This window comes from Eucalyptus grandis, chromosome 1 (genome assembly GCF_016545825.1).
Source record: "Eucalyptus grandis isolate ANBG69807.140 chromosome 1, ASM1654582v1, whole genome shotgun sequence".
Classification (NCBI taxonomy): domain Eukaryota; kingdom Viridiplantae; phylum Streptophyta; class Magnoliopsida; order Myrtales; family Myrtaceae; genus Eucalyptus; species Eucalyptus grandis.
Window position 1 is genome coordinate 23602499 of NC_052612.1, and position 130002 is coordinate 23732500.

The following is a 130002-nucleotide window of genomic DNA, read 5'->3' on the forward strand; positions in this document are numbered from 1 at the left end:
CACGAGAGGCGGCCATTGCTCAAATCTAGGCAACGCGACCTCACCTACGGCCACTATGGTCTCACCTAGATCTAGGCAAGTGTCACGGGTCAGTCGGTTTCGCTCGATCAAACACCATGTGGCCTTAGGATTGGTGATCCTAAGTCAACCTTCTCACACACACGCACAACACAAGGGTCGACCACACAAATGAGCAAGTGTTTTTCACTATGAATGAGCTTAGCTCAAATGAAGGGGAGGGACCCCTTTTATATAAGTTCGGGTCTAATGCCAGCCGTTGATCGTCCCTCCGATCCAACAATGGAGTTTGAATCCTATCAAGTCTACATATCAGGCCACTCAAGGGCTGTAGGCGTCGGGAACTAGCCATAGGCGCAAGTCGGAAGCAAGATCAAGGCCAACATGGGCAAGCATGGCGAGCATGGGTGCCCGACATGGAGCAAGTGAACCACTTAGGATTTGTGTAGGGGCTAGCCGAGCATTGATTAGGAGTTGGTCGCTGGTCGTGCGTGGATCGTCCCTTGTATCGCGCACGGACGGATCAGGCACGATCGAGGGATCGTGCGGGGACTGATCAAGGATCGATCATGGACTGATGCGAGATCGGTTAGGGATCGAATGAGACTAGGATCGATCAGGGTTGTCCCCAGCAACGCCCTGGTGCATGACACGGCCGGGCACAGACGATCTTGGACATGCTTCGTCCGTCAGCCATGTCATTCTCCCCCACCTAATTGGGCGACGCTCTCGTCGCATCTATGGCATGGAAAGTTTCAATGTGTTTCTTGAACTGCCACGGAGCCTCGGAGGGTTCCCAACTTGCTTCACTCTCAGGAAGGCCCTTCTATCAAATGAGGTATTCTTTCTTTGGTGCACAATACCTCTTTCGTATGATCCGGTCCGCCATGATACATTCAACATCCCAGTCATATGAGGTTTTCGCTCCTAGGGGCGCTCGCCGTGATGTGCCTCGATCCACATCGTCCTCATCCACATGGAAAGGCTTCGGCATGCTCACATGGAACGCGGGGTACACCTTGAGCTTGGACGGCAAGTCCAGCTTGTATGCCACCTTCCCAATCTGTTGCAACACTCGGAAGGGGCCTTCGTAGCGATGGATTAGCCCTTTGTGCACATCATAGTACTGAAGGACTAGGTGTAACTTGGCCAACACCAGGTTCTTGACCTGAAATTCCACGTGCCGTCACTTCTTATTGGCCCACTTCTTCGTGAACTTTGCAACTCTACTTAGGCACACCCTCACCAAGTCCGCATGTTCATCCCATTCCTTGGCAAGCTTGTATGTGAACAGACTGCTTCCTCGGTACCCCGAGGCAATTGCGCTCGGTGTGAGCGACTGTTGCCCGGTCACGATCTTGAACGGGCTTTGGTTTATGGACTCACTCCGCTACAAGTTGTATGAGAATTGGTCTACATTGATCAACCGCGCCCAATTCACTTGCACGTTGCTCACATAGTGTCGGAGATAGATTTCCAGCAATGCATTCACTGGCTCCGTCTGTCAGTCGGTTTGGGGATGCATACTGGTGGAAAAGTTGAGGTTAGCAACTTAAAGAGCTCGATCCAAAACTGTCCGATGAATTGAGGGTCGCGATCGCTGGCGATCGAGCGTGGAACGCCTCAATACTTGACGACATGCTTGAGGAATAGCTTGGCTGCTTCCTCGGCTAGGCAATCTTTGGTGGCTGACACGAATGTCGCATACTTGGAAAATCGATCCACCACAACCATGAGGGTCCGACATCCTTCAGATTTTGGCAAGTTCACAATGAAATCCATGGAGACACTCTCCCATGGACGTTCTAAGATGGGCAACGGTTCAAGGAGCCCCCGGGGGACCGTTGCTCTATCTTGTCTTGTTGGCAAACAAGACATGTTCGCACATAGGCTTCCATATTTTCCCGTATATGCGGCCAATAGTATTGATCCTCGACGAGTGCCATGGTGCAGTGGATTCCCGGATGACCTGCCCATTTAGAATTGTGACACTCGTGTAAGATTTCTTTTTGGAGCTTCCCGTGGAGCGACACATAGAGTCGCCATCCTTTGGTGTTGAAGAGATCATCCTTGAGCCAAAATCGTCTTGTCTTACCCTTTTGAGCGTATCGAAGGAGGGCTTGGGCTATTTGGTCATGCTTTAGCCTCTCCTTGATATGATTTATCCACAGACAGTAAGGCCGGCTCATCACATTGGCCAATTCCAACTTCCTACTTAAGGTGTCAGCCACGGAATTGGACTCTCCGAGCTTGTATTCCAGCACATAATCAAACTTGGCCAAGAAGTCTTGCCACCGAGCTTGTTTCGAGCTGAGCTTCTTTTGAGTTTGGAAGTAACTTGTGGCCACGTTGTCGGTCCTCACGACGAACCGCAATTCTAAGAGATAGTGCCTCCACGTGCGAAGGCAATGCACCACCGTGGTCATCTCCTTCTCTTGGACCTTGTATCGTCGCTCGGTATCGTTCAATTTTCGAGACTTGAAGGCAACCGAATGTCCTTCCTACATCAAGACACCACCAATAGCAAAATCAAAAGTATCGGTCTCTACCTCATACAGTTTGGTGTAGTCGAGCAGCACAAGCACCGGCTCTTCGGTCATGGCTCGCTTCAACCGATCAAACGCCTCTTGAAATCGATCCGTTCACTCTCACGGCTTTTCTTTCTTCAACATATTCTTGAGTGGCACGGTGAGGCTTGAGTATCCTCGGATGAAACGCCTATAGTAGTTTGTGAGTCCGAGAAAGGATCTTAGCTCCGTCACCTTGGTCAGTGGCTCCCATTCAACAATGGCATGGATTTTGGCCGCATCCATCCGCACTCGTCCGCCCCCGACGATGTGCCCAAGGAAAGGAACTTCTCTTTGTGCGAAGGCACACTTCTCACGTTTCACATATAAATTATTTTCTCAATGGGTCCAAAAAACTCGATTCAAATGCTCGACGTGTTCCTCAAGCGTTCGGCTATATACAACGATATCATCAAGGTAAACCACAACGAACCGATCAAGGAACAAATGTAGTACCTTGTTCATAAGAGTGCAAAATGTAGCCGGCGCATTGGTCAAGCCCAAAGGCATGACGAGGAACTCGTATGATCCGTAGCAGGTCACACATGCGGTTTTCGACTCATCCCCCTTGGCAATCCGAGCTTGGTAGTATCTCAATCGAAGATCAAGCTTGGAGAACCATTGGGCTTCCCCGAGCTGATCGAACAAGTCGGCTATGAGAGGGATGGAGTACTTGTTCTTAAAGGTAACCTTGTTCAGTGCCCGGTAGTCGATGCACATGCGGAAGGATCCGTCATGTTTCTTTTGGAACAAGATCGAGGCACCAAACGGGCCTTGGATGGCCGAATGTGCCCTACATCGAGCAGCTCTTTGAGCTGTTTCCTCAGTTCTTCCAACTCGAGTGGGGCCATGCGATAGGGTGCCATGGCCGACAGTTGAGCATTGGGCACAAGCTCAATCCGGTGGTCCACTTCTCTCTGAGGAGACAGCTTCTTGGGCAGCTCGAGCGGCATCACATCTTGGAAGGCGTCGAGGACTCGGACTACCTCTCCCAATACCTCATTCTCTTTCATACCCTCCTCCTTCAACGCTGCCAAGAAGGTCACCTCGCCTTTCTGTAGTCTCTTTGTCAGTTGCATGGCTGATAGCATCTTCCTATTACGACCTAACTCGCGGTAGATCAGGACCATGCATTGGCACCACTTATCTAAGATACATATGTAATTTGTGAATGGCATAACACTCGTATTGATCTATCAAGGAATCCTAAATTGAGCACGAAATCATAAACGTCAAGGGGGATTACCTTGATATCCTCTTTGCTGGTCCATGGACCGAGGTGGAACTCCATGTCCCTAGCCATGCTGCTAGTCGAGACTTTCTTGGAGTTCACTGTTTTGAGCCAACCGACATCATCCGTCTCAACCGAAAGATTCAGCTTCTTCACGGCATCTTTGGATATGAAGAGATCGAACACCCCAGTATCCACGAGCGCACTCATCGTGGTACCACCGATCTTCACATCTATGAACATCATCCTTTTGGGTTCTTTAGCCTTCTTGGCCTTGATCGACCCAAGGATCCGCAATGATCCCAGCCACACCTCCTCTCACGGTTTGTTCTCCTTGCACAAGACTACCAACTTCTCTCTTTTCGGGCAATCACGAGCCATATGGGGACTGTCATAAAAGAAACACTTGTATGTGCGTACCTTGCAATGGTATCATCTGTTGCTCGATTTGGGTTGAGTCCTAGGAGGGACTGCTGGTGGTCTGCCTCCATTCGAACGATGGTACCAGCCCCGATCTCCCCCACCAATAGCCTCTTCTCTCGGCCGAAAGTCGAGATTGATAGAGGATGCCGGCCTATATTACACCAGGGACTGGGCCACGGAAGTAGCCGTTGCAAGATCCGTTACTTGGCATCGTTTGAGCTCTTGCTTGACCCATGGTTTTAGTCTGCTCATAAATTGGTGGAATGCCTCCGTCTTGGTCATGGATGGGATTTGGAGCAGCAGTTTCGAGAATCGTTTCACATAATTACGAACTCCGCCCTTTTGCTCTAAGCGTTTGAGTTCCCCGCGAGCTTTCTCCTTCGCATAAGCGGGATAGTAGGTTCACCGAAATTTCTCGACGAACTGAGCCCATGTCATGGCAGGGTCGCCATTCCTATCATCCAATTGACGTCGCCACTAAAGTAGCACATCATCAACTAAGTACATGGCTGCGGTGTTCACCCGAATCACGTCGTCAGTCACTCCCGTGGTCTAGAAGTAGCGTTCCATGTACTACGGGAAGTTGTTAATGTCCTTTGCCACCCGTGAGCCCTTGAACTCTTTCGGCTTGGTGCATCGGCACGGGTTTGCACGGTGATCAGCCCGTTCACGCATGCAGCTTCCAGCTCGGTGAGCTTGCTTTTCATCTTGGCCATCTCTGCACGCATGGCCACCATTGCGGCCTCCCAGGTCTCGTCCCGCTGTTGTAGCTTGTGCATGAGGGATCTCAGCACCTCGACACGAAGTTCTCCCATGCCGGCCTTGAGTTCTTGCACTTCGGCCAAGAACTCCTTCCTTCCGGCTTCCGCTCCGTCGATGGTCTAGTTCAGGTTGTCCATCAACGCCTGGACATTTGTGATGGCCTCCTCTAAGACCGTCACCTGGTTGTCCAAATCCCCTTTCAAATCCCTCAAGCTCGAGACAGCACGGTTCTTCTTCGATCGGGTGCCTTTCTCGGTTGGACGCCCATGATCTTCTCGGTCATCACTTGGAACGACTAGGACATTGACACGAGGATCAACCATTCCGCTTGGAATGATTGCTCCGATACCATTTTTCACGGGTCGGTCGCTTTTGCTCGATCAAACACCGTGCGACCTTAGGATTGGTGATCCTAAGCCAGCCTTCACACACACACACACACACACAACACAAGAGTCGGCTGCACAAAGGAGCAAGTGTTTTTCACTATGAATGAGCGAAGCTCAAATGATGGGGAGGGACCCCTTTTATACAAGTTCAGATCTAATGCCAGCCGTTGATCATCCCTCTGATCCAATGGTGGAGTTTGAATCCCATCAAGTCTACATATTAGGCCACTCAAGGGCTATAGGCATTGGGAACTAGCCATAGGCATAAGTCAAAAGCTAGATCAGGGCGAGCATGGGCGAGCATGGGCGCCTGACACGAAGTAGGTGAACCACTCAGGATTTGTGCAGGGGCTAGCCGAGCATTGATTAGGAGTTGGTCGCTGGTCGTGCGCGGATCGTCCCCTGTATCACGCATGGATGGATCAGGCACAGTCGAGGGATCGTGCAGGGATTGATCAAGGATTGATCAGGGATCAATCATGGACTGATGCGGGATCAGTTAGGGATTGGACGGGACTGGGATCGATCAGGGCTATCCCCAGCAACGCCCTGGTGCGTGACATGGCCGAGCACGGACGGTCTTGGACATGCTTCATCCGTTGACCGTGTCACAAGGCTAAGCGAGAGCCACACCCGTCGTTGACAAGCTCCAGCAACCCTTGCCAGCTATGGTGTGCAAACAAAAGAATGAAGGAAAAAGCAAAGAAGAATTAATAAATTAATAAATATTATAAAATAAAATAAAAATTGTCCATTTCAGCGGCGCACGTCATGTAAGACGACTAGTGATCACATCAATAATTTCAAGTCAAAATTGACCGGATTAACTAAATTGATATAAATGCAAAAATTTAGTACTCAATTGGAAAAAAATGTTTAGCATTGAATTAATATAATTATAATAGATTTATGACTTTTTTAATAATTTAACCGGTTCTTAGCTCTATAGACGGTCTAAGTTTCTCGTCTATTACTGAATTTATACTGTGAAGAAATAGATAATTCATTAGAACTCCAATCTATCATTTTGTTAGAACAATTCTTGTGAAAGTTCCTTTTATAAAACGAAAATAGGGGAGCAAGCGAAACTATATTTCTAACGCGATTTGCCAGGTTAATTTGATTCACTTTTCGGACTTTGCAGTTCCAATTATGTACTCATTCACATGCAGAAGGTTTATACATTACGCATTGTCGACGACCAATAGAGTGATGCCCCCTAATTCCAATAAATAAAATAATACGTGAAGACCTTTTCAGGAGGACATAAAAGTTTGAATTGATTATCAAGAAACTCTTTGTACCCTCAGATGTACGGTGAAGGTGCACATTCTGTACGAGCCTGTGCTTAGAAAAAGAATCGGATCAACGAAGCAATTCCTCTATGAACAAATATTCAAAGGATCAAATTAAATATTGAGCATCTACATGTTAATAAAAGGTAAATTAGATCTCGGGGGGAACATACGAGAGACCGACTGCTGAATAAATAGCCAATGTTGAACGATCAATGCACACTTACTAAATATATTTCTCTGATTCCCAAAAAAAAAAAGTGTGTCAGCAAGTAATATGCCAATTCCGCATGGGCTTATCCATTGATCTCTTCGATGCACTAAATGTCAGACTCATTTTTGAAATAACAAAGGTGAAATCAATGTTTTTATTTCTGTTTCACGAGGCATTCGACCTTTTCGCTCCGTTCTCAAAGTGAAATCAAGAAAAAATTATGAATATTAGTATCAAGTGAGATCGTATGTTTAAAAAGGAATTAGGAGTAAACATTACCTCAAATAAATTCCAATTACAGTAGCCTATCAAGTCTTCGTCAACTGGTGAACACATACATGACACGTGCCACTTTCGTGAGATGCAAGAGATTTGATCGGCCTATGAGTTTAGGGCCTTATTTCAAAATTAATTTGGCCATTTTAGTGTCTTATTTAAACCAAGGTTCGCTCTAAGCCATTTTTTAAGAAAACAATCCTCTTTCAAGCTCTTGTTTGAAATGTCCCTTAAAATTAAACATCATTGACGACGAAGATTAGTTTCTCTAAGCGCTATTCTATGTGTTAAAATATTAGTGAAGTATTTCATAGAGATGAGCATGGCCAAGGTATAACTAGAACCTGAAAATCGGACTAATAGAAACCAGTCTAGTTCTAGGTTCTTATAAATGTAGGGTAGCTTTCAGATTCTAAAAATTAGGAAACTTGTTTCGACATGTAGGTTTTAGGTGAAAACCTAGAAACTAAAACTTAGAACAAGTCTTTGTATTTTTCTTGTTTTATGTCTTCACGCAGTTTTACGTCATTCTATAGTGTTCAATAATGAGAGTGTAATTTGAAATTATTAGTTTGAGCTTCCTTTTACAGTGATATTCATGACTGAAACTTTTACTTTGTTAATATTTCATAATCTTCATGTATCTAAATATGAGTTATGATTGGTAAATTATATTAAATAATGATTATTAAATGTGACAACTAAAAGTATAGGTGGAACCTAAGTAAACCCTAAAACCAACCTTTGAACAAATGATAAGATATGTTCCAAATTCATTGGTATGCCAGATAGGTTCTAAGTTCCAAAAAATTAGAGAACCTATTGCAACTGATAGGTTTTAGGTTTTAAGTGAAATTTGGACAAAACCTAGAATTGCTTATTGCTAATATTTTATGATCTTGAGATTTACTTACTCAATTGGATTACTTAATTATAAAAGAAAATCTCTTTCCAAATGTTGCTTTTTTAATATGTATATATGATCCTACAATAAGAAAGCATCTCTGAAGGTTAATCGTTCGATTTGATTATGGATATGTAAAAATCAAATCCAGATCATGTATATAACAATCTAATTTGAATCATGTGGATCAAACTCTTAAAAGACTGAGTAGTGATCTTTGGGACGGGTCGTTGCTTACGAACTTAATAAAACCACATCCACGCTATATGGACTTTGGAGGTTAATTGTTAAAATAAATAAATGTATCGTAAGTCTTAAAATTTGTCAAGAAAGTATAATTGAATAATAAAACTTATAAAAATGCAATCAAGTACTAAAGTTTGTTAAATTAATACAATCGACTTCTTCTATTTACTCCATCCAATTTAGCTAATATAAAGTGCTGACTTGATTTTTTTATTATTTTCTTTTTCCTATGTGGCATTGACATGACTAAATATGAAGGATGACACTAAGACAATATTGCTTTAGTCTAAATTTGATTTTTTATTTAAATATTGTCAAATTAGACTAGGGGTGTGCAAAATACCCGGGAACCGCCCGGACCGGAATCGCCCGAAACTGGCAGTTCTTGAGGGAACCGGTCTGGTTCCCAGTTCTAATTTTTCGGAACCGGTGGGTACCAGTCCGGTTCCCGGTTCCATGGGCGGATCCGCCCACCCGGACCGGACCGAACCTTTTAATATTTAAAAAAATTATTAAAAGAAACCCTAGATTGGATCTCATCTCCTCACTCCATTCATCTTCGGTTTTCTCTCTCTTTGTCTCTTCCTCGGTTCCTCCTAATCCTATCGCTATTTCGATTCCTCCCCGAGCGTCGACGCCACCACCGCTGCTCCTCCGCCACTATTGTTCGCCCCCTCGCGTTGGCCGCCACCCGCCACAGCCGCGGAAAATTGTTTCACGACCGTTTTATGTTGAAAACCCAACCATAAACCTCCTCCCCTCCTTCCCAACTCATAGACCCGACCGTTCTATGTTGAAAACCAAAATTGTTTCGCGTCAAGATCGGTTCCATGGATCCACCCGGGAATCGGACCGGACCAGCAGTCCGGTTCCCGGGTGGATTCATATAACAAACGGGTGGATCCCGGTTCGAATTTTTCGAAACCGGCCCTTAGCGGCGGTTCCCGGTTCTAGGTCGGGAACCGCCCACCCGGACCATGCACACCCCTAAATTAGACTAAAAATAAATATAAAAGAAAAAGGAATATGCAGAACGAAGAGGGCCACTTCACCCCCACCTCGCCCGTTCTTAGGGAGGGCCGCAATTGTCCAGCCATCCCCCACCTTTGTGGCGATGGTGGGGCAACAAAGGAGGGCTTTTCTACATTTTCCTTCTTTTTCTTTAAAATATTTTAGTAATTTTTTTTAATATTTAGATTAAAAAAATCATATTTAAATCAAAATGATGTCGTTTTAGTTTCATTGTTCATATTTTAGCTACATCATCACCTTGTAAGAGACAAAAAAAAAATAATAATAACATTAGCATTTTCCGTTTGTCAAATAGCATGGAGTTAATGGAAGAACTTCTTATACCAATTTGACAAATTTTATAACGATTACGTATTTTGTAAATTTTATGATTTAATTATATTTTTGTGATTAATTTTAGAACTTTTAGTGCACTTATCTATTATCAAAATATCCAACATCGCTTATATATGGGGTTTTAATGATCTTTACATTCATGTAATTCCCTTTCATTTATATATAAGGATTTAAAGTCTAATTCAACTCCAATTTATTTTTGAAACTTTCATCAATGTTGGCCCGAACATCGCAGTATGATAAGTTTAGTAAGTGTGATAAATCCCACGATTTTCAACCGATCTGCACGGTTTCAAAACATTACTTCAGAAGGACAACGCAAGTTGTCCAACAAAAAAGGTTCTTGTTTACTCAAGTGGACTCAGAATTTTGAAGAGCTCATAATAAAATTTTAATGAATCGCGTCGAGGGAGTTCGCGATTATATAACCCCAAGTGGCTCTAGTGGGGGCAATTATTCGAGAAAAAGGAAAATAAACAAAGAAAAATCGCCGGCCTCTATCCCTACGGACGTTTGACCTACTACATATGTCAGGCTAAGCTTCTTGTCACTCAGATTCTGGTACGTCGATCATGATTAATTAGAGTGGTTGGGAAATAATGTGTCATTATCCGTACCATATGAGTGTTAGGAATTTTAGTACAATATCATCTATAATTCACATGGCCATCTCTATAGACAAAATAATGGGCTAGTTTTATCAGCATATATGGTGGCCTCTACAAATTAATTAATTTCTTTTTTGCAATTAATTTATAAACACGATGAGATAAATAAGTGGGATAAGGACAATAGACATTCCAACATTGTTGCACGTAACATATTTTAGTACCGCAACTTTTTGAAGGACCACTTAAATTTCAATTTTTTTGAAAATTGCCCAAAACATATACCATAAATGATTTGCTTTGACTAATGATTGTTGGATAAAAGTTCTCTGATATGAATGCGTTAACTCAAATCTTTCCTCAGATGTAGAAATTTATCTGCAAATTGATTCGTTTGTTTCCAAGGGTTCCAACTAATCCATAGATATTATTTTCGATTTTATGAGTCTTTATCTTTTTTATTGAAATTAAATACATAATTTGTGTTCTTATGGCGTTTTTCCACATAGACAAATGAATAATTAGAATTGGAAGAACATTTTTAGCTACAAATTGAGATAAAATGGCTTTCAGGATTTGTTTTCGGCCTATATTACTTTTAACGATTTACATGCAATTTGAATAGATTTGTTTACTCATTGAACGCAAGTCAAAATCGATTTTACCTTCTAGGTTAATCCCACTTCAGTGAAATCATATAATTGATTTTGTCAGTGCATTTCATTAACCTAATGATGCATCTAAGCATGTAGTTTGCTTTTACACTACTTAAAATGAAGATGAGACAATTAGGAGGAGAATGGTAGAACCAGTAGGCAGTTGGTCCAATAATTCTCCAATAAATAACAGTCAAGACCAACTTTGATCTTGAGCGATTAATCTTGGGCCAGCTTATATGTGTTCAGGGAAAAGCACATTACATGACTATATAAATACCAAATGGAGATACCCCAGAAAAAAAAAATGGAACATTTTTCCCTTTTGTTTTTTTTAGTGACTTAATAAAGTGATTCATGCATATATGCTTGGTTCCAAGGAATCCAAAATGTAAGGTCATCAGGACCTCCCTCTTGACGTTCTTCGAGCCCGTATATACATTTCATCTCTATCCCTCAAATCCATTAGTTAGTCTTACTGATTCTTCGAGACTCGTTCCTAACTTATTTCTTCTCGAAAAATTAATAATAAATGGTTCACATCATTCTGAGTTTTAAAGCTTTTGGTGTTGCAGTCGGAGAACGTTTGACTATGATCCATGAGTACTGTTTTTCCATAGAATTTTCTTGCTCCTATTTACGTGAAATTTACAATGTTTGGATCTATGGATTGAACGACTTGAACGTGTCCAAGCCCTGGCGTGTCAAATTGTCTCATCATTTGCGGTAAATGATGGAAGTGGAACAGACAATAATTTTGGTAATAATAGACATAGTACACATCTATAGTTAGCCTTCAATACCCAAGAGAAAAGCACATCTTCGCAGCTTTTAAGTATCAGAAACTGAGAAAGCAGAAGCACCTACCAAATGCCATTGGCCTACAATTCACGTCCAGAAACATCGACTCATATAGGAAGTTTTACTTTCATTTATGAGATGGTGGGATTAATTCATTTTTTGCAAGTTGTCGATTCAGCATTCTCGGGCCTTAGCTACCTTCGTGAGGTAATTGCTCAAGTGGCAAGCACGTTGGTCTTCCTCGCTTATGTCACTTCATGAGAAATCTTATAATTTTTACAATTCTTTTTTATGAATTATGGATTTGAATAGGTTTTAATCTGAGAAGTAGGATTGAGCCAATAGCCAAAATTCTTAAATTTCCATGAGAAGTATCCGGCTTTGGTTTGGACTTTGCTTTACGCCGACGAAGAACATATCTAGACGCAAAGTGCCTATCGACTATAGATACTTCACACTTAATGATCTCTTTCTTTCTTATCTAGTTAGCTGTGATAATAAAATCCCAATTTTCATTTCGTTGAAAAGCTCTTGCAAAATTTCCTTTTATAGAAGGAAGATAGGTGAGCAAGTCAAACCATATTCTAACTCAACTTCCACGTTAATTTGATGTCAGCCACATGCAAGGTTGAACATTACCTATTGTCGGCAACATTAATATGCGGAGACTCCTTCACAGGACATAAAATAATGAAGCGATTATCTAGAAACTCTTCGTACTTCGAGGGGTACGGTAAAAGTGCACATTCTGTGTTGGCATTTGCTTAAAAAATGAATGAATCAATCGATACCCAATCACTCCATGAAACAAATATTCAATTAATCAAATTGAAATATTAAACTTCTACGTGTTAATTAAATCTCAGGTGCGGAAGTATTGGTATATAGAACCGTCTAAGCACACTTATCAATATATTTCTGCCACTCCCTTAAAGTAAACCAAAAAGAAATTCGCAATCATATATCCCCACGTGAATCTAAAAATTATTTAATCATAATTGATTAAAGTTGTTGAGAAATAATTTTCGTCATCCGTAGTATCATCTAAAATTCACATGGCCATCTAGATAGATAAAATAATGGGCTGGTACTATCCGGACCGGTAATGTCCTCTACAAAATAATTAATCTCCATTTTGCAATTACTTATAAACATGCAGAAGTAAATCGTGTAAACAAGGATATCTAAAGTTCCCTAATTATCGCGCATAGTGAAAAAAAGTAGTAATGTAATTTTGTTTATCTTAAGCGATTTACATATTTTTTTTTGGTCGAAATTAAGCGATTTACTTCAGCTAATTATCTCTTTGTGGTTGTCAGAATATCTTCCCCAATATTCCCAATTTCTCCCTTATAAAAATCATAATAGGAAGTGATTCAAGTCGGGCTGAGTTTTAGGGCTTTACAAACACCTAGATTTTGATCCATGCAACATAAATCACGCGCTGGATTTGCAAGGTTTGGGTCATTGCACTAAAATACCACCTTAACTCTCATCATTCTATGGTTGATGATGGAGGTGGAAAAGGCATTATTTTCATAAATAGTGCATCCTATAGTTATGCTTCAAATGCCATTGACCTACCATTCATGTCCAAAACATTCACTTGTTTAAGCGTTGATTTCATTATGAGATGGTGGTGGAGTTAATTCACGTTTGCAAGTTTGTCAATTCAGCTCTCTCTCTCTCTCTCTCTCTCTCTCTCTCTCTCTCTCTCTCTCTCTCTCTCTGACCTAAGCTACTTCCATGACGGAACTGGCTAATTCTTTATTAATCAGGGTTGCTCAATTGGTATGTGCATTCGCCTTCCTCATTCAAGACATTAGTTTGAATCATCACGCTTTCACATTCTCTTGGGACCACCCTAGGAGCATAAACATATGTGGCTTGAATATTCATCCGATGCTTGTGTGGTATCGGAGAATGTCATGTTCAATGAAGATTACTCGAATACTAAAAATGTCTCCGTACCCATTGACATTAGTAAAAAGGCTTTTTAAAAAATTTATTTATTAAACACGGCTCATAAGTTGATTTTATTTCACACCCACTATAATTAATGTTCAGATTCTCTCTCATACACTCGGAATTTAGGTTGTAATCAATTAACAATCGTTGAAGGAAGGTACCCAGCACCGACAATGGATTAGGATGCATATAGAATGGACCTTGACTTTCACGTGGTCGAGAAGAAGTTGTCCTGCGGTTGGCATCGTAGGGTTCCCACAATTAGGAGCAAAGCCTTCGCATGGAAGTAGCCACATTTTTCATACCCTCTCACATGGCTTAGGCTAGTAGCCTTGTGTGCGAGAGAAAACTAAGGCAATCGAGCAATTATTTGCTAGATGAACGACTTCATATGATCTCCTATTGTTATTAGAATGGACAGCAATAATGTGCATATATCGCACGAGTATAACGTACGACAAAGAATGAATCTAGCCCCGATGCCAATGGATGAAGACAAAAAGTTGTTCTAATATCGAATAATACGGAATGGATATAGCTCCGATACTAACCGAAGAAAAACAAAGATTGCTCTAGTACTAAAATAATGCATAATGGATATTGCTCGGATACCAATTGATAAATAATGAATCCGACTTCAATACCAATTGATGGAGAACGGGAGTCTGTAGCAAGATAGATTTGAAATGGGCAAAAGGAAGAAAGTTCAGATAGCAAGAAATGGAAGTAAGTAGAGAAAGTCGGAGTAAAAAGAGATATTATGAATCCAGGAGGAACATGGTGGACGCCAAGCAAGCAAGGCAAAATTCCACAATCAAATCATCTAAAGTTCAAGAAATGATTGTTCTGGTTTGTATGTGAGCAGTAAATCAAGATGAGTCTCCTAAATCCTAGATAAAGTCAAGGTAAGATCAGATTGGCTTCCGGAAAGTAAATTCCGCGATCCCGGCGCTAAATTTTGATTTCAATCGCCACAATTCACCGAGCTGCTACTTTCTCTCCTCATTGTGGTCGATGTTCTTTAACCGAAAGTCCCTCCAATCTCTTATCCGAACACCGACACGACGGCCATGTATTCAGCTTTTCCAAACGCCGCATGTTGCCAGGTCAGTGTCTTGTCATAAGGTCGGTTTGATCTGAGATCGATTCTATGGTCTGATTGGGGGAGACCCATTTGACAGTCCAGCAAAAGAACACTCAAGTAGCCTTTTCGAGATGCATGTCATCTTTTGCGTTACAGATCTCGAAAGAGGAAACCTAGAAAGTGTGTGTACGCATTGAGGGTATTGGAGAAGAGATAAGGCAAAACAATAAGTGAAGGCACATGGGAGTGGGGGCTATAAAATTGAATAGTTTAGAGTAAGGTGCCAAATTCATGATTCGGTGATCACATGGGGACTGTGCATTTAAATTTTTATTTTTTTAATTTTTTTGGGATGGGATAAGGTGGTTTAAATAGGAAAAGAAATCATAAATAATTCATATAAATAAAAGTAATTTGATTGACTTGGGGATGAGATAACAAAACTGTGCATAGCACATGGGACTCTCTCTAGCGCGGTTCATGCATGACATGACGTGACACCGCCACTCGAACTGATGGTGCAAGTCCAGAATGATCTGCCTTTTTGGCAAATGTTTTTTTTTTTTTAATGTTTTTGTCATTGATCAACTTTTAAATATTGATTCAACCAATTCTTTCAAAAAATTAATTTATTATTTATCAACACGATCCAAGTGATCTTACTAGTCCAATTTGGTTGATAATTCATTGAAAATAAAGTGAAACGTGCAAGTATATATCGAATTCAACTTTCATTCTTTTAAGTAAAATTCGCTAATCATAAAAAAAAAAAACTAAATTTGAATTCCAAAGGAGTCAAGCCTGTATATCCAATACAGTTCGCTAATATAGCAAGAGTAACAACTCAAAAGTCATCCATCCAATCCACTGCACCATGAACCAGCAAGCAATGTTGTGATTACGGACGCTATGGTAGGCACCATGGGATGTTTGTGCTTTATTAAATTGTTAGTAGAACGAAATAGGATTTTCCTTTTTAACTATACCTTCTAAACCCTCTATACGTGCTCCTTTTTATATATATTTTTGTTCAGTGTGATTTTCATGGAAGGTTTCAAGGAAGGGATTAATTCCATTGAAAATTTGGAAAATTAGTGAATAAAAACGTGCATAACAGCAGTGTACACAACACCGAAGCGTTCGTTTAGATATTTTTCTTTGCATGAGTTTTTAATCGGAATTACGGGCGTTAAATGCAAGGAACGGACAAACCAAATATTTTAAAAAAAAGGTATCTGGACTTTATTCACTAAATATTAGAGATAATCTCTCAATGATTATTTGTTGAGTTCGAGATTGAATTATTTTATTTATATATGTAAATATTTTTTTAAATGCAGTGTTATGTGTTATTTCGTGGACCCCTCCGTGACTAGTGAGCTGAGCTCTTGTGAAGCGAGGATAAGCCGGGGGCGGGGGCGGGGGCGCAAGTCTCTAGGCGGGTCCCGCAGGCGGTTACGATGTTGTGCTAATGAAAAGCAAGGGCGGCGGGTCCCACAACTTAACGCGTCTTTCTTCCTTTCCGGCCTTTTGCCTCCCCTGCCAAAAAAAAAAAAAAAAATCCGTGAAAATATAATGAATTTTGGTCGCGAAAGAAAAAAACGTGTTAATATCACAAAAACCCTAAATTATTATACTTATAATAAATTTATTTTAAATTAATTTTTTGACCATAAAAAATTTCAAATTAATATACTATTGATAAATTTTATTTATTAATTTTTCTTATAAATTTTATTATCAAATTACTACGTTGTATAATACATTACAATTAATATGAGTATACTAATTTAAGGTTTTATTCTCCGTTTATCATAAGTACAAATTTGTAATCTTTCACGGTATTAATATAATTTAACGGAAATTAATAGAGGGTCACATATATATCAATTTGGGGATTTTTGTTATCAAAATAATTAATTTAAAGTAAGTTTATCATCAATGTACCCGTTTTAGGTTTTTCGCTATATTAACCCAAGATAAATAAACCTGTTGCTAACTATTTATTTCATCCTTGCAAGTCGATGCAGCATCGGAAATTACTAAATGGCACGGCCGCACAGAGGTACAAGGTCGGGGTCCCTCCGGATCTTTCGTGATCGGATTGAAATTCGGGGAACTCCCGCGCATTTAACAGATCTGGGCGGGGACATTTATGATTTTTTGTTTTCCCCAAGTGAAAATCTATGGAGGAGGTACAATGCACGAAAAAAGCCGTTGGCCCGCGCATAAATTAGGCACATCAAAAAGGCCACACACCAGCAAGGCGAGAAGATGCCGTTTCTCGCGAATTAACATCGTCTTTAGTCGTCCATATCGAGGACTCCGACCGTTTACGTCAGGTATCCCAAATCGACGAGCTCGAGCGACTCCGTCAGCACGGATGGAAAACTTAAAGATGATCGTTTCCGTCTTCCAAGTAAAAGTTGGTGCATTTATTTTTCTTGTGAATAATTAAATTTTATCATCTTCCATCTTTCTCTTGGATTAATATTGTGAAAAATATATAATTAATTTTTTTATCACCAAAAACTTAAAACTAGTACATCTATAACAAATTTACCTCATATTAATTTTTTGATCCAAAAAAATTCTAAATTGATATATTTGTGATAAACTTATCCTATATTATTTTATATTAAATTGGATTGATATTCGAAAAACTCCAAATTAATATATCTGTCAATTGTTGCATATTATCAAACTCAACAATTTGACGGTAAAATTTAATAGGAGATAAATATGCCATCAATATATGAATTTGGAGTTTTTTTGGTAAAAAAAATAACTTATGGTAAATTTCTGTCAAGTATTACCAATTTAGGGATTTTTTTTTTTTGTAATATTAACTCTTTTCTATTTATTTTATAGCCATTGATTAAGGCATCAACAATAGTGGGGCCTTTTCCTCTTCCAGTATTTTTCGGAATGATGCGGAGGGTATTATAGTCGTGGAAAGTCCATGTGATGATGTCTATAGATTAGATAGGAAAGGAAGGGACAAAGCAAATGGAAGTTCACGCATCAAATGCCTTTTATAAAGCAGGCAACGACACCGTTCATGAAATGCTTACAGACCAAGTCAGGATGTTTCCAAGCAATTTGCAGGAAGCATCCTTCATGAAAATGCTTCCATTCTCCAAATGGACTTGAAGATGAAGATTCGCAGAGATAAGATGACCCCTCTAATTTAATGAATCCGACGCTTACTAGATTCATTCGTGCCCTGGGAGTCAAGGTGCGTTTGATAGACGACATTTGGAAAAAGCTCTCTTGAGTGAAACACTGAAATTACAGTATAATTTTTTTCCTTTTTTAATATACGATGATCCAGAAGCACATGCATAAAGGGGTCCATGTGCGAGTATTTCCAAGTATTTTCCCGCTATCAAGCCGTTCACCATGCTGTGCCTTTGATCCGAAGATCAAAACGAAGCTCATCCCTACAATTTCAAACGTGCTTTGCACAAATACTTTTTGCCCGCCCTAAACCCTAAATCGACGGAGCAAAAAGGCATAATAGAGGAGAAAAACGGGGAGTGAATGAGGTAGGAGGATTGCAGGATTCCCATGTCGTTGGGCCTGTGTCATGTGATAACGTTGTCAGATCGAGCATGTGCTCCTTCTCATCGGCCTCTCGGCCTCTCCCGAACGAGAGAAAACCCTGGCATTGCATGCCTCCTTGGCCCACTCCCTTCTCCCTTCTCCCTCAATTCTTGCTTTTCCCATTTATTACCCCATACTGCTCAGAAATAAAATTCGAAAAAATAAAACTCGGTATTGAAGATACTAAATTCCCAACACCAACGTAAAAAGAAAAAGAAAAAGAAAAAAAAATCAGCAACAAAGGTAGATCTACCGTAGAGAGAGGGGGGCATTAATAATTGTAGTGAGCAGCCGATTTTACCCTTCGCCCGCATCCCCTCTCGCCATAAGTAGCCCCCGCCTCCTTCCTCCCGCTTCCCATTCGCCTCCCTCTCTCTCCCTCTCTCTGTTTCCTTCTGCTCGAGTCCGTGTGTGAACAGAGGAAAAAGGCAAATGGCTCGTGCGAGAGCGCTCTGCGTCGCCGCCCTCCTCCTCTCGCTCCTCGCCGCGGCAAGCGCCCGGATCCCCGGCGTCTACACCGGCGGCGACTGGCAGAGCGCCCACGCCACCTTCTACGGCGGCAGCGACGCCTCCGGGACCATGGGTAACGCTTTCGGAGCTCTCGGGAATTTCGGCATTCGGTTCTCCCATTTTCCCGTGCCGTTCTGTCATCTTTAGAAAAAAAAAAAAAGGCTAATGTGTAGTTAATGTTGCAGGCGGGGCTTGTGGGTTCGGGAACCTGTACAGCCAGGGGTACGGGGTGAACACGGCGGCCCTGAGCACGGCGCTGTTCAATGACGGTCTCAGCTGCGGGGCGTGCTTCGAGATACGGTGCGCCGAGGACCCGCGCTGGTGCAACCCCGGGAACCCGTCGATCACGGTGACGGCCACCAACTTCTGCCCGCCGAACTTCGCCCTGCCCAGCGACAACGGCGGGTGGTGCAACCCCCCTCGCCCCCACTTTGACCTGGCCATGCCCATGTTCCTCAAGATCGCCCAGTACCGCGCCGGCATCGTCCCCGTCTCTTTCCGTCGGTCAGTCTCCCCCCGTTTTCTTGGCTCTGCAGAAGTGTGCTCCAATGCGTTCTTTTTTCGGTTTTCTCTTCTGGGTTCGGCTGAGTGGTGTGTGTGGACTATGCGCTTGTTTTCGTTCTTCGCTTTTTTTCGCGATGAACGTGGCGGTGGTTGACGGTCCTTCCCTTTCCGTTCTGCTTTCTCGGAGAGAAACGGGGAAGCGCCTTCCCGGGTCTAGCGATGCGGATATGGGCTTTTTCGGGTCGCCCCGATAAATTAGACCCATTGGGCTTCTTGGACCCAAGGGTACTTTCGTCATTAAGCGCCGGAATCTCTCCCAGTAGGCCTAATTTTGTGGTTATCCCCACCTCTCTTTTTTTTCTTTTTTTCCTTTTTTTTTTTTTTTGACCACTTTTTTTTTTTTTTTGGGGGGAGGGGGTGGTCTTCTGAATATGCCTTTGCAGATAAGAAATCCTTCTTTAGTTCACTTTGCATCTTTTCTTTTCTTTTTATAATTATATATATTTGCGTCGTTTTCCCAATAATAATAATAACCTCCAAAGCCTAGTCTCGTAGGCGATTTTACCGAGTCCACTTGAGCCCTGACTCGGTTCTGACTCACCCGTCACCATCCTGTAACCACTCGCTTTTCCCCAAAAATTATCAATTTTGGAAAAAAAGAAAAAAAATTCAAATGGGTTTTTCGTTATTGGAAATCGAATTTTGCGCCGTAAAAATAGTTTGTGGATTTTTAAATCGGTAAGCGGAAAAATTACTGAGGAGGTCGGGGGGTGCGTAACGCAGCGTCCCCACGCTCGTGTCGGATCGCGCCGCCCGAAGCGTCATGTCGACAGAAATCGGGCCACATTTCTCGGGCTCCGCGACCCGCCCGCCTGTTTTTCAATTACCGATTTAACGGGTCAGACTTTTGACGGTCCCGGTATTTAGTTAGTAATTTCTTTGATTTTAATTATTTGTTTGTTCGTTTTCTTTTGGTTCCGGCAGGGTGGCGTGCAGGAAGCGGGGAGGCATCCGGTTCACCATCAACGGGTTCCGGTACTTCAACCTGGTGATGGTCACCAACGTGGCCGGGGCAGGCGACATCGTGCGGGTGAACGTGAAGGGGTCAAGGACCGGGTGGATGGGCATGAGCCGCAACTGGGGCCAGAACTGGCAGTCCAACGCCGTCCTTGTGGGCCAGGCCCTCTCTTTCCGGGTCACCGGCAGCGACAAGCGCACCTCCACCTCGTGGAACGTCGCCCCCGCCGGCTGGCAGTTTGGCCAGACCTTCGAGGGCAAGAACTTCCGGGTCTGACCCCGAATTGCTTTTCAAATTGGAATGTCTCCCCGCCTTCCGTTTTTCCCAAATTTTCCCGGGAAAATTTTGGAGTGGCCAGGGGGAGGGGAATATTTATAGATAGGGACTTTTAGTAGTTTCGTTTCGTATTAGGCTCTGAATAGGTGAAAAAGTGAATAGGGAAATAAATATGCAGTGGCTTTTGGTAAAGGGCTGGTGAGGAAGTTTGAGACCGACCAGCTTTTTTAAGGCTGAAGCGGCTGCTACCCGGAAAGGTGTGTAGCCCGCAGCTATCGTATAGGAATTCTCAGTTTGGAGAATTATATGATATAATATATTATATATGTACGCTTTTTCTACGTTGTGATTTTCGTCTATGTTTGACACTTCCTCAATCGAAGATTTGTGTAATGTGGCGCGATGATTAGATATAAGTATGTCGTAAAAAGGTTTTGTAACTTGCCATGTCGACGACAAGGGATGAGGGAGCCGAATTGCATGCGGTGGTTGCTCGGCAGGCCAGAATTCGTTTCTAGGCATGAAGGACGTCGAGGGTGTTTGCGAGGATCTTCGAGAAATCGATTTCTAATTCCTCAATTGTCGGTCGGTTGTAGAGCCTTGGAGGTTTTAGTGTGTTGTAACATCTGTATGAGAGTTACGATCTGTTATGACCTAAAAATCCTTTAATTGGTGGGCCATAGGACAACCCACGGTGTCGGTACCAAGAAACGATGAGGAAGTTATTTACCATGTTATTAAACAAAAGAGATTCCCTCGGCTTGTTTGGTGCACCATCGATAAATTCAGGCATAAGACCCAAGTTATCAGGGACACTAAGTCCATAAATTTGAAAGACAGGAGGTGATGTATATAGAAGTAAGTAAGATCCACATGATCGATACTAGTGGAGACATATTCGATTCATGTCAACCTAACAAACAAATCTCACCTCCTCATTAAAATCTGCCCTCTTTCTTCTTTTTCTTTACAAAGGTTCTGCTTATATAATTGATAGCAATACTTCATTTTTTAATCCCGAGTCACAAAACAACTACTCATTGACTTGTCTAACGACTTAACGTGTTCTACACAAACTAAACCCTCGAAAGGAGCACTCGAGATAACTACATGAGGAGACAATTAATGAACGATTGTGAGTTTATTTTCAAACAAACAGCATAAGGTCTTGCCCATTCGACGTGGAATATGAGATAACACAATATCCTTGCATTTGTATTGCGTTCTTGAGGATTGGAGAATCATATCCCCGAATTGAATTCCAACCGCAAGTTCGATGGAGTTCCTTTGGATTATTATCGCCCCCCAAATTGCAGCAGCATTCATTCCACCCACTCCGCCCCGAAGGACAATGCACTTAATGGAGAACCTGCTTCGAGAACCATCCTCACTCCCCATGCGTGACCCTGAGACTCTAGTAAATTAAATGCATCCGCATGCAAGGCATGCGAAGCAAAACCAGCCTACTAACTCCGTTCATTTCGTAAAAAATGTCATGTTTTTTGAAAATATTTTTTAGAAAGTCATTTTTTTTTAAATATAATTATTTTTCAGTGTTCAAGTAAAATCTGAAAATGAAATAAAAAATATTTTTCGCTGTTTGGTAATGAAATTCTTTTCCTTCATACACTCTTTTCATTTATTTTATTTTTAAAATCTATTTTTAATTATCTTATTTTTAAAAAATTGATTATTAAATTTTTTTAGTTTTTTTTTTTTTCTTTTTCTTCTATGGCCGGCAATTGGCTAAGAAAGAAGAAGAGGGAAAACAAGAGAAAGAAAAAGAAAAATGAAAAAATAATAATTTGAATTTAAAAATATATTAAAAAAGAAGAAGGAGAAGGAAGTGAGGGCTTATAAAGATGCGAGGTAAGAAAGACCAAATGAGAAAAATGTTTTTTACATTTCAAGAGTGAAATATATTTTTCCTAGTTTAGAAGATCTTTTTTTCCTTCATGGAAAACGCTTTCTTCAAGTAATTCATTTTCCAGTGAAATGAACGCTAGAAAATTTGAAAAACATTTTTTTTATAAGTTATTTTCTATTAAACGAACGGAGCTTAAAGTTGATCTTCTAATTTACAAATCTTTGCTTTAATATAGTGAAAAGTATTGGAAAATTATTCAAAAAGTCATAAATCTTTTAATTATACCAATCGGTCTAATAATTTCCCAATTCAATGTTAAAGTTTTTAATTGTGCAAATTTAATCATGAACTTTTTGATGATTTGCCAATCTAGTTCTAAACATTTCAACTATTTGCCAATGTAATATTTTCAGCAAATTATCCTAATAATATTTTTAGGATTAAATTCACAAATTTTCAAAAATTTATGACTAAATTGATAAAATTAAAGGATTTGAGATTAAATTGACAAATCGTCAGAAGATCTAAAATTATATTGATACAATTAAAAGGTTTAGGATTGAATTGATATTTTTATAATAAATTTAGGATTTTTTTGACATTTATCCTGAAAATTGTACATTCACAATTTTTTTTTCTAATGGTCCCTACTATGTTAACTCCATTCTAGTCTCGGCGTATGCGTCGCAATTGTTCTTCTCTTGCCCCAAATTACGATCTTTGATGATTTTAAAATTGTTTTCTTGATTCATGTAGCTTTGTCTCTTGAGTGATAGGCTTCTTCTTTCGCAGCAATTCCCATTTAGGCCGAGCACGGGGGTGGACACATCGTTGCGTCATGTTAGATGATCTCAATGCAGTACTTTTTTTTGTTAGCACTTTATTTTCTTTTTATGGGTTCTACGTGTGTATCATTAGTTAGTGCAGCTTCCTTCATTCAGACATTCACCCATGTTGGTAGGACTAATTGTCAACATACTAATCACAAAAATCGTACTATGATTCTTTTCAGGCCGGTGCCGAGTTCGAGTGCGTCTGGAGGAAATTACTGAAAAGCACCCCCCAAAAAGTGGAAAACCCTATCTGCTTGTTTCGAGGAAAAAGAGTTGGGTACATATACTTTTCTTATCTTATCATCAAAATGAAAAAATTGACTTTCGGCATGCAAGGAAAAATCTTTAAGTGGTAAAAATGCAAATGGAAAATGCTAAATGAAGTAAAAAAAGGGGGGGGGGGAATCATACTAGAATTTAATGGGATAATGAACCAAGTGGGACCCATCCATTAAATCATTAGCTTATTTAAATACCCAAAAGAATATTGCCAAGAAATTTGACTAGATTTCTCAGTACATGCAAGCGTTGTTGAAATGTAAATATTGATATTAACTTTAGTGTCCAACTTACATTCCTATGGAGACCAAATATTCCAGGATATAATGTGTGCCACCCAAATTGTCCTTTCCAATTGGGGTATTGCAGGAATGGCACATTGAGGTCCATGAAGAAAGTTAGAGAGAGAACCCCCAGGCAGGGGGTGGAGGGAATTTTGGATATTATTCGAGTGAACGACTTTTTTGTTTGAATTTGGGAATCTTCGTTATTATTCCAGAGAACAACTTTTTTGTTTGAATTTGGGAACCTTTCGTTTCTATTTGCAAGCATTTTCGATAGCACCATGCCAAATTCTGTGTATGATATTTTTCATAAGTGTAAATCGCGGCGAAAATTTATTTCTTTAAAGCCATGACGAGTTTGAATTGATTAACTTTTTGTGTTTAAAGAGGTCCGCGAGATAAAAAGAAACTTTAAGTGTAAAGGACAAGCGTTGTGTAAAGAGAAACTTTCACGTTGAAGATTTGACTTTTGCCGACTCCATTCCCACATACTCCAATTCGAAAGGTTCAAGTGGAATGACTCATGGTGCTGCCGTGGCGTTTTGAGATGGAAAAGGGGCTGCAAAAGCACTAAGCACTCTTGTAGCAAAAAAGAGATAAATGTCTAAAACATTATAAATCTATTGTACGACAGTCAATTCATTCATAAACTTTTTAATTATATTAATTTAATTTTAAACTCAGTATATAATAATCAATTTAATTTTAAACCTCTTAATGACTTTTCAACGTTTTAACAATATGCTAGTGTAATTGTTCCAAGTAATTTTACTTGAAAACCATTGAAAGATTAAATTGGTAATTCATCAAAAGATTTAGGCCGAAATTGGTTTAATTGAAAGGTTTATGACTTAATTAAGTATCGTACAATAAATTAGGACTTTTTGAACATTTCTCCACGAAAGAGATGTCCAACATCAATAAATTATAGACCATTTGGCACAAGCGGGAACATGTTCAGATGGAGATGTGCTATTGGCAACTTACATTACTGCTCATTGGAGTACCCCGTCACTCCTATCCTAGCATGATGCAAGTAGGGAACCCAACACCGATAAGTCACATAAGCGAAGCGTCATCTTTTGCAAACAAATCGTGATTTGCCAAGATTAACGTGGGAACGATATCGTAACGGAAGGTGGGTGTGACATTTTTTTTTAACACTTTTGGGTAGTTCGATACGAGATAGGAGTTAACCAATTAGAGGTTTTGTGATGGAATGGCAATTGGACAATTTCCATCTTATGGTGCACCATGCTTCTTCCTTCATGAAGAACTCGGCACTCTCTTTAGTCTTTCAATTTGACCACTCGCCAGCCCTGCTTTTGACCCCTGTGCTTTTTCAAATTGAAAAAGCGGCCCGGGAGCAAGGTTTCCGGTGTCCATCACCGGCCTCAAGCCAAGGCTGCCCAACCACCGTTCTTCAGTCTCTCTCCTTTTTTTTTTTTTTCCTTCTTTTTTTGATGTTCTTTAATCTTCCTTTTTGATATCCATGTCAGCATTATGTAAAAAAATTCCCCGTCATCCTGATTAATCTAGTCAGCGACATGGTATCGATGTGGCATCACAAGTCAGCATTTCTGGTTCGAGGACAAAAAGAAATTTCGGAATCGGATCAAACAATTTGAAGAAGTTGAAAAACCACCGGTACCTGAGATCATCCTCCTTATCCTCACATTTCATGTGCTAGAACTAACTTTGAATTCATCGAGCTTAAAGGAGAACATCATTCAGATAAAATCAGCAGTATAATCGTCTTGAGCTAACATAAATGCGAGTGATAGATGGCCAAAACGATCACTTTTTTATGCAAGTCGTCCGTCTCTCATACCATCACCATACAGAGACTCCAACACAGCATGATAAGTCCCAAGATTCAACCGGCAAAAACAGGACTACTGATGCGGGATGGGGTGAGTTCAACTACGCCCGCAACTCCATCGCAGCGATAAGCAGATTTCTTGAGTGAATCAGTGACCTCCTGGAACGACTTTCTACTGGAAAGGGAGGCAGGAAGGAGAGTGAGTTCAGTTATGTTAACACGTAGACTGAGCAAATCGACCCTGGGAAAATTACAATGATGTTTCTTCACCATGCGCTTGGAAACTCTTGGCAACATCAACAAATCAAAACGGCAGCACCTAGTACATTAAACCTAGACGACAACTGTACAATGCTCAAACAGCAGAAGGCACACACAAACCACATGCCCCGAACTCAGAGAGAGGAAAAAAAAATCCATCAAGAGAACACTTGCAGCGGTGCTGCACCTATTCTACAAAGCATAAAGTGGAGAAGCAGAAGGCCGTGGATATGCAGCGGCAGACACTTCCTCCGCACTGCTTCTACAGGCTCTTGGGGCAGCATTTGAACTTCTGCGACCGACTGACCGCTGATCCTTGTGAGTACCCCTTGTGCCCTTCAATTCCTGAAGCTGCTCTAGGGACGTCACGATTTCGTCCATGGTGGGCCTCGCCCGGGCCTCTGTGGATATGCACTGAAGTGCAAGGAATGCCGCCTTTTGGGCTTGATCCATAGAGTACTGACCTTCGAGACGGGAATCAATGACGCGGAATATTCTTCGCTTGTTTGTGAGGTATGGCTTTGCCCATTCCACAAGATTGTGATGCCCGGCCGGACGGTTCTTGTCTATTGCTCGTTGGCCAGATAGCAATTCCAGAAGAACGACACCAAAGCCATAGACATCGCTTTTGGGAGTCAAATGGCCTTCAATTGAAAAGTGAGATTAAAATCAGAAACCAGCCACAGTTCTTCTACTTTTTGCTCAAGAATCTTGAAATACAAAGCAGATTGTAGTAAAGAAGACAGCCAAAGGTATTATGAGGATTTTAGACAACTTCCTGACAATCCCCAGGCAGGTTAAAACTGACTAAAGGGTATGTCAGTATGTGCTGTCGCAGTATACTCACAATGAAGCAGAACATGAACTGGAAATATACCAAAGTTTCATTTCTCTTGACAGCTGATAGTAAGACTTCCTTCAACATGAAAATTAAATGTCTAATCGCTCAAAAGAACAGGAGATAATCTGATTATAAGGATCTATAGCCACTTCCATGAGGGATTTGATTAACGATCGATCATGCTTGGCAGTACCTGTGGCAAGATACTCTGGAGCAGCATAACCATAAGTTCCCATGACTCGAGTCGATACATGACTCTTGTCATCAGTTGGCCCATCCCTGGCCAACCCGAAATCAGAAAGTTTTGCATTGTAGTTCTGAAAAGAAAGGCCAGATGGCATTAATAACCATAAGATAGTGATGAACCAAAACTATGCACTTCAACCAAGATACAAAGACAAAGGCACTAGATTGCCAATGACAGCATCACCACATACCGGATCAAGCAATATATTTGATGTCTTGAAGTCACGATAAATAACTTTTGGTTCAGCATTGTGAAGAAAGGCAAGCCCCTTAGCTGCACCAAGGGCAACTTTCATCCGCACAGTCCATGAAAGTGGCTGGAAGTATGTCCCTCCTGTTCAAGCAATGATACGCAATAAGAAAAGGCAAATAGATATTTGTTTCTCAGCAAGGGAAAAAGAAAACCAAGCCAAGACCATTGAAGATACTCACTCCTGAATAGGTGATTTTCCATGTTTCCCTTGGACATGAACTCGTACACCAAAAGCCGCTGCTCATCCTCTAAGCAGAATCCTATCAGCTTCACAAGATTAGGATGATGCAGCTGCCCCAAGTAATTGATTTCGGCCTGCATATTCCAAAATCACACAGAAAATTAGACTTTACCACTCTGAGTCCACGTCATTGTGGGGCTTGCTTGCACTATGATATCAAGATTGAGGGGACAGAGATTACCCTTCAACGTTCATAATGCTTCCAAATGCAAAAAATTGAAAAAAGGGTCTTGTTAATCAGATCCTTCAAAGCCCTTGTTAACATACTTAAGCTTTGTTTGTTTCGTGGAAAATGAATGATTTGGAAAACATTTTCCAAAAAATAATTGCTTGTATAATTTGAAATAATTCAGTTAACGAAAAATGTCTTCATTGCCGAAAATAATCTATGTCTAAACATTTTTGTGGATAATGAGAACATTTTTCGTCAATTCATTTTTGTAAGTGATGCAATTGATTATTTTTAGGAAAATATTTTCCAAAATTATTTATTTTTCGCTAGACAAACGCACCCTTAAAAAGTAAGTTTCCATTTACATGCTCAGACAAAAACACGTCGTCGATTACACATAACACAAAAAAGACAATGCCTTGAAGGTGAAAAACTTACTTGGCTGAGGTGTTTGACAACTGCCCTGGAGGCATTTGTTACTAGAATTCTTAAAAAGAAACCTTAATAAAACTCACAGTAGTCTGCGTGAATCAGAAACTGGGGAGGAGGATTGCACCGTAGAAATAAAAGCTTCAGAAGGTTATGAGAAAGAGATAACACTTACCAACCATTCGCGGTGTCCCTGGAAACCTTCTTGGTTAAGCCTCTTTACCGCAACAATCATGCCAGTCCCAGGCCTGGCAGGAGCCAATGTTTGCTCATCGATCCACCCCTTAAAAACTGCCCCGAAACCACCTTCCCCAAGCACACTGTCTGGGCGAAAGTTTCTCGTGGCCGTTCTTAGTTCGCTGAAACTGAAATTCTTTAAATTAGAAGACTGAAGGATTTCACCCTGGCTCCGGGGAGTCTGAGGTCCAGAAGCAGAAGAGATTCTGCTGCTCAAGTCGTTCCCATCGTGGCTGACATTTTTAGAGCTCACCCCTGCTCGTACATCATTTCCAAGCATCAACTCAGTATGTCTACGACAAAAAAAAAAGGTTCCATTTTGTGTATTTGAGTTTAGGACTATGGCAGACTAATTCCTCAGTCCAAGTTAATGTGAATCCACAATGCTTAATTGCTGGTTAGCAATGAGCCTTACACGCATTTAGTCTCCTTCCACCAAACAACATAGTATTTCAGCCCAGTTTGTACCATTCATGCCCAAATTAACTAATCATTCCGAGTATAGAATCTTGCTATCTAAGTGAACTGATTCGTGAAAGTATGATCCGTGGGCACTACCACCGGCAAGACACTTTATAAAATTCAAATCCAAGTTCAGAGGAAATTCTTAACCATCCTTCCATTCTATCTTGGAAGATCCATATCTCATTGAAAATTAGTGAGCGGGAATCTACACCACGCATTTGCCGCAGGCTGAGGTAATTTATTTGCTCTAGCTAGGATCACATATTCAACACCCCTTAGACCTGACATCAGCAATTTAAGCATCACCCACTACCCATAAATCTTAACATTCAAATCTTACGCAATTTGTGTCAAACAGGAGGATCCTTCAGAAAACTCAAGAAAACCAATAAAAACCAAGATAGCACCAACCACAAAGCCTGCTTCTTTACATAATGAGCCAAGATAAGCTCAGAAACCATGTCAAAGTTATGGAGCAAAAACCCAGCAAAACAAGCTTCCGAATAAGCTGAACAGATCAGTAGCTAGTACCTGTGTTAGTAGGAGTCTCGGCCTTGATCCTATTGCTCCAGCAAACACCCATCAAGACCCCAAAAAGAAGGCTTGAATATTCAGCACCAGCAGAAAAACCTTTATAAAGACACAGCTATATTGTTCTTTCTTGAGGTGCAGAGAATCTGAATAGAACAGCACCAAGTCCGTGAGCTCCCCGGCAAAAGAAGAAAGCTTACAGATCTTGTGCCGTCTCTCTCAGAAGAAGGGAAAAAAAAATTCTCAGCTGTGAAGATCGGTGCAAGTTGCTCCAAACAGTGAAATCCCACCAAGATTCAGGCCAACCCTTTTGGGTACCAAGGAAGATGAACGTATTGAAGAGTGTCTGTCTGTCTCTCTCTCCCCCCCTCTCTCGCTCTCTCTGTCTCTCTCTCTCTCTCTCCTTTTTGCTTTCCTGGCTCTTTTGTTTTTTGGGTTTCCTGGTTCTTTCGTTCCCGGATTGAGAGGAGAGAGAGAGGGAGAGGAAGAGGGAGATGGCCCAGCAAGAAAGAGGGTGAAACAGCGGTCTTCGGGTGTTTCCTGGTAGCCTTTTTAGACCCTTTGGCCAACCATTGATAAGGTTGACTCGGCACTTCGGCTGTCCCTTTGTCGTTTACTAGACAAACCCCATGATTCCCCCCAAAAAACGCGAGAAACATCGGTCGTGATGCGGAAGATTTCGTTTAAGATTCGGGGTGATTCTTACCGAGGAAAGCGGACGAACTTTCATCATATGCTCTCCTTTTACCACGAGAACCTTCTTTGATGCTTCTAATGGAGGGAGATGATATCCCTTTCTTTTTTTCATTTTCTATTTTTGTCTAATATCCTGTGTTTCATCACACGCACAGCACATGATATTGCAATTTTTTCGGTTGGATTATAATTGTGAAAACTTTTATCCTATACGATCTCCTTCTCTATCTCAAACCGATCTCCTTGATTTCTTCTGCGAATGTTTGACCATTAAATCGAGTATGTTCACTACAGAAATTACAACTCCACATGTAAAGCTGGAGACAAAAATGGAGACATTTTGGACCAAGCATTCTAATGGCAAATTTATTTTGTCCTAGTCGAAACCGTTGAAGCTTGGGTGTCCAAGCATTCAATCTAGGTATAGATTGTGGATCACCAACTCAACCCTCCTTTTTGTCTTCTTCCATATCTTTTCTAGATTCTACCTTGATTGAACTTAAGTTCCTATATTATAGGGTTAGAACAAGTTTTAGAGAATCAAAGAGAAGTAGAACATTGGTTTGAAGAAGATTTTGGATTATAGTCATAGGGGATTTGAATCGCTTGCCTTATGTGCAGCAAATTATTCTAATTTTCTACTAAGCTTCAAATTATCACAAAAAGCATGGTCAAAATTGACGCTAAGGAAAATTTTATACCATAAAAGATCGGTACAAGAAAAACTAATTTTCAATAAATTATTATGATTCTAGAACATTAGAATAGTAAAAGACGGAAATTCTAATGCTAAAGCTTCTTGTCAAAATTCCGTCGCCAGACCAAAGCTACTTATGAAAATTCACAACGTAGGAACTATATTATATGGTAAATTCATGTTATTCTAGCTCGCCATCAATGACAATGCCGAGTCAAAAGGGTCTCCTCCGCTTGCAGAAAACGTAAGGTCAACATATTATTCCTTTTTCCTTCCTTTCATGTCACTGTCATTGCATTAAAAATTATAATAAAAAAGAAAAGAATGATAAGAAGATGCTAATCTTATGATTATATTTTTGTTCTTCTGGCGTGTCTGCGGTTGGATTAGGTCATCAACGGTGAACTTGAAGTCAAGGTCAATGCAGATGGCTTGATTATGCCCATTCAACGGCGTGGGTAGGAGAGCTCATGTTGCTTACCATGTGCATGCGTGTGCCATAGTTGACAAGATGACATCATCCTTTTTTTTTTTGGGTCGCTATCATCACCTTAATTTGCAGGCTTTCCAATTTTTTCAAACCGACCAAAAAGGGTCGTGGGTCGCCATGGAAAAAGATTAAATTCTTTTTTCAGTCGGTCGCGAAAAATTCAGATCTCTGAAAAATGCCTTTTAGAAAAGTCATTTTATACGAATATGACGATTGGGGTTTTGGTGTTCGGGCGAGGCTGGGAATTTATTTTTCATCCTTTGAAAAGGAAAAGTCACACTTATTTTCCAAAGAAGCACATTGTATTTGTGTTTTTAGGAAAAATTCTAAATAAATACTTGAAATGCCGTCATTTTCTCAAATAAATATTATAAATTAACTTTATTTCAAACAAGGACTTCAAATGTTTTCATATCCCAAATAATGATCTGAAATAAATCTTATTTTAAATAAAAATATAAAATGATTATTTTAGTCTCACGAAACACTTGACCTCACCGTTTGATAAGGGCATTTTCATCAATTTTTTTTTCTTTCCTTCTTTCTTTTTATGTTTTTTCCATAAAAATAAAAGAAAAAGAAGCCAAAATTTTAAGAAAATAAAAGAAAACACAACTAAAAAAAGAAAAAAAGAAAAAAGATAGGAGGAGGGCTGGCCCCAACTCTCACGCCTATGGCCACCACCCCATTGTCGAAGGCTGGGGGAGGCTCTCTCGATTATGGCGAGGGCAAGGTGTCGGCAACCCTACTAGCCATGGTCAACACCCCACCGATGATGGGGCAGCGGCCACAAGTGTGGAGGGCTGTTTATATTTTTTTCTTCTTCTTCTAAAGTTTTAGACTTTTTTTCTTTTTTTGAATTTGTCTTTTTTGGAAAGAAAAAAAGAGAAAAAAAGAAGAGAGAGAGAGAGAGAGAGAGAGAAATTGAGGGACAAAAATGTCATTGACTAATTGATGAGGTTAGGTCCTTATTTGATAAAATGAGGATAATTCTAGCTCTTATTTGAAACAAGGTCTATTTCATGCTTTTATTTAAGAAAATGAAAGCATTTCGGGTTATTATTTGGAATTTTCCTGTGTTTTTATATAATGGTTACCCTTTTTATATAATCAAATTTCAAATAAATTTGGTGAATTGAATTTTCACAACATAAATACTTTTGTAGATTATAAAGAATTTATCTTTTTTTCCCTCTTTTTTGATTTTTTATCTACATTTTTTTTTTCTGTAATAGTTGAAATAAGCACCCTCATATGCAAGTCGTTACCTACCCAACATTGAAGAAAATTACCTTCATTCAATCGACAAATTAAAAAGGTGAACTCCAAAATTGGAGAAATAATAACAAGTCAATCTTGGGTTCTTACTGCTTAATCGGGGTTGTGTCGTGGCACGAGGGTGTCGTTGAATACATGGTGAATTTTAAATTGTCAACGCGTGCATATCCCGATAACCATGCCACGGAGAAAGTACTTGTGCTGTGGAAAAAGGGAAAGGGAAGAAGATAAATAATAGCTGGAGAGAATAACGGAAAAGAAGCAGATTAATGGGAATTGAAGCATCGGAGCAGCCGCCACCGTCGCGGACCCGGCAATAGCTGGCGCAGCGCCTGTCTGGGATTCTGAACTTTAACAGCCAACCTGTCCATTTCCAGTGACGACGAGGAGATGTCGAGGTCGGCTTTGCCCACCTTGAGGCCCGAGGAGGAGGAGGAGATCGAGAGTAAGATTTGGAAGAAAGAAAAATGGTCACGTGGAGGAGTAGCGAAGACACTGCGGGTGCGTTTGGGAGTAACTTTGGAAGGGGCTTTGGGCATCAAAAGCCCTTTGGGCCAAAAAAGGGTGTTTGGGAACCAGCTTTCGAAGTCTCTTAATGGGAAAGCAAGTACTTGGAAGGCTCAAAGCCCAATGCTGCCTTTGGCTTTTCAGCATTCTCGGCATGCTGGGAGCTCACTATTCATCTTTTTTTTTTTCCAAAATTGTCCTCACGAATTTTTTGTTTTTCCGGTGCATGCCCTTGTACGAGCATTGTTCATCTTCTCCGGGACGCCGCGAGCCTCAGGGTCCGGCGACCTCCGGGGTCCGCCGGGAGGTCGCAGTCGCCCGAAGGTCGCAGTCCTCGCGGTGACCTCTCGGCGACCGGATCTGGTCGCGGCGACCTCGCTGCGCGACCTCTGCGCAACCAGATCTGGTCGCCGAAGGTCGCCGGACTGGTCGCCGCGAGGTCGCGCGACCTCCGGCAAACAGATCTGGTCGCGCGACCTCGCCGGCCTAGATCCGGGTCGCCGGAGGTTGTTGACGACCGCTACCCTTACCGGTCTTTTTTTTTTATAATTTTTCTTTTGATAATTTTTTTTACCACAAAACTCCTTTGTAAATGTAATTTTCCAAACACTATTTTGCTCAAAGCACTTCACAAAGAGCGTTCAAAGTATAATTTACCAAACACAGTTTGCATTTTGAAAAACACCTTTAAGTCAAAAAAGTCTTTGCATTTTCCTAAAGGCTTTTCCCAAAAGTGGTTCCCAAACGCACCCTGCGCTCTGATTCGCGAGGTCAGTGAAGCAGAGAAGATGCACGGTGGTGAAGATCGGGTGCCACATGATTAGTGGGCGGAATTAGATTTTTGTTTTTCAAGATAGAAAGTCATATTCCTTCTTTTCTTTTTCTTTTTCAATTTGGATTTTCCAGAGAAAAAATATTTTTCATGATCAACAAATTTTCGGCACCAGTACACAAATAGAAGCCATTTTAGTGAGAAAATTGTTTCAATATTATTAATTTTTTTAAGATTGAATGTATTTGTTGAAATTTTATATGATTACAGCTAAAACAAAAGGCCACATGTCATATCATATTATCATATTCTTGTTAGTTGTTTGTAAATCAATAACTCACATTAAAAAATTTGAATTTGTCTATCATCAAAATTAAATTTTAACTTTTTTCAAATTGCTTGATGATTGAATCGTTTTATCTCTATTAAAAATAACTATTTGTTTTCCATGTAGTATTAGATGCGATAATAATAGTTTTATTTAATAAAAATAAAATAGCAGTGGATATAATGAAATCAAAGTAAAAAGATATACTTGAATAGAAAGACATTTTTATGAATTGATAAGAAAAAGATAAAATGAATTAATTTGGCACATAACCTAATTTTTTTAACAAAAATTGTTTTGGTGACACTCGTTTAACATGCTGATTCTTCTTTCACTTTAGTCTGATAAAATAAACTAATTAAATATTGAAAACCCGATTCCATAAAAATAAAACTAAATTACGCAAAAACACGAGCCTTTTTTTTTTTTTAACAATACTAATAAATTAAATTTACATAAAAATTTATACTGTAGTTCTAGGACAAGTGATAAATTGAGACGTGGCACGTTAAGTGGTGGCCCCTCCTGAAGACACCTGTTGAGAAATACGTATTAAGTAGGATGAAGATTAGGGATATTAGTTATATCATTTAAAAAGATATTAATTTTTTAAATGATCCTACGTTTAATTTTCACATAATAAATAGATACAAGAAAAATGGAAGGAGTTTTTCATACGTGGATTTGATTGTAAAATATTAATCAACGAAACGAAATTATAGTATAATAACAAAATTACAGTTCTATGTTCATAGGATAAGTTGGGAAACAAAAAAAAAAAAAAAAATCCAAAAGAAAAATTTGTCTTCCATCAGATTGAAGAAGAGAATAAAAAAATGAGGAAACTAAAAAATGAGTAAAAAAAAAAAAATCCTGGATTTTTTTTTTTTTTTTAGAAAAAAGAAAGGGAACAGGTTTTTTTAAAAATAAAATAAAAAAAAAAAAGGAAAGAAAAAATGACCAGACGCAGTTCGGCACCGGCGGCAAAATACTTAAACATAGAATTTTTGATATGGAGATTGAACCTACCACCTCCAAGATAAGAAAGTGAGGGCCAATGCGTCCTTTCTATACCTATCTTGCAAGCTTAACAGATACCCAAATAAGTAGTACCAAATAGACCAATCACAAAATGACATGTGGTGCATTGGGATGGATGCCGGAGACTTTTTTTCAGAAGTATCACATTAGTATTTTTGTAGGTAGAATTTGGTATGAATCTATTCTTAAATTTGAAATTAGGTAGAGCCGTGGTCCCAAAGTGAGGACCAACAACGGTGAGAGTTTGGGAATGTTTTAAAGACCACACCTAAATGAAAGAGACATGGATCAAAAGTCTTTTAATTGATCACAAGTAGCATTTGGTAATTAGTGTTTCGCACACCATTGTAAAATATCTTTAGATGGAAGACTATTGTTAAGTCCATCGTCAAGGGAAAAACAATACTTACACATTTATCATTGGATGAGTAGCACGTGTATTTGAAATTAGTTTTGTAACTGGATTTTTTTCTAAGTCAATAATTCAATAATGAAGATGTAAGTTATTTCTTGCATCAGTAGTGATTTATTTTGCCATAAGTTTGAATTTTTTTTATCAGCCAATAAGCTTTAGCAAAAAAAGAAAAAGAAAAAAAATTAAAAGGCCATCTAAGGAAAACCCAATTTTAAGGTTATTTTCCCAACTAACGGTAGAGTTGCACATTCCACTTGGAAAAGGAGACCGTCATCCAAGAGAAAGGAGAACCTAACAGCTGAGGAAGCATCGGATTACGACAAGAACAAAGAGAAGCATGCCGTCGCTGCAGGGGTCACGGGTGCCAAGCGACCGCAAACACTATATGACTATCACACCGCTCGGACATCGCGATTATCTGCGTGTGTATAAGGAAGAAGACACCATCACTTTTAGTTGATTTTTGCCCATTACACTCGATTTAGAGTCGTACCAATTCCAACACTCTAATTGATTCTTCAAAATGCATTTTCCGAAAAACCCTTATCCTTTTCTTTAAAAAATTTCTAATATTTCCAGTTTGTTATTTTTTATACATGCTCATTTTGAGGAACTATCCAATCCTCATGTCAGCATTCAAATTGCCAATGTCAGCAAAAATCGACCCACAAGAGAGGAAAATATTACAATGGAAGACACACGTTAATCATTTTAGAAAGTAGAAGGATTAGATTGAATTAAAACTATGGTTAATATCACGAAAAATTTTAAATTAATATATTTGTAACAAATTTAACCCAAATTGATATGGATTTCCACGTGAATTCGCTAATGTGTCATCCAACTTAACAATTTTACGGTACACTTTGATAAAACTAATGAAATGTAAATATGTCACGACTCACAAGAGTGTTTGAGGTTTTTGGTAATCCAAAACTTAATTCATGGTAAATTTATCATAGGTGTATTAGTTAAAAAAATTATAACTAAAATGTTATTTAAAATAAATTTATCACCAAAGTGCATCAATTTAGTATTTTTCATAAGGGAAAAAGTCATGAAAAACTCCGAATTTTTCCCAAAATGACACATTTACCCCAAACTTTTTTTTGTGACGTGAAAAACCCTGAACTTTTGTCGTGTGACACATTTACCCTAAAATTATAGGGCATTTTGGTCTTTTCATTTTAATTTTTTTTTTCCTTCTCTCTTCCCTCCGCCCGGCCGTCCGGCGAGGGTTGCCATCGTCGGCGTCAAGCTAGGGTTGCCCTCGCCGACGTCGGGTGAGGGCGGCCCTCGGCCCAGGGTTAGGTGAGGGCCTCCCTTGCGCCCTCGGCGATGCCGGCAAGGGGTCGCCCTTGCTTGCGTCGGGCAAGGGTGTCCTTGCCCTCGCCATTTGGCGAGGGCCGTCCTTGCTCGTTGCCGGCGGGGCCGCCTCGCTTGTGTCGCCCTCGCCCGAAACGGCAAAGGCCACCCTCGCCCGACACTGGCAAGGGCCGCCCTAGCTTGTGTCGGGCGAGGGTGTCCCTACCCTCGCCGGATTTCGGGAGGGCCGTCCTCGCCCATCGCCGGCGAGGGCGGCCTCGCCGGACACCGGCTTCCCTCCGCCGGAAAAGAAAAAAAAAAAAGAAAAAGGAAAAAACAGAATATAAAGATAAAAATGCCCTTGATGGGGTAAATGTGTCACGGTTTGAAAAGTTTAAGATTTTTAATGTCACAAAAAAAGTTTAGGGTAAATGTGCCATTTTGGGCAAAATTCAGGGTTTTTCATGGCTTTTTCCCTTTTCATAATAATAAACTTTAAAACTAATAAAGAATCACTTTGGTGCCGTTGGATTCATTATAATTTCTTAAAAAAAGGAAATTTCTAGACTTCTTCCCAACCTACTGTATGTATGTTCATGGGCGTGGAAGAAGATCTTGTAGCGAAGAAGTTTTTTTCGCTAGTCCTTCCGATGGAAAATTGGTAATGGTCTTTTGGTTTCTCTTTGGCGTGACAATTGGCTTCCTTGCGGTCCGTTAGACTCAATGGTCCCTACTTCTATTATGGATGACTCTGGCCTACCCAATTATGTAGTTATTGCAGATCTTTACACTTTGACTGGTTCCATGCTCAAATCTCTCTTGGAGAGTTGAGGTTTCACCCTCCTGGTTTTGTCCAATGCCCGTGATAAGTTCTTGTGGTGTTGCGATCCGTCTAGTTTGTTCTTAGTAGCATCAGCTTGGAACTTCATTAGATCTAAAAAAGATCGCGTTTTTTGGGCTTCTCTCGTTTGGGATAATGCTTTAGCTCCGCGGTTCCAATTTTTCTTATGGCTTATTGTTAAAAATCGCCTACCACCCCAAGTGTTCCTCCTCTCCTATGGCAAGATTGATTATTCGGTTTGTGCTTTTTGCTCCGCCTAGCTGGATTCAATTGATCACTTGTTCTTTCAATGTCACACCTCGGCTACTCTTGCATATTTTTGGGCTTCCAGGTGTAACTTACCTTGGAGGAAAAGATCCTAGAGCGAAAACCTTACCTAGGCGGTGGAGTTCTTATCAGGTAAGGACTTCTTCCACAGTATGTCGCAATTCTCTTTCGGAGCTCTTTGTTATCTTATTTGGAAAAAGAGAAATTGCATCGTCTTCCGTGGTGAAACATTAGCCTTATCGGCTCTAAAAACCCACCTCATTAAGGTTGTGAAGGACAAAGCGATTTCCTTCAAGAATGTGCCTGCTTCTCCAAGGAATAGAAGACTTCACAGAGGATGGGGCTTTGACCCCTCAGTGTTTATTCAGTAGCCTTGCTTCTCAAGTTTCTTGGGTTGTGTGACTTTTCCCCTAGCCGTCCTGGCTCTCCTGCTCCCCCCACTTCTTGGTGTGTGTTGAGGTTTGGTAGCTACTAGTGTTTGACTCTTTTGCCCGGGTTGTGGGCTTTTTTGCTCCACGTCTATTGTTGCCCTTGTGGTGTTTAGTTCGGCTCCCTTCCACTCTTTCTATTGTTGTAGTTAGAGTGTAAGTTTTGGCGCCGTCTTTTCTGTATATTTGTCTAAAACTCAATATATATTCTTACTTTTACCAAAAAAAAAACTTTGAAACTAATAAAAATAATTTTAAATTTCCTGCAAAAGTATGATACCGATACACGTTTTCCCATAAGAGAGGAAAATAATATGAAGTACAAAGAAAAGGAATGTGAAGGATTGCGTGCCTTGCTTGGATGGACGGCGTTGCAGCCGCGCTACCATCACTGCCTCAACTGTAGGTTCGCATGAACCCATCAAGTCATATTCAGGGCGCTAGTCCGCATAGTCTGTCGAGATAATGAGTTGCATGGTGTCACTTGCAACTCCATCAACATCATCCAAAATTTTAGAACTAAATTGAATCAATTATAATTTTTAAAACAAGTATAACAAATCGTCAGAAAATTTAGAATTAAATCTGTATAATTTAAAGATTTATGATTGAATTAACTGTCATATAATAAATTTAGAATTTTATGGAATTGAGCATATTAAACATTAAGCTCTAACTCGAAAGTCTTGCAAGCCTAACTAAGCTCTTACGATTTTGTAAAGATAGTCTTAAAAATAGACAAAGTCCTTGGAATTACAAAATACATCGATGCTATTCGAGCTTTTTAAAATTGATCTCGAGCTTAGTAATTAGGACAAGCTTTAGTATCATGATTTACTATTTGGCTGGAGCTCGAGTAGAAATTTTAAAACTTACCTGAACTCATGTGGATCAATCGATCAATGTGATTGTGAGATGTAATCGAGTTTAGTCAAGCTTGGTTTTGGAATTAACATAAAGTTATTACTATACGTGTTAGCAATATTAGGATAATTAGTTGATTCCGCGTATCTCTCGGGATTATGCATATATCTTATTTGATAGAGTATACCCTTGATTGATTACATTTGCTATTATTGTTATCTTATTACCTTAAATAAGTATCTTATATAACTTATAAATAGGCTGATTCAAGTACAGAGAAATTCTATATTCTTATCTTTTGCATAATTTTATTTATTCAACTGTATGAATTCAAGGCCAAAAGCATCCATACATTCTTAAATTCATAGTGGTTCCATTCCGAAAAAAAAAACAGCTGAACGAAAGAAATATATACTTTAAGAATCCAATTACACAAAATAACAATGTTCAAGAACTTGATGGAACAATATGCGAAAGTTTGGAGACTTCCGATGCCTTTTATTTAATTAGAGGATTCCCTTATCATTGTTCTTTTCTCTGAGATATATTATCACATTGGTCAACAAAACAATTCGTAAACTTGGGAGTTGGGAAAATTATCAAAAAACTTCTAAATTTATTATAATTGTACCAATTCAGTCTTTAACATTTTTTTTTTCAATTTAGTACATTTTATATTTATGTCAATTCAGTCAGCTTGACCAATTTTGGCTTGCTAGTATTGACATGGACACCGGTCAACAGCGGCTATCTTGCCCTTTAGCCAAAGCTGCTATGACAATTTTAATATTTCTTTTATTTTTTTGAATTTTTTATTCTTTTATTCTTTTTCTTTTTCCCACCGTGGTCGGCGAGGGTCACGAGCTAGCAGTTGCGGGTGAACTTAGCCTCACTCACTACTGGTGAGGCCATGGCCACCTTTGTTAGTAGTCGGCGAGGCAACGACCAACTGTGAATCTATGTGGCTTGCAAATCTTCTGTTCAAGGGCTCTCTCTCTCTCTCTCTCTCTCTCTCTCTCTCTCTCTCTCTGTAGAGAATTGCCAAAATGAGTGGAATGGGTTAGGCATTTCATCGAGCAACTAGAAGGATCAAGGCGACGTTGGGTTTGAACGTGGCGGAGGTTTGAACGTGGCTCCGCCTTCCATCTCGAGGCACGATTGCGAGCGAGACCCATACCTAGGTGAGAGGCTTGGTGAGGGTTATGCCATGGCCAGTGAGGGTTTCGTGGCCCTTACCCAGGCTCATTAGCCACTTTGGGAAAAAAGAAAAAGAAAAGAAAGAAGAATAAATTAGAAAAATAAAAACAGTCACATCATCGTTAGTTGGACATTCGATGTCCATGTTAGAGCTAATTGGATAAACTGAATTAGCAAGAATACAAAAAATTTAAGGTTGAATTGATACAATTATAATAGATTTATGATTTTTTTGGTAAATTTGCCCTCGGGAGTTCCATGTCTCCTAAGTGTGCTCTTCATCAATCGTTTGCTCTTTCACAAGATGCCCTTTACATGTTGGGATTGCACTCATCTGACGACATCAAAAGGAGAGAGATTTTGGATCACATTTCTATTGTAAGTTTATCTTGGATTTTAAAAAGCAAAAGGATAAATTCAAGGTCGTGGTTCTATTTTTAGTGTTTTGCAACGTAAAATATTAATCCTCCCGTAAGTTGTAACCAAGAAAAGCGGAGATATTATCATCGGCAATCTCTGTACTTTTGTTTTTGTCCGAATTTCAGGATCGTCCCTCTACCGGTTCTCTCTACTTTTTTGTTCGATACCAATTCTCTCTATTTGCCGTGTGCATGCGTGCAATCTGACTCAAACCACCATACATGACCTCTGCCGACCTCACCCACTCTCGGACCACAACCACCGCCCCACACACACTTTCGTTGTTGTCCTCACTTCTCTTATGAAGAATGCTAGCATCATGTGCAAATAAGAATATGAAGGGGTGATCGATTTTAGGATATGACAAAATCACCAATTAAGGATTAGTTTCACAAAATGAGAACCAAGAATCATTTGTCAATTCCGTGGAACCGCTTTGATTTCTGAGTGGGGTCATGAAAATCACTATAATCCTAGCTACTCGTCGTGATGTTTGCTAAGAAACGACTGGACAAGCAAGTTTTATTAGTACAATAGAAATCTTTTGTTGAACATCCAAAATGGAAGCAAAAATAGCTAAGGAAATTTAGTCTTGTCATTGTCAATCGGAGTTAAAAGATTATGGTTGGTCGGGGAAAGACAAATAGGCGAACAATATGATTGTATAGTGAGGCGGCATTTCTATGCGTGTTGCTAGTGGTTTCATTTGTCGTCATGCCAAAAGGCCTACGGACTTCAATTTTGTCACTTGGCTTCCGATACTTCCCGGTTGACTGGGAGTGGACACCAAACTCGGTCCTACTTATTTAGTTGCTTCTCTTGTTTTGGAGTTGGATTTTGTTAAGAGGAAGATGGTGCGCATGGCACGGTACCAACTTAGGGTGATGGGTTGTGGTATTCTGTTTCTTCCTTTTCTTAATTAAAGTATTTCCCTAGGTAGCTTGCATGGTTTACACTTTGTATGTCTATAAATCTAATAAAATTAAGTGGAAATTTAGAAATTGCTTCTCAAAAGTAATATATGTATTGATCCAATCCGAGTGGGTAGGTAGGCGATTCCACACTTGAAACAAGAAAACCAGACTGATACTCATTGGTTCTAATTATTGGAACTGAGAAGTGGACTGGTCTGCATGGGAATTGCCAATTCTCGATCAATTTGGTTCAATTTCTAGTGGTTCCCCTTTTTTTGGCAGGTGCCTGAAAATGTGATCTTTGATTTTGTGTTAATTCCACTCTGGATGATTTCCTCTCACCAAAATCATCCAATGATGGAACTTAACACTACAAGGACTTGACATGGTTCTAGTATGTGACAGACTTGTAGAAGCTACTTTCCTTTGCTCTAAGCTCAACTTGGCATATGGAGTCTTCTCGGGGATAAGAGTTGAAAAGAAGATTCCACTGGACGGTTTCCTCTCATCAAAATCATCCGATGATGGCACTTACCACTACAAGGACTTGACATGGTTCTAGTATGAGACAAACTTGTAGAAGCTACTTTCCTTTGCTCTTTGCTAGAGCTCAGAAATGAGAGAGAGGGGGGAGGGTTTAATTTGAACAACTTTCCTTCTTTTCCCTAGCGATTAGCCCGATCATTTTGCCACCACTCCATTGAAGGGCATTTCGGTCTCATTAGGGGAAAAAGTGTCTATGGAGCCATTCTAGGTGTTCATTAATTCTAGTCGGACTCAGGAATCGGATTGGACTGAATTGGTTGGTTCCAGGTGTCTCCCATGGGAATCATTATGGTTTTGTATTCTTGGGAAGGAAGATGACTGATTGGAATCAAGTTGGCAGAACAGGTAGAGTATATTATATTTTGACTATTTTTTATTCGGCAAGGGGAAAATTACAAATTATTTGTGGAAGTACTCTTTACTTTTACTAGTACTTTCCATGTGATTAATAATATCTTCGTGCACTAAAACTTTTGAGAAAGAACATAAAACAATTAAGAACATAACACCACCGATTCGCAAAACAACCCCAAAGTCAAATTGAAACTTCTTAGTTCAATCCGATTTGGTTTTAGAGCGGATAGGGTCGATTCTTGATTCATAGATTGGGAATTGACCTAATCAAATCCAATTCGTGATTTCAGGGTGAAAACCAAGCACTTTGGAATGGATCACTCGTGATATTCATGGTATAGTTGGGTTTGATTCAGTTTAGAGGTTATTTTCGGTCCAAACCAAATTTATCAATTTGAAAAAATTTTGACCTATGCTCAAACAAAACCAACCAATGAAATTACAAGTCATATTAAACAAATAATATCAGGTCGTTATCGAATTGTTTGTTAACAATCACCACGATGTGGATGTACAACTAAGAAGTTTGACACATAATTGGACTTTGACACATAATTGGACTATCTACCTTCAACATGCCACGGAAGTTAACAAAAATATGCCGCTATTTCTGCACACATGTTGAAAAAAATGATTAAATCAAATTAACTATCGATGACATTAAAAGAATCATTTAACTAAACGTAAGAAGGCCAAACATCATAGCACATTCTTCCACAAATAGTATTCGAGAATCAATCAATATTGCGAACTCGAGAAATAGAAACATTTGATTTAATAGTATGGAGCAATTTTAGATTGGGAAGACTTGTTTAGTTAGGTTAACTTACCAAAATTTATCGGTCGAAAAGAAAATAAATCTGTTTCTTAAATTAATCCATTTTTGAAGTCCCTAAATTGAAATCAAACCAAGAAACCAATGACAAAAATGTCCCAAATCACTAGACCGGAGTTATTGGTTCAATTTGGTTCAGGCAATTGATCTAACGATTTTTGGCTAATCCATCCCAAAAGGAAAGTGATGACTGTACCGAAAGTTCTAAAACTTGTCATGAGGGTGTAATCGAGTCCAAAACTTTCAAAAATTGCAATTAAGTTCTAAAATTTTTAAAAAGTATAATTAAGTAGTAAAACTTGTCATGAAAGTACAATTGAATCTTAAAATTTTCTAAAAGTGCAATCAATGAAAGAACTTAATTGGATCAATTTTACAAGTTTTAGAACTTGATTATATTTTTTGAAAGGTTAGGATTCGATTATATTTTTGTAATAAATTTTAGGACTTGATTACATTTTTTGAAAATGTTAGAACTTAATTATGTTATAAGTTTTATGATTTCAAATGCATTAATATTTGAAAAGGATGAGATAAGTATATTAGAAATCTTAAAACTTGTCATAAAAGTATAATTGAAATCTAAAACTTTCCAAAGGTCCAATCAAATTCTAAAATTTGTTATGAAGATGTAACGAGTAATAAAATTTTCAAAATGTCCAATCAAGTCTTAAAATTTGTTACAAAAGAGCAATCGAATATTAAAACTTTTAAAAATGCTATTAATGAAATGACTTATGTTGGACGAATTTGATAAATTTTAGAACTGAAAATTTTAGGATTTAATTTAATTATTTTAAAAGTTTTAATGCACTTATCCCCAAAAAGATAATGGGATCGAATTAGAACGTTCGGCAAAAGGCCCAAGCCCAGCAGCCCCCAAAGTTCCCGTGCAAGCAAAGCCACGTTCGGCACGAGTGCTTCACCGACTCTCAGGCCGAAGCGAGGAGAGCCGAGTACATAAGGCAAACAGAGCGGCTCCAACGCCGAGCTATCTTCTGCTTTCGAGATTCGACCATCATCGTTCCCGATCGTACCTTCTTCCCCATCTTCGCTCTCGTCCCCGAGATTGTTCGAGGCCCGCGGGACCGTCGCCGTCGAAGGAGGAGCGCGCGGCAGAGCCATCTGCGATCGGGGCGCCTTCTTCTTCTCGGGAGCTTTGAGACCCGGGGGGGCACCGTGAGATGGTCGTGCCGCTGCGGGCTGTCGAGGACTTGGTGCGGCGCGCGTGAGTTCGATCGGTAGTTTGCAGTCGGCGGCGTGGGGTTGGAGGAGCCAATCTGGGGGTGAGAGCTCGTCGGGGCTCTGGCGCTGCCTGCGTTGCGCGGAGTTCATCTTGCCGTTCGTCCGGACCCGCGGAATGGACATGGACACTGATCGTTCTTTCGAGGCTAGCAATCTCAGCCCTCGAGATCGAATTCTGGAGGTGCGGCGATTTTTTCTCCCCATGATTTGTGTGCTTTTTTTATTTTTATTTTTCACTTCTTTCCGGTTCCCATTTGGTCGTTTTTTCTTGAAATCGTTGGCTGTTGTTTGTTTCCTCTATTATGCTCTTTCAAGTTTAGGAATTGAGAATGTCTTGCCATGAGTTTCGATGTGGTGTGGTCTGAATGGGGTTTTGGGAGCTCCTGTTTGGTCTTTGGAAGCGAAACGTGTAGGCTCTACTTCAAAGAGGCTAGGAATTGATCTTTGACAGGTTGTCTGCCGTTTTTTGTTCCTTTGTTTTGAGCTGCTTCGTTTTTCCACAAATTTGTCGTTGCTTCATAATAGGACATAGTTGTATGGCAGTGTGAAGTGAGCTTTGTGTATACAGAAAATGTATGGTATGTGAGGGTGGTGTGTTCGTAGTACTTAGGTTGTAGCCTCGAGGGGCATTTTGAAAGTGAGTGTATCTGTTGTCTTTCTTTCTATTTTCAAGAATGGATGGAGATGTAAAAGGAGTTCTGCTACTTTTCCTGTGATAATTTCATTGTTTGCCCAGTTTTTCTCTGATGATCTTTTCTTTTACTGTTGGGTAACATTTTGCCATCAATAATATGAAGTAAGAGACAAATTGTTAACAGCAGGTTATAAGTAGGAAATAATAAGGTAATATATCTTACACTCCTCCTTGGTTATTTATGCTAGAGGCTTGCACAAATTGAAGTTCCACGGGAGTACCTTTACAACTCTGAATCTGGCATAGTTGCTTTCCTCAAGGATAATGAGTCCTGCATCCCACAGCTTGTGTCTGCAATTTTACCGTTAGATGACGAGTTGGCGGAGATCCATCGGAATCTGCAAACAGGATCTGAAGATGTTCCGGAAGAAAATGATATGAGAAAGTTTTTTAGAGAAAGTATGGTTTGGCTGCAGTGGTTGATGTTTAAGGATGAACCCACCTATGTTCTTAAGTGTCTTTCGGACGTTGATGTGGGTCAGAGGGGAGTTTGTGGTGCTGTATGGGGAAATGATGATATTGCTTATAGGTGCCGAACGTGCGAACTTGACCCCACATGTGCAATATGTGTTCCTTGTTTTGAAAATGGGAATCATGAGGACCATGATTACTCAATGATATATACTGGAGGGGGTTGCTGTGATTGTGGAGATGCGACGGCATGGAGACGAGAGGGCTTCTGTTCGAAGCATAAAGGTGCAGAACAGATCCAGCCCCTTCCTCAGGAAATAGCACACTCTGCTGGACCAGTCCTTGATGCCCTCTTTGTGTTTTGGAAAAACAAGCTGTTGTCTGCTGAGTCTTCCACTCAAGAAGACAGCATAGGAAGCGACCATGCTGCAGAGTATAGTGAAGTTGCAGATGAGCTTACTCTTGTGATAGCTGTGATGCTACTAGAATTCTGCAACTGTAGTGAGAGTTTGCTAAGTTTTGCTTCGATTAGGATATTTTCCTCTGCAGGTCTATTGGAGATTCTGGTGAGGGGTGAGAGTTTCTTAAGTGATAAGGTTATGAAGAAACTTTATGAACTACTTCTTAAACTGCTTGCAGAGCCCTTGTTCAAGTATGAGTTTGCCAAGGCATTTTTAAGCTACTACCCAGTTGCTGTAAAGGAAGCTATAAAAGAGTGCAATGATGGTGTTTCTAAGAAGTATGCTCTATCGACGTTTTCTGTGCAGATCTTTACAGTTCCAACTCTGACTCCACGTCTTGTGAAGGAAATGAACTTACTTGAAATGCTATTTGGGTGCTTAGGAGACATATTTACTTCATGTGCTGGTGAAGATGGTCGTTTACAGGTAAGACAAAAGTTTGTCTCCTATTTGGTTATTATTTTCTCCATACATGCCTTTGATGTTGTCCATTGGATGGATACTGACATTTGTGCAGTCTTTAGTGATTTAGTGGATAGGTTGTTGGGTCTACGCTAGTAGAACATTGCTATGAATTATATTCCAGCTACAAGGGCATTAAATTAATCAATGAACATTGGGACTCAAGCATTTCCATGGAATAAAAAGTCATTCAATGTTTGAATAATTGGTACTTGATTAATTAGTTTTATTAAACCTTAATCTTTTCATTACAGATTCCTATCGCCTTATGATATTTTTGAAGTATATTTGCTGGTATTAGGATTTAGTTAGTAGGTGAGTCTTAAACAAGGAAGTTAGGGTTTGGGTCTCTCATGCTGTATATTTTGTTAATTAATTGAGTATAGATGTAGCCTATAAGTACTTTCTCTCTCCTTCTCTCTTTATGATCCTAGAATATTTACATGTTATTAGAGCCACAGGAGAGAGGGACCCAAATCAACACCCTCACATTTCTTTTTCCTCACTGCCATCGATTTAGAGAAAAGAATCCCAAAGACCCATCAATCGGCCCCCACTGATTCCTGTATCTGTTTTCTTGTAAGGGCATTAACATCCAATGACCTCGTCATCGCTTGCCATGCGCTGCTGCCATTGCTTGCTGTTTGTCGCATGTTGTTGTCAACAATTGTTTGCTCATGTCGTCATCCTTGAGAGCAGGTGCACCTGGTTGTCTTCAAGAGAAGCATCATTGTCCACCGCTTGTCCCTGTCTCAAACCAGGTCTTGTTGCCTTCGAGAGTAGTGCTATCTCGAAATTGTCAACTTCAGTCATGCCATCCCTTTGAGCTCAGTGGTGTTGTCATCACCCGTGTCCTCTCGGGCAACCTTGTTTTTCCTAGTCGTGCCATTCAAGCTCTATAGAGATGTTGGTTATAATCTTTGTTGGTTCTCTACTACGACCCCCTCGGGGTCTCTGTTCCCCTCATCTTTGTAGTCTCTTTCTCTGTCCCGAGCAACCTTTTGCTTGCCATATCTAGTTGCTTGACCAAAGTTCTCTCCTTTGTCCCTCTCTTGGTCGTCGAGCTTGTCATCTCCAGCTTAGATCTCGTTGGTCTCTACTGATCATCAGGGGGATGACTCTTTTTTAGCAAGTTTTGCTGCTGTCATCATTTGTTGGGAGCTGTCCTCTTTCATCGTTCACCTGTCTTCATTCTCTGTCACTTACTTGCTAGATCACCTTTTCTATTTCCAGCACTGGTTTCTGTCAAGATTTTGTCGCCTCTCTGATGCTGTTGGTTTCTGCTTTGGTCTTATGCTTGTTTCATTCTAATCCCAGAAAATGGTTAAAAAAGGGGGGTTTTCTAGAGACACATAAAAGCTCTGATATCCAGCGATTCATCTTTGGCAACTTCTCCAATTTTGGTCGTTTGAAATCTCAGCTAGCCTATTGTGGATGTAGTTGTGAGACTCTTCTTACATTGTGAGTGTCATTGATGGGCAAAGTCACAATAAGTTTCTAGTTAGCTGTGAGCACTGGAGTCAAGCATGCACCTGTTGAGCAGTTGGGTTCTTACATGATTTTAACCAACGTTATGTGTGAAAGAGGTGTCAATTTTTGATCCTTTCTTTCTTCAGTGCTTCTTTGTCAAATCTAGTACTCACGTAAGGTTTGGCTTATGCTAAGTTGTCTTGAATTTGATTGAATGTAGCCATGTCCATTATCTATTGGATGGTCTAGTTTACATAGCGCTTTGGTCACACACTTCAAGAGGAAGTTGCAACTAGAAAGTTGCATTTGTTAGTTGCAATTTGCATTTGTTAGTGGCGTTAGGAATTAGTAGGGGAGTCTCAAATAAAATAATCAGGGTTTTAGATGTCTATCATGTTCTATAAATAGAGCCATCTCATGTACTTCCTTCCTTTACAACATGGGGTATGTGAACCTTGTGTCTTGGTGAATTTCATGCGAGCCACCCCATCCACATACATTGGATGAGGCTCCTCTGGCAGGGTGGCGGGCGTGACCCCTAAGATTAATATGAGGAGTGACGCTGCGGACACAGGATCTTGGGGGTTACCATCTTATGTACTCTTCTATTAAGTTATTAAGTAAAGATGTATGCCTTTGATTATTTTTTCTCTCCCTTTCTCTCGAAGATCCTAGATTATCTATGGATATCATAAATTATAACTTTATGTATGATTGACAGCTATAGAAGTCGTTATCGAATTTTTTACAGCAGCATAGACCTGTTTCTGGAATTTTAATGAAGTAGATAGTTGTTCTCTGCTTTCAGAATACTTGAAAGTATTCTTTGGAATTCCCTTCAATGGATATTGTTTCTTTCTTACTGATGGGTGGTGATGTTGTTCTGTAGATTGATTGTAATCTAGATATCTTACAGATGATACTTAAAACAAGAATGCACATATGTAGAATGAACACTGGAAGATACTTCCAATTAAGACATCTTATACACTGTCAATAAACTTTTGAATAATCATTTGCTTTTTATGTCAATGGTACTTTTTGAGAATCTTATACAAAACAGATGAATGGAATGCATTAACGGATTAGAAGTGGTGAATGATATTAGGAAATAACAGTACATTTAGTTTATGACCAAATCAGTGCTCTTTAAGTGAAGTCTTACTGCATGGAAGCACCTTTTAGTGAGAATCTGATCTATATAGAAACTCAGTGCTTGCATTACATGCATTTTTGAGTTAGTATTTGAATTCTGCATCTCTGTTTTTTAAATTAAATTACTATATTGTCATGAGGGAATATTGAATAATCAACTAGCTTTCTATTAGGTAGTTGATCGTGCAGTGTATCATTTGGTGTATTTTGACAAAGCACATCCGCCACTTCTTTTGCTAGTATCAGCAGCTGTAAAGTATTGAGCGAGTTTTTTTTTTTATATATTTATTTGTCATAAAGCACTTGGTATTGCATCTATCAAGGATTGGCCATCTAACAGGTGTTCGCACTGCACTCATAGATCGCTCGGCTAGGGCAATAGACAAGTTAACTGATGATGTTCTGTGTATCTCATGAAGTTTTATCTCTATTTAGCTTCAAAGTGTCAATGGAAGCTGAGCTTCATTGAAAAGTAGGTTTTGATGGTTTTTCCATTTTACCTGTCGAGGCAAATCCACTATAAATGTCTCGTTTTGTTTTTAAAAGTAATTTCAATAAAGTATAGCTTGTTTTTTTCGTTGACATCTTTTCCTTTGTTCTGCCATGTACTAAATAGCTGAAAAATTCTGTTGCTAGGTCACCAAGTGGCAACATTTGTATGAGACAACCTTTCGTGTGGCTGAAGATGTACGATTTGTTGTGAGTCATGTGATCGTACCGAAGTATTTAATTAATGAAAAGCGGGATAACTTAAGGACTTGGATGAGGCTTTTGAATTTTGTGCAAGGAATGAATCCTCTAAGGAGAGAAACAGGTATACTTATAGAAGAAGAAATTGATAATACACATTTTCCTTTTGGTCTATGCTCTTCAATAGCAAATACTCACTCCCTACTGGTTGATGGAGCATCTTTGGATGAACCTGCTAAAGAGACAATTGATGAAATGGATATGGATGATGGAGAAAGTTTGAGACATGCAAAAGTAGTACGGTTATCTCAGGAAAGTTCCGCATGTAGCACTTCAGGCAGGAGCAAGGCATCAGCGTCTGGATCTAAGGCTGCTGAAGTTGATACCATAAAAAATAGTCATCCATCAATTCTGCCGTCTATCACATGGTTGATAAATGAATGTTTGAAAGCTATTGAGAATTGGTTATTAGTTGATAAGACTTCAGGGGCCCCTGTAATTGATTTATCTCAGAGCAACAGTAGTATTGCCACTAGCCATTTTTCCGCATGGAAGAAGACAATATTGAGGATCAGAAAAGGTAAATATATATTTGGTAGACTTGGTAGTCCTAGTGACCAGCAAGGTAGACTTAATCATGGTGATTGGCCCAATGCAAGTGTAGATAATGGGGAGGACACTGATCCTGAAAGTAAGTCCATTCCTGTTAGTGACAGTGATGTTGCAAATGCTTCTGTGGCCTCCGATAATTGTGCAGTGGAAGGCGATTATGCTTCAGAAGTGGGTGCTTTGCGTGTTCTTAGCTTGCAGGATTGGCCAAATATTGTCTATGATGTTAGTTCACAAGATATATCTGTTCACATTCCGTTTCATCGCTTGCTCTCATTACTTCTGCTTAAAGCCTTGAAAATATGGGATGGGGATACCACAGCATCCAATGGAAACACTGCTGCTTTTGCTTATCAGCCATCAGGGCCCTACAACAACTTTTTCAAGTGCGTTTTGGGACTTTGTAGTCCACTGGGTTTTTGTGCTTTTGTCATGGAGCATCCTTTACGTATTAGGGTGTTCTGTGCTGAGGTTCATGCTGGAATGTGGAAGAAGAATGGGGATGCAGCCCTATTATCTCGTGAATGGTATCGCTCATCTCGGTGGTATGTGATTTTCATCTTGTGTGATTTACATGCCAGAGCGATAGATATTCCTTCTCACTCAATATTGATTTTCATATATGATTGTTCTCCTACTATTGTTCATTACAGATTCCTATAGGGCATGGCGAATCCTAATTTTGCTTTTCTGCAGGTCCGAGCAAGGCTTGGAGCTTGACCTTTTCCTGTTGCAGTTCTGTGCAGCTGTAGCCCCTGGTGATCTTTTCGTCAGCAGAATAATAGAACGTTTTGGGCTATTGAATTATCTCTCTCTTAATCCTACACGGGATAGCGAGTATGTACATACTTTCTTGAATTGCACATACATGCCTTTAGTTAAATAACATAGCAACCTCTTTTAGATGAGGATAGTCATAAGATTTGCATTAATATAGACAAGTAGGGTAGCTTTATTTGTTAATTGAATTTTGCTGTGAGTCTAGTTTTATCTTCTGGTAGAATGAATGGACTGAAGTTGCTTTGTGGTCCCTCTTTTTGGGCCTATCGTTAAGCTGCCCATCCACCCTTGGTTTATTCTCTCTGAAAAAGCAGCGCAGGGGTTTCCTGGGCTTATAAAATATACCCACAGAAGTGAGTAGGAATTGGCCGTGTCTTAGGAATTTGAGGTTCATCGTGTCGTATTTCTAATCTGAATTCTTTCAAAGTTTCAATCACTGATAAAGGTCATTAGAGCATTTGACCAGTGGATGGATGCTTCAAAAGAACTTCCCTTGCATGTTCAGTTATTGTTATCGAGCAATATACCATCTGTTCTTTGGGACTTTGTGCTATGTCCCTGTTAATAATATTCCTTTTGGATGGTGCATAAGTAATCATTTATATCATTGTTGTCATTTTCGTTTTGTTTGAGTTATTCAACTTTCGAAATGATTCCTCACTCTGTACGTGCTACAACCAACTCCTGCTCACTAGCTTCTAGAATGACAAGTCATCTGGGTTAGGGAAGCCAGTTAAGAGCTAATCTTTGTGGGCTAGAAGCTGAAGTTCCTCTAGGTTCTGGCTTGTCAACTCGGCTTTTATGGTACAATATTTTGTCGTTACTGAGTAAAACACAAAATAGTAATTTAAAACTAGCAGCTTCCACGTACTGAGTTGTATAATTGGTGATCTTGGTGGAACTGATGGACTGAAGAAGATATGCTGCTTTAAGAGCGGTTATAAGTATCAGGATGCTTAAATTAGTGTCTTACCAAACCTTTGATAGGTAATACTCGCATGTTGTCAGCTTTTCCTTGTCCATTAGCCAGTAATTGTAAGATTGGGACTTAGTCTCCTCACCTACTTGTTAATGAATTGCCATGCTTATTAAAGAAAGGGAATGGTTTTTGATAGTGCTCCTCTTGTAAGAGTTCTAAGCCATAGAAATCTATTAGAAATTGGAAGTAGTTAGGTTTTATTAATCCACCCTGTGAAAATGAGAAGACTGAATCGTTACTTATACTTTATAATTTGTCCTTGGCTTGTCCAAAATTTTCCTTGAGACACGATATTTATTGCTTGAATATGTTATGTTTAGTAAATATCCCATTCTTGTGTAATTGGTTTGGGTGTTCCAATGGAGATTATAGTGAGAAAATTATGAATGGTCCTGACGGGTAGATGAATTGCTCCTAGTGAAAGTTAATTGTTCTCTACTTAGCATTAGTGGTTCCTCTAAATCGGTGTGCACAACCGTTTGTTCTGAATGTTTAAGGACGTAAATGAGGATGTTCTTTCATGGGGATCTGACCTAGGTGCAAAAATTGAATCGTATAGGGGTAGGATGGTTATGAGACGGGACTGGTTGATCTCGTCCCAAACCCATCTGACTAACTTTTGAGTTTTTCCCAAACTCATTTCAGAAACCCAATATGGTTTTGTGATGGAAATCCCACCGTCTCCACTTAAATTATCAATGGGTTCTCAATGGGTCTTGATATCACTACAATTGTTATTTTCTCCTAAGTAATTTTTAAATGATTTTTTTTTCAAACACAATATAAATTGGAAACCATCGTGAGTACACATCCACCATCATGGAAATCCAGATTATGTAACCAATTCAATTTCAAATTCTTGTATGAATTCTTGGAATTGTAGAACATAATTTATAAGCCATGAATATTTGGAAGAATGTAAAGGGGCATAAGTAATTTCTCTTGTCTTTGTATATAATTGAATAGGAGACCTTCTATTCTTTAGAAAAGTAAAGTTATTGTATTAAAATGGCTCTCAGGTTCAGGTTACTTGTGAGACAAATCACAAACTGTCACAAGCCCTATGAGGTTTTGTAAATAAAATCCCCAACCTGTCCTGCGACCTGTTTAAGCCCTATTGGAACGGGAAGGGTACCATATTTGACCCAACCCATTGCCATCTCTACTTAGGGGTGGGGTGGGGTGGGGTGGGGTCAGGAGTATGTAGAGTGGGACCTCATTCTAAGCTGCTGGTACCTAGTTTTTTAAATTGCACCAAAAATTGAACCATCCCATTCCCCTTTTTCTATGGTCTAGCCACTTTCTCATGCCATGTTTACAATTGTGGGACCAATTTCCACTTATTTAAAGGTTTAAGCTTTCAGAACAATCAATTATGCACTAAACTTTAAGTTGATGAGCCCCGAGTCCAGAGTTAGAACCCTTGTAATCTCTTATAATCAATTTATAATCTTCCTTATTTACGGCTATCATGTATCTTTGACAGTTTGAGCTTTGAGATAATTGGAAGAGGATTGGTAGTGGTCCTATAATCGTTAACATATCCTACTAACAAGGTCTTATTGGGTGCTATTTTTTACATTTGTATACGCGTGTCAACCATTGTAATTTATCTAGTTGCCTTGTTTTTTATACTGCAAAATTACATATTAATTTCACACTTTTTTTAGCATCCTCTCTGTTCACATGTATGTGCATGCAATTTTGAGTGAACGATTTAGGAGAAGCAATATATTTTTAAAGAAAAGGGGGCGCCGGGGGGGGGGGGGTGTTGGTGGTGGTGGAGTTCTAAAGCTTCATCTTTGGTTGTCTTAGGCTTGTACATACTACATGCGTGTTGTTATCTATTCCGATTGTTTATCTTGTGTAGGAATGTGTCTTCTTGTGTAAAGCCTGAATGATATGGATTTTCAGGTATGAACCGGTTCTAGTAGAGGAAATGCTTACTCTTATAATCCAAATAGTTAAAGAAAGGCGATTTTGTGGACAGACTACAGCTGAAAGTTTGAGAAGAGAGTTAGTTTACAGGTTAGCCACTGGAGATGCCACTCGGAGTCAACTTGTGAGGTCACTTCCCCGTGACCTGGCTAAGTTTGAGGGTCTGCAGGAAGTTTTGGATGCTGTTGCTTCATATTCCAATCCTTCTGGCCTTAATCAGGTAATTTTTTTACGCTCACACACACTCTTTCTCTACCAGCCTTTGACAGATATAGTCCTAATTTGTTGCTCTTTTTGTAGGGTACATATTCATTGCGATGGCCATGCTGGAAAGAACTGGATTTGTATCACCCGCGTTGGAACTCAAGAGAATTGCAACTTGCAGAAGAAAGATATGCACGCTTTTGCAATGTTTCAGCATCAACTGCTCAGTTGCCTAGGTGGACCTACATATATGCACCTTTACGAGGAATAGCTGGAATAGCTACTTGTAAAGTGACCCTTCAATTAATCCGCTCAGTGCTATTTTATGCTGTTATCAGTGATAAGGCACGTGACTCACGTGCATCTGATGGTGTCCTGATTGTTGCATTGCACTTGCTCTCTCTAGCCGTAGATATTTGTTTTCAGCAGAGAGAGTCCAGAGATAGAACATGGCTAAATGGAGATCAAAATTCCATGCTATCCTTTGTTACTGAACAAATTAATGAGGGATTATCTTATGGTTTTGGCAAGTTCAGCTTATTGTCGCTTCTTGTTTTGCTGATGAAGTTACATAAGACAGAAAGAGTTGGGAATCAGATGGATGCATATGGGTCTGACCTTTCAAATTTGATTGAAAGTTTATTGAAAAGAATTGCTGAAATTGATCCATACTGTATGAATGAGTTGCAACAGCTAGCCCCAGAAGTGTTCATTCAAGTACCACGGTCCATTTTAGACAGTGATAATGGAAGTTCAGGATCTCCTTCTAATGAAGGGAAGCACAGAGCCAAAGCTCGCGAAAGGCAGGCTGCTATAATGGTAGGGATGTGAGGCATTGTCCATGCAGATAATCTTTTTTCTGCTTGCTTGGTGTAGTATGCAAAATATAGAGCCATGCATTTCAATAGAGACTCAGTCAAAGTTAGTAAAAGTGCTTGCTTGTTGTTTTCTTTATCCTAATTGTTGATTTGTTCATGTTTGTTTGTGTGATGTTTTATCTGTGTACAGTGCTCGGTGGTCTACATACATGTATTTTCAAAGTCATTATTTTGTTATACATGAGGTTTTAATAATACATGACTCTGGGCAAACTTCATCTCGAAATTTTTTTTAGATGATTCGATATTAAATAGAAAGAGCATATGGCTTGATCTAAAAAACTGAAGCATTTAATAGAGCGAAATTGATGTTACAAGAAGGAAAAAGATTGGTGATTGGAAAATAAATGTGCCAAATTTGGTGGATCATCTTTCCAGCAAGAAGAAATTTGTTGCATATATGACTAAAGTGTGCTCCATAGGTCGCTGTATTACCGGCACAAATTTGCTTCAACCTATTGGCTTATTGAATTTTGTTTTGCAGGCAAGAATGAGAGCTGAGCAGTCCAAGTTTCTAGCGAGCATTTCAACTGATGAGGGCTTATCCTCTGTGGAAGAGGCAACTCATTCGGCCGCTGTTAATGAGACCAGAGAATCTGTTCAAGATGTTTGCTCTCTTTGCCACGATTCTAATCCAGAGAATCCTCTCTCTTTCTTAATTTTTCTACAGGTAGCAAGTTATATTTTTCTTTTGTTTCCGTTCTTCCTGTTCATCTCTTCTCAATATTAATGTTTGTTTTTGTTGCCGATTTAAGAAATCTAGGCTGCTAAGTTTTGTTGACAGAGGACCCCCATCATGGGATGGGGTTCAACAGCCACAGAAGGAAACAATGCAGATTGAGAAGAACAAGGAAACTGAACAATGTGGGGTTGAAGTTACGGCGGCTAGTTGTTCAGAAGTAGATCCACCTACTAAGTTAGTGCGGTTGGTTCGCAATACTATAAATAAATTCATGCATAATGCCCAGCCTTCTGAAGTCAATGCTTTCATGGAGTTTGTCCGGGCTTGCTTTCCTTTGTTGAGAAACCTTGACGTGCCGCAGATGTCTAAGGATAAAAAGGAAAGCACTGTATATATGTTTGAGACGCTGGAGGAAGATATGTACCGAATGATTCGAAGGGGAATTCATAACAATGCACATCTTCTGGAGTCAGTCGAGGGAGAGAAAAATATTTCAACATCTCAAGAGGTTGCAGGGGATTTTGAAGATGCTGAAACTGTTCTGCTTGCAAAGTATATAGCTTGCCTTTGTGGAGATAGAGCAAAAGATCCATCAGCTTCTGAACACTTGCACATTGACGAGACCTCAGATGAAAGTGCTAAACAAGGGTCAGCATATGATGGATTTGGTCCAGTTGATTGTGATGGAATATTTCTTTCTTCCTGTGGTCATGCCGTGCATCAGGGATGCCTGGAGCGCTATCTATCTTCATTGAAGGAAAGGTTAGTTCTGCTGGAAATTTCTTTTCTCATCCTTTGTTTGGTAATATGATTGTGATGGTGGTTAGGTTTCATTGTCATCGATGGCAACCAGAGGATAGAAAAGGATTGACTGGTGCATCGTGTTATTTAGGCTGGAGGTTTTATAAATGTCCTAGTATGCATGAGTTTAAAATTCTGCTACATTATGGGATGCCTCGATAGGAAGTTTATATACTGGCCAGTGGTGGCAGCTATGTAGTGGAAGCAGTGGCTGCCGATAATGCTCTTGTTGCTACAACAATGAGAAAAATATTTTGGGTCAATAGTGGATGCTTTTGGCAGTATGCAGTGACAAAATCCGTCACCTGATGAGTTTCATCACCGTTATCCTAACATCGAAAAAGGAAAAAGAAAACAAGAATGATGAACATACTTGACCTCTAGGGACGAGAGTGGCTATTTTGTGACACTCCAGTAACTTATGCCAAAAGCATTATGAGCTTGTTTGTTTGTTTTGATAAATAAAGGGTGGCGCTATTTACAGCCCCTACATAACTAAATCCACCCCCATTTACACTAAAAAGACAAAACAACTCAATCTTTCAATTGCTGTTTAATGTGAAGGCTCGACTCCTTTGTTATCTATTTTTTCTTTTTCTATCTAGCAAGTTACCATAAGTAAACATTTCGCATGTTTTTTCTTTAGTGTATTCAAGGAAAGTGCATTCTTGGATATTCTTACAACGTTTTACATGCTCCTTGTGAAATTATCTTACTAATAATAAGCAAAAATGACATTTTTTGATATAGTATAAAACTGAAAAGTTTCCTTCATCATTGATCTTATAACAACTTATCTATTTTTTGTCCCTCTTATATCAAAACCTCACTTTCTCGGTGAACTTTTTATTAAGTTAATTATCTAAAATGTATATCAAGTCTTATTTTTTACTATATGAAATAATTTTTTTCCTTATTATATTGGCGAGATACTTTTATATAGAGCATGTAAGATGTAGAGGAATATTTAGGAGTACACCAAAAACATTATGCACAATGACGTATCTTGATTTTTTATTTATTTATTATAAATAGTTCATAGATGATATTAAATTTTTGTCAATACAAAATAATGAAAATTCACTGGTATTTTCAAAAAGAAATTTTTTACTTTATCCATAAATTTCATCTACATAACAATTTGTCCAAAAATTTGATTGACAATGACGAAAAGAACTAAATTTTTTTGGGAATTTCTCTTTTCGACAGACAAATTTTATATGGAAGTAATTTGAATTGCAATTAAAGATAGATACTGCCAATTTTAATTTATATATTCAGCTAAAGATAATATATGTGATTTACGTGTCAATATTAGCATATTGTGAAAGTTCCAGGTATTTTGGGTTTAAAATGTCAAAATGTGTCGGCTACAAAATTTAAATTAGGAAAATGCATAAAGATGAAAGTAATTTTATACAGGCAACAGAACTTGCATAAAAGTTTTCTAGTCTGGTTAAGGTTTGTTCAGAGTGACTTCTACCTTTTTCCTTTTCTTGCTTTTTTCCTTTAACATTGAAGATTTGACCAAAAAAACCCAGAAAAACAAAGCCAAGAGTTGCTATAAGCACAAAATATGCACCATCCAATAGTTAAGCCAGCATTTTGGAAATAAATGCCTATTGTGATGGCTATCTGCTTTTGTGTAGCTGCTATGCTTGCATCAGCGAGTATATGCTATTGTGAACCTTGCTTAATTTTAATAGGGTAGTCTCTTTTTTGTTTGATGTGATTTTTTCTTGCATCTGACATATGTTAACACAGCTTGAGCTTTGTGAAGTTGTCTGTATTAGAATGTGATATTGGACTGTGGGTAACAGATATTGTTTGTATCTTGACTTTGCTTTGAAGATTAATTGTACTGCATTTCTGCTTCGAGGATTTTGATGCACTTTAATCTTAGTTAGGTCAAGAATAAGTGTCTTTATTTCAGGCTGAGAAATTGTCATGTTTCATTGGAAGTTCTGGCATTTACCTATGATCATTGTATATAAGAGTGGTTGATTAGTTTCATACAAAATGAAAAATACTGCATGAGTTTCTTCACTAATGTATTGCAAGAATAATAGAATGTACCAATAGGTTGCCGAAAGCAAAATGCTGAATCATTCCCTTGCTAGTTGTTTGCATCTGCTGGGAAAAGTATCAGTTTGAGTAATGAACCTGCCAAAAAATGATCGGTGGTCTATCAACTTTATGGGCAACCTTTTGATGGTGTTTCAGCCTACTGTTGTCCTCATTTTGCTGTGTTTCGTGAACTCTCTGGATATCGTCAACCTTTTGATGACTGTAATCTCAGTGGATCTTTTCTTAAGCAAATCAAATTGTTATCAACGGCTATGTTGTGCTTTTCCAACCAATTAGCAATCATCTTTTTCATGCATACTGTTCTTTCCTGACAAAGATGACTTGTTCCTGGAACAATTGTTGCAGACATACAAGAAGAATTATCTTTGAAGGAGGGCACATTGTGAATCTCGACAAGGTGCATGTCTTTTAACTCTCTTATTGTTGATGCTTATGCTGCATAAGGTAGTCAATCTCTTTTCTGTCAATCACTAAGAACTTAGTGCTGTTGGTCAATGGTTATATTGGTTTTAGATACTTGCGTTGCTTATAGTAGATTTTGTCTTCGTTAAATCATAAAGGACATTGTCAAACACCTATAATCATAGCTGGAGAGTCCCTCTCTTATTTAGTCTTTGTTATTTGGCGGCATTTTTCCCTCTTTAGCCCCCTTAATTGTAGCTAAAGAGTTGGAATGACTTTCCTTGGACTGAGAGATGAGGTCCATTTGTACTTCTTCAAGCTTTCCTGTCAATCTTATTGCCTTCAACCAGTAGGTTTTAAGACACTCTAATGTTAACTCGGCACAACCAACATGGGGAGCTTTTGTATTCCTGCCAATTTTGTGAGTTATTTATCAGTGCAAGACAAAGATATTGATGCCATTATGGACAAGCTTTGTACAATTAGTGAGGAGTTCTTTTTTTATTTATTTATTTTTATTATTATTATTATTATTATTATTATTATTATTATTTTTGGTTGGGGGGGTTTTTTAGAGAGAATAGACCAATGATTTAATCTGCTTTTACCTAAAAGGAAACTATGCAATCTCCAGCAGATGTGAATGTTAGATTCTACTGTGATTCACCATGAGTAATGCCTTAGAGAGCATAGATGCTTAGTACATGATGCAGGAGAATTAGTTTGCTGGCTTTTATTCTCTAAGAAGATGATAGTCAAGGAGGGCATTTTTGGGGTAGTCTGGGACTACTTGTAGAAATGCTAATAAGGATGAAATAGTTTCAATGGAAAACTCACTGTTACAAACTAATTGTAAATATTAAAAATAGGTCATATTTGATTTGCTCTTTGAAATTTGATCTTCTCATTCCCTGTAGAATTTGTTTATGTTAATATATTCCCTGAACTTCACACTGATTTAATTTGCATTTGTCCTACTTTTTGCCTACAGGCAATACTGGTTCACTCTCTTTCGTATTTAAATTTGGATAAGTTAGACAAATCTTTTGACACCAAATTGTATTCCATACTCGATCATCTAATTGTAGTCAAGAACTTTAAAATCAGGTGATCAAGATTTGATTCTGCTCAAAAAGTGAGTTGCATCAATACTTCAAGTAGAAAATAAAGCTAACTAGTGAGGCTTTGTCTGGATGTTTTGTTTTGCTCTTTTTGGGTGGGGGTTGAATGGGGCAAAATATTAATGAGAACAGAAAGAGACTAGGACCAAACTTATCGTGTAAGATAGAATTTTTCCTAAACACTGATGATGATGATTTAAATTTTTCATGGTTATTTTCTACAAAGTCTAAAGAGCACAAGAGTTAACTTTTCTTTACATATTCTTTTTGTTGTTGGGGGAGGGGTTACTTCAACCTATCATTTGAATTGATTGTCTTTCATTATTACAATCCATATCATGAGCTGTTGATGCCTTGAGCATGTCCGTTTGTCTTGATTTATGTCTCTCTTCTAAGTCCTATACTAATATATGTTTCTTCCCATGTTAGGGGGAATTTCTATGCCCTGTTTGCCGTCGTCTGGCAAATTCAATCTTGCCTGCCCTACCAAGTCTTGGTCAGATGATGTGGAAGCAGTCAGTGAGTTCATTTTCCAATTCTTCGCAATGTCCTTGGCCTGGGGCAAGCGGCGACACAACTTCCCTTCATTTATCAGAAGCCTTGTGCCTTTTGCAATCTGCAGCTGATTTAGTAAAGAAGGGGGAACTTTTTAAAGCTTTTCCTCTTCAAAGTAACTCAAGCTTAAGATCGAAACTTGAATTGCTCTGTGATCTGCTATCTAAGATGTATTTTCCAGGGCAACACAAAAGATCATCTAGGACTGCTAAGGCAGCTTGCTCAGTTATCATGTGGGATACTCTTCGTTACTCACTTATATCAACAGAAATTTCTGCTCGTAGCGGAAGGACGTCTCTCACCCCAAATCTTAGCCTCAGTGCCTTGTTCAAGGAAATTTCATCTGCTGGGAAGTTTGTTTTCTCCTTGTTTTTGAGGGTTATTCAGAGCATGAGGACTAAGGATACCCTAGATGTTCTTCAAAGATTTAGAGGTATTAAGCTCTTTGCGGATTCAATCTGCTTTGGCATTTCGACGGATCGTCCACTTTCTTCGGATGGCAAAGAAGGTAATACCTTGTTATATGATTGAAGTGTTATATATGTTGTTTTTCTATCTGCCCCACTTTACTGTATCATAGCTAGTCAGGCGTCCTCTATAAGAGATGCTTCTCCTCTATTTCTTTCTTGTTTGCTCTTTCAGTCACTAGCCAAAGAGACCGTGCATGGATTCTATTTCAAGTTGTCAGCGTTATCTTCATCATCTGTCTTTTAGAACATGTTCCCAACATATCTATGGAAATGGTGTTAAATCCCAGGAAGTACATTGGCTAATTTAGTCCATTACTTAATGAATCTTAGAGAATCAAATCTTTTATCATTTTTGTATGTCTAATTAGCTTGAACTGTTTATATCCCAGCCCTTGAATGATTATGGAGGTACTTGTTGTATGTCTATATGTTTGATCCTTGTTTTCTCTTCTCCTCATGACGACAGTTTTGTCATATTTATTTTTTCATTTTGTATATTCAGTATGTTGAAGGGTGAGGAGAAATATAATTTGCTTAATTTCTAAGTCTTTATCTTCTTTACTCATTTGTAACTTTCTATACAGATGAGCTGTTAAGTTTTAAATTAATGGCTCACGTTTCTGTATCTAAATAAAGTTAGTTGCATCAGATTAAACTGAACAACTTGCTTTTTTCCAGTGCGAAACTATTTCAGCTCCTCATTAGACTTCTCCAAGGAGCATATGTGTTAGTAAATAAAATTAGATTGGATTAGATTAGCTTTTTGTAATGTTGATTTGCTTCTTAATCTCTTGCCAGTTCTATTCTTTCTTCGGTTGGTTCTCTGTCCTAATGTCCTTTTAATTCCCTGAGTTAGGGTAGCACCCATGACTTGAGAAAGCTTTTTAGTTTGTTCCTTTGTTAGTTGATTCTATATGACATCATTTTAATATCCATTTGAATGAGATAAGAATTGGTTGTATGGTCATCATGCTCATATAGCATTGGACAAGCAGCTAAAATAAGTACTTGGATCCTGTTGTTAGTTTTCACTTCATCACTTGATTACCTGTTGAAATTCTTGGGTGTACACTTCATAGGCAGTATGTTGTGTATCTTGGAAGATTTCAAGGAGGAATCACCACATCCTGATCTTCATTTCTGGAAACGAGCTGCCGATCCTGTCCTTGCTCATGACCCTTTTTCATCACTGATGTGGGTTCTCTTTTGTCTCCCTTGCCCCTTCTTGCAATGCGAGGAGTCCCTATTATCACTTGTGCACCTTTTCTACATTGTCTCCATCACTCAGGTTTGTTACTGGCATCCATTTTCTTTTACGTTGCCATTTGGGCCTATATTTGTTTGTTTTCATTTTCTTTTTTCTTCTTTTTGGTGCGGTGGCATATAGTTGTTGCCACGTGGTTGGATTTCTTATGTGTTAATTTTGTGGATATGCAGGCTATAATTTCATTTTGTGGGAAACATGGTGGTGAGATGGATGAATTAGGTTTTCATAATGATCTGGTCAGTGACATTTGCAAATTTATGAAAGAGTCTGGATGTGATTTCGAGTATGCTGTTTCTGACCATGTCGATCCATCATGGGGCATTGACAACGTAGTTCGTAACTTGAGCTTACCTTATTTGCGGAGATGTGCATTGCTGTGGAAGCTTCTGGACTCATCTACCCATAGCCCATTCTTTGAGAGGGGTAATGAGTCGGATGGGCCTTTTTATGCTGCCCATTTCACAGACTGTTCTGTGGAGCTCAATGAGATTCAAAAGCTCGAGAAGATGTTCAAGATCCCCTCAATTGATAAGATATATAAAGATGAAAAGCTCTGGCCTTTTGTCTTAAGGTGGATTCGTCATCTCTGCAATGAGACTCAGCTTAGTAGGGTCACTTCCATTGTGCATTGTGTCCCTGCAGTTCCTTTTAAGCTGATGCAACTACCCTACCTATACCAGGACCTTCTGCAGAGGTTTGTCTAGATGGTGAAATACTGTCAAGATTTTCTGACACATTTTTTCCCCATCCTTTTCTGCATGCTAGTATACATCATTCATGTTGCAAATGTATGCACAGGTATATTAAGCAGGCATGCCCTGACTGCAATACTGTCGTAGAGGAACCCACATTGTGCCTGCTATGCGGTAGAATATGCTCGCCAAGCTGGAAATCATGCTGCAGGTTTTCTCAATTCACCCCAATTAGCTGTACATAGTGTTTGGATGGAATGCTGCTGGACTGGAATCATAAGTTTAAATGTTGAACCCTTGGACTTTATTGACCTTACTTGTCTATTCTTTTCCTGAAGGAAAAGTGGATGCCAAAGTCATGCATTTGCCTGTGGTGCTGGTATTGGAGTATTCTTGCTGATCAAGGTATGACTGCTTCCTATTTGTGGATTTGTGGGAAGTCCCATTTAAGACCTCTCTCTCTCTCTCTCTCTCTCTCTCGGTGCCATTTCACTTAGTGAACTTTCTTTTTCTTGTGGCAGAGGACAATGATTTTGTTCCAAAGGTCTGCACGTCAAGCGCTTTGGCCATCTCCGTACTTAGATGCGTTTGGGGAAGAGGTTAATTCTTTTACCTGGACGAGTTTTGGATTTTTAATTCTTTTGTGGAAGCTTATTTTCTCATGCTTTCGCTGAAGCAAATTTTTTTGGGACTAAATTATCTGCAAGGATTATGTTTGAGTAGCTTCTCTCTAATTTGCTACGATGTGGCTTTGCAAGATCTTAGCAGAAGGGTATAAATGTTGATTTATTTATTATTATTTTTTTATGGCGGAGAATCATTTAGGGTGTGTTTGTAGAGGCTTTGGCCTTTCTTCTTTTGGTTCAATCTTTAAAAGCATGTAAACATTGACATTTAGGATCATTTTGGAGTGTTTCCTGTTTTGTGTTTAAATTTCTGCATTTCCTTATTTGGCAGTGAAGCAATGTTTAGCAGAAAAGCGAGAACTTATGAGAGTTTTTACTCCCGCTATATTCTTTGGTTTATCAAAAGAGCATGGTACTTTGTTGCCTTGGCTTGAGAGTATTCTCTTTCTTTGTTTCAGGGGAAAAGCAAGAACTTTTAAAGTTTTTAAACAAACTAAAGTATTCGGTTCATCAAAAAGAGCATGTTACCTTGTTGCGTCGGCTTGAGAGTATCGTCTCTCTTTTTGCTGTTTCCAGTTCTATAAACGTGTCAAACAGTTAATGGCCAAGAAAAAAGAAAGTATCAAACAGTTCATAGTGACTCGACAATTGCAATTACTCATGCTGTCTTCTGTTTAAGTTGGCTTCACTACTTTTTGTAAAGCGTATAGTATACATGTAGTTTCATTTGCTCTTTTCCCATGAAGTGATTGGGTTTATATTCATCTTTGAGAGATGGCTACTGGATGGCAAAAAAGTAAATTTTTCTGTTTTCTGGATGATAGCATCGTGCATGAGCCACAGATTCTTCAACTTTAGAAGTGCATGCTCGTTGACGACTCATAAGATATATACTTTTTGTTTAAAATTGATTGATAATGGCCGTAATTTTCCTGGACAACTTGCGAAAAATGAGGTCAAGTCTTGGGAAATAGGTGTTGCCTGAAACTGTTGATCGGTTGTCGATACGCTGTGGTTGGTCAAGAATGCTTTGGAATTTGGCTTCGTCAGTTGTGGGCATTAAGTAGGTCAGTGCAAAGACTGTAAGAAGAGCTGAGAGCTTTGTGGAAGATATGCAATAAAAGAGAGAAAATTCAGTTGATCCCCCAGGTGACTTTTTTAGCTGACTTGGAGGGAACGAAACAGGAGATTTATCAATAATCCAGTCATTTTGTAAAAATTAGGGACCTCTTGGCTCTTCCCCACCCCCCCCCGGGGTATCCACAGAGCTTCAGTGCTAATACAAATGCCATTCTAGATGGGAAGAAAGCATTGGGATCAGATGGTTTCACTATGGCTTGTTTCACGGAGTACTGGGCAGTAGTGAAAGGTGACTTGATGAAGGTTTTAAGGATTTTCACTTGAGAGGTGATTTTGTTGGTAGATTAGATGCTACTTTTAGCACTCGGGTTCCTGAAAGAGGTGGTGTGCTTAACATCAAGGATTTCCGCCCTATTAGTTTAGGGAGCAGTGTGTACAAAATTCTCTCCAAGGTGCTTGCAAAGAGATTAGAATGTGCAATGCAGTGGGTCCTTTTCAGAGTGCTTTTGTTGAAGGAAGACGCATTCCAGATGCAGCTTTCATTGCAAATGAGTTAGTGGTCCCAACTAAAGGCTAAGAAGAAAGGTGTTACCTGCAAACTTGATATGGAGATGGTGTATGACCATGTCTCCTGGGATTGTGTTTTTTTATTCTGAAGAAGATGGGCTTTGGGAGCATTGGTGCAACGGGATAAAATGGTGTACCTCAAGCTTCTCTGGACTTATTAATGGCAGATCAACAAGTTGTTTTCAATCTTCTCGGGGCCTTAGGCAAGTTGACCTCTATGCCCCTTGTTGTTTATCCTGGTGATGGGGTCCTTAGCAAAATTTTGTGCAAAGCATCCGTGTTGGATTGCCTTTCTGGCTTCAAAGGTCTACAGTCATGGCATGGAAATGATTATTTCTCATCTTCTCTTTGCAGACGATACTATCATTTTTGTGAAGATAGTGTTCAGCAATTACTTTATTTGAGGAGTGTACTCGTGTTTAGAGGCAACTTTTGGGATTAAGATCAGTCGAGTGAAAACGAGCTTATTCCAAGCTTATTCCACTACTTGAAGGAGTCAATGGTACTTTGACATGTTTGGTTTTTGGGTGTTGGTTAGGTTCTCTCCCTATCACCTACTTAGGTCCTTCTTTGGGCGCTAAAAAGAGTATCTGAGAGCCTGGTTTTGAGGAGTTCGAGAAGAGATGTCTGGTTGAAAAAGATGGGATGCTTGCTCTTACTAAGAGAACTCTGTCCAATCTTCCTATTAATTTTATGTCTCTCTTTCCCTTCCCTCGGTGGCTAAGTGGTAGGAAGACATTCGGGATAATTTTTGGTGGGTTGGTGCTGAGGAGGCTCGCAAGTTCCATTTGGTCAATTGGGAAGCAGATAAACAGCCTTTTTGCAATGGTGGATTAGGCAGTAAGTCCCTTCTGTTATTCAACGAGGCACTTATCAGCAAATGGCTTTGGTGGTTCACCGTTGATAATGAACATCTAGGGAGTAGAAGAGTAGTGGTTGCTATGGCCTCAGTGTTGTCAAAGGAGAAAGGCACACTAGAGGCACTAGGACCAAAAAATGTCTCAGGTAAGGGAAAAGAACATAAACTGAGCAGAGATGCTAGAGAGAGAGACGTGCACATGCACATGCGTGCACACAAGAAAAGTGGGAGTTGGGGTACTGTGACTTTGGTCAATTCTTCTGGTGACCTATGCTGTAGCAGCCTTTAAAGGTAGCAATAGAGACAGGTTGCGGCTTTCTGTTTAAGTCTGAAAAATTTTTGGTCTTAAAGTTACTTTCTTTACCCTCGCTATGGCTAAAGCTTTTTCCCATTAACTACTCTGAAAAGTTTTATGAGTATGAAGAACTCCTTTTAGCCTGTTTTTGGTCAGGCAAGGGCTTTAGAGCTTTTTGCCTGGTGGCTTAAGCTTTTCATTCTCAGAAAAGAAAACCTGATGCCTCACCTAGCCTGACTACCTAGGCGCTTGCCTGTTGCGCCTTTGACTACACGGTTCAACCTTGAAAAGGCAGGTTGATCACTAAGGATAGGAGAGTTTCACATGATACCGGGATGTAGAAGAGGATTAAAGAGGATTGGAGTGAGTTTATTCTCTTTACATAACTCAAATTATGTACTGGAAAGCGATTTTTTGCTTTGATGTTTGGTGGGTGAATGGTTTAAAGGATCGCTTCCTAGTTCTCTGTATGAAGCTTTGGTAGTGGATTGTCATTGGGAGATTGATTACTTGAGACATGCCCAAGATTGGGACTTTGAAGCTTTTGCCTGCTTTCTTGCTGTCTTCTATAATTGGAAGATTTCAACTGCTTCGGAGGATGATATGGTGTGGAACAATGAGAGAGATGCAATCTTTTCTGCAAAGTCTTACTACGAACTGCTAGACGGAGAGGCTGCTTGTAGAATGAATTTTCCTTGGAAAGTGAGTTTTCCAACTAGAGGTTTTTTTTTTTGCTTGGATAGCAACTTGGGGATGAATCCTTACTTTAGATAACCTCCAACAAAGAGGCAAAGTACTGTCCATAGGCGTTTCCTCTGCAAAAAGGATGCAGAGTCAGTAGGGTATCTTCTCGTTCATTGTTGTTGGATGAGAAGGTTTGGACAGTTTCCTTTGCTTGCACTGTTTTATCTTGGATTATTGGTGGTTTCATCCAGCAAGAACTTTGGGCTTGGCAGCGCATTCCTTTACAGCGTAAAGGGGAAAAAGGATTACCTCAATTCTCTCTGTTTTTTGATGGAGAGGATTTTCCCATTTCTATTTTTATTGAAAATTGGCCTAGAGTTATACACTTTCTGTGTAGTGCAAATTGCATATGGATGTAAATGCCTTAATTGATATAGTTGACGATTTATCTTGTATGTGGGCTCCCTTTTGGTTTCGAGAACTTTTTTTGGGTTCTTTTTGTATATGTTTGCACCCCCTTGGTGAACTATATTTATACTTTTTATCTATTGAATAAACTAAAAATGTATGCCATTCTAGACCAACTAGACTCTGCCCTTACTTGATTTTGTAAATGGTTTGGCATTCCCTTGGTGCTTTTTTAATAATTTATGTTACTATACCTCAAAAAGATGACACAAGTAAATGGAAAAGCAGCTAGTTTGAGTTCCATTTGCTCATTATATGATGCAGAATGTGTCAATGCACCACTATGCGAAAGTCTTAGCTTTCAGCAGTTATTTGATTTTTGTTCATCTAGATCTTGACTTATCGATGCACAATGACCCTGAAGCTTCAGTTTCAGCAGTCTTGTCAATGTCAGCTAAAATTTTTTAACATGTTACTCATTTTCGCTATTTTTTTGCAGGACATTGATTTGCATAGGGGAAAGCCTCTGTACTTAAACGAAGAACGTTATGCTGCTCTTACCTATATGGTGCTGGTTTTTTCCTGTTATGCTTCTTCCATCGAGATATAACATTAATTTTAGAAATGAATCTCTCTTTTGGGCAGTGGCATTTAGATATAAAATGAGGAAAACTGTTGATTGTGATTGTGTCCATTAGAGAATACGTAGATCTTGTGCAGAATATTTTTTCAGTTGGCATGAATTCTACTTTTGTTCCACCTTTCTTGATTAAATGTCATTTTTTCAGGTGGCTTCACATGGACTAGACCGAAGCACGAAGGTTCTTCGTCAAACAAGTGTTGGTGCCTTATTCTTTTAGATTAGATGCTAGGACTTTGGCACAGGTCAGGTTATGTTTGGTTCCCTTGGGTATTGTTCCATCTTTTGAGGGCAGTCTATTGACGCCTGATCTTTGATCATATCAGGGGACTATCATTATGAAGGTGATATTGAGTGGTGGCAAGATGGCTGTGCATATCCCAAGGTTGTTGATATGTGGACAATATGGTGGTTGAGCTTTCTCTGGTCCGCTGGTCATGAACTATGTACAGGACAATGGTAGGTTGCTCAATTATTTGCTTTGTTTGGCTACTTTTAGGGCCTGGTTGATAATTTTAATTAAGTGTTTGAAATTAAAAAATTTAGCTGTGAATGAAATTAAGCTGGTTTGATAACCATAATTAGTTTTAACGTAATAGATTCAATTAAGTGAAAAATTCGCGTAATCCACTAAGTAAAGAAGGGGCCACCTAATTCACTTAATGGAAAAGTAATTGATTTTAATTAAAATCATGCCAATTATATTATTAAACTTACCAATGATAATTGCAATTCCATACTTGGAAAGTAATTAATATCATTTAGTAATCCACTGCCAGTTATCATCAAACAATTCTATTCTTCTCGTCAGTACTAAAAGTTATCAACAGTAAAAATTCAGAATTTACATATTTTCTGGTTTTACCAAACAAACCCATATTCATGTATTTCTAGTTGAAGCCGTCTTTTTCCCTTGTAAGTCATCTAGTTATGGAGCATTTTATGTAGTTCGAGCATAGACATGTGGGAACAGAAAAAGGCTTCGCGGGCATACAAAGCAATAGGTTGGCTGCTAATTCTTTGTTTAATACAAAATCGTGAGGCTGGGAAATGCCATTAGGGTAATGAATATATATCATGTCTTGTCTTAGAAATTCAAGTGTTTTAATTTGATTACCCTGCTTACCGTTTACAAGTTTTAGCATCAGAGCACTCTTATTGGAAAAGAAAAAAAAGAAATATGCTGTGGACCTCCCCTTTTCAGGGGATTATCTCGGATTAATATATGTTCTATTATTTGTTTTAGTAAAAATTAGTAAAAATGGAACAATTCGGCTCAGAGGTTTAGTGAGAAGACTCTTGAAGTGCTAGCAGCTAGTTCAAAGATCCTTTGGTTCCATTTTGCCTATGTTAGTGTGGTCAAAGGCGATTGCCTGGCGCCTAAGCACTCATGTGAGGCAGGCTGATGAGATGTTGCTTCTAGGAAGTTTACATGAGGTTCATGCCTTTTGCGCTATCTTCATCAGGCGCTCGCCTGATGGAGAAGGAAGAGTTTTGGAATACCCAAATTGCTGTGCTTATAAAAGTACACTTCTATCCTTTCAAAATAACATATTCGACCACTGTGCGTGGTTTAATTTCCAAGACTAGAAATACTTATTTAGACTATCAGAAGCAGAAAAGGCAGCATATTCACCAGGACAGCAGAATACCGGCTTAGTTTCCTAATTCTCTCTCTCTCTCTCAATGGTTAATCGAAACTCATGAGACCGCATGACTATAGTGGCCTATGCACCTGGATCTACTGCACATTTAAGCGGGTGGAAGTCCACAGTGACACCAATTTGATTGTTTATTCTTTTTTAACATGACTCAATTAAGAAATTCTCAGCATTGTCGTTTGTACATTGTTTGATTAGTTGTCTCATCTCCTTTTTCAGAATCATACTAACTTTCTTAGAATGAAAAATTTCTTCAACAACAGCAATTTGATCCTTGGGTAAGTAGTCAACTTAATTGGAAATTTCCATCGGCTTCAGTGTACTATTTAAATTGCTGATTGCTCTATGTATTGTTGGTTGCTTTCTTCAACTGAAAATTCGACTACTTTGTATCTTTATTTAAGTTTTGACTATCTAAGCACCCTAGGCTTGTCCGCTCTTATGGTTAGCATTGGTCTTCCTTGATCTGAGAAAGCTCAAACTTGAGTTTTGAAGTTTCGGAGGACAATGCACAACTACACTATCTTTAACTCTCCAAGTGGATCTCAAGGATCATTGATGCTTTCTTTCCTTGCAAAACTTGTCAATTGAGGTTCTATGACTGATCTTTTGAATTATTTGGTATCGGTGTATCACGAAATCTATTCACACATCATATTGCTTGATCATCTTGTGATTGTTTTCTTTTGCACCTTCTTTGCTATGTTTGTTTCCTTGTCTTTATCACAAATCTTAGCTGGAGATTAATAAGCTCCGTGACTCCATTTTTTTGCAAAAACAGACACTAATCTTGCTTTCTTGCTAGCTTAAGTGGTCGTTTTTATGATTCTCCTCCTCATCTATTGTGATTTTAAGTCATTTATGCATAATGTATATACCACTTTGGTCAACATCCATTTCTTCTTCCTGATCATCCCATTTGATTGCTTGTTCTCTCATCTCCCTCTAAACAAAACTTTTGGTTTTCCCCAGAAAAAGCAAATCAAAATCAAATACAATATTATGTTTGTACTATCCTATGATCCAGATATTGCTTGATGATCCAAATCAAATTGAAAATAGTAGGTTCTGAGGATCAATGTTATTGCACAGGATAGTAATCCAACCATGACTGTGATCCTAATCTTATCAAGAAATTGGGGCTAATTTTAGCTCACCCAAAATCCACATTCATGTCTCATCATATTTTATGGCATCAGATTTGGAAGGAAAATTGCTTGTGAATTTCTTCTTCAAAAGATCCATAGGAGAGACGAAGGTTATGGGGAGTCCAGCTTCAGTCTTCTAAACAATATCTGAAGTCAAACTTAATCAATTTCATCTATTCTTAGCTTGCTAAGAATAATTTACTCTTTCTCGTTGTATGGCAACTTGTGAATGTGGTGAACTTCTAGCTGCTTTGTTAGACCAGTGGAAGTGGTTCTCTTCTTTGATTTCCTTCGGTTCTTTTCATGTCCTTGTGCTGCTGCTATTTTCATTTCTTTTTATCCATCGTTGTTTTTCATTTTTTATTTTGCTGAGTCAGTTTTCCTTTCATGCTAGCTGCTTCCCTTTTTCCTATATCCATTTGCACTTTTTTTATTGTGTCAATAAATCATATTGACTTGTGTTTAGTTGTGCTGTTTCTCTTATGCTCCATTTGTTTTGTGTAATATGAATGATTTTAAAAGTATTTTCCAAAAATCGATTGCTTGTATTACTTGAAATAATTAGTCAGTGAGAAAATTTTTAATTATCGGCAACAATTTATGTCTAAAAATTTTCGTGAATTGATGAAAATATTTTTCGTACATTTATTTTTGTAAGTGATATAAGTGATTGCTTTTAGGATAATATTTTTCTGTTATTCATTTTCCACGAAACAAATGCACCCTAAGATCACATCCTTGTTCGGTTGCAGCTTGCAATATCTAACATATTTAGTTCAAGGGCCAAGAACATTAGGGTTTCTGATAATAGGATTGGAGACGGGAGCATACAATTAGGAATGATGGAGTTATAAGTAATGCAAGGAAAAGTTGTCAAGTTATGTGCGCTGGTGGAACTATCAAAACATCATTTTATATGCTAGGATCTGTCTTTTATACTTAAGTTGAAAGTCGGCAACGAGATTGTTCTCTTCATCTGTTTTCTTTATGGTCTTTGGGGATTTGGAATAAGAAAGGAATGTGAATAGAAATTGGGATGAAAGAGGCTTTTACTATGTTTTTCAACAAAGGGGAGGTGGGAATTCATGAGGAAAACTTACCAAAAAAAAAATTCATGAGAAAAGGTGGGCATGAGTCAACAAAAATGATGATTTCATTGATTCATGATTTATTATGAGTTATGATGCTTGTCTCTCTCTTTTCATTTTCAATTTCTTGGAGAGTTTTTTAGTAAATTTTTATGAGTTGGCTTGTTATTATCAATTTCTTCCACACTCCTGAAAAACATCTCATTCCAATTCCAAGGCTGTAGCATGTGAACAGATTATATACCGCTGATTAATTATTGCTTATTTCAAGTCCTTTTATTTTGTTCCAATTTTCTCATTTGACTAAATATACGATAGCTAGGAGTATAAAGTCAAAGCCAACAGTCATAGCTTACCCAAAAATGCATTATTCACCCTTAGCTATTTTTCCTTGTTTGGTTATGAATTAGTGTTACATCTCCTACTACTTGTTCAAGCAATATACTGACAGATATCTTCCTTTGTTTCTTCTTTTATACTGTCCTTTGTCGGAATTAACATCCCATTAATATCAACGCCCTTTTAATGAGATTGGTTGAAAGTGTGGCTTTTTATGAAGCTGTTTAGACTTATTTTTGTTCACTTTGTTATCTATAGCCGTTGTTTGCACTTGAATCTCATCTTGTTGAACTTATTTTGACAGGTAATTTTGCTCTTCCGCCATCCATGGGAGTTTGTTTGCACCTAATTTCTCGTGTCGTTGGCTCATACCTCTACTGTACATTCTCTCTACTCTGTACATGCATTTTATCAGTCTTCTGAGTAGGGTGTAGACTCCAAGATCTTAATGTGTATGATCTTTGACCAAACTACAAGATTGCTTGCCCGTGCTCTTGCAATAGAATTGTGAGATTTTGGTGAGACTGTTGTTATCAGTTTCAAAAACTTAAGCTACTAGATGAAGATGTGGTTTATTATTTAAATATTTTAACAGTCCCCTTCACAGGTAGACCGGACTTTGGCATAAGCCTAAAGTATGGAAATATATAATTGGGGAGGCAAATGGGGGTTTGAAAAGATTTGGATGCAGACCTCTTAATCTAATATCATGTGAAATTTTATGGGATCATATCCAATTGTTCTAAAAACTGAAAATGTTAGATGAATGCGTGATTTATTATTTAAATATTCTAATGAGTATTCAGCTCTTGATCTCTTTTGCCAAATGCCTTTTTGCTTTCAATTCCTATATTCACTCTTTCACGCAAAAATCCTAGAGGAATCTGCATTGTTCAGCTTGTATTTCTAATGGTCACATAGGATGCAGTCGATTAGATTATTGTCATGATATATGGTAACCGCTTTGGTTGCATATAAAATCTAGCCATAGCTGTTAGAGAGTTGCCTCACAAAGAAAGGTAATTGGTTCTACCGTAAGCTCTTTCCTATGGACGACTTGGGGGGCGCCTGGTTTCCCGTTTATCCCTAGTTCGATGTGGAAGATTGGTTGCTGCTGAATGCATTGACCTTCTGAAGCAAATTGTTTGTCACCATTCTTCTGGCTGAGATGTTTGTCCATAAAAAGCTAAAGCAGGGTGATCAATGAGGGTTCTAGTTTCCAAAACATGAGTGACTTTTTCCTGCAAGGAGCAGTGACACAGAGCATCAAGTTAATATGACTTGATCTGGAAACTTACAGAGTACTTAATTGTTAAATAACTCCGAAAGTTGAATTGACTTTCTTTGGCTGAACTGACAGAGGTCACTTAGTCTGCTTACGGACTTGTTTCATAGCCGGCGCATTGTTAGTAGAAACTATCAAAGAGTTTCTTTATGATGCAATGACATCCTCTTTTATTAACAAAGTATTGTTCCAGTGAGCGGGCTTAGTTTTATTTCCAACAACGTTTGGGGTGTGCTGACTACAGTGGAAGGTTTAGCTGAACTCATCTTCACTGTAACTCATTAAAATTTGGGTCTCGCATGTAATTAACCAACACGATATGCCCCAAAAATAACACAAAACATGAACTCCAGGAGAATCTAATTTCTTCTGGTCAAATGCTCTTGCTGTTACAGGTACAAAAAATTGACATGAACTGTCTCAAAGTTGTCGAGTGAAATGAATTTTGCATTATCAAGGAAACATTAAAACTAACGGAGATTGTTTGGCATCTTGTGGAGTTTAATCGAATCTTTAGCTCTTAAACGAGAAAGAGTGGTGGAGATGCATCATAAAAACAGACATTAAATTGAACTTGTGACTATCGTTTTATTCTGAATCATGTAGATGACAAATCCAGGAATGTCGCGCTTCAGGTGGATGGGTTTCAATATGTGAAAGCTCCTACTGAAAAAATACAGTCCCTTGTGTATGTTCGAAAAACCTTGTAACTTGATGCCCGTGCTCAGAGTAACCACCTATGCATGCGAGCATCAAAGTATCCAGGGAACAAACAGAAACATCACTAAAATGCATCCAGAAAGAAGTACAACAGGAATGTCATTACTTGAAAAGATCAGCCTGTTAAGTTGGGTCATCAAAACATGACCCTTTCAAGCTAATCACTTATCGCTCACTTTACAGAAAGAATTTCCGTCTAAAATCACGTCAGTGGCAATAAATTATTGTGTTCCTCTATTCTTTTACACTCTTATGCAAGAATATCTATCACCACATCAAACTCCCAATACGATAATGCTGTCTCATTCCTTGTGGATCTTCTCTTCTCCGGAGGAAAAAATAAAGCCAATGACAACGCATTTTTCCTATCAGCGAGGGTCATCTTGGATTTGATTGCTGTTCTGCTTGGTTGAGCTCCGCCAGTCTCATTCCAACATGTGCTGATACCTTGAGGAATTTTTCAGCACAGTGAAGCACACATCTCTCCTCTTGCTTGCCAAGAGACTTGCGGTAGAAAGAATCGATACAATCGATAAAGCATCTCTCCACCAAAGAATTATACAACCTTAGGCTGCAATAAAATATCCGAAGCAGGAGAAAGAAATCAAATTCTCACATATGGCATAACCCTCGCTCGCATAAATGAAAAGTATACACAAGGTGCACATATCCAATTTAAGTCCGAATGAATTAGACTCGTAGAATCACAGTGGAGTGAAGAATTAACTGGAGATTTACTGGGGTCTGGGAAGGGGAAGTGAAACATGAATACTGGATGCATCAACGCCAACGATTAATGAGAAATAACAGGCTAACTTCTGCAGATTATGATAGATAAGGATGGGCAAAAAAGAAAAAGAAAAGGAACGGACAAAAAGAATCAGGCTGTTCCATTAGAAGATGAATCTCATCTTCTGTTATGACAGTTGAAAAAGCATTGGATGCAGAAAAGAGAGGACATGTCAAAGATCAAACTGGTAATCCTTGGGCCATTATGGGATTAACTAAAATAAGCTAATCCCCCGATTTGTTAGTGTTGCCAAGTTCACAAGAGACTTCAATGAGCATAAAATCTTCTTAGTTTTCATGATCATTCATGTGGAGATAAACCTAACTGTTTCTCATGACAGCAATCTTGAAGGTCAAAGCCCCATTGAGCCACTTCTGTCAAATGCACAGCAAGTTCTAGCAGAATACGAACTAAACTTTGTAATATTACCATGTTGAGCCACGCTTCCTTTGCAAGAAGAGAGCCATCTGTGGATCATATTATTATCCATTTTCTATCTATGACATCTGGAAACTTTTTTAATTGAAAGATGGCATGCTCCTGGTAAATGCTTCTTCTTACTGGAGATGAAAACAGAGGGTCAGATTTGACCAGAATTTTTAATGAGCTACAATCAAACATTACACAGAAATTTTGGATGAAAGGCACTGAAGAAAATTCAGGGAGAACAACCAGGCCCACAGAACCATCTATGCTGGTAAGCATGATATAGAGATCAGTTGAAGGCTGCATCAGCATCTCTTAGTCGGAAAAACCTCTTCATATGTTTGAGTCTTGATTTCTTTTATTTACACTTTCTCTTTTATCCATGCAGGATTGTAACTATTCTTTATTGAATAAACTTCTTAGTCTTAACAAAAGCAAAAAGAATTTGCCTCTCCACGCACAATGTTTTTGCTGAAACTAGACATTAACTCAGTGAGTCATCTCCAGATATAAGATAGTTGGAATGTGATGGTTAAATCAGAAGTTGCAAGAAGATGCCAATGCCATGTGAATGACAAAAGTCAGTTAAGAGGTTTCACATATGCCATATATTATACTCCAAACTGACAGCTTGCATGGCAAGAGAGAAAAACACTTAACAGACTAATTCAGATTACCACTCTCAAATAAGAAAAGAATAGAATAAGGCATAAAGCAGGAGTAATAGTGAGAAAATTTCAGTTTGGGTACAACCAACTCCACGGGTTTTGTTCAACAATAAGAGAAGACCCCTTCCCCAGATAAAATGGTTAGAAGATTTCTTGTTTCAGGTAACATCTTTTCAAAGTAACATACGCAGATAAACCAGCAGGAAAAGGCCAGAGTCACTCCTTAATTTTAAGATCTGTGAAAGAAACTGCATCGCGTTAACTTTCTTGTGGCAGAAAAAGAACAGGAAATTGGAAGTTTGGGAGAAAATTCTTGGCCATGAACAATGTAAATACTCTGCAAAACAAGACTTGTTACATTTACATTTTGAGCCAGTGTTCCTTTACCTCAAATTCTTGACAACAGACTAGAAACTTACCCATTGACACACACACATCATAGATTATAAAAACCTTAAAAAAAAAAAAAAAACGAAATGTCAAAGAAGAAGATGACTGATTCAATGTTAACGCAAACAAAGTAAATGCAAAATCGGAGCGGAACAGGATTAACAATCAGAATAACACTTAAATCACTGCACGTGCACATATTCGATTAAAAGAAGAGGCTATTACTGCAAGCGAATCAACACAGTTTCCCAGTAGAATACAAAAAAAAAAAAATTGGAAAATGGAAACTTTAAGAGAAAATTCTAACAATGAAGAATCAAAACCTCTGCATAACAAGACTTGTTACATTCACGGTCTTCCTTTGCCTGAAATCAACATGTACAGACTAGAAACCCATACATCGACCCACATCAGAGACATCACAGATCATCAGAACCCACAAACGACAGCAAAACAAGAAGACTCGTCCCACGTTCTTTCTTCTCAGGCAATAACGCAAACGCAACGCAAAACCCAGTTGCAGCAATTTCAAATCACAGCAGGTCCACACGCATTCGACAACGCAAGCAATCAGGCGACGACAAGCGGGGGCCCACTTCGATTCTTAAAGCTCGGGGGGCTGCGGGCTGACCTGTCGCGCGCTTGGAGCCGATCGACGAAGGCGCTCATCCGGAGCTTGTCTTCTTCGGCGAGGGAATCCAGCTCTCCGAGAATGGTCTTGTCCATTGTTTCCTGCTTCAAAGCTTCGACCCGCGGAGGAGTGCAGAGCGCGATTACGACTAGGGTTTAAGGGCGCAATGACGACGCCATGAGCGCTTTCTCCCCCTTAAACCCTGAAATGACAGAGAAAGGTAGTGGGACCACGAGCATCGCACGTGCCTCGGGGCTGTTAAATCAGCGGTGCTGATCCCCTCTATTTTTTAATTGGGATAAGTATATTATTTAATGTACTTATTATACTACATTTGTATAATACATTTTAAGTATCTCCTTATATAATGAACGTTCATCTTCTATTCAATACATGTATTATTCGACACATTGATATTAATAATAAGTACATTATTGTTTTCCTATAAATAAGAGTTTAGTTTTTGTTATAGTCACAATAACAGTCAGAATAGTCATATATTAGAAATAAAATTCTCTCTTCCGACTTTCTTTACAATCTCTGGTGTTTGATTTTCTTTACTCAATCTCTCTATTCTCTCTATTATATATTTGCAACGTAATATTTTACAATACGTTATCAGCACGAAGATCTATTACCAACTGAGTAAGTAATTTTTATAAGGTAGACGTTCTTTTTATTAATCAACGTATACTTCATCTTCTTCTATTGATTCTTCATTTTTATTTTTCTTGACCTGAAACCAAATTTCAAATCTAAAAGTGTCATTCTGCTCCTGAAGTGGTAGTGGATATTTATAAATTCTTCTAATTAATTTAAGGATTTATTTTTGCAAGGATTATGACAAATATTGAAAAACTCAAATTCCACATACTGAAAGTGAGTGAAAATAATTATCTATCCTGGTGCCTTGACATGGAAATGTACCTCCAAAAGTAAGGTCTCGCTAATGAAATTACAGATAATGGAACCTAAAATGAAAAATGATAAAGCAAATGCGTTAATTTTTATTTGCCGTCATTTGCATGAGAGCCTACAGACTCAGTATTTATTCGTTTGAGACCCTTAGATCTTGTGGATGAGGTTGAAGAATAGGTATTGATCATACCAAAATTGTTATCCTCCCTCAAGCACAATATGACTAGTAACATCTTAGCATGCAAGATTTTAAATCAGTATCTGATTATAATTCCGTTTTATTTAATATTGTTTCTCGGCTTGAGTTATGCGGTATCAAACTCGCTGATGCGGAATTGTTAGAGAAAACTTTCTCCACCTTCCATGTTTCGAATATTGTATTGCAATAGCAATATCGGTAATGTCAGTTTGCTACATATTCTGAATTAATTTCTATACTTCTCACTGCCAAACAAAATAATGAATTGCTGCTCAAAAATCATGATCTTAGACCCATTAGCTCAAAAGCATTGCCTGAAGTACATGCTAACTTTGAGAATAATACTGGTCAGTTTAAGGGCTATAAGTGTAGGTAAGAATATAATTCTAGAAGAGATGACAAGAAATTTAACTGCTCTAGAAAATTTAACTTTGACCCGAATCATGGTAAAGAAAAGAAGCCAAAAAAGGTGATCAATGAAAGTATTTGTCATCGCTGTGGCATGATTGGGCACTGGTCACGTATTTGTCGTATGCCAAAGCACTTTGTTGACCTATATCAGGCATCTTTAAAAAATATGGGCAAGCATGATGAATCTCATGCCATTGAAATCAATCCTACTGCCATAATCACTGTTGAAGCTAACAATGTTTCCGTTGATGGGACTCCTCTTGCTCCTGAAGTAGAAAATGCATCCTTGGATGTCTCTGATTTTTTTAAGGACCTCTGATTACTTTAATGAGGCATCATATTGATGGATGATAATTTGAACTTCGAATTCCATGATTTAATAATTTCTTTTTTAGTTATTTCACTTTAAATGCATTACTTTTTATTGTTCTTTAATATGGTTATGAAATACTTATGAACCTTATATAATATTTATTTTGAAATTTTATTTGACTCTATAACTAATATGCAATTTTTATGATACTTGACATATGAAGTTATCAATATAAATGCAAATAGAAAATATCGAGAAAAATGAAGATGTTTATTTGCTTGATAGTGTAACAACACATACTATATTTCGTAGTAGACACTTTTTGTCGAGTATGACATTGCGTAAGGCAAAAATCCATACAATATCAGGTCCTGTTCTGATTATTGATGGTTTTGGGAATGCCACAATTATTTTGCCAAATGGCACCATTCTGCATATTGAGAATGCATTTCTAAGCATTAGGTCCAAAAGGAATCTGTTCAGTTTCAAAGATGTACACCGTAATGGGTACCATATTGAGACTATTCATGAGCAAGATAATGAATATATTGGCATTTCCTCTTATAAGATGGGCTTGAAGACCATCCATGAGAAGCTAGAAGCTTCTTCTATGGGTTTGTATTGTGTCATGATTAAGATTGTTGAAATCTACGTCACTGCATCCTGGAGATTGGTAAACCCTGATTGGTTTGGACTGTGGCATGATCACCTTGGTCACCCTGGCGTCAATGATGCATAAGATAATTCAAAATATAGAATGGCACCATTTAAAGGATATAAATGTATTGTTGTCCAAAGATTATAATTGTGAAGCTTGTTTACAAGAAAAGCTTACTATCAAATCTTCTATGACAAAGGTTAATTTTGAATCCCCTTTATTCTTACAAAGAATTCAGGTGATATTTGTGGACCAATACAATCACCAAGTGGACCATTTCAATATTTTATGGTATTAGTGGACGCATCCTGTAGATGATACCATGTTTGTCTATTATCTATGTGCAATGTCACATTTGCACGTTTACTTGTGTAGATTATAAAGCTCCGGGCACAATTCCCTGATTATTCAATTAAGAGCATAAGAATGGATAATGCTGGTGAATTTATGTTAAAGAGTTTTGATACCTATTGTGTTTTACTTGAAATCGAGGTTGAGCACCCAGTTGCATATGTTCATACTCAAAATGGATTGACAGAATCCTTGATTAAAAATATCCAAATCATTGCCCGGACTCTATTGTTGAGAACAAATCTCAACGATACAGCATGAGGTCATGCGGTTTTGCATACAACAGCTCTAATAAGATTGTGCCATACTGCTAGTCTTTCACAATCTCCCATTCAAATGGTTCTTGGTTATGAACCGGATATTTCACATTTACGCACCTTTGGTTGTGCAGTACAGGTGCCTATAGTACTGCCAAAAAGAACAAAAATGGGTCCTCAACGCCGTTTGGGCATTTATGTTGGGTTTAATTCACCATCCATCTGTGACATCCCGAATTTCACTGACCTTCATTAGTTTAATTAGATCATTAGGAACTTAGATTAATTAGATTGGGCCAGAAAGTGAACCCGATGGGTTGTGAGAATTGTGTGGGCTTGAAAAGTAAATGGGCCACATGAATTGGACTTAAGAAATCTAATGAGAGATTATGGGCTTGGATTTGGCTTGAAGTGGGCCGAGGTTCGGAATTATTAGATTTGTAGATTTAGTTTAGTGGGCCGGATTGTTATAGATTAAGCCTGTTGGGCTAGAGATGAATATTTAGGCTCGAGTGATTTTATTTTATAGATTATAGTTATGATAATTTGATTAATGATAATTTGATCAATTTCTAACATTAGTAATTTTTGAGATGAATTCTTTATAGACTAACATTGACTAGTCGATATGTCATGTCATGACTTTGTATAATTATAAAAGGATTGAAATCAAGTAGAAACAAAAGGAAATTAATTGAAAACATTAGAAACTAATGAACCGACTAATGACTATGATTAGCAACAAATTGAATTTGAGACAACAAACTTGGAGGCCACGACATCTCTCTCTCTTTCTCTCTCGTTTCTCCATGTACTCGACACCCACGGTTTTCTATTCCCTAGAAACCGAAACTAGCAACTTCAAGAAACACAATCATTAACAAAAATCTCATCATTACTCTAGCCTAGGAATTAGCCTTGTAGATCTATTTCCCTCATAAGTTTCGGAACTCTCTCTCTATATATATAAAAACTGAGAAACCCATCTTCATCTTCTTCTTCTCGTTTTCTCTCGGTCGAGTAGTGAAGAACCAGAAGCAAACAAGCGATTTCTTCTTCTTGCATGCGAGATTTTGGTGTTGATCTTGAAGCATCTTTGTGTTGTTTAGTAGCTCAAGCAAGGTAAGGAAATATATAACTCTAAATTAAAAGTTATCCATTGTTTTGTCAAGAAAGCTTGCAGATCTAAGCAAACAGTGAAGGATTTGATTAGTAGTTGCTGTTTTGTAGTTAATCTAAGGGAAAATGTCATAAATAGTCCATGGACTTTTATTTGATGTTCAATTTCGTCTCCAGACTTTCGATTGGCTCAATTTAGTCCCTGAACTATCAACAAATGTCCGATCTAGTCATTTCGTTTGTTTAAACTGTTAAGTGATGACGTGGAGCGTTAATTGATGACATAGAGCTGAGTTGGATTATTAAAATTATAAGTCAATATATACTTTTAAAAAGAAAATTAAATTAGGGCTTTTTTATTTTTGATCAATAAATTAGGGCTTCAAAAGCCCTCTTTTTCAAAGGGACCAGATTTGAGCAAAATCACAAAAGCTTTTAGTGTTGGAATCTAGCGACACCGAACGGATTGAAGAAGAGAGAAAGCAAACCTGTACAGTGCAAACCATTGAAGAATGGTTCCACGAAGCTCAACATCAACGGATCCATCCTTGAGGGAGAATCAGAAGGAAACACTGCCGACATACATCGTGATTCCATAGGGGAATTTGGCCGCCAGGTTTGCAAAATCGATCTGCGTGTCCTCGACCGAGTACATCGAAGCCCTAGCCCTCAAAGAAGCCTTCTCTCTCATGGCGACACAATTGTATCAGAAGAGATGAATTGATTCGAGAGGGGAAGTATAAAGCATAGCTTATCCATTTTTTATTTAATTTCTTTTGGTCGAAATAGCTTATCCATTTGCGATCCTCTTTTTCACATCGACGATTCTTCTTCCTTCCCAATATCAGACTTCTCAAAATTCTTGGATTGACATTGGAGCGAAGATGGTTGGGTTGAGTTTGATGCTGGCGACGGCTCGGATCTTGGGGTCTTGGTGGGCGCGCCATCCCTCATGCAGGTGAAACTTCGAATTTGCTTAATCAGAATTCAAAAAGTGAAGAATCATGAGAGCATCGCAATTGAAAACTTTGGAGAGCTCGTGTTTCGTCTACCTTGAACGTGGATGACCCAGGAATTGGCCAATGGGATTTGCTCATGATTTGGGAATTGAAGCAGATAAATTGGTTATCTTTTGAGTCGACTTTGACATTCTCAACCTGTTTTCTACTGAATTAATTGGGCATTTGGTTGACGCGTTTATAGGGCTATTTTCAGAGCTAATCACTCTTGAGATAACTAGATTGTCTGGGTAGGTAATTAAGAAATTTTAGGGTAATAAACTTGAGAATTCGATCAAGAATCGGCTTCTCGACTGTGTTTATCTTTAGAGGCCATTGCGGCACAGTTAAAAAAAAATCGATTTAAGACCAGAGATAGGTTTGGCCGACTGAGATGTGTGGCCGATCGTGGATGACTCCACTAAATTGGAAAATTCTCGTCGACTAACACTAATATGATTTTACTGTCGTTTTGGTACCCTGTGTCTGTAATTGAAATCTCGAGATTTTCATGACAATCGAGAGTCGCCATTGAGTCGAATGGGTTCATAGTGGTTTGAAGAAAATCAACCACGGGTTATTTGCCTTAAAAAGTTCTGAAAACTACCCGATAGTCTAGGTCACGCTAAAAACACGCCGAATGAAACTTAACCGCCAATTCGAGTCCGATTTCAGAAATTGAAGTTTCGGCCATGTCACAATAAATTCTATGAGTATCAACTCAGTCTCAGAATATTTTTCTGACACCCGACACTTTTTGGGAAAAAGTCGTCGTCGGGTCATTTTTGTGCAGACAATGTTGAAGATGATCTTTGGTTGCAAAATTGAGAAGTATGATGGATTCTGAGATGAGGAAAATTATCAATTGAGGCATTCAGAGGCCAAGTGATTTTTGTTGAGGTCATTTGAGATTAATTCAAGAGAGAATTTGAGTTCATTTAAGCCATTTCCCCCCCAAATTCGTGTACCCCCACCTAGCCACAACATTTGGACCATTTTGGCTTCTAGAAGAATGCATGAGAGGTCATTGTGAGCCAAAGAAATTATATATGGCTAAGAATGGTTTTGGGAGATATTTTGTAAAATATCATGCCAAAGGCCCCCCACCTCTTCCTCATCCTCTCCATCTTGCTGCCGTGAGCTGCTTCTCTTCCCTTTCCATCTTTTTCTTCGTGCAACACCTCCAACAGTAACTGAAGAAGACCAAGCTACTTCCTTCGAAAATTTTCCTTCGTCCGCTAGCTGCACCGAAGACTAATCCACCGAGATTTTGGTCAGTCTCAGCAAGATTGTTGACTGCGTGCAGCTCCACTACTTCGTGTCTTCTCCAGCAACGTTGAAGACTTATCGAAGCTGCCCCATGCGAAGCCATTCACCGAGTCTTCTTCTTCTTTTGCCACGAGTCCAGCGTCAACCATTGCAGGAAGGAGCCGCACTGTCCACGGTTTGCTTCCTCTCTTCGTGCGCCAACGACCACCGAGCTGCCACCTGCTGATTACTTGGTCTACTTCAGTCAACAGCAGTAGCAAGCGAACTCCTCGGTTGACCGCAAAGCACAGCAGCAGCGGCGTCCACGAAGCTGCTCCATCATCCATGCCAGCACGCCCCCATCTTGGTCAAATTCCCACCGAATGAAGCCTTCGTTGACCGAATCAGCGACCTCACGTTCCAGCTGCAGCTCCTTCGTGCGTCCAGTGAAGCCTCCACGCGTCTAGCCCACTCCTCCCTGGTCAACGAACGAGCCCAATGGAAGCCCTTCGCTGACCCCGCATCCAAGGATTTCCTTCGCCTGCACGCCAGCAACACGAAAGCAGCCATCGACTCCAGCGAAACTGCTTCGCTTCTTCCTGCTGGCTCCGTTCCAGCAAGCCGCAGCAAATCACGGAACAAGCCGTGAATTCACGAGTCTTGGGCTCAGCAGTCTTCGGCCCAAATCTGCAGACCAGCGAAGCCAGAAGCCTCGGCCCATTTTGCAATCTTCAAGCCCAATTGAAATTTCACTAGCAACAGGCCCATCCAGTTCAGCCCATATTCAATTGAATTGAAGCCCAATTTAACCAGCACTTGAAGCCCATCTTCAGCAGGCCCAATTCAACTTGGGTCTGGCCCAAAAATAAGAACAAATCTCATTGGGCTGAGATTTGTTGGGCCAAAGTCGAGGCTCGGTCCAAGCTCGCCGGTGTTGTCGAAAGCCCGATTTCGGCCGCCGTCGCGGTGTCCCGATCTCCGCGTTTATCAGGTGAGTTTTACTCACTAAAGCTACTTAAGGTTGGTTAGATTTAATTAAATGCAATTAGGTGGTTAGATTAGTTTAGATAAATTAAATTAGAGACTTAATGATGTATGTTAGGTGGTTAGAAATAGACATTAGCAAGTAGAGATGCCATGTTAATTATGGAACGAGTCTCGGTAATTTTCCAGGCTCGTCTTGGCGTCCAATTCGGCATTACGAGCCTAAATTGGATTTTTTATAATTATTTATTTTTCCGGAAATTCAACCGGGATGGTTGGTGACCGGAATTTCGCGCTGATTGTCATGGTGCAGTCCGTTTATTTATTTGAGCTTTATTTGGTGTTAAAGTAATTTAGGAGTGAATTTACGAATTATTCCTAAATTAGATCTTGAGAGGGTTGGGTGGAATCATAAAGCCACTAGATCTTGAGAGGGTCGGGTGGGACCGTAAAGCCACTAAATCTAAGGAATTGCTTGGAGTAGGATGAACGACCTAGAAAGGGTCCGACTGACATGAAATCGACTAGGTCGATTTGACCGATGCTTCGATCGATGATGTGATTGTTTGAGTGCCTATTGAACTGTATTAATATGCAGATGGAATCTGAGGCCAAGGTAAGTCTTCTGACTCGTGCCGTGTTTAGGCAGCCCATAGTGTATTGGCTTACTAATCGAGTCTTAGGGGGTAGGACTTGCTGAGACGTGGTCTCATTGGTTATTGAATAACCATTTCAGGACCCTAAGGAGAAGCTGAGGAGGAGGAACCTGAAGGGAAGAAAGACTTTTGAAGAAGATGATCCAAAGAGGGATCTTGAGTATAACCCGGATGTGGACTGAGATCCCATCCCTTTTGTAAACCCTGTCTTAGTGTAGATAGGTGTGAGACAAGTACGTTGTGAATAGTATTGTAAATATACTATGAGTTGTGCTGTTAATGAAAGTGTGGTTGTGAATTTCAATATGAAAAATATGGCATGCTTTCCTATCCCATTGTTTTATTGTCTGGGGATTTATAACTGCTTCCGCACGTGCTTAATAAAAAGAAAGGGTCGGCGATACATAGTCTTGGGATATCGCATTCTAAAATCGACCAAGTAGAAGGATGTGCGCGCGTTCGAGGATCGGGGCGTGACATAAAGCCCGTTGGATATAAATGGGTATTTGTTTAGAAACGAAATGAGAAAAACGAGGTTGTTAGATATAAAGCCTGACTCGTCGCCCAAGGATTTAGAGACTTGTGATTGATTATAATGAGACATATTCACCCGTGATGGATATGATTACATTTCGTTTTCTCATTAGCCTAGTAATCTCTAAAAGATTGGAAATGTGTCTTATAGACGTTGTAACGACATATTTATATGGCTCATTAGACTCTAATATTTATATGAATATTCCAAGGGATTTAATTGCCAGAAGCATGCACTCCCCGCAATTTATTCTTAATAAAATTGCAAAGATCCTTATACGGGTTAAAGCAGTCCGGTCGCATGTGGTATCAACGTCTAAGTGAGTACCTAATTAAGGAAATGTACAAGAATGATCCTATTTGCCTATGCGTGTTTATTAAGAAATCAGAATTTGGATTTGCTATTGTAGTAATTTATGTCGACAATATAAATTTAATTGGAACTCTAGAAGAATTAGCTAAAACTGCTGAGTATTTGAAAAAGGAGTTTGAAGTTAAAGATTTTGGTAAAACCAAATTTTGTCTTGGTCTAGAGTTTGAGCATAAAGCAAATTGAATAATCATCAATCAATTAGCATACGTTGAAAGATTGCTTAAACGCTTCAACATGGATAAAGCTCACCCATTGAGCACCCCTATGGTTGTAAGGTTTCTAAATCCTCAAAAAGACCCATTTCGTCATAAATAATTTGATGAAGAGATACTTGGTTCTGAAGTACTATATCTCAATGCAATTAGGGTTTTGATGTACTTGGCACAATGTACGAGACCATATATCGCTTTTACAGTAAATTTATTGGCACGTTTTAGTTATGAGCCAACTTCGAGACACTGGAATGGAGTTAAACCTATTTTCCGTTATCTTCAAGGAGCCATAGATTTCGGATTATATTACTTCAAGGATTCCACTAACTCTGATTTAGTTAAAGATGTTGATGTTGGATATAGATTTGATCCACATAAGGCTCGCTCTCAAACCGAGTATTTATTTTGTTATAACGACATTGTTATTTCTTGGCGTTCTACGAAGTAATCGCTAGTAACTACATTCTCTAACCACTCTGAGATTATTGCTTTATATGAAGCTGGAAAAGAGTGTGTTTGGTTAAGATCCATTATAACGCATATTTATAATTCTTGTTGCTTAATACCGGTTACAAATTCTCCCACTATAATTTATGAAGATAATGCTACTTGTGATGCACAAGTCAGGGGAGGATATATCAAAGGTGATAGGATCAAGTATATCTCATCGATTTTTTTTTTTATACTTATGAACTCTAAGAAAGTCGATAAATTGATGTTAAACAGATTAGATTCATAAATAATCTTATAAATCTTTTTACCAAATCATTACCAATATCAACTTTTGAGAAATTAGTATATGGCATTGGTATGCGGCGAGTTCACAAGATGCAAGATTGATTAGCCCTAGCAGTGGCTATATGGTTCAATTGAGGGAGAGATATTATGAATTATGCATTACACTCTTCTCTTTCTATCCAGTTTTTTTCCACAGGGTTTTTTCGGCTTAAATTTTTTAACGAGGCAATTAATGCATCCATAAAAGGGAGAGATTATAACATTTGTGCTCTGCACTCTTTTTTCCTTTTGTCTGGTTTGTCCTATTGGGTTTTTCCGGCTTAAGGTTTTTAATGAGGCAGTATCATTCGATACACATTCATAATAAATACAATGAATATTCAAGGGGGAGTTTTATGAAATACATGAATAAATGAAATACATAAATGAGTATTCATTATATTTATCTTATTTAATGTACTTATTATGGTACATTTGTATCATACAATCTAAATACATCTCCCTATACAATGAACGTTCATCTCCCTATTCAATACACGTATAATTCGATACATTGATATTAATGATAAGTACATTCTTGTTCTCCTATAAATAAGAGTTTAGTTTTTGTTGTAGTCATAATAACAGTCAGAATGAGTCATACATTGGAAATAAAATTCTCTCCTCCGACTTTTTCTACAATCTCTGGTGTCTTATTTTCTCTACTCAATCTCTCTATTCTCTCTATTATATATTTACAATGTAATATTTTACAACAATCTGTAAATTATAAAACTTGTCATGTATAAAAAGGGCAATTGTATTTTTAAATTTGTCAAATTAATACAATCAAGTCATTTCACTAATTCTATTCAATTTGATTAATGAAAAATATTGACGTGACTTTTTTTTTTTAATATTTTCTCTTTTTTTTTTTTTTTGGTGAAAGGTAATAAATAATGTCGTGATAATGTAACAAAAACGACGTTGTTTTAGTGTAAATCTATTTTTAAATGTGAATTTTATTTAAATTAAAATTTAAAAAAGCGAACATTTTTTTTTCAAAACAATACATGAGAAACAAGCAACCGACCATTGCCCCTGCCATTGTTGGGAAGGGTCGACGAGGGTGGGGATGGTTGGCTGAGCAAGTCTCCTTTTTTTTTTTTTTTTTTTTTTTTTTTTTTCTTATTTTACCTTGTTTTTCAATTTAATTTAAATAATTTTTATACAAATTAGATTTGGATCAAAACGACATCGTTTTGTCATTTTATCACCATGTAGGATAGAAAAAATAATAATAAAAAAAGGTCATGTTCATATTTTTGGTTAATCAAGTTGGACAAAGTTCATGGAAACACTCAATTATATCAATTTGACAAATTTTATGACTTAGTTGTACTTTTTATATATTTTAAGACTCAATTACAATTTCGTGACAAATCTTATGATTTTTGATGCATTTATCAGATACTTAATTGACTTTTTTGCCCAACTTTTGCTTATTCCATTGCTTTAGAACTTAGAATAATGTTGTGAATTGGGTCTAACTCCTCAACGCTCTTCCTTTAAATTGGATCTCACTCCCCTGCCCCCTCTATTGACCTTGGTATATTCGGAAGCACATACGATGTATCCATCTACGTTTCCTTGTTGAAATGAAATGATGTTTTACTGAAAAAGAAAAAGTGCATTTATCAAGTGCCTCAATACTAAAAAATAGCTTGCCAAAAGATATGGAGTCCCTCAATCCTTTTGAATTGTCAATTAAGCCTCTTAATATCTGACCTAAAAATATTTTAAGCCTCTTAATAATATTGGTCAAAATGAAGAGAAAAAGAAAAAATATTCACCTTTTCTTATTGATGAGACTGCACTGTATGATCCATTCATATTGAATATTAAATTAGATCGATCCTATGCTTATTCCACAAGGGAACAAGTGCACAAATGATGTTTTGTGTAAAAATGGGTCTTAGGCTACAGTGGCGTGACTCTTTGGGTTGAGATGGACGAGATGGTTGACATGAAGGGACGACAAAATCACGACATGCTTATTAGGCTTGGCAATTTGATGCACATCAAGGTAGCCACTTTTGCCACATCACAAATTTAGCAACTCTTGCTAAGACCTCTCTCTCTCTCCATGCGTATGCAAGTGTGCGTGTACAACGAGCAAGGTAGCACGATGTGGGCCACGGAACCCTGTCATGCTTAGGTGGATCGACCTCACAGCTTTTCCTTCCCTCCTCCGTCTTTGTTTTACTTAACATTGCCAATTTTTTTTTTCGAATTTTATTTTAATGAAGTTATGGAATTATTGATTTTATTTTATTTCTTTTTAAAGTTACTAATAAATAATAGCAGCGTAGCACTTTAACAATAATTGAACGATCATGTGAGCACTAGACTATTAATCTTTTTTTATTAAAAGGTCCAATGAGCAAAGAGTATCTACATTTCAAAGCTTCGATTGATGGATAGGTACTTTGAAGGGCGTTGGATGAATGGTTTGAATAGTTGCCGGAAAATAATTAGATAAATTTTATGACGATTTTTATTAACGAATGCTCATGAATTTCTATTATTTAGAAATATAATTCAAAGGTGCCATTTATCTCACTCATTAAGCATCCCATGAAAACCCCCACATTAAAATAACATAGAGTAAAAAAACAAGGGCTGTTGTAAAATATTGTGTTGCGGATATATAATAGAGAAGATATTGAGAAAAGAAAGCAAGTGAACACCAGAAATAGTAGAGAAAGCAAGATGAGAGAGCTTTATTTCTAGTATCTCACTATCGTGTTTCTGTGTTGTTGTGTTATTATACATCAAAACTTAAACTCCTATTTATAGGAGAACAAGAATGTACTTATCATTAATATCAATGTATCGAATGATACATGTACAAGATAAGGGAGACGAACGTTCATTGTATAGGGAGATATACTTAGAACATTTGATACAAATGTACCATAATAAGTACATTTGATAAGATGAATATAATGAATATTCATTCATGTATTCTATTCATTCATGTATTTCATAACACTCCCCCTTGAATATTCATTGTATTCATTATGAATGTGCATCGAATGATATTGCCTCATTAAAAACATTAAGCTGGAAAAACCCAGTGGGATAAAAACCGAACAAAAGGGAAAAAGAGTGCAGAGCACAAAAGTTATGATCTCTCCCTTTTATGGATGCATTAATTGCCTCGTTGAAAACTTTAAGCCAAAAAAACCCTATGGGAAAAAACAGGACATAAAGAAAAAAGAGTGCAATGCATATATAGTCACTCCTAGGGCTAATCATTATTGCATCTTGTGAACTAGCCACATATCAATACTGCAATGCATAGTCCATAATATCTCCCCCTTAATAGAGCCATATAGCCACTTCTGGGGCTAATTAATCTTACATCTTATGAACTCGCCTCGTACCAATGTCATATACTAATTTCTCAAAAGTTGATGTTGGCAATAATTTGGTAAAAAGATCTGCAATATTATTTATGGATCGAATCTATTTAACATCAATTTGTCGACTTTCTTGGAGTTCATGAGTATAGAAAAATTTCGGCGAGATATGCTTGGCCTATCACCTTTGATATATCCTCCCCTGACTTGTGCAACACAAACAGCATTATCTCCATAAATTATAGTGGGAGAATTTGTAACCGGTATTAAGTAACAAGAATTATGAATATGTGTTATAACGGATCTTAACCAAACACACTCTTTTCCAACTTCATATAAAGCAATAATCTCAGAGTGGTTAGAAGATGTAGCTACTAGCGATTGCTTTGTAGAACGCCAAGAAATAACGGTGCCGTTATAACAAAATAAATACTCGGTTTGAGAGCGAGCCTTATGTGGATCGGATCTATATCCATCATTAGCATATCCAACTAAACCAGAGTTAGTGGAATTATTGGAATAATATAATCCCAAATCTATGGTTCCTCGGAGATAATGGAAAATATGTTTACTCCATTCCAATGTTTCCGAGTTGGCTCAGAACTAAAACGTGCCAATAAATTTACCGCAAAAGCAATATCTGGTCTCGTACACTATGCCAAGTATATCAAAGCCTCAATTGCATTGAGATATGGTACTTCAGGATCAAGTATCTCTTCATCAGATTCTCTAGGACGAAATGAGTCATTTTGGGGATCTAGAGACCTTACAACCATAGGGGTGCTCAATGGGTGAGCTTTGTCCATGTTGAAACGTTTAAGCAATCTTTCAACATATGTTATGGTAGTAGGATTGATTTCAATGGCATGAGATTCACCACGCTTGCCTGTATTCTTTAAAGATGTCTGGTATAGGTCAACAAAATGTTTTGGCGTACGATGTGTACGTGACCAATGCCCAAATCATGCCACAAATATGACAAATACTTTCATTAATCACATTCTTTGGCTTATTTTATTTGCCATGATTCAGGCCAAAGTTTGATTTCCTAGGGCGGTTAAATTTCTTGCCATCACTTCTAGGATTATGTTCTTGCCTACGCTTATAGTCCTTAAAATGACCAGTATTTTTCTCAAAGTTAGCATGTGCTTTAGGCAATGCTTTTGAGCCAGTAGGTCTAAGATCATGATTTTTGAGCAGCAATTCATTAGTTTGCTCGGCAGTAAGAAGCACATAAATTAATTCAAAGTATGTGGCAAATTGACGCTGCCGATATTGTTGTTGCAATACAATATTTGAAACATGGAAGGTGGGGAAAGTTTTCTCTAATAATTCCGCATCAGCGAGTTTGATACCGCATAATTCAAGCCGAGAAACGATATCAAATAAAGCAGAATTATAGTCAGACACTGATTTAAAATATTGCAGTCTGAGATTTTGCCAATCATATTGTGCTTGAGGGGGGATAACAGTTTTGGTATGATCATACCTATCCTTCAACCTCCTCCACAAGATATGAAGATCTTGAATGGATAAATATTGAGTCTGCAGGCTCTCATGCAAATGACGGCGAATAAAAATCAGCGCATTTGGTTTATCCCTTTCATTTGAGGTTCCATCCTCTGTAATTGTATTAGCGAGACCTTGTCCTTGGAGGTGCATTTCCATGTCAAGGCACCGGGCTAGATAATTCTTTCCACTCACTTCCAAGATGTGGAATTTGAGCTTTTCTATATTTGCCATAATCCTTACAAAAATAAATCCTTAAATTAATTAAAAGGATTTCCAAATATCCACCGCTACTTCAGGAGCAGAAAGATACTTTTAGATTTGGAATATGGCTTCGGGCCAAGAAAAATAAAAATGAAGAATTGATAGAAGAAGATGAAGTATAAGTTGATTAATAAAAATAATACCCACTTTGTAAAACTTACTTACTTAGTCGGTAGATCCTCGTGCTGATAACGTGTTGTAAAATATTGTGTTGCGAGTGTATAATAAAGTAGAGATTGGGAAGAGAAAGCAAGTGAACACCAGAAATAGTAGAGAAAGCAAGATGAGAGAGCTTTATTTCTAGTATCTCACTGTCGTATTTCTGTGTTGTTGTGTTATTATCTATCAAAACTTAAAATCATATTTATAGGAGAACAAGAATGTACTTATCATTAATATCAATGTATCGAATGATACATGTACAGGATAAAGGAGACGAACATTCATTGTATAAGGAGATGTACTTAGAACATTTGATACAAATGTACCATAATAAGTACATTGGATAAGATGAATATAATGAATATTCATTCATGTATTCTATCCATTCATGTATTTCATAACAAGGGCATAATTATAGTCGAGTACATCTACAAAACTATTTGCCAGTTACCACTTAAAAAGATATTTACCCATTAAAATTAGAGGAAAACTCATGTTGGGATTCGGGAATTCACAAAATAATCATGAATTGAGAAAAATTTAAAAAGAATCACGCACGCTTGAAATGTTTTGATTTTTAAAGCATTGACTTCGAAAAATACTTCGATAAATCAAAATTTTCTCGCTTAATCTTATTTAACACGGATGAATTAATTCAACCTTTACCCCAATTAAACGCTAAGATTTGGATAATGAATACCGACCAAACCTGCACGTAAGTATTTTGCGTACACGTGGCGTTCGCTGTAGCGCCGCAATTCAAATGGAAAGGGCTGCGACCCAGACAGCAGACAGCAGAGCCCAAACCCCGAAGGCATCCGAAGTCTTCAATTCAAATCTCCATCACCTCCAACGGTCCAACTCCCAACTGCTCTGCTCCGTCTCCCGTCCATCTCTCCCACCTCCTTCCCTCCCGATTCCTTCAGTTCTCTCGCGATCTTCGACTCCCATGGACGCACCGTCCGCGGATTTACCCTCCAAGGTCCGGGTGGTTGTGCGGGTCCGCCCTTTCCTCCCCCGCGAGGCCGCCGCGACGGAGGGCGAGCCCATCCCCTGCGCCTCCGTCCTCGATCGAGCGGGCGGGTCGTTGCCCGACGGCGAAGTCACCGTCCATCTCAGGGACCAAGCCACGAGGTCAGTGAAAAGTCCCTTCTCGATCGTTCGGTTTCTGCTCTCGGAGATCGATTCTTCTTTTTGCTTTTGTGGGTGATTTTTTTTTTCCTTTGCTTTCTGTGCGCGCAGTCGGAACGAGCGCTATAAGCTGGACTCGTTCTTCGGCCAGGAAGACGACAACGTGAGGGAGATATTCGACAGAGAAGTGAAGCCCCTGATTGCTGGCGTTTTCCGTGGGTGCAATGCTACGGTGTTCGCCTACGGCGCCACCGGCAGCGGTAAAACCTACACGATGCAGGTTGGTCCTGTAATTTTTGACGAAAAGTTTAGCTTTTGAGTTTTTGTTGTGACTTAGACCGCTGAATTTTATTATTGCACGAAAACAGAAGTAAGTACTGAGTTCCCAAGTTAATCTGGGCGCTTCTGAAGCTGATTGGGGGAAATTGAATTGAATACTGGGCTCATATTGATATGCAGCTTGAGCTTTTGAGAAAAACATTCGGACGATCATCGTTCTGTTGTTCAATTTCGTTTGACTTTGTATGTCGTTAGTCTCCGCTTGGGTTTTGGGAGAATTGGTAGGAAGGAAGGAGGAAAGTTTTCTGCAGCGAACAGAATTCGCAGTGCTAGAGACTTCTATGCTCCTCACGATGAATGCAGTGATGCTCGAAATACTAATAGAATGTCGTCACGAATGAGCATGTTTGGGGGGTGGATTATTGGTTTTCAAATCTCTTCTTCTTGTTGGATTTGGACTTTAATGGTGACAGAATTCGTTTCCTTCGCTTGGATTGTGCTATTAGTGTTTTTGCCGAGAGAGAATTGATGAAATGATTAATGATTTAGGGTACCAATGAACTGCCGGGCCTGATGCTGTTGGCCATGTCCACGATTTTGTCCATGTGTGAGACCGCAGGAAGCACTGCGGAGATTTCGTACTATGAGGTCTACATGGAGAGATGCTATGACCTTCTGCAAGAGAAGCCGAAGGAAATTGTGATTCTGGACGACAAGGATGGGCAAATCCACCTGAAAGGACTCTCGCGGGTCCATGTCCAATCAATGTCTGAGTTTAACGAGGTGTTTGCTAGTGGAATCCAGAAGCGCAAAGTGGCACACACTGGTTTAAATGATATCTCTAGCAGGAGCCATGGCGCACTCGTTATCACTGTCACCACGCCTTGTGGTGATGATTCTGATACTGTAGTCACTGGAAAGTTGAACCTAATAGATCTAGCTGGTACTTTCTAATTATCTCGCCATTAAGTTGTTCGCTGCAGCTCATTTTTGCCCACGTCTATTTATATAATCGTTGTTCATCAGGGAACGAAGATAACAGGAGGACCTGCAACGAGGGAATCCGTATGCAGGAGAGCAGCAAGATAAACCAATCGCTGTTTGCATTGTCCAACGTGATTTATGCTCTGAACAACAACAAACCTCGCGTGCCCTATCGAGAGAGCAAGCTGACTAGAATACTGCAGGACTCTCTTGGCGGAACAAGTCGTGCCATCATGGTTGCTTGTTTGGTAAGACTTAAGTGCTGAAGTTACCTCAACAATTTGCGAATGTACGTCGGATCTTTAACAATTATAATTTCTATTCGTTGTTTTACTAATAGAATCCTGGAGAGTACCAAGAATCTGTTCATACTGTGAGCTTGGCAGCTCGGTCACGCCACATCACTAACTTTATTCCTTCGGCTCAAAAGCAAGAGACTCCTAAGTTGAAAGTTGACATGGAGGCAAAACTGCGTGCTTGGCTTGAATCAAGAGGCAAAACAAAGAGTGCAAGCAGAGTTGGAGCATTGAAGACGCCAGTTTCTGTCAACAGAACTGCTGAGCATCAAACTTCTGTTAAAACGAAGGTCAGCTCTAGACAGGATACTTCTGTCTCCCGAAGGTAATGTCGTGATTGCCAATGAAAGTGTTGAACGATATACTATTCCTTCAATTTTATCCGATGGTCACATAAATGCAGGATCTTGCTGGTCTCCTGCAGAAATTTATTCGATAATGGAGGTTTGGAGGAAATGGATGCAGAGGTATGTCATGCTTAAGAGGCTCAATTTGTACATTATACACCTTGAATTGAAAATCCAACCAGCAATAGGAGCTACCCCGCATGACATCCTTACCTATGCCGCTGTTCTTTATGACTATGATGCGTTCATTGCTTCGGCCAGTCCCTTAATATTTTTGAGTAGTTTTTAATGATATAATGCAATGATTATAGTGGTTTCTTGTCAATTATGATCTGAAGCATCTCTTTACGAAGAATGCATAGACTTTTACAAGGAGAGATGTACAGGCTTCTCTAACAGTTTAACATGTTCATTTCAGAACCTGCAGTATATTCCTGAGCACACGGACATCAAGGTGAAAGATGCACTTGATGCAGTTACTTTGGAATCAAGAATAGATCTCCGAGGTACTCCAGTCTTCAAGGATTTTTCTATTAGTGGTCAATGTAGATAAGCTGCAATTTGGAATTTCTACGATACATGAGAAATACATGCTTCATGCTATTGTTTAAGGTGGCTTTAATTATATGTAGGTGAGCCAATGGAAAAGGACAACCGAGCTAGTGCCAAAACAGCCATCGATCTCACTGAGTCACATCGAGTTACCGATATGAAAAGTGAAAGGCAGAGCCCACAAAGAAAAGTGCTGTCTCCAGTAGGGAGTAACAAAACGTCTATCGACTTCATTGAGTCATATCGAGTTACTGATATGAAAAGTGAAAGGCAGAGCCCATTAAGAAAAGCACTCTCCCCAGTAGATGTAAACATTGGACAAAGGGCTCCAGTAACATGCTCCGAGCCATTCGAGCCACAGACCCCAGTAACATCTTCCAAGAGCTGCACAAGCAAGCTCCAGAATGTTGTCACTCCACTTGATAAATTTAACGAGTGCAGCTCTTACTTGAAGGCAAGTTGAAATAACCTAGAAACGCTTTGCTATCATTGCCAACATTTTAGTACTCTGGATGTGGAAATGATGTGCGTTATTTGATCTGCAGACCCGACTTATTAAAGAATTCATCGATGTCTTGAATGTCGCCAGCAGGTGATGTGACTGTCTGTTGTATTAAGAGCATGTATTTATTCTTGTCAATGAGTACTGAACATGTGCTTTGGTTGTTACAATTGCAGAGAGGAGCTTCTCGAGCTTAAGGTACGCATGTAGTAGGAATTAGGTTCTTCAAAATGAACTTTTCGGGTCTTAACACTGCTTGATATTTTCTCTTGAAATACAGGGCATTGGGCCGAAGAGAGCAGATTACATCCTTGAACTCAGAGACTCCGGCCCTTTGAAATCGGTACGACTACGTTTTTTCATCAACTTCCTTCTCCTTTCGGGTTATGAAAGCGGGAGACTATAGCAATGAACGCTACTCTTTCTCTAACCCATTTTGTCATTACGATTATCTGGGAAATGCAGTTGGATGACTTGGAGAAGATCGGCCTCTCCTCTAAGCAGGTGCACCATAAACTTGCCTTTAGATACACGAATATGTGATCTCCATTGAAGACAAAACTCCGACGTCTCCGGATTTCGACTTTAGCTAATTTATTTCAATTCATTTGACTTCATGTGACCCGGAATTTTCTGCAGGTTCATAACATGTTTGGTAGAGTCGCGAGAGACGTGTTTGAGTGATCTAGAAGATTGGTAACAACCTGTTGTGGAACATTGCTTCTTGAATGTCTCTCAATCTTATCCCTGTTTTGGGAGATTGTAAACAAGCCGCGTCTAAGTTGACAAGTGTCTTGAAATCCGAGATCAAAAAGGGATGTAATGTCACAATCTCCGTCAATCCTATTCTTGATTCTCATTATTTGTTGTGTCCGTCCATTTTACCCAGATCACGTGTGTTGACAAGCTTTTTTAGCATTCCGTCTCTGCCCTTCCTGTTAATTCGTGTAAAGAGGGCAGAACTATAAGTGCAAACGCTAATGTGAACGTATACGTCGATGGGACCGTCATGCTCTCGTACAAAGTAAAGCTTGTTTGGTGCGCCTTTGGCTGTCAGATGAAACGCGGTTGTCGAATCAAACCGTCGGATAAAAATGAATAATCTAGAAACGCTTTGATGGATTTTGTGTTTCTTTTTTTGTCTCACCGGAGCACATACAAAGTTTTGTGGTTTTTTGATCACGGGAACACATACAAAGTTACAAACCCAAACTTTGATGACGGGACAACATTACAAACCCAAACTTTAACTTAATGAACAACCCGAAAAAGAAAAATCAACGGTTCTGATGTAAACAGTGTATACGCCCGTTTTAGAGATACATGTACCGGATGACATCTTAGATGTAAACAGTGAATCACGCCCGTTTTAAAGGTGCATGCACCGTATGACATCTAAGGTACATCCAAGGTAGGGGTCAGTGATTGGATAAGATCGGCAAAAAGTCCAACTTCGACGACTCTCCGTGGGTAAAGTTAGGCACGCGTTTCAACCATAGAATTGACAGCTACCTACGTTTGTTTCCTCAATAATTCACCCCTTCCAAGTCTCCCTCGAGTCACCAAAGAAACATCATGTGATTTGCAACCCAATCTTTATATTCCTCACACTAATCTTTTATTCAATAAAAGAGTAATAATGCGTTTCGGTACCCATCAGTCAAATTATCCATGATACCAGACGAAAAACGGGCAGTCAATTTAAAGAGATAGTGCCAACTTTTTGACCGCAAGAACAGACCTTTCAATCGCCTTTATCATTCATCATCTGAGCCCGACACAAACCAACCCGCCCGAAGCAGAGACACCCAGATCAGACGCGACCTTTACAAAGAAGACAGACAACAAAATAAAAAGAAAGAAAGAAGAAAAGACCAAAGCCGGCCACGGCTGGAGCCACCTTCATCAAAGGAGGACCCTAAACAAGGGAAGTTCAGGATCAGTCGCACATATGCAGCCGCGGCTGCTTTATTCCGACAACAGGGTAAAAGACCCAGACGGCGAAGGACGCACAGACAACACTTAACATGTTATATACTAAAACATTAGACCCGGTCTCTCTCGATCGGTTCCCCCCCGGGATCGGGAGGGTAGGCGGGGCTGGAATTCAAGGTCGCGATCCGTTTCATTTACAGCTGCACGGGTCGCAGGTGCAGTTCGAGCCGCACTTGCACCCGTTCTCGGCTCCGGCCTCCATCTCCGCCCCCTCGAAGTACCTGTATGTCGAAAAAAAGAAGAAGCGTATTACATCACGGATCAAACGGGAAAAAGTTAGATTAGAGACGTCTCTTTATAAACTTCCGATTTTTCGGGAAGAAGAGACGCGTACGATTTCGCGGGAGCGACACCCATGACGAGGGTCTCAGCGGCGGTGATGCTCTCGGCGTTGTAGGTCAGGTCGGCATGCATCTTGCACCTGCATCAACATCAACATCAACATCATCGTCATCGTCATCGTCGTCATCGTTTAACACAAACAACGTTTCATTTCCTTTCAACCATATCACCACACGACTCGACGAAGTTTTCGATAGGCGTAGAACAGGAATCGGTGCATCGATCGTCTACTACAAGGATCGGACGCAGGAAGAGAGACGACGTACCCTCCGCAGCCGCTGCCGCACTTGCAGCCAGAGCCGCAGCCACAGCTTCCTCCGCAGCAAGACATTCTCAGATTTACGGTAAAGGCGAATTGAAGTCGAAAACTAAGGAGGATCGAAGTTGATACTACACTCTTCTCGGCGCTGGACGAGTTTTAGGAGACGCCGCGCGGCCCGGATTTATAGCGAGGAGGGAGAGGATCCCGGGGCCATATCCACCGTCCACGTGTCGCGACGTCTTCCCCTCGCTCCCTTCCATGCGCATCGCTCCGAAAAACGATTCCGTGTGCGGGGCCCCTTTCCTCTCCCACGCGAGGAAGTATCCCGTGCCCCTGATCCCGCCTGACCGTCATCTCATCTCGGCCGTCAAACGATGTGCATCTCGTGGGACCCACGAAATTTAAGTGTTCGAGATGGGGTGGGCTCTCGCGCCCCGACGATCCGCCTGGATTTTGCTTCCTTCCACGTATCCCCACTTTCGTCGGCTTTTTGGCGTGGCGGGACATGTGGGCCCTCATGGTCTCCTCGGGTGGGACGGTGTCGTGTCCGTTAGATGAGACGTTGGGACAATCGGACGGCCTGAATTTGTTTACGAGATACCGCTCGAGACGAAATAGGCGGGCCCGGCTTTGGAGCCTCACGTCATCATCAAGCCCAGCTGCGTGCTGCACGCACCGTCTCTTCTTATCTAAAAGCCCCAGATTTTTATTTTTTTGGTCATATAAAAAAGAGAGCCCAGATTCGCCAAAGCTCTGTTTTAGTGCTAAACGGAGCCAAAGCTATTTTCGAGGCTCGCCACTCAATAATTTATTCGAAATTCGCTTCCGGGATATCGAATTTATTAATACATTTAATATTTAGGATTTGTTTGTTTTACATACAATACAAGTTTTGGAAAATATCTTTATAAAGTAATTAGTTATATGGTTTGGAATAAATAACTAATAAATAATATTTTCATTATCAACATCAATTTATATATTAATATTTCCGCGGAAGATTTAAATATTTTTTTTATAAGTAAAATAAGGGATAATTTCTAGAAAAATATTTTCTAAATCATTTATATTTCATGACACAAATAGACCCATAGGATAGATGGCTTTTTTTTTTTTTTAAACAATAATTGATCCTGCCAATTTAGATCAAATTCTTGCTATTTTGGTGTATTTCTTTTAGCACATGATCTTTCGATTGATTTCATGTTGCAAATAGTGCAGAAAATTCGATGATCTCCATCTTTTTATATACTTATGGTTAGATCAATTTCAATATATTAGCACCATGAAGAGAATATTTAGGTCCTTTGAGTTAGTATCTAGTGACGGTATCCCTAAGTTTCAACAATCGCCATGGAAAATGAAAAAAATTTAGCTTCTTCTTCTTAAAAAAAAATCGAGTCATTGTCGGTTACAAATACTCTTGACAAGACTCCGTTTTTTCAACATATTTTTAAGAAAATAAAGTTTATTGACCTTTTCGGCCAAATAAATATTTACAATAGAAAATGAATTTTACTTTAGAAAATTATGAAAAATATCACATGACTGTACTAGGAAAAAATTATTTATCGACCTACGAGGCTCTAAAGATACGGGTTATTCCATATCAAGAACCTTAAATACTAAAAAAAGCATTTCATTAAAAATTAAAGTAGTTTAAATGCTAAGCTTATAGCATGAATAGGAATCCAAATAGGCAAAGCTCCTTTTTATTTATTATTATTATTATTATTATTATTATTATTATTACGTTAGTCTTACTTTATTCATACTTTAACTATCAATCTTAGACTTTTGTTTTATTTTTTTATAGGGTGTGGGAATTGAAACCAATAACTAAAACTAAATCGTCCTTATTACAATCTCCAAGAAGGTAGGATTCCGAATCTCTCCCTCATGTGGGAATGTTGGCCACTGGAACAAACTCCAGTGATTAGGGTTTTGTAGAAAATAAATGATTATTTGAAGAAAATATTTTCTTAAAAAAAGATGATTTGTATTGTTTATTGAAAGAAATAAATGAAAAATATTTTCTTTGTCCCTAAATTATTGTTTTTTTTTTGGTAAAGATGTCCCTAAATTATTGTTGGTGATGGAAAATTTCAATAATGACTAATCATTTCAAGCAATCGTTTTTACGAAAAGATTTATTAAATTATTTATTATTTGCAAGACAAACGAGCCTTTAAAGATAAAGATTTGCATAGAGATTCGACCGAATCAAATGAATAGCATTAATCACTGGGATTCGCCCCAGTGGCCACCCTTCCAACATGGAGGGGGAGGTGAGAGGTTCAAATCCTCACCTTCTTAGGGGCGGATGGAGTGTGGACGCATAAGTTTCAGGAGTGAGTTTCGATTCCCACGCTCTGCAAGAGATAGGGCAAAAGTCTGAGAGTGAGTGTAGAGTAGGAATAGAGTAGGACTGACAAAAAAAAAATGAATAGCATTAAATATCTCTTCGCAAACACCTGACAGACACGTGGACTTAGGCTTTCTTTTTCCTAGAGATTAAATTGGGGAGAGAGGGTGAAAAGAAAAGGTGAGAAATGTGATCTTGCGAAAGCCTCGTTCCTTTGAAAGCTTCGCCCCGTCAAAAACGGATGAACTTGACCCGTCCAACTTTAGCAAAAGGTTAATGAGTGCTAAGGCTTGATTGATGTGTAAATTGACATGACGTTGGTGTTGATAATGAATTTTCACCTACCCAATTTCATCAGTGGATCCGATTGAAAAGTTTATCTGAAGGGAGTGATGGCTTCAGTAGCTCCAATTACGACTTTATGTAATAATTGGTTCCATTCAAGCTCTGAAATCATAACACACCACCTTTTAATAAAATATAGATGAATGATGATGGATTGGGTCTAGATTTCCAAGGTCCGTAAAACATTATTTATAGAGTAATGTATTTTGATTAACATGATAAAACAGTCGTAAATTGACTTTAAAAAATTCATTCCAAATAAGAGTCGAATCTATCATTAAAAAAAATAAACATCTTTCTTATTTTGGAATGACTCTAATTTTTTTTTTTCATAAATGAAAAAGAATTGGTACAAGGAAGGGAAAGAGGATGAGTTAGACTTCTTGCTGCTATCTAAAAATTGTTTGAATCGAAGGTTATGAGCATGAGATTGTTGATCTTTGATGGGACAAAGCAAGTCAATTCGCTAAGAAGTATAGAAAATGGTTGATACGCCACAGCTGTTCTTTTGCCTATGGAAAGGGAAAGGAATTTCTATGGATAGAGACTTATATGGCAGTGAAAATCATCGTCCAGAATTTTGGTCCTTTCACACTCTTTAAATATTATATCACCATGTTTGACAGGTTATGGAAGAGAATACCTTGTCTTGACTTTAATTAAAATACCGAATGTCAGCTTTCTTACATGAAAATTTCCCATTGAATTCCCTTGAGTTTCTCTAGATCTTTTAGCTCTGATCATGTTGATCAATTTTGGAGGGCTTGTATATTTACGAGTGGATTGAATAGTTTTACTTGAAATCATATTTCACGGCAGATATGAAATTTTTATAATAACGCCTCGTGAGAGTAGCTGTCAAGTTGTTGCTCGCCTCTTTGTATCAAGGGAAGAAAAAGGAGTATCATTGGGCCTGGTGGCAACGATGATTGTCGGTTTACTTGAAGAAATTTGTTGAAATATTTCCAATATAGAGAGTCGTGACTGAAAAATGCCTATCCACCATTTCAAGCTGCCCGTCAAAAGCAATACTAATTAGCCTAAATTTAACCTTCCTTTTATCATTTAGGTCTTGTAGACGAATGCCCCTGGAGCACTTATTATATATATATATTCAATTAGAAATATTTCAATTTTCAAGATGATATTTACATATAGCACGAGTTAAATTTTTCATAGAACTTTGTCCAAACAAGACAAGATATGAAAATTAAAAAAATGCAAAAAAAAAAAAAAAAAAAGTCCATCCCAAAATGAGTGTTCTCATTTTCTAACTTCCTTGGAACCTTCCATAGCACGGTCATGCCAAAGACGGGTTCTTTAAACCTGGGGATGGAGGGACGTAAGTTTTGCGTGTTGCCCACTTTAAGGTAGACCGGTAAGAGCAAGTACAATCCCTCGGTCAACCTATAACGAGGACATAATGAATATTAAGTAATTTGTCATTGATCAAAAACTTTTTTTTCGAATATGACCTTTAATTCATTGGAAGCGTTAACAAAACTTTAATTGGAGAAGAATGTGAAGAATGTGGTCACTGAGTTTCTTTTGTAGCAGTTATTTGTTGAGAAAATTTCCCAAATTGATTTTGAAGATTGACAAAACATTTCCATAGGTGTTCAATGGTTCTGATGAAAAAATTTCCAGGTGATAGCAATTTGGTTGATCAAGAAGTTTAGATGGAAACTTTGATATGTATCATCAAATGTTGCTTATCAGACTCAGAGAACTAGACTTAAAGACTTATCAATACGTTATGGTTGCCTATGATTAAAGTTGTGTTATGTTATGATAATCAATGACAACGATTGAAAGTCTGATGGGATGTGATTAGACGTGGTTTAAAATCAGAACCAAAGTTGTGGTTTAATTATTTCCTTCCTTGTGTGTTCTATCAAATGGCTAAGAAGAAGATAATATCCTCGTGCAACGGCTAGTAGCAATTGGTTGGATTTCCCGCCTTATATATAAGTAGTTCAAAGGAAAGTATCTCTTGAAGATTTGGATTTCCTGGAATGTTAGATTTGAGGCGTAACATTCTTTCCAAGTTGAAGCACTTGACTTATGGAAACCCAAATTGTTGTATGGGCAGCATAAATTATGGAAAGTATCAACCTTGGCGATCCTGAAGGCATTGGATCTTCTCAACCGAATATAGGCCAATGGATAGATTGGCTGGATAAGTCCTCCTAGAGATATGTCCAACGGTTAGCTTCGACTAGGAGGAGTATAAGAGAAGATCTCGAAGCTGAAGGAATTAGAATTCGCATTCACGAGAATTGAAGCTTTTAATTCCAAAGTTTGAAGAGTATTTTGTGATCTTTTATATTCATCTCTGTGAGCATCATTGTGTAACCATTTAAAGGTTGAGAGTGTGTCAATTATATACACGAGCTTGAGTGTTCAGAGCTTAGACCTTGTAACCTTTGATCGGTTTTTATTGGAGGATTCCAGCCAATTGTTTGGGAAGATATTAGAGTAATCTAGGTATGGACCATTAGAGAGTTACAAATAAGGTGATGAGATACCTTCAAGATACAAAGGGACACATGTTTATGTATGAACGGACGAACAATTTGGACGTAGTTGATTACTCGGACTTAGACTTCGCTAGTTGCGTTGAATTTCATAAATCAACATCTAGATATATTTTTATGCTTACTGGCGGACCTATATATTGGAAGAGTGTGAAATAGACCTTGGCTGTCACTTCTACAATGGAGGTAGAGTTCATTTCTTGTTTTGAGGCCACTTAACATGGTGTGAGATTGAAAAGTTTCATATTGGGACTTAGAGTTGTGGATTCCATTGCTAGGTCATTAAGAATGTTTTGCGACAATTTAGCTGCAGTTTTCATGGCTAAGAATAAAAAAAGTAGTAGTTGAAGGTAGTACATTGACATTAAGTATTTAACCATCAGGAAATGTGTTAAAGAGATGGAAGTGGTCATAGAACATGTAAGCATTGGTTGATGATGGCTGATTCTTTAACTAAAGACATGCCACCAATAAAATATAGGGATCATGTATTTAGAATGAACATTGGTCTAACCATATAGTTTTTTCTATATATAAAAGAATTTGTGAGACTTTTATTCGTTTGTGATGTTTTTCTTAATATAGTTGTATACATTTAGTTATTTTGATAAAAGCAATCACATTTGATTTGGAGTAAACATAAAGTTTATTCATTAAGTTATGTTATCATATATGGGCTGATGAAATGCATTATGATACACGGAAGATAATACTTGTTCTAAGATGTTTCATCGCCATAATTTATGTGTTTTATTTCAGCATGAAGTTTACGTGGGTTTTGGTTAATATTTCATTTGATGGAATATTTGGATTAAGTAGGAGAATGTTATAATGTGATCCCAATTCTGTATTTCTCATTTAATTCTGATTTATTACCCAATTTATTACCCGCGTTTTATTACATAATATTTACCCGTTAACGGTCTTGATGGAAGACGTCAGTAACATAATAAATGGAATAAAATGTCAGGTCATCTAGTTTAAACTTCATCACTACAGACAGACACACTATCGCGTTTTAAGAGGCATTGGTTAGTGGAGTAGGATATACAGATCCGGTGATTCCATATTCACAAATCAATCATGCTTTGCACATAAGTTCAAGGTTTTGGGATCTTCTGCATTTGCAGATTTTCATCAATGGTTGGAGGGGAGTTGATTTTTTACGTTTTTGCAAATCGATTCTGAATTATGCACGCTTGTTTGTAAATGATAGATCAGGATTGTCAATTTTTTTTTTTTTTAAATTTAGTCTTACAATGTCCTATTATCCAGCATTTTATGGTGACAACACTTCATGTTGTCTAAACATTTAGGTAGCTTTTGTTAATTTTTGATATCTCAAATAACAGAAACTATAAAATATGGCCTTTTAGTTAAAACTCACAACGGTAGCAAAGGGATCAGTCTTCAAAAAGAGTTTGCATCTTTAAAATCACGAAGATCGAAAGTGAGAGCGTTTGGTTTAGCATTACAAACATAGCAAAATCATAAGTCATAAATAACGATGTAATCTGATTGCCATTTATGGGAACTGCGTGTGCTAATTCACTTTTGCACTTTAGTAGTATGAGCCTTTGATCATGGACGGAGCTAGAACATTTTGGCAACAGATGCATTAACATAACGAAGAAATTAAAAATTTATACTAATTAAGCTCATTTCACTATATGCATCTCTAGCAAATGCATCATACAGCAGAAATCCTTCTAGTAGAATCCAAAAACTGGACACAAACACGAAGCATAATATGAGTTATATGAGTTATTGTAGGTTAATGTCACTAGGGTGAAATTATTAGTGGGGTCAACATAAAAGAGAATTACCAAGAAAGTCAGTATGTCTCATGAAAATCTGATCAAAAATGAAAATAATAATAATGTAAAGGTCAGTGGGGCCAGTTGACCCTACCGTTGATGCCTTGGACCGTCCCTGCAATCAAATTTGATATGAAAAAAATATTGTTTTCGTTAAAGTTTTACGCCTGTAAATGTTATTTACAATTAGACCTGCTTATTCAGTGGGCTCGGGCCCGAACCTCCTGAGGTTTGCACAATCCCGTCCATCGGGCCACCTTTCTTTCTTCTGAAAAAATAATAATATATATTTCAGCTGAAAAATTACAAATCTGAAAACAAATGAAAAATAATTGTAAGATTTTTATGTTATTTTCTTTTATTATTTTACCTATGAGTTTTGTTCTATTTTTCTCTACTATAGTAGAATTTTGGGGCTTATTTTATCTTATTAGTTTTTATAGAAATAAAGTATCAAAGTAATATTATTCATAATATTTGATAATCTCTATTAATAAATATATGGGCGAGTCGGACAGGTCAGATGTCAAGGCACTTGCCCAACCCTGGCCCCGCCAACTGACCAAGCTTGGAAAAGTTTCCCGGAGGCAAAAGAGTTCGGCCAATGGGCGGGCCCGTTTGTGCCCTACTCATTGATCGGGTCTTTTTACAATGCTATCGGTGATATAAATTGGCATTCCGCATGATGAGATATTGTAATTGTGTTGTTTTTTTTTTAGTTTTTTTTTTTGGTGACCGAGGATTCGCCGGAGCTTGCCCTTGTCGGCTTACGTCTATTTGGGGTCTCACGGGCCTCTGTTGTGGAGACCCAACAACAACTATATCTCGGGAGGAAACTAGCCTAATTATCCACCACTAGAGTCCTCCGCTTTAATTGCTAACAACGCAAGATTTTGAACCCTTAACCTCATTCGCTGGAGGAAAGATCTCAACCAACTACACTTACGTTGCTCACGGGTGGGTTTGTAAGTGTGTTTTTTTTTTGGGTAAGATGTAAGTAAATTGTAAGTGTGTTCGTATGGCATAATTATAGGAATATATATGCTACTGGTAAAGACACCCTCGTGAGAATACACATTAAATTTATTAATTAGGAATTTCATAGAGGGGTACTTTTGATGCTAATTATTACTTACAAGACACAAAAGGCAATTGGGACATTCCACTTGTCTGTACTTTAAAAAAGACAAGCTTTCTTTTTAAAATATAAACTTCATAGACTACAAGTTTTTGGGACAAAACCAATCATTTGAGTGGAACTCAAATTTATGGAGTCAATGAACTTCCCTATAAAGTAAAGTATTTCCAATCTTTCCCGTGAAAAAGCTATGCTGGTAATAAAAAATTTATAATTAGACGTAACCAAATATTGCTTTTGATTAAGCAATTGTTTAAATATACTAAAAACGAGTCAAATGATTTCATTGTTTATAGATGCAACAAAAATAAATGGAGAGAAGGACATCATAAGGTGCTGCTAAATAAAAAAAATCTTATCAACGTCTATGAATGAGAAATCATAAATCAAATTGCTGAATTGGAAAAATTGTGTGCTATCATATAGCTTTATGTCGGCTAAGTTCATGAGTTGGAGATAATCGAACTCGAACCGTTGAACTCCCCATAGGGTAAACCATTGTCTCTTCGGCCCCTTAGCTGATTCTACCATAGAGGCCAACGATAGACAATAATTCCCCCTCCCCCAAAACACAGTTTACAACTTTCATCGTATTGTGCATGGTGCTCACTTAAATGCCAAGAGTTTCTTTTAGGCGTGCATGATAATTATTATATTTTTGTTCCAAAACTATTTTTCTATTTCGGATTTACTTCTAGAACATAAATTCATTTGGCAACACAATTTCATTTTTCTATTTCTAGAACAAATTTTTAGTCTAGAAATAAGTTTGGAACATAAATAATACTTCTTTATTTTTATAATAGAAATAAGAAATAAAAACTCTTATCATTACTCATTTTTTTATTAGCTAGTCGCTTTGCCGCTGGTCCTCGCCACCCCTTGCTACCCCATTGCCCCCCATCGTTGTGGATCTCCGTTTGTCACCGTCAGTCATTCATTGCCGCCCACTAGCCATTGCCGTCACCCCACCACCCCCTATCGCCGTTTGCCGCTGTTGAGGAGGGATAAATTTTATATCGTTATTGTGGCATCCGAGAATTTCGACAACCCTTGAATGCACGGCGGTTCGTGATTAAGTGACGAAAGTATCGTCAGATTATGCAGTTGGTGCTATATACGAACATTGGCTCATATTATTGTTGGACCAATGCATTTTGTTTAGCGATGGTCTTATTGCCAAGTAAACCATAGTCTTGTCGGAAAACTTTCATAAGTTTAAGTGAGACCAACCTCGTTCTTATACTTTTGTCGACATCAGAAAAATAATGACACGTAGTGGATTGACGAATTTGTTAATGGATTTCGACATTGACACCAACGTTGGACCTTGTCGTACCATCATCATCATCGGCACTACTTTGGACCCCACCGATGTATGTACATAATTCTTTCGGTAATATTATACAATTATATCACCTAAGTGTATATGGAATAAGAGAGGAATTTGGATTTTGAGAATCGAGGGAATGGAATTCGGCCATGCATGAGGAACACACATGCCGAATTTAAGAATAAAATTTTGAGGAGTTGGACCGTGCATGAGGACCATACACGTCTTTTCTTTGTGTGATTCGGCAAGTGAGGAAATAAATTTTTATCACCATACAACTCTGTCGAGTTCTTTCTCCACACGAGAATTTCGATCACATACATGTACATTGTTGCAACACCGTGTGGCCATGTGAGTAGGCTGCAATTTAGCTCATGTATGTGCGGAGATTAAGGTAAATATTTGGAGGAAATTGGGCTGTGTCATAAGGATGACGAAACCACAAGCCCGTTGGTCCAAGATAACCCCGCACTTCCTCTTCAATTGTCGACAAATGGGGTCAACACTTCTCAAGAATTCCTCCATCTTTGTTGACCAAGAGTGACCAGCGGAGGCCACGTGGCTCTTTGTCCGGTGGCCAGCGCAGGAGGAAGGATCGAGCAAGGGAAGCCACGCCTCCACCAGTTGTCTTCAATTCCTGCTGCCACCAAATAACCTGCATGCAAGAAAATTAATTAACCAATTAAGTAAGGAGCAAAAGGGGCGGATTAGTCGAGAAGAGAGAGAAGGAGCCGAGTGAAAAAATTCAGATAGAGAGAGAGCGAGCGATCGAGAGGGCTATGAGTGAGAGAAGTGCGAGCAGCGAGCGGGTGCATGGCATGAGGAAGGAGGAGGTCACCCTCGGTCGAGCACGGTGTTGCCGCCGTCGACGCTGCTAGTCTTCGCCACCGTTGAGCCTTGCCCGAGACCCACGAGCCCTCTGTTTTTGCTTGCCGTCGAGCTAAAGGACTAGAGGCAAGTGAAAGTCCATTAACCTATATCGTGTTGTGTTGTTGTTGTCTAGTGGAGTGCAATAGACTTGGAGATGTTTGGGTTGTGGATGTTGGATGCTGGATTTTGAATGAGTAGAAGTAGTTCTCTTAGAATTAGTATGTTAGACAATTCATATAAAACCTGATGCGGAAATTCATAACAAATCAAGGATCTTTGATTTTCATGATTCTCACAAACAGATGAAGACATACCTTTATTCATAGCGCTACGCTTGAACTTGATCCAAAAGAAGAAATCCGATTTCTCTCCCTTAACCCACTAAACCTTAATGTATTCAATTGATGGAGGAGAGAATACGTTCTTTCTGTTTTGTTGTTCGTATGTGGGTGGAGAGAGGACCGGACTCTATTTATACGTTTGTTGAAAAGGTGCCTTCCATCAAAGCGATATACCCTTTCGTTTTATTAGAGTCGTACCTTCTCATAACCAATATTATTTATAGCATTTCAATCATTATTAAACCATATAATAAATCACATAATATGGGCCACAATAATTCTTACATTCTCCCACTTGGCCCATATGATTCTCCTTTCATGGTTTAATAAAGACTATAATGTGCACAATAAGATTATGCTATAAAATTTCATTAAATTGGCAATCACATAATAATCACAATTAAGTAAAGAAAACTAATGCGAGTCATAGCGGCTATATGTCATTAATCGACATAGTCCCTTCTATGTACTACAACTATAGTACTTTACTTAACATGATCCATAAATGAGAAGTACAAGTAATAGTCCAACCATAATGTTTCTTTAGAAACTATCCTGTTTAACATTCATCTATTTCCATAATGTATACTAAATAGAAAACAGGAAATATCGAAACATGTAAGTGAGCTCAAAGTGTCAAATACATAAACTTAATACAATCATAATACAAACATTAATGACGTCCAATAATGCCCATCCTTTCAACATGCTCATTAAATGTTTTGGGCGGCAATCCTTTTGTTAAGGGATCTGCTATCATAAGATTAGTGCTAATGTGCTCAATTGACACTCTTTGTTTCTGAACTTCGACAGACAAGTATTTGATCTCCATATGCTTAGCACCCTTAGAATACTTGTCGTTCTTAGAGAAGAAAACTGCTGCAGAGTTATCACAATAGATTTTCAGCGGCTTGGCAATACTCGTCGACGATCACAAGTCCCGAAATAAAATTCCGCAGCCATAATCCATGAATTGTGGCCTCAAAGCATGCCACAAATTCAGCTTCCATAGTGGATGCAGCAATAACCGATCGCGCACTCTTCCATGAAATTGCCCCTCCAGCCTTAAGAAACAAGTAACCAAATGTTGATTTTCTTGTATCGGCACATCCGGCTAAGTCTGAATCTGAATATCCAATCACCTCGAGATGATCGATCTTTTATAAGTGAGCATATGATTCTTCGTTCCTTGCAAGTATCTAAGAACTTTCTTTGCAGCTTTCCAATGATCCATTCCAGATTACTTTGATACCTACCCAAAGATTCCAACAAAGAAAACCGATGTCTGGTCTGGTGCAAGTTTGTGCATACATTAAGCTTCCCACAACAGATGCATAAGGAATATTATTCATTTGTCCTCGTTCCAATTCACTTTTCGGGCATTGCATAAGGCTAAATTTATCACCTTTCTGAATTGGAACTATTCCTCGCGAACATTTACTCATATTAAATCTCTCTAAAATTTTCTCAATATAGGCTTTCGAGACAATCCTAATAATCCTTTAGATCTATCACGGAATATTTCTATTCCTATCACATATGTTGCCTCTCCCATATCCTTCATTTCAAAATTCTTAGAGAGAAATTTCTTGGTTTCATGTAACAAACCAAGATCATTAGCAAAGAAGCAAAATATCATCAACATATAGAACTAGAAAAATAAACTTGCTCCCACTAATCTTCATATATATACACCGATCAACGGTGTTTTCCTTAAATCCAAATGAAGTTATGGTATCATTAAACTTAAGATACCATTGTCGGGAAGCTTGTTTAAGTCCATATATTGACTTCTTTAATTTACATACCATGTGTTCCTTTCCTATAACTGAAAAGCCTTCGGGTTGGTCCATATAAACCTCTTCCTCTAAATTCCCATTAAGAAAGGCGGTTTTTACATCCATTTGGTGTAACTCCAAGTCATAATGAGCCACCAAAGCCATAATGATTCTAAGTGAGTCCTTCTTAGAGACTGGTGAAAATGTCTCTTTATAGTCAATGCCTTCTTTCTGAGTAAAACCCTTTGCAACAAGTCTGGCTTTATGTCGTTCAATATTGCCTTTTGAGTCGCGCTTGGTCTTAAAGACCCATTTACACCCGACCTTCTTACATCCTTTAGGCAATTCAACAATATCCCAAACTTGATTTTGATGCATGGATTTTAACTCTTCTTCCATGGCATTAAACCATTCATTAGAATCTTCACATTCCATGGCTTGGGAAAATGAATCTGGATCATTTCCAATTCCTAAGTCAATTTCTGACTCTTGTAGATAAACCATATAGGGCCCGTTTGGTTCAGCTTTGGGGAAATGCCCTTGGGAGAATGCAAATATCTTTGAGAGAAAGGGGTTTTCTGAAATGCTAGACTGTTTGGTAAACTAAAACTGAAAAGAGCTTTGGGGAAATGCAAAACTGTTTGGTAAACTTGCATTTGAAAGCCAACCATTTAAAATTAAGTGTTTTAGTTTTTGTTTTTCTAAAATTGCAAAAAAGAAACATTGGGTATATAACATTTTACATTTTCATGTTGAGAGTAATATAAAAATACATATTAGTAAACTTATTAAAAATTATATTAAAAAAATTGATTATATATTAAATGCAAAGCTTAACTTTTAGCCTAAGGTTCTTTTAGGTTTGTTTTTTTCTTTGAATATTTTTTTAATTATTATAGTATTAATCATCTTCGTTAATTAATGATCATTCTAGTGTATTGATAAAAAGTTGGGCTATTGATTGTCAAAAGATTAAAATGATATTAAAAAAAAAAGTTGAACTTATTCGGTGGATGGTGAAGCGATCGATTATAGATGCTAATTTTTTTGAATAAGCACCACATATAAAAAGGGAGGTCCTAATTAAGAGAAATTAAATCAAGTTCCTCTCATACAAATTTGACTAGAAAGAGTCATTTCATGATAGTGAACATGATCATATTTATCTAGAAAAAAGAAATACGTTATACTTAGTATTACAAACTTCAACGACTTTGTAAACTTATGGCTATTTCATCACGTAAAAGTGTCATGTCCGGAGATGCATACGAATTTGAAGCACCCACCTCTTCATTTGCATCATCATGGTCAACTGAATATCCATAATCGGGATCCAATTCTGCTTGTTCAAAATCCGTATCAGTCACGTTATTTCTCCGGATATAATTGTGCAAAGTCATTGCCGCTACCACAATTTGCACTTGCTTTTCATATGGATAACTTGGCATATGAGTTAAAATCCTCCACTTCTGTTTTAATACACCAAAGGCCCGCTCAATTGTCGAGCGTAGTGAGGAATGGGCACGGTTGAACACTTCTTGATATCCCGTAGGTGAAGGACCTCTTTGAAACTCTGGCAAATGATATCTAACTTCTTTATATGGCCCCAAATAACCAGTAGGATTTGGATATCCAGCATCTACTAAATAATATTTACCTACATATATATATTGTAAATTTAGTCAACATATGCCAATTAGATATATGAATGTATTTAAACCATTGACTAACATACCTGGAGGAGGATGGGGAAAATTTGCGTCACGTCTTCCAATAGCTTCATAAAAGATACGGGTATCATGAGCTTGTCCCTCCCAACCGGCCCAAACATAGACAAATTCCATATTAAAATTACATATGGCTAACACGTTTTGAGTTGTTGTTCCTTTTCGACCAATAAAACGAATTTGATCATACTTAGGTACAACCGCTGGAATATGTGTGCCGTCAATAGCTCCAATGCAATCCTTAAAATATGGATAAAATCGCCGATCCTTCTTGATCTTCTCTGGAACTTTTCTATATTGTGGATCAGTTGGTTGGATCAAATTTTTTCCCATATCACATACTTTATCTAAAACTAAGTTGAAGTGCCTACTTATGGTTTCCCCGGAGCGTTGAAAACGCTCTTGTGCTAATCTATTACCTATACCATGTCCTAGAATATGAAGAAACATACCAACCATTTCTCTAACATCAGTATTCCTAGATCCTTGAAGGCCATAACGTATTACTAAATCACGCGTTAAATTGTCAAATACAATCTTATTCATTCTAAACATATTGTAACACCTTATCGGATTAGCATCTTCGCCAATCAATTCTTTTAACCATATATAACCTGTATATGTTGAGGTCATGCAAGGTTGTTTGCAAAGGTTGGTTGCTTGATAAAGAATTGCAGCTTCAGTGACCGAGATAAGATCACATAATTCAATTTCCTCTTGCTCATGATTTGTCCTTGTATGTGAATCATCCATAACTGCTTCAAGTAATAAATTATAAAAAGAAACAATGTATTAACCATCACATAAATCATCCATAATTGTTTGAAATAACAAAATATAAAGATAAACAATATATTAACCATCGCATATATGCAAACTATCACATTAAGAGAATACCAAATAAAAACAATTCTAATATCAAACATTAATTGAAATTAGGTTCACAAATGCTGCAAATAAAAATCCATAGATGGAAACAAAGTAAAATGACTAAGTTTCAAACATGAAAACAATAAGATACTATCATCCTCCTATCTACGAAGACTTAATTCTTTTCTCATCTCATATTTGAGATACTTTACTTTCTTTGCATTATCCTTTAAGCTCATGAAAACTTGCCTATTGTCTATCTTTTCCTTTAAATGAGAAATTGAAAAAAAGTACAAGTCTTCGTCTTCCACAATCTCAGGTATGGAATCCAATATCTCTATGAGGTCCTCATAAGGGCCGACTAAACTGGGTGCATTGGATGCAGCACTAGTAGTACTCCTACTCTCAACAACTGTAAGCAGCCTGTTAATTTGTGATCCGAGCTCCTCTCTTGTACTCAATTTCTTATCTTTCTTTCCTCGAGCTTGCATATTTGAAGTCTGTGTGGCTCTCTTACGAGTTTGAGTTCCAACTGGTTCATCCATGTGATCGTCAAAGTTTTCATCAGTAGACCCTACAACGTCATCGATACCAGGTTGTGTGGTCTCCACATCATTATCAACACATAAACCTTGTCCAGGGTTCCATGTGATTCCTCCAAGAGCAACCGTATCTCCGAACATCATATCTAACTTTACTTCAAGATCGGGATGTATGCCTTTCATCCTAAAAGCCTTAAACTTTGGATTAGCCTGTTATAATGAAGCATTTGCATAACTTATATCATTAAAGGTGAGCTTAACATGAAAAAAAAAAAAAAAAAGAATTGAGGAAAACCTGAATTTTATGCTCCCACCATTCATCACTCGCATCAATGGTTTTCTTCCTTGAATCCCATCCTAATCCAGTTTCCTTGTAAAGCAATGACTTCCATCTTTTCCAGTCTTCCTTGAGGTTATCCCACTTACTCTTCATTTTTTGTTTATCATATTTTTTACCCGTTAGCTCCTCAAACTTACTAATTATGACAGTCCATCCATCTCTTTTGTTGTTTGCAGGACGATTGCCTTTTTCAATTTGTTCGATGCACAAATTACAAAAGATTTCTACATCTTCCGAGCTCCAAAATGCCTTTTCCTTTGATGAACTCATCTTCTAGTAAAGAGACACGAATAAATTTAAGAGACACAAACAAACAAGATCAACCACTTAGGCCCTCTCTTATTAAAAAACTAAAAGATATTCACTTAAAGAAAAGAAAACTAACATTGAGAAAAAATAAGGACACGCAAAAACGTTATACTTGCATAAAAAATCATTGATGGTTCGTCGGTTAAACTCTTTTACATACTCACATTAAAGTACTAGATTACAACAGCACTTTGTTAAGCACTCCCAAAGTTTCCATTTCAAGAGGTTCTCTTATTTGAGACGATTTGGCATTTTCAATTCCTCATATGAAACGATTTGGTTACTTAATATATTTTTAAAAATAATGTCCATTTTGAATCTTTATTTGAAAAAATAAATACACTTTAGGCTTTTGCTTGAAATTTTTCCTCGAAAAAATTGCAAATCATCACAAAGCCCTACCAAGCAACAAAACAAAACGAGTTCTCAAGATGAAGAAAAATCATTGGAGCTTGATCGGGTGGCCGACACACATTCGTGGGAGCATATCCGTGACTACTTCGAATCAAAATTAGCAACCCATCGCCAAATCTCACACCGTCAGTAAGGAGCACGGCTTGAGAGTTGAGACCTCTCTCTCTCTCTCTCTCTAGCTTCCTAGCACTCAACAAGCACTTCTAAAGACTCAATTGAAACTTAATCATCGTGTGTTCACTCAAAACTAAAACTAAGCTGAGCTAATTGGTAGCCCAGAAGATTTTTAATCCATGTGCGCGAAATCAAATCTCCACATTTGAGATCGGATACAAAGATATAATAATTCCACGAATGAAGAACAACACCCAAATTCCACCACATGCATATATTGACTTTCTGAAAAGGGGCAATTATTATTAATACCCACCGAGCCAAAAGAAAAAAGAAAACCAAATGGGGTTCGATCGCCCATCATGGGGCAGAGGGCAAATAAAGGCCCGCAAGGGCTCCCATTACTTGCCCGCTCTCATTTCTCACCTATGAACAAGATGAAAACATGGGCATCCTCCAGCTTGTGTGGAATTTCAGCAAAAACAATTGCCTAATGAAAAGTACATAACCAAACTATCCAGGAATTACAATCACATCATATGATCCTACTTTTCGTTCTTTTACAACTCTCCCACATTGTTTCATGCCAAACTAGGCGATTGTATAAGCATTTTGCAATCATGGTCAATGCCTACAAGGGAATTTTCGAAGTCCCTCTCATCACAGCGCAGACAATCCAGTTTTCCAAGCTAATCATACTTTTCCATAACAATGCATCAATCAAAGCAAGCAAGATCGTAGACCAACCTGTTGCAGGGTGTGTCGGGGGTCGGAATGTGAACGAGATCGGAGCACAGGGAAGCCAAGTGATCGCACCACGTCCGAGCTGACCCACCCGGACTCGCGCCACACAACTCGTCCTTGCCTTCTTCGGTCGGGCGTTCTGAGAGAAACGAGTTCGCACAACAACGAAAGAGCCCGAAATTCAGCTAGCAAACTCCACCAAGCACACACCCATCGCACACCAAACCCTCTCGTGAAATTCAAGAACTGAAAAACCGCAACATTCCTAGATCAATCGAATTCCAAACCCAATTCCAGCGACAAGGCCCAAATGCACCGAAATATTTAACACCCGATGCTCAAAACTAAAACACAGCATAGCACCACGTGGATGGGGCTGGCACTCGCACAAACCAGGCCTCAACGAAGAATAAACGAGACATAACCAGTACTTCAATAGCAAATCAAACTCGAGAAGGTGGTCACGGCTCCAACAGAAACATTTTCACAAGCACTTGGCGTGCGCTACCAAATCACGCGGTTCCGGTGCAAACCCAAGAAAAACATAATCATACCCACGAATCGAAATTGAACAAACACCCGAACGGACGAACAAGAACAGGGGGAGAAAAGAGAGAGGGATCGGGTGTGCGAGAGAGAGAGAGAGGGAACAAACCGAGAAGACCGATAATAGCGTTTACCATCAAGCGACGAAAAGGAATAAAGAGGGAGGAAGAGAGAGAGAGAGGGGCATACCAGGTAGAAGAGAGAGGAGAGAAAAATAATCGGCGAGAGCGGATGCGATGCTTTGAGAATCGGCGAGAGCGGATGCGATGCTTCGAGAATCAGCGAGAGCGGATGCGATGCTGTGAGAATCGGCGAGAACGGATGCTGCGAGAATCGACGAAAAGAAAAGAGCTTCGCGTGCTGGAGGAGAGGAAAGAGCGTCTGATTCGCGTGATGGAGGAGAGGAAAGAGCGTCTGATGAGTCGAGAAGGTAGGGTTTTGTTTTGGGGTAGGGTAAAATTGGAGTTTTAACAAAATTTTGAGGGTAAAATGGAGAATAAGCAAAAATTTATTAAGCCTCCCATCAGCATGCCGAGAATGCTGAAATGCCCAAAGCAGGTCCCCACCTGCTTTGGGCTTTCAGCATTCCAAATGCAAACATTTTGCCAAATAGCCTTTGAAAGCTGAACCAAACACCCTTAAATTTTTCCCAAGGGGCTTTGGGGGCTCAAAGCCCCTTGGGAAAGCTGAACCAAACACCCCCATAGTCATCAGAAATAGCCGACCTCTTTTCTCTTTGAGATCTCCTTAATGCTATTTCTTGTGACTCGGCTATTGGAGGTTCATTATTGACATCTCCATTATTGAGTGTTTGTTGTTCTCGATTGTTGTTAGATTGTACTACAATATCAGAAACAACAACTTTAGAAGCTTTAGGCATAGGAACTTCTACCCTTACTTCTTGAATGCAAGCATCACGCATTATTTCACTCCCACCGATGTCACCATTCTCAATGAACCTAGCATTTCCAGATTCAACAATTCTTGTACTATGATTAGGACAATAAAATTTATACCCTTTGGATTTCTTTGCATAACCAATGAAATAACCACCGGTTGTTCTTGAATCCAATTTCTTTCATGTGGATTATAAATTCTTACTTCGCTTGACAACCCCAAACATGTAGGTGTCGTAAACTAGGTTTCCTTCCGTCCACAGCTCAAATGGAGTCTTTGGAACTGCCTTACTAGGAACCCTATTTAATAAGTACATAGAAGTCTTTAAAGCATACATCCACAAAGACAAGGGTAAAGATGAATGACTCATCATACTCCTAACCATTTCTATTAAAGTACGGTTACGCCTTTCGCTACACCATTTTGTTGTGGTGTACCCGGCATTGTGTATTGAGCACAAATACCATGTCTTTCAAGGAATTTAGCAAATGGACCTGGACATTGTCTTGATTCATCATACTTTCCATAATATTCACCGCCTCTATCCGATCTTACTATTTTCACCTTTCTATCTAATTGCCTCTCAACCTCTTTAATATACACTTCAAGTGCATTCACCGATTGAGACTTATCATGCAATAGATAAATATAACCATAACGTGAAAATCATCAATAAAGGTTATGAAATAGCTTTCCTTACCAAAAGATGGAACATCAAAAGGACCACATATGTCAAGATGTATAATTTCAAGAAGCTCGTGCTTCTTGTGGCACCTTTCTTAGTGTGCTTTGTTTGTTTACCTTTAATACAATCAATACACACTCCAAGGTCAGTAAAATCCAAATTTGGAAGAATTTCATTCTTCACTAATCTTTGCATTCTTTCTTTGGATATATGACCCAACCGTTTATGCCACAAGTAAGCAGAATTTTCATTCACCAAACTTCGTTTAGTGCCAACTTTATGATGCAGGTCATTAATGTCTCAACAAAAGTATTATCAAGTCTAAATTTGTAAAGACCATCACATAAAGTTCCGTTCCAATAAGAGTATCACTCTTAAATAGACTCGAAAGATTCAGATCCAAACTTACAATAAAATCCCGCCACATCAAGTCTTGGCAAAGAAACTAAATTGCGAGAAAATCAAACGATAAGTGCCAATGCCTTCAACTGGAGCTTTGTCTCCTCGTTCCCGTAATCACATAACTTTCATTTGGCTTTATAGTTTGGATCGTAAGAAATCCCCGCATCGTATTTGACACATGAGTGGTGGCACCGAATCAATCCACCAAGTATTATAAGGAACTTCAGAAAGTTTGATTCAAAACATACTAAAGCACAATGCTTACCTTTCTTTCGAACCAAGCCTTACATTTCGACAATCTTTCTTCAAGTGTCCAATTTTGTTGCAAAAGTGACACTTAATAAGATTGTGTTCCTTCTTGTGGATTTGAGAAGCCTTTGAAGAGTCATTCAGATGTGTAGTCCTTTCTTCTTGCTCCTTCCACCTTTCCTCTTAAAATTCTTTCGAACTCCTTGATGACTTGAGAGATGAACAGAATGAGCCTTTTGATTCTTTATCCTTGTTTCCTCTTGAACTAGCATACTGGCCAATTCGTTTACATTCCACTTATCCTTTATAGTGTTGTAATTCATTTGAAATGACCCATATTGCTCATGAGGTAAGGAATTAAGTATAAATTGTACTAAAAAGTACTCATCCACATTCATTCCCAAAGTCCTTAACTTTGCTGCTAAATTGGTCATTTCAAGTATATGCTCATGCATAGTACGCGAACCATCATATTTCATGGTGGTCAAGGTGTGCTCACGTGTACCAAAGAAGTGACTTATCGCCAGCTTTGAGAACGCTCTTCCACAAATTTCATAAATTCCTTAGCATTGTTAGTCTTGGGAAGAGAAGTCTTTAAGTTGTTTGCAACTGTCATCCGCATGAACATTAAGCTCAGTGCCGTTCGATCTTTCCCAAGCTTTATGGAAAGATTTTTCATCATTGCTACTTTCATCGGTAATAGCAAATTGGTTTCTCGGCTTGAAGTGCTAAATCAAGATCCAAGACACCTAAGTGAAATTGGACTTGTTCACTCCAATCGGAAAATTTATCCCATTGAATAATGGAACAGATGAAGCGTGCGAATGGAGTGAAACAGTACGAATACTGCAAATGTGCAAGAAAATACTCATACATTAATGCTTTGAGAATATCACCTAATCGATTCAAACTAAACTACACATGCACATCATAGTTCTCCTTTGGGCGATCCTATGATATACAAATATATATAAACCATAATGATGCTAATAACTTTTATTTGATAATTGTAAATATATCTTATTAAAATTTATTTGTTATCTTTGGATATACAAACAAATTTAACAAATCATATTAATTATCAACCATCATGTTCATGAATTATAAGAAAATAATTAACCTTTGGGTTAATCCCTAAGTTCTTATAATAAATGAACTTCAATATACCCATAAGTCCAAAACATATCAATTTCATACATAGCATCAATTAATCATGGGTAATTGAATAAAACAATTTACAATATTAAAAAATTCAAAAGACTTCAAGGTTCGGCCACTTTGGTGACTAACAAACCTTTCATAATATGAATTTTTTAATATTGTAAAATACAAATATTTACCAAATTGCACACAAGGACAAAAACTTAATCAAAGCATAAGGGTAAAATTGTAAAATCCTAATTCCATAAGGGCAGAATCATAAAGTTATAATCCAGGGGCAAATGGTAAATCTTCAGCAATGGCAGAACTGTAATTATTAATTAAACAACGGCGTAACAGTAAATATATTGCGAGAAGGACAAAATTGGAATTTTAAAAAATGGCTAGGGGTAAAAACGTAAATAAGGCCGCGCGGGGACGTCAGGCGCGTGCCTCGCACGCGCGCGTCCAACGTGCGGGAAACCCCGCGCGCGTGGATCCCACGCGCGCAGCGCTTGCGCGCGAAGGCGCGTGGCGCGTGGGGTTCCACGCGCCGCAACCGCAGCGCGCGTGAGCCCACGCGCCTTCTTCCTCGCGCACGTACGCGATTCTTCGCCGTTTTTCCGCCGTTCCGCCGCGGTTTCGCCGGGCCGTTTCTTCTCCGGTAGCCCATCCTGCACACAAATAATTAATGGGTTTTGAAGAGCATGCCGACGACCACATGGGTCCAAGTTTCGAGAAAATGACCAAAAATTGGCCTCAAATCAAACCAAAGTTTCCCCAAAACGCAAACCCTCCACTCACCGCCGCTTCCGCCGCTCGATTAGCCTCCAAAAACACCGATATGCCGGAAAAATTCATGGCTAATGTTCCTCATGGCAAAGTGCGACGGTTTGGGTCCGAAATCAAGCGGTGGGTCGCCGGATTTTACCCGGAACCGGCGAGTTTCTTCCCTGCCCTCAAAATTCCGAATTCCTCCATTTTTTGTCCTTAAAATTCCAGATTACTCCATTTTTGTCCTTTTCCACTCGTGCACAGTAACTTTTCTTCGCAATTTTCGTCCATGAAGAACGTCCATCATTCGGATTTTCTTTAACATAAACTTCCAAAACATTTCAACAACAACAAATGCTACGAACAGGATCATTCAACAAATCATCATGCATAAATCATAATATTTCTTTAAATGGAAAAATCATGAGATCATAAACCAAATGCTCTGATACCAACTGTTAGACAATTCATATAAAACCTGATGCGGAAATTCATAACAAATCAAGGATCTTTGATCTTCATGATTCTCACAAACAGATGAAGACATACCTTTATTCATAGCGCTACGCTTGAACTTGATCCAAAAGAAGAAATCCGATTTCTCTCCCTTGACCCACTAAATCTTAATGTATTCAATTGATGGAGGAGAGAATACGTTCTTTATGTTTTGTTGTTCGTATGTGGGTGGAGAGAGGACCGGACTCTATTTATACGTTCGTTGAAAAGGTGCCTTCCATCAAAGCGATATACCCTTTCGTTTTATTAGAGTCGTACCTTCTCATAACCAATATTATTTATAGCATTTCAATCATTATTAAACCATATAATAAATCACATAATATGGGCCACAATAATTCTTACATAGTAAACTGTTTCATAGAAAACAGCATGACCTTTGATGATTCTGTGAATTTTCTGTAATTATCTAGTTATAATTTGACTTTGAACCCTTAATGAAAGTTGTAGGAAACACCCTTAGAAATAACATATCAAAATTTGAGAATAAATGGAAAAGGTTTGGTCAGTAAAATGATTTTCTCTGTAAATGTTAAATCTGGAAGCTATTACCAAATGTTAGTAAAGAATATAGCAATTACTGCTCTTGATATACAATGAATCTGAATCTGACTTAGTGTTCTTCATGAAACTTTTTCCTTTAGGTCTTGTTTATAACATATCAAAATTTCAGAGTTTTCTGAGTTCATTTAGGGGTTATTACGAAAATGTTACTAAAACTATGCATTGTGATGTTTGAGCTGTTTTGTTCCGAATTTGCTTAATTTGTCCCAAAGATGAATGTATCTTAAGTTTTTATTTGACATGATGATATTGGCATTCAGCATATTATGCAATATTGAGATTTGATGAAGATTCATGAGACATCTTGTCATTGCATTGAAATGTGTTTTTGGAAATTAAGAGGTTAATTGTTACTGTTGGACCCTCGGGTCAACGATGCCCCGGGAGTCGGGATGCCCATAGGTTCGAATGAGTCGATGCCCTTTGGATGCCTGATTGTATTATGAATACATGCCCGGAGATTTTCCCGGGAGCATCGGGATGCTCGGTTGTATGCTTATTGGTACGTAAATCCGGAGGGTCGAGGTAACCATTTTCATGGAACGCCTTGGAGGTTCCTCGTGATGTCAAGTGGGGTGCGAGATGCCTAGAGGTGTAATGCAACATGTTTTGGATGCCTGGTTGTATTATGAATATATGCCCAGAGGTTTTCCCCGGGAGCATCGGGATGCCCGGTTGTATGCTTGTCGGTACGTAAATCCGGAGGGTTGGGGTAACCATTTTCATGGTATGCCCCGGAGGTTCCTCGTGATGTCAAGTGGGGTGCGAGATGCCTGGATGTGTAACGCAACACGTTCTGGATGCTTGGTTGTATTATGAATACATGCCCAGAGGCTTCCGTGACGCCAGGGTTGGGTGCGGAATCCTAGAAGGATGCAAACGTTGATCCTCTGGGAGATGAAACCTTTTGAATATTAAAACTGATATTCTATTAAGTGTGCGTGTGATCTGGTTATATGACTAAATTGTATGGCATGGAATGGGACGTGTCATAACAGTTTGACCCTATGATCGAGACTTGTGTAACTAGACATGATGCATCTTAAGGGTTTCAAAATTGTATTTGCCATTGCATTAAAGAATTTCATGATTTTGATGCTTATCCTTAGATTACCTGTTTTTGTCTATCTTGCATGAATCTAGATATTGATGGTACTGCATGATATAGCTTAATGAATCTTTTACAGCTGAGTGGTTGTACTCACTCATTTTGGGGACTAACATTTCAGACTAAACAAGATATCTCTACTGCCATCGCCACCGGCAGATGGACCGAGTAGTTGGATATGACCATGAGGAGGAGGACAGTGGAGGAAGAAACTTTTGGACTCTAATACTAATCGATGGACTTTAAGTATATGACTGTTGGACAAGATGTCTTGTCGGTCATCTTTTGAAGTATAGCTGAGTATAGAAGACTACGGCATTTTGGTGTACCGACGAATGATGTCTATCTGGTTTAAGTAAATAAAAATGTTCGGCTTTTACCTATAAAAATGTTTAGTTGGTGTGCATTGCTTTCTGATTTTAGGGAAGGGAGTTGTTGGATACGCTTCCACCATATAAATTGCGTAGGGACCGATCTAAAAGATGTAAATCCCCGATACTCAGGGACTTCTCAAAATTTTATGGTATTAGAGTAATAGACTTTCAGGTAAAGAGAAAGAATATGATCTGTGGTGACCTTAACGGATCGGGGGCCGTCGAGGGGTGCCGCAGTTATCAAACAAATTTATATTTCGAGAATAAAAATTTTGTGTCATTATTAATAGCAAAATCTATTTATGTTCCAAAAATCAATTTTTAACTAGAATGGTTATCATTCGTATCCTTAAGTGCCAAAATTTTTGAAAAACAACTATTTTAGTTCTAATTCCAATATGTTTGACAATAAATCCAACATGGTCTTTTTTTCTTTATATATTAATTTCTTAAGCCGACGTGGCTTGTGGCATGGTCTAGTTGGCATCTAAAGGCATAAATGGCATTGTAAAGTAGCTTGCCCCCCAAATAAGAACCCTAAATTGCCAAATTGAAAGACTCCAATTTCAAACCCTAATCGGCCATTGAAGCAAAATTCACACACTATTTTAATTTACCCTCAAAATTAACTACTCAATCTTACAAAGGGAAGGTAGAAGCATCAATAGAGGCTCACAACCCTAAATTTTCCCCTCACGAGCTGTAATTTTCTCTTAGAAACCCTAAATTATCCCTTTAATTAAGCAACACGGAGAGACAAATGTACCTTTTTACCATGGATAATGAGCAAGCGATGGCGAGCGAGTGTGGGCATGCAACGATGAGTAAGCAACGATGAGTGAGCAATGGGGAGAGATGCAACGTGGTTAGCCTCTTTAACTCAAGTTCAAACAATGTTGCTTTTGCCATGGATAGCGTGCGGAATTGTTTTTTTTTTTTTTTTTCATTACCTAGCCACATTGGACTAAGCAACATTGTTTTACATGTCCATGTGGACTGAGTCTTTAAAAAATTATGACATGTCACTTAATTTTTTTTTTGGCAAATGCTACGTAATTAATTTGACCAAAATTCCTTATTGTTGACACTTAAGTGATCGTTTTTTCTTCGACTTGACATTTAAGTGAGCTAGCCAAAAGTTTTAGCACTAACATGAGTATTAACTTTTGGCACTTCAAGTGTCATTCTCCTGTACTTACACGATTTTTATTTTTGACTTTATCACTCATATCATTAGTTTTAAAATTTGAATTTTGATTTTATTCAATACTAAAAAAAGATAAACTTGGGGGTGTAATCTGACGCTGAAGGTTGTTGTCAAGTGGCTGTTTTTTGGTGGCTATTCCGTAGCTGGCGTTGGTGGGTTTGTTTGGCTAGTTGCTGCTCTGTAGCTGGGTGCGGCGTCCGTGTTCAGGGGTTCCCCGTCTTTCTTTTGATAGCCGTTGTTTGGCTGGCTAGTTGCCTTGTTTTTGCTAAGCTGGTTCCTTGTTTGGTAGCTGCTTGGCTTGTAGTACTTGTTGGGTTGCTTTTTATATTTCGGCACCCTTCCACTCATAACGTCTTCTCATTTCGAGTGTAAGTTTTGATGCCGTAATCTCTTTTGTATAGGTTGGTTAAAGCTCAATATATTTCTTAATTTCACAAAAAAAAGAGATAAAACTCATGTAAATATCTAGTTAGATAGCATTTTTTTTTTCTTTTTGGGAGTGGAGGGATGGATATATAGATATTTTATCGTACACAAATTACAGTAGTACATTCCCCCTTCTTTTCTAGTTAGATAGCAATACACTCCTTTTAGTACAATTATCCTTGCCTTTGATGGGAAAACAAGATTGGGTTCATTGATAAACTTGAAAGAAAGAAGAAAGAAGAAGAAAGCTCTAACTCAAGATTAGACTGGATTCATAGAATTTTTTTTTTTTTAAAGAGAAAACAATTCTAGCACTAAATTGGAATGCCAATGCCAAGTGAGAGCACTTTCAGAATTGAGCGGTTATCGCCTCAAGAAGCAACGGTGCCACGTGAGGCACCACCCTAAATGAGAAAGCTCTTTTTTTTTTTTTTTTGCTTTAAAAGAGAACTCAAAATCACTTCCAAGATCAATTTTTCTTTTTACTAGAGAGAAGGGTCACATAGATGAGTTTCAAAAACAATGGAAGACAATGGTCTCACATTGCGTACTTAAGAAATTTCGAAACTCGCATCCTATAAAACCGAGTCCTGTATTTGACTTGCACAGTTGCGCCTAATCTCCCAAAGCCTTGTCCCCTATTAGTTGAGTAACGAAAATTTTGAGCTATTGAAGCTTTTTAAAACACAAAACCTGTCTCCTCCTTTTGTTGAGGCAAGCAAGTAGTTTTAGAGGAAAGTTCTAAATTATATTAAAACAATGAAGAAATTTATTTTTCTTACGAATTTTTATTGGTGGTACAGACTGTTTAATTATGGAATCTATATTGAACTATGAGAAAAAGTTCGAAAATCTATGGGAAGATTACCCTAATTAAGACTTAGACTTCGGGCATCACTTTATCTCGATCCAAAGGAAAAAGTAAAAATCTTATGCCAATTCTATTTCGTAACATCATCGTTCGTTGTCCCCTAAACCGACGAGGACGAATGCAACCGGGGAAGGCTCTAGAACAAAGATCAGAGAACCATTGGATAGCATGAAAGGTAACGTCATTTGAAGGGACACAGCACAAGATTCCCCCAGGCACGTGACGCCCAGGCGCATTCGCGAAAAAAGGATGGCTCACCTCTTCCCGAACGAAAAATCTGGTTCGGACATATTGCATCTGCCTTCCATAAAAGCGAAGTACCTAAGTACGAAAAGGAGCCACTGACACGTCCTCTCTCCCCCCACTCTCCACGGTCTCCCCACCACATGGGTGCCCTGCGCTCCGTGGGTCCCACGCACGGTTCGAGCCCCTCCTTTCGAGCTGGTTTTCGTGGTGGGGCCACAACGAACTTGGGCCGTCAACGGTGGATGTGGGAATCAGTCATTTTCCCGTTCGGCGCGTTCGCCTTTGCAGGGATGAATGAATGATGGGAAAAATAAATGGACCTTGACTTTTGGCGCGACGTGCAGTAACATACATTTTATTTATTTATTTATTTATTAATTGCATATGATCTCTAAAGTAGTATTTTTATTTGTTCAAAAGACAAATCCAACCTTATTTAATGTCTTGAATTATTATATATTGACTGTTGATTTTAACATGTCTATTTTTGAATCTATCTACTTTAGAAAAGGAAAAAGAATTAAGGCTTTAACATATCCCATGTTATTTGATGATGTGTATCATTACACCTTAAGTTGAGATGAATGTTGAATTGAAAGCCATATCAACAAATTTCGTTGATTGGAATTTACGCAAATACGATATTGAATATTTTTATGTAATTTAGGAACTAGATTGAATATTTACTAATAATTCAGGCATCATATTAATAAATTAAAAGTTCATAGACAACATTACATGTTAAGTCAAAGTTCATAGGTTTTATATATATATATATATATATATATATATTTATTTATTTATTTATTTATGAATGAATAATGTTACACTGTGGCATTCGCGGGAAGTTTGCTCATCGTCTAATTGAGAGAAAACTGAGGGATTGCATACATGACCAAGTAGACGAAATGAAAAATGATAAGGGATGCTTAAGTGGGTTGGCTTAGCTGGTAAGGTTCGAATTTTCTTCGCACCATGCTCAGATTCTTTTTTTTTTTGGTCGAAACTACGCATGATATTCATTCGTTAACGGAGTATGGAGAAATTACATCAAGAGCATCAGAGCATAATATATTAAAAAGAGTAAAAGGAGGGTGAGTGACCTAATTCTTCGGTAAATTGTTTAGCCGCTGAGATTTAGCTAACCAATCGGCGAGCTTGTTTGAGTCCCGGCTACAATGGGCTATGGTGAGGCCCAAAAATTTGTTCTTCAACTCCTTGGCCCGGTCCACCAGGGGTTGTACTTCCCGGTTAAACTGATTTGCCGAGTTTACACCGTGTACAAGTACACTGCAGTCAGAATGGAGCTCGAGCATTTCTGTAGATCTGGGAAGAAGAAATTTTAGGGTTTCAACCAACGCGACCGCTTCTGTTTGTTGGGGTGAGCTTGCTGCAATTGATTTGGAGAAGCCGTTGAGCATCCTCCCCGATGCATCTCGGACAACACATGATATGGCCGCCCGATTCTTCCTTCCATTCTTCTTCTGTTGGCTCCGAAATACCAAGCTTTCACCAAAAGAAGCATCTGGTCGGGACTCTCCATTATTCGCAGCTGAGTTTTGCTCAGAGAAGGGTAGATCTGCAGAATTTTGGGCAGCAGGGGCTTCTTCTTCAACTCCTGTTTTGTTCTCTCCTGTGGTCAACGCTATCTGTCCTCTGTTTCTTTGCTCAGTTCAAGTCAAGATCACAGGGGTTCGAGCAAGAGAGATGAGGGATATCTCTGCATCTGGTGTGAAGTCTCCTCCGTTCGTGTCTTGGCTTTGCTCGACGGGGGTTAGATTTGCAGCACCTTGGACCGCAGAGGCTTCCTCTACATATCCTTTTCTGTTCGCACATGTGTTTGTCGCTGGATGTGTGCTGTTTAATTGCTCGGGTCGGGTCGAAGAAGCAGGGGTTCGAGCGAGAAAGATGAGAGAAAGTTCTGCATCTGGTGGGGAGTTTCTACCGTTTGCATTTGTGCTTGATCTTGGATTTGCTCTGTTTAGGCCCCTGTTAGGGTTGGGTCGAGTCGAAATAGTAGAGTTTTGAGCAAGATATGTGACCTCCGGAGTTGAGATAGCATAGTTTCGTGCGGGAGAGAGGATCACTGGAATTTCTTCCCCATCATCCACTGTTCCACTTGCAGCACGTCTTCTATTTTCACCCCTGTTCATCTCGGTTCTTGGAGGGGTCTCTGAATCTTGCGCAAAGGAACTGGTCGCCCTGGTTTCTCCTGTATCGGTCTCTGTGTTGTTCTTGGTTTGGGAGGAATCATCCACCTCAGGGGAGAAAGAAGCATCGATATTAACCTTCAGAACACCAGGTTTCGGCTTTTGCCATTTGTGGGTATGGTCTACTTTTTTGCTTGCTCTGTTTTGTTGCCGTTCCAAGTCTGGA

General features: G+C 38.7%; 6 protein-coding genes across 7 annotated transcripts; 3 read left to right on the forward strand and 3 right to left on the reverse strand.

The window, feature by feature from the left end:
* Nucleotides 1–18755: 18755 nt before the first annotated feature.
* On the forward strand, nucleotides 18756–21092 carry LOC104436587 (expansin-A6). Its single transcript, XM_018873480.2, has 3 exons — nucleotides 18756–18999; nucleotides 19112–19430; nucleotides 20415–21092. Exons 1-3 carry the CDS (start codon nucleotides 18849–18851, stop codon nucleotides 20722–20724), a joined length of 780 nt encoding a protein of 259 aa, XP_018729025.2. The 5' UTR covers nucleotides 18756–18848; the 3' UTR covers nucleotides 20725–21092.
* Nucleotides 21093–26009: 4917 nt separating this feature from the next.
* On the reverse strand, nucleotides 26010–30031 carry LOC104436578 (probable serine/threonine-protein kinase PBL11). The gene is made up of 6 exons (XM_010049401.3): nucleotides 29486–30031; nucleotides 28428–28744; nucleotides 27590–27725; nucleotides 27349–27491; nucleotides 27105–27228; nucleotides 26010–26714 (listed from the first exon to the last, which is right to left on the reverse strand). The coding sequence occupies exons 1-6, from the start codon at nucleotides 29535–29537 to the stop codon at nucleotides 26263–26265; spliced, it is 1224 nt and encodes a 407-aa protein (XP_010047703.2). The 5' UTR covers nucleotides 29538–30031; the 3' UTR covers nucleotides 26010–26262.
* A 14831-nt stretch (nucleotides 30032–44862) lies between these two features.
* Nucleotides 44863–73713, forward strand: LOC104436566 (E3 ubiquitin-protein ligase PRT6). Of its 2 annotated transcripts, XM_010049379.3 has the most exons (20): nucleotides 44863–45106; nucleotides 45808–46917; nucleotides 50215–51422; nucleotides 51574–51714; nucleotides 54551–54794; nucleotides 54875–55597; nucleotides 56141–56326; nucleotides 56412–57100; nucleotides 59573–59624; nucleotides 61180–61813; nucleotides 62855–63063; nucleotides 63213–63736; nucleotides 63841–63945; nucleotides 64073–64139; nucleotides 64256–64333; nucleotides 68753–68821; nucleotides 69042–69138; nucleotides 69220–69352; nucleotides 70774–70832; nucleotides 73434–73713. In XM_010049379.3, exons 1-17 carry the CDS (start codon nucleotides 45041–45043, stop codon nucleotides 69111–69113), a joined length of 6177 nt encoding a protein of 2058 aa, XP_010047681.2. In that variant the 5' UTR covers nucleotides 44863–45040; the 3' UTR covers nucleotides 69114–69138; nucleotides 69220–69352; nucleotides 70774–70832; nucleotides 73434–73713. The 2 variants fall into 2 exon arrangements, with proteins under 2 accessions (XP_010047681.2, XP_010047690.2); XM_010049388.3 differs by lacking the exon at nucleotides 70774–70832.
* Nucleotides 73714–75180: 1467 nt separating this feature from the next.
* Nucleotides 75181–78256, reverse strand: LOC104436554 (mitochondrial import inner membrane translocase subunit Tim9). The gene is made up of 2 exons (XM_010049368.3): nucleotides 78040–78256; nucleotides 75181–75705 (listed from the first exon to the last, which is right to left on the reverse strand). The coding sequence occupies exons 1-2, from the start codon at nucleotides 78132–78134 to the stop codon at nucleotides 75513–75515; spliced, it is 288 nt and encodes a 95-aa protein (XP_010047670.1). The 5' UTR covers nucleotides 78135–78256; the 3' UTR covers nucleotides 75181–75512.
* A 15896-nt stretch (nucleotides 78257–94152) lies between these two features.
* On the forward strand, nucleotides 94153–98344 carry LOC104436540 (kinesin-like protein KIN-10B). Its single transcript, XM_010049349.3, has 13 exons — nucleotides 94153–94481; nucleotides 94590–94758; nucleotides 95307–95700; nucleotides 95784–95989; nucleotides 96082–96362; nucleotides 96441–96504; nucleotides 96803–96890; nucleotides 97017–97390; nucleotides 97482–97528; nucleotides 97615–97636; nucleotides 97719–97781; nucleotides 97904–97942; nucleotides 98078–98344. The coding sequence occupies exons 1-13, from the start codon at nucleotides 94297–94299 to the stop codon at nucleotides 98120–98122; spliced, it is 1977 nt and encodes a 658-aa protein (XP_010047651.2). The 5' UTR covers nucleotides 94153–94296; the 3' UTR covers nucleotides 98123–98344.
* Nucleotides 98345–99113: 769 nt separating this feature from the next.
* Nucleotides 99114–100209, reverse strand: LOC104436533 (metallothionein-like protein type 2). Its single transcript, XM_010049339.3, has 3 exons — nucleotides 100042–100209; nucleotides 99768–99854; nucleotides 99114–99654 (listed from the first exon to the last, which is right to left on the reverse strand). The coding sequence occupies exons 1-3, from the start codon at nucleotides 100104–100106 to the stop codon at nucleotides 99564–99566; spliced, it is 243 nt and encodes an 80-aa protein (XP_010047641.2). The 5' UTR covers nucleotides 100107–100209; the 3' UTR covers nucleotides 99114–99563.
* Between the last annotated feature and the right edge of the window lie 29793 nt (nucleotides 100210–130002).

Coding starts and splice junctions, on each gene's coding strand:
- LOC104436540 (XM_010049349.3), top strand. CDS start 94,297: ATGGACGCACCGTCCGCGGATTTACCCTCCAAGGTCCGGGTGGTTGTG. Junction 94,759..95,306: donor GTAAAACCTACACGATGCAG/GTTGGTCCTGTA, acceptor TTAATGATTTAG/GGTACCAATGAACTGCCGGG. Junction 97,782..97,903: donor ACTCCGGCCCTTTGAAATCG/GTACGACTACGT, acceptor TGGGAAATGCAG/TTGGATGACTTGGAGAAGAT.
- LOC104436554 (XM_010049368.3), bottom strand. CDS start 78,134: ATGGACAAGACCATTCTCGGAGAGCTGGATTCCCTCGCCGAAGAAGAC. Junction 75,706..78,039: donor CGGCTCCAAGCGCGCGACAG/GTCAGCCCGCAG, acceptor ATTTTATTGCAG/CCTAAGGTTGTATAATTCTT.
- LOC104436587 (XM_018873480.2), top strand. CDS start 18,849: ATGGCTCGTGCGAGAGCGCTCTGCGTCGCCGCCCTCCTCCTCTCGCTC. Junction 19,000..19,111: donor CGACGCCTCCGGGACCATGG/GTAACGCTTTCG, acceptor TTAATGTTGCAG/GCGGGGCTTGTGGGTTCGGG. Junction 19,431..20,414: donor GTCCCCGTCTCTTTCCGTCG/GTCAGTCTCCCC, acceptor TGGTTCCGGCAG/GGTGGCGTGCAGGAAGCGGG.
- LOC104436533 (XM_010049339.3), bottom strand. CDS start 100,106: ATGTCTTGCTGCGGAGGAAGCTGTGGCTGCGGCTCTGGCTGCAAGTGC. Junction 99,855..100,041: donor TGCGGCAGCGGCTGCGGAGG/GTACGTCGTCTC, acceptor ATGTTGATGCAG/GTGCAAGATGCATGCCGACC. Junction 99,655..99,767: donor GGTGTCGCTCCCGCGAAATC/GTACGCGTCTCT, acceptor TTCGACATACAG/GTACTTCGAGGGGGCGGAGA.
- LOC104436578 (XM_010049401.3), bottom strand. CDS start 29,537: ATGGGTGTTTGCTGGAGCAATAGGATCAAGGCCGAGACTCCTACTAAC. Junction 28,745..29,485: donor CGAGACTCCTACTAACACAG/GTACTAGCTACT, acceptor ATGTACGAGCAG/GGGTGAGCTCTAAAAATGTC. Junction 26,715..27,104: donor TCCAGAGTATCTTGCCACAG/GTACTGCCAAGC, acceptor TTTCAATTGAAG/GCCATTTGACTCCCAAAAGC.
- LOC104436566 (XM_010049379.3), top strand. CDS start 45,041: ATGGACATGGACACTGATCGTTCTTTCGAGGCTAGCAATCTCAGCCCT. Junction 51,423..51,573: donor TGGTATCGCTCATCTCGGTG/GTATGTGATTTT, acceptor GCTTTTCTGCAG/GTCCGAGCAAGGCTTGGAGC. Junction 64,334..68,752: donor TAGATGCGTTTGGGGAAGAG/GTTAATTCTTTT, acceptor ATTTTTTTGCAG/GACATTGATTTGCATAGGGG.